Source organism: Pseudophryne corroboree, chromosome 1 (assembly GCF_028390025.1).
Source record: "Pseudophryne corroboree isolate aPseCor3 chromosome 1, aPseCor3.hap2, whole genome shotgun sequence".
Classification (NCBI taxonomy): domain Eukaryota; kingdom Metazoa; phylum Chordata; class Amphibia; order Anura; family Myobatrachidae; genus Pseudophryne; species Pseudophryne corroboree.
In genome coordinates this window covers 1,200,695,957-1,200,840,135 of record NC_086444.1, presented here as the reverse complement: position 1 = coordinate 1,200,840,135, position 144,179 = coordinate 1,200,695,957, and the positions used below count along the sequence as shown (strand labels likewise).

Sequence of the window (144,179 nt, the reverse complement as noted above, 5' to 3'; positions counted from 1 at the left end):
GGTATTGCGTGTAGAATTTTGAGGGGAAAAATTAATTTATTCCAGTTTTGAATAAGGCTGTAACATAACAAAATGAGGAAAAAGTGAAGCGCTGTGAGTACTTTCCGGATGCACTGTAAATAAACGCAGATGGTGTAATGGTTAGCATTACTGCCTCACATCACTGAGGTCTTGGGTTCAACTCCCATCCCATGAGTTATGGGGCAGTTTCCTGAGTTTGGAAATATACAAAGTGAGGAAATTTTTAAAGTAACAGTTAAACCAACAGTTGAACAAACATTGAAAAACATTGGAAACCAGGTAATTTCACCATTTAACTTGCATTTTCCATAAGCACTTACCTAACTATCTATACTTTTAATTAAAAAACACCATGTACCACAAACTGTTTTTCCTAATAGCACTTCATGGTATCCTCTATAAAATGGCATCATCCTTCACTGTTCCTGTTATTCATTGCTCTGTACACATTGCAGCCTCATTAATCCACTCACCTTTTATTAACACTCATGAGCTTTTAACCTATCTATGGCCCTCATTCCGAGTTGTTCGCTCGTTATTTTTTTTTTTCGCAACGGAGCGATTAGTCGCTAATGCGCATGCGCAATGTTCGCAGTGCGTCTGCGCCAAGTAAATTTGCTAATAAGTTTGGTATTTTACTCACTGCTTTATGAAGAAATTTCTTCGTTCTGGTGATCGGAGTGTGATTGACAGGAAGTGGGTGTTTCTGGGCGGAAACTGGCCGTTTTATGGGTGTGTGCGAAAAAACGCTGCAGTTTCTGTGAAAAACGCGGGAGTGGCTGGAGAAATGGGGGAGTGTCTGGGCGAACGCTGGGTGTGTTTGTGACGTCAAACCAGGAACGACACTGACTGAACTGATCGCAGTGGCAGAGTAAGTCTCGAGCTACTCAGAAACTGCAAAGAAATTTCTAATCGCTATTCTATTCGCAATTCTGCTAATCTTTCGTTCGCAATTCTACTATGCTAAGATTCACTCCCAGTAGGTGGCGGCTTAGCGTGTGCAAAGCTGCTAAAAGCAGCTAGCAAGCGAACAACTCGGAATGAGGGCCTATGTACACTAACTGTCACACCCTCAACCTGTCACCATAAGAATCACACACCTCCCCCAGCTATACCTAACTCTCTCTTCTTCTGCTTCTACTAGCTGGTGACGTATCCCCAAATCCAGGTCCCATCCACATATCTAGCTCACATTCAGCTAACTCACAACGGACTGTAAATCCAACAAACCTTATAAACATCACATGTCTCCTATCTCCCTCCAAGTCACTAAAATGTGCTTTATACAATGCACGCTCTGTTTGCAACAAATTAACATCTATTCATGGCCTCTTCATTTAAAAACCCCTCAATATGCTAGCTATAACAGAAACATGGCTCACACAATTAGATGCATGGCTCACACAATTAGATGGCCTCCCTTGCAGCACTGTCACATGGTGGCCTCCATTTCCCCCCCCCCCCCCCCCCGCCCCCCAGGCCTGGTAACAGTAAAGTAGGTGGGGTTGGAATATTACTGTCCAAATATTACACATACACAGTTTTACCACCTGTTCATTCACTTGCATTTACATAATTTGATGTACATACTATTAGGATTTTCACCCCTTTCTCTCTGCGTGTTGCATCTATCTATCGCCCACCTGGGCAACTCACAAAGTTTTTGGAAGATTTCTCTGCTTGACTCCCTCATTTTATATCCTCTAACATCTCCACCATCATAATGGGCAATTTCAATATCTCTATTGACAGCCCACAATCTCCCCATGTCTCCGAACTACTCTCTCTAACCTCCACTCTTGGACTCTCCCAATGGACTGACTCCCCTACTCATCGGGAGGGCCACTGCCTTGATCTAGTATTCACCAGACTATGCTCTGTTTCTGAACTCACTAACACTCCTTTCCCTCTCTCAGATCGCAACCTTATCACCTGCATGCTCTCCTCCATTACATCAAACTTAATGTCCCTGAAGTCTACCAAGCCTCCTCTAACCCGCAGAAATATTAACGCTATTCATTTTTGACAACTTTCTACCTCTCTGCAACCACTGCTCTCATCAATTTCTACAATCACCTCTCCTGAGACTGCTGTGTCACACCTTAACCAAACTCTAGAAACAGCACTTGAGGAAGTGGCTCCGGCTACCCATCACACTCCACGTAGACATAGATGTCAACCGTGGCACTCTAAATACACAAGACACCTACAAAAAGTGTCACGTAAAGTAGAATGCCAGTGCCGTAAATCTCGTAATTTAAGTCACTATCTCACATATAAGACCGTGTACCACTCTTATCGTAATGCTCTGGACACTGCCAAACATATTTCCACTCTCTCATTTCTTCTCAATCCTCTAACCCCAAGCGACTCTTTAATACATTTAAATCACTTCTTGTCACTCCCTCACCGAACACACCAGCCACTGTCAGTGCGCAAGATCTTGCTTCCTATTTCAAGGACAAGAGTGATAATATCCGAGATGAAATGGTATGCTCTTCCACAGCCAGTGACTTGCTCAATTTCCTTCCTGAACCCTCTAACCCCTTCTCTTCATTTGGTCCCATAAATGAAGATGAAGTATCTGCACTCTTCTCATCTGCCTACTCTACTACCTCTGCTCTTGACTCTATAGCCTCACAAATTAGTAAAGCTCTGTCTGCTGTGCTCATCCCAACCTTAACTAAAATCTGTAATCTCTCTCTGTCTACTGGTATCTTTCCTTCTCTATACAAGCATGCAGTGATTACTCCTATTCTAAAATAAAAAAATAATTCTGACCCAAACACTCTCTCAAATTACCTTCCCATCTCTCAGCTCCCATGCCCCTCCAAGATACTTAAGAAACTTGCCTACACTCGCCTCAAACACTTTCTTAACTCACACAGCCTACTGGACCCAATTCAGTCAGGATTTCGTGCCCAATACTCCACAGAGACAGCACTGACTAAGGTAGTGAATGATTTGGTCACTGGTAAATCTAAAGGCCATTACTCTCTACTCATTCTCCTTGATCTCTCTGCTGCTTTTGACACTGTTGACCACTCTCTCCTCATACAAACACTACAATCCCTAGGTCTTCAGGACACGGCTATTTTTTGGTTCTCATCCTACCTATCTATCTTCAGTCTTCGTTTCTCTGATTCCACCTCCTCTTCGCTACCTCTTTCAGTTGGAGTACCGCAAGGCTCAGTCTTAGGTCCTCTGCTTTTCTCTATCTATACCTCATCTCTTGGTAAACTAATCAGCTCTTTCGGATTTCAGTACCATCTGTATTCAGATGATACTCAAATCTACCTATCCTCCCCTGACTTGTCCCTATCTGTACTGGACCGTGTCACTGAATGCCTTTCTGCCATTTCATCTTGGATGACATCTCGCCACCTCAAACTTAATATTTACAATACAGAATTAATTATATTTCCACCGGCCAATAGTAGTTACCAACCTGATATCTCTATCACTGTTGATAACTCAGCAATCATCCCTACCCCACAAGCTCGCTGCCTAGGTGTCACACTTGACTCTGAACTGTCCTTTGTTCCCCACATTCAATCTGTCTCAAGATCATGTTACATGCATCTAAAAAACATATCTAAAATACGACCATATCTTACACAAGCTCGTTCATCGCTGGTGCCCCGTCGCTTGTGCATGCAGGCCAATATGGACGATCTCGTCCATATTTGCCTGCACTGCTATGGAGCCGGGTGACAGGGGGAGTGAAGAAACTTCACCGACACTGCCCCCCCCCGCCGCCGGGTCGCCCGTCGGCCGGATCCGCCGTCGGGCAGCTCGGCGGTGGATCGCTCAATGTGTAGGGCCCATAACAAACTGTTAATAAATAAATAAATAATTTTGGTATTCACTATATTTGCTTTCATATGAAACCTAAAGTGACATGTCTGTGAGAACTGTAAGCTTTTATATAGGAACTAAGGTGGTCATTCCGAGTTGTTCGCTCGTTATTTTTTTCTTGCAACGGAGCGATTAGTCGCTAATGCGCATGCGCAATGTCCGCAGTGCGACTGCGCCAAGTAAATTTGCTATGCAGTTAGGTATTTTACTCACGGCATTACAAGTTTTTTTCTTCGTTCTGGTGATCGGAATGTGATTGACAGGAAGTGGGTGTTTCTGGGCGGAAACTGGCCGTTTTATGGGAGTGTGTGAAAAAACGCTACCGTTTCTGGGAAAAACGCGGGAGTGGCCGGAGAAACGGAGGAGTGTCTGGGCGAACGCTGGGTGTGTTTGTGACGTCAAACCAGGAACGACAAGCACTGAACTGATCGCACTGGAAGAGTAAGTCTCGAGCTACTCAGAAACTGCACAGAGAAGTCTTTTCGCAATATTGCGAATCTTTCGTTCGCAATTTTGATAAGCTAAGATTCACTCCCAGTAGGTGGCGGCTTAGCGTGTGCAATGCTGCTAAAGGCAGCTTGCGAGTGAACAACTCGGAATGAGGGCCTAAGTTGGACTTTCTGAAGTAAAGTCTACAACTAAAACATATGGAATTGCCGGAAGCAAAGGCCTTTTAAAACAAATCTTTTGTAGGAAATTAAATTTGTTTTAAAGATGACCCTGGAGCCTTGGGCAAATTGGGGTCTCCTGTGCTAAGAGCCCCTGCCAGGCATTATGGGACAAAAGAGACTCTATGGCCCAGATTTATCAAGCCTTGGAGAGTGATAAATAACACGGTGATAAAGCACCAGCCAATCAGCTCCTAACTGTCATTTTTCAAACACAGCCTGTAACATGGCAGTTATACCCCTTTCACATCTCCAATGCTGGATCCCACCAGGGAATTGGAAACGGGTCCTTCCCGGGTGGGATCCGACATTGGAACCTCTCTGCTGGCTTCCCGCTCCGGCAATATGCCGGGTCAGTTGCCATAGCGGCGGAGCTGACAGCGGGGGTGGAGGCAGCGCTGGGAGATAAGCTCATCTCCATGCCGCCTCTCTCCATCTAGTAAACGGGTCCCGGGGAGCATCGACCCGGGAACCCGTTTACACTGCGCCTGACCCGGTATTCAACCCGGGAATAACCCTTCTTATTACCCGGGTTGAATTTCCGGGTCAGGCGACCCAGGAATTCTCAAAGGCCTCTTTCACATGGCACACTGACCCGTGTCGACTCGGAAATACCGGGTTATTTTTTTGCGATGTGAAAATAAGATTTTACTCACCGGTAAATCTATTTCTCGTAGTCCGTAGTGGATGCTGGGAACTCCGTAAGGACCATGGGGAATAGCGGCTCCGCAGGAGACTGGGCACAACTAAAGAAAGCTTTAGGACAGGCATGTCTAACCTGCGGCCCTCCAGCTGTTGAGAAACTACACATCCCAGCATGCCATGACACAGCTTTAGCATTCTCTGACAGCAAAACAGTGTCAGGGCATGCTGGGATATGTAGTTTCACAACAGCTGGAGGGCCGCAGGTTGGACATGCCTGCTTTAGGACTACCTGGTGTGCACTGGCTCCTCCCTCTATGACCCTCCTCTAGACCTCAGTTAGGATACTGTGCCCGGAAGAGCTGACACAATAAGGAAGGATTTTGAATCCCGGGTAAGACTCATACCAGCCACACCAATCACACCGTATAACTCGTGATATTATACCCAGTTAACAGATGGCTCATAACAATAACCCTTTAGTTAGGCAATAACTATATACAAGTATTGCAGACAATCCGCACTTGGGATGGGCGCCCAGCATCCACTACGGACTACGAGAAATAGATTTACTGGTGAGTAAAATCTTATTTTCTCTGACGTCCTAGTGGATGCTGGGAACTCCGTAAGGACCATGGGGATTATACCAAAGCTCCCAAACGGGCGGGAGAGTGCGGATGACTCTGCAGCACCGAATGAGCAAACTCGAGGCCCTCCTCAGCCAGGGTATCAAACTTGTAGACTCTTGCAAAAGTGTTTGAACCCGACCAAGTAACAGCTCGGCAAAGTTGTAAAGCCGAGACCCCTCGGGCAGCCGCCCAAGAAGAGCCCACTTTCCTCGTGGAATGGGCTTTTACAGATTTAGGGTGCGGCAGTCCAGCCGCAAAATGTGCAAGTTGAATCATGCTACAGATCCAGCGAGCAATAGTCTGCTTAGAAGCAGGAGCACCCAGCTTGTTGGGTGCATACAGGATAAATAGCGAGTCAGTTTTCCTGACTCCAGCCGTCCTGGAAACCTATATTTTCAGGGCCCTGACTACGTCCAGTAACTTGGAGTCCTCCAAGTCCCTAGTAGCCGCAGGCACCAGAATAGGTTGGTTCACATGAAAAGCTGATACCACCTTAGGAAGGAATTGGGAACGAGTCCTCAATTCCGCCCTATCCATATGAAAATCAGATAAGGGCTTTTTCCTGACAAAGCCGCCAATTCTGATACACGCCTGGCCGACGCCAAGGCCAATAGCATGACTACTTTCCACGTGAGGTATTTTAGCTCTACGGATTTAAGTGGCTCAACCCAATGCGACTTGAGGAAATCCAACACCATGTTGAGATCCCACGGTGCCCCTGGAGGCACAAACGGGGGCTGAATATGCAGCACTCCCTTAACAAAAGTCTGAACTTCAGGCAGTGAAGCCAGTTCTTTTCGGAAGAAAATGTACAGAGCCGAAATCTGGACCTTAATGGAACCCAATTTTAGGCCCATAGTCACTCCTGACTGTAGGAAGTGCAGAAATCGACCCAGTTGAAATTCCTCCGTTGGGGCCTTCCTGGCCTCACACCAAGCAACATATTTTCGCCATATGCGGTGATAATGTTTTGCGATCACATCTTTCCTAGCTTTAATCAGCATAGGAATGACTTCCTCCGGAATGCCTTTTTCCTTTTGGATCCGGTGTTCAACCGCCATGCCGTCAAACGCAGCCGCGGTAAGTCTTGGAACAGACAGGGCCCCTGCTGCAGCAGGTCCTGTCTGAGCGGCAGAGGCCATGGGTCCTCTGAGATCATTTCTTGAAGTTCTGGGTACCAAGCTTTTCTTGGCCAATCCAGAACCACGAGTATAGTTCTTACTCCTCTCCTTCTTATTATTCTCAGTACCTTGGGTATGAGAGGCAGAGGAGGGAACACATACACCGACTGGTACACCCACGGTGTTACCAGAGCGTTCACAGCTATCGCCTGAGGGTCCCTTGACCTGGCGCAATATCTTTTTAGCTTTTTGTTGAGGCAGGACGCCATCATGTCCACCTGTGGCCTTTCCCAATGGTGTACAATCATTTGGAAGACTTCTGGATGAAGTCCCCACTCTCCCGGGTGGAGGTCGTACCTGCTGAGAAAGTCTGCTTCCCAGTTGTCCACTTCGGGAATAAACACTGCTGACAGTGCTAACACATGATTTTCCGCCCATCGGAAAATCCTTGTGGCTTCTGCCATCGCCATCCTGCTTCTTGTGCCGCCCTGTTGGTTTACATGGGCGACCGCCGTGATGTTGTCTGACTGGATCAGCACCGGCTGGTGTTGAAGCAGGGGTCTAGCCTGGCTTAGGGCATTGTAAATGGCCCTTAGTTCCAGAATATTTATGTGTAGGGAAGTCTCCTGACTCGACCATAGTCCTTGGAAGTTTCTTCCCTGTGTGACTGCCCCCCAGCCTCGAAGGCTGGCATCCGTGGTCACCAGGACCCAGTCCTGTATGCCGAATCTACGGCCCTCTAGCAGATGAGCACTCTGCAGTCACCACAACAGCGACACCCTGGCCCTTGGAGACAGGGTTATCAGCCGATGCATCTGAAGATGCGACCCGGACCACTTGTCCAACAGATCCCACTGGAAGATCCTTGCATGGAACCTGCCGAATGGAATTTCTTCGTAAGAAGCTACCATCTTTCCCAGGACTCGCGTGCATTGATGCACCGACACCTGTAATTGTTTTAGGAGGTCTCTGACTAGAGATGACAACTCCTTGGCCTTCTCCTCCGGGAGAAACACTTTTTCCTGTTCTGTGTCCAGAACCATACCCAGGAACAGTAGACGCGTCGTAGGAACCAGCTGCGACTTTGGAATATTCAGAATCCAGCCGTGCTGTTGTAGCACTTCCCGAGATAGTGCTACTCCGACCAACAACTGCTCCCTGGACCTCGCCTTTATAAGGAGATCGTCCAAGTACGGGATAATTATAACTCCCTTTTTTCGAAGAAGTATCATCATTTCGGCCATTACCTTGGTAAAAACCCTCGGTGCCGGGGACAGACCAACGGCAACGTCTGGAATTGGTAATGACAGTCCTGTACCACAATTTTGAGGTACTCCTGGTGAGGAGGGTAAATGGGGACATGCAGGTAAGCATCCTTGATGTCCAGTGATACCATGTGATAAAGCTAAATATTTATCTTATATAACACCCTTTATGAGGTCTAAGAACACTGTACGCTATTCACGTATGGAGTACCGTAAGGGTACGCACGTTGCGTAACAATCGATTAGCCGTAGTCGAGACGCTCAAGCGTCACGTTCGCTCACGGCCAAGAGACCACAGGCAGGCACGCTATTGGCTGCCGACTAACGTAATGATTCGCTATAGCGTAGCGGACGCTCGGGACCACGAGGAGATCACCAGCGGCGCTGACGCTCACAATGTTAAACCTTTATATCTAAACCATAAACAATGTATTATGCAGCCAGGGCCGGTTCAAGGGCGCAGAGCGCCCCGGGCAGGAAAGGGGCGTGGCCTAATACAGGGGGCGTGGTGAGTCACGCCCCCTGTACATTGAAAGCGCCGCTTGAATGCTGAGCGGTGCGCGATGACGTCATCGCGCACCGCACAGCAAAAGGTCCTCTCCACGAAGAGAAACTAGACGCTATGCGTCTAGTTCCCTTCGTGGAGAGGACCTTTGCTGTGCGGTGCGCGATGACGTCATCGCGCACCGCTCAGCAGTTACTCTCCACGAAGGGAAACTAGACGCATAGCGTCTAGTTCCCTTCACAGGAGGCGCCGAGGACGGGGACGGCAGCGGGCAGCGGAGGCGGACGGGGGACACAGCGGGCAGCAGTGGCGGATCTTGCCACGGTGCGGCGCCCTCCGGATGGCGCCAGCGCCCTCCGGAAGGCGGCGCCCCGGGCAAAAGTCCTGCTTGCCCGTGGCAAGAACCGCCACTGTATGCAGCAAAACCTTAGTGTAATGATAGAGTGTAGATGCAACCTTGTGTAGCCTGATTATCTTAAAAGCTGATCGAGCGTCACCGACGCTCTGAAAATACTTAACACTATAAGAATTACACCGATACCGTGCTTAGGGTCTAACGCCTTATATGAATGTTATTACTTGCAAAAAGAATAATACAATACAAGTCACACACTACAATATAACATAGACTAACTAACCAGATAACTACACAGGAAATACAATATAATACAATTACGTTTGTAGGAAAATTAAGAGAGAAAGGGGAGAAGAGAGAGAGAGAGAGAGAGAGAGAGAGAGAAATGGCCCACAATAACAAGAAATACAATATGATTGCGGAGAAAAACTTACGCACAAAGGGGAACGATCGCATGCGCCTCTGGACATCCAGCTCCCGATTATCAGCAATGAGAACCGTTGAAGAGTGAGAGCTGGATGTGATCGGCTTGTCTATTTATGCCCCACACACAATACAATTCAATGGTCCCTACAATCTCATAGTTCATTGGACACAGGAATTCCTCCTCGCATTATAACAAAAGGTCATAGGTTGATTCATACAGGTGGGCTGTGACGATTTCCAACTGCTCAGGTGGGTGGGAAACTAGGTTTCCCGCCGCATGGATAAGTAAGTGCAAATAATAGTAAATGGACATAAACTTCTTATGTCCATAACTATTCGCACGAGCGATTAATTCGCTTCAAACCAACACCGGAATATTGCTAATTAAATACTCTTCCGATGGATACTAAACACCACTGTATTACTCCTGTCTGACCCTTCGTATCAAACAAAGAGGGATTTCTCCGTACATGAACATTCTACATTAACCAAACTTTCAGATTCTATCAAAGGGACCATAATCTACAAAATACATTATATGGTGAAAATATGTAACGAAAGAGTCGCCCGCTAGACGCATACAATCTCTACCGTAAATGCGCATACCGTGCGCCTGCGGGTGCCCGCAACAGCGAGTATGCGCACGCACGGGAGAGCGCACGCATGCGCAGCAGGGACACATATGAGGTGCAAATATGGCAGTGTGCATCGTGATATTTTTCTGACTTTGACAGTCCACCCTTTGGCAGTCAACAATAACTGCCACTTCCTAAAACATTTCAAAACGAGAAAAATATATGTCAGGGGTTAATACATTTCCATGGTTGGGTAAGGGAGGAGAGAGGAGAAGGTGTGAAGAGGGTATGACCTAGTGAGATAGCAGAAGCATGTGTGTATGAATCCGTGTTTGGGGGTCATGTATCATCGTGCCGTACGTGTTTTAAATCAAGCTTCGAGGTATTGCGAAGTATACATTTGAATTCCTTCTTATCCCGTGGTACGGGTCTGTGGATGGGCTGTCAAACTTTACCGAGCTCTTTTCGGATTTTGGTTGCAACAAAATGGGGAGCACATTTTAGTTGATGATACATGAATGGGGGAATATGTGATTGCTGATATCTGTGCCTGTTGTCAAAGTCAGAAAAATATCTCTATGCACACTACCATATTTGCACCTCACACAGGTCCGTGCTGCGCATGCGTGCGCTCTCCCGTACGTGCGCATACTCACAGTCGCGGGCACCCGCAGGCGCACGGTATGCGTATTTACGGTAGAGTTTATGTGATCGTAGCGTGCGACTCAATCGTTACATATTTTCACTATATAATGTATTTTGTAGATCATGGTCCCTTTGATAGATTCTGAAAGTTTAGTTAACATAGCATGTTCCTGAACAGAGAGATCCCTCTTTGTATTGTACGAAGGGTCTAACAGGGGTCATACAGTGGTGTCTGGTACCCATCGGAAGAGTATTTTAATAGCAATATTCCGGTGTTGGTTTGGAGCGGATTAATCGCTCGTGCGAATAGTTATGGACATAAGAAGTTTATGTCCATTTACTATTATTTGTTCTTATTTAGTCATGCGGCGGGAAACTCAGTGTCCCACCCACCTGAACAGTTGGAAGCAGTCACAGCCCACCTGTATGAATCAACCTATGACCTTTTGTTATAATGCGAAGCCGAATTCCTGTGTCCAATGAACAATGAGATTGTAGGGACCATTGAATTGCATTGTGTGTGGGGCATAAATAGGCAGGCCGACCATATCCAGTTCACTCTCTTCAACGGTTCTCATTGCTGATAATCGGGAGCTGGATATCGAGGCGCCTGCGATCGTTTCCCCTTGTGCGTAAGTGTTTCTCCGCAACTATATTGATCTTCTTGTTATTGTGGGCCAATTTCTCTCTCTCTCTTTCTCCTCCTCTTTTTCTCTTATTTTCCCTTAAATAGTAATTGTATTATATTTCCTGTGTAGTTATCTGGTTAGGTAGTCTATGTTATATTGTAGTGTATGATTTGTATTTGTGTTAATTCTTTTGCAAAGTATATCATTCAAAATATATACATATTAGGCGTTGGACCCTAAGCCCAGGTATCTGTGTATTTCTTATAGTGTCTAGTATTCTCAGAGCGTCGGTGACGCTCAAACAGCTTTTAAGTGAATAAGGTTACACTAGGTTGCATCTACACCCTATCTCTACACTAAGGTTTTACAGCATATTACATTGTTTATGGTTTAGATATAAAGGTTTAACATTGTGAGCGTCAGCGCCGCTGGTGATCTCCTCGTGGTCCCGAGCGTCCGCTACGCTATAGCGAATCATTACGTTAGTCAGCAGCCAATAGCGTGCCTGCCTGTGATCTCTTGGCCGTGAGCGAACGTGACGCTTGAGCGTCTCGACTACGGCTAAGCGATTGTTACGCAGCGAGCGTACCCTTACGGTACTTCATACGTAAATAGCGTACAGTGTTCTTAGACCTCATAAAGGGTTTTATATACGATAAATATCTAGCTTTCTCACTGTATTCCCTATCGACTATGTGTGTAATTACCTGAAGGTTGTAGAGATGAAGAAAAGACATAATTACGGTAAATGCAGTGGTATTCTATGTCAGGTTAATGAACATTTGTCGGTTGAAGTCTTGTTCGGTGTCTGTTGAATGCAGTCTTCTTTGTGCTTTTGCCAAAAGGCGTGTGGGCAAAAAGCTTTGTCAATGTCCATAGGCTTACAAAAGTGTTGGGCTAGCGTAATTTTAAAATTTCTAGGGAAACTGGGGGTCTATGGCATTGTTCATCAAAATCTGTGTATAAGGTTGTCAAAACTTCTTCTTTAATCCATCAGTTGTCTGTATACCGGATCATCAAATTCCTCGTCAAAAGTGGGTCTTTTTACCTTGGAAAAACCAGAAAAACAGGTGAAAGAAACGGACCGTAGAAATCGCATTTTCATCACATCATTGTTTCTACATTTGGGTCATAAATCAAATCCATTGGAATTACTATTTCCTCACTCCTTAAACTCATTACCCTGGTACGACGTTTGCACTTCATTAAAGCCGGACCGCATCTAAATATCAAGCCAATCGTTATGATAACACCTAAGATACATAGGAGAAACTTCCCTACATCCATTATGACTCCTTGAGCCCATTCTCCTAAACCAGAGAACCAATTTCGCGGGTTCAACCATGACACCCAACTAGTCAGCTCATTACTTACAGCAGCAAGTGTGAGATTGTGTCTCCTGCGAAATTCCCACTTCAATTGGAGAATATCGTCCATCTTTTGGTCTTTGACCTCGACCGGGTCCTCGGTACTATTCGTTATATATGTGCAGCATTTCACGCCGTACTGCGTTGCCAGTGTGACACAATATCCGCCTGTCACTGCTGTGAGATAATTAAGAACCATTCTATGCTGGACCAGTTCTGTTTTATAAGCTTGAAGTTCTCTTCCAGTATACCTAAACGTGTCATCATACATTTCTGTGATATTGTCTAACAAATTTGCGAGCGCAGATATGTATTTATAATTCAACACTCCTCTGGCGGTGCGAGTGATGTCTAACGCGATTAGAAACTGAATCCCGGTGGATTCATGGATCATGTCAGAGGCCGGATGCTCTGTTCTTTCTATCAGGTGCCGTTTAACTACGTGCTCGTAGTGGGTGTGAGTATAAGGAGCTTGGGCAACACGGTGTATATCTTTCATTTTGGCATGTGATACAGTCATTACTTCAGGCAGTACTTTTCCAATATAACACAATCCTTCAGAGTTTGGGGCAAGCCACTTATACGCCTTCCTCCCGCATATGAAATATGCATCATCGGGGAGAACATATGGGACGGAGTAGGACATAACCATATTACACATCTTCCATGTGAAATCTCCTAACCCTAATGCTCCCATCTGTTTAGTACACGTATCAGTTTGTACGATATGTGCGCAGTATCCTGGTGATACCTCTCCAACTCTCGTAATCCTACTTCCTAGGGTATACCTATACCGGAAAGATTTTTCTCTACTGGCTATGTGGCGTATAAGCTCTGTATCTGTCGGCATTCTATCTGCTCTATATGAAAAGGTCATGGTTTGGTTACTCCATGACACTTCCCAATTTCCCGGCTTTCGGGGATTGGAGATGTTAAAACATATTAGGGATCTATCCACATGATATTGGTGGAGCTTCAAACTAGGAGGACTGGAGATATTAAACCTCCTGTCCACCGGTCTCCCACCCTTTAGCTCAAGTACCTCCCCTATCGTTAAAGGAAATGGTACTAGTCCTGATTTGCTATGACCTTGAGGTACTTGAGAGCATACCCAACAATCTGTTTGATTTAACACACTACCCACTAAGGAGTGATAGTCACTCAAGGGGTGCCGGTCCATGTGGATATTAAAACTGGATTGGCATTTCTTGATGCACCCATCCTCAACTACGTTGTCACAGAGCCTACAGATACAGTTTTCTTCAGCTAACAATCCTTCACAATTCCTTCTATTGTCAATGCTATCGGATCGTTTTCTGATACTCGCCTTTACTTGTTGATTAGGTTGCTCTTGGAAAACTACGCCTCCATCTTTATCATCAGAACCCATTCCAGAACCTTTTTCGACCTCCATGGTACTCTCGCCGGAACAGACTGCTCTGGTCAACATCATGGTCAACAGGAAAATCCGGATCACAGTCTCTTGAGGCAAGTCCATCTTATAGGAGGAAACGGAGAAGAATGAGAAGGGGGAAAAATAATTTGAGGGAGAGGGGATGTGAAGTGGATAAAAACAATAAAAGGGAACAGGGAATCGACAACTGCTTTTGATCTTGTGATTTTCAATGCTCAGGTGCCGCCTCCGTCCTCCTGGAACAGACACTCCAGTGATACAACTTCCTCTACCGTCTGTTCCTTATCACGGGACCTCTCTGGATCAGCAACCTTCTTACAATGGGACGAATGAACCCAAGTCTCTCTCTCGGCAACTTTCAATGCTGTAGTGCTAGTCAATAAGACTTGGTATGGTCCTTCCCATCTGTCAATAAGGCAACCTGAGCGTAGAAAATTCCGTATCATTACATAATCCCCAGGTTCAATGTCATGACAATTACTATCTGGTAAATCAGGAATCACCAACTTCAAATTATCATTTTGATTCCTTAGCTGTTTACTCATGTTAATCAAGTATTTTACAGTCACTTCATTGTTACACTTCAAATCATCCTGAGGGTTAATCATAACATGCGGTTGTCGACCAAACAAGATTTCAAAGGGAGACAGATTAAGAGGGGACCTGGGAGTGGTTCTGATGCTGTACAGTACAATGGGTAAAGCTTCTGGCCATGTCAATCCTGTCTCTGCCATAACTTTGCTCAGTTTATTTTTAATAGTGCTGTTAACTCTTTCCACCTTCGCACTCGCCTGTGGACGGTATGGAGTGTGCAGCTTGCTATCAATTCCCATCAACTTACACATTCCTTGAAAGACATCACCTGTAAAATGGGTACCCCTATCACTTTCGATAATTCTAGGGATACCATATCTACATACAAATTCCTGCACAATTTTCTTAGCAGTAAACATAGCGGTATTTGTGGCCGCAGGAAATGCTTCGACCCAATTTGAAAAAACATCTATACAAACAAGTACATATTTCAAATTTCGACAAGGGGGTAATTGAATGAAGTCAATCTGTATTACCTGGAAAGGGCCGCCTGCAGGTGGGATATGAGATGGTTCTGTAGGTATTGCCTTTCCGATATTCTTTCTCAAGCATGTAAGGCATGACATTGCTCTCTTACTTGCATGAGATGAGAATCCTGGGGCGCACCAATATGCTCTTACCAACTTGCACATTCCTTCCTTGCCCAGATGAGTCAGCCCGTGAGCTGCCTCAGCTAAACATGGGAGATATGCTCTGGGGGCCACCGGTTTACCATGTCCATCCGTCCAGAGTCCTGAGGACTCCTGGCCATATCCCTTTGCCTTCCAGACTGCCTTTTCCTGTGTGGAACACAAATTTTGCATTTCACACAACTTCTGTGTGTTGATGGTATTAAATACCATCAGTTGTGTGGTGTCTGTCTGTCTGGGGGTACCGGCTGCTAACTTAGCAGCTTCGTCTGCTCGGCTGTTACCAAGTGATACTGGATCTTGACTATATGTGTGTGCTTTACACTTGATAACAGCCACTCTGTCGGGTTCCTGTATCGCTGTTAGAAGCCTTTTGATGTGAGCTGCATGCGCTACCGGTGTACCAGCTGCCGTCATGAAATTTCTGAGGCGCCATAGGGCTCCGAAATCATGGACTACCCCGAATGTGTATCTAGAGTCGGTGTAGATATTGGCTGATTTGCCCTTAGCCAATTCACATGCTCTGGTTAGGGCGACCAGTTCAGCAACCTGGGCTGAGTGAGGTGGGCCTAGCGGTTCTGCTTCTATGGTGCCTTGGTCATCTACGACTGCGTATCCAGTACACAAGTCTCCCGAGTCTGACTGTCTGTGACAACTACCGTCCGTGTAGAAAGTTAGATCTACATCTTCCAGTGGGTTGTCACTGATGTCAGGCCTTGCGGTAAAATTTTGGGTCAAATATTCCATACAATCATGTGTGTCCTCCTTTGTGTTAAATTCTCCTTCCCCACCACTCTCATCCTCCACCCTTTGTGCCTGTCCAGACACACCTGGGAGATATGTTGCAGGATTTAATGCACTGCATCTCCTTATGGTGATGTTTACGGGGGCCATTAGTGCCAATTCCCATCTTGTAAACCGCGCTGATGAGACGTGCCTGGTTTGGGCAGAATTTAGCAAGGCTGACACTGCATGCGGTGTATGAATTGTGAGGTTGTGACCTAGCACTACATCTTCGCTTTTTGTTACTAGCAATGCTATCGCAGCAACGCTCCGCAAGCATGTGGGGAGGGATCGCGCTACCGTATCTAGCTGAGCGCTATAGTATGCTACTGGCCTGCTGGCATCACCGTGCTTTTGGGTTAAGACGCCTGCCGCGCAACCAGCACTTTCTGTTCCGTACAGCTCAAAGGGTTTCCCATAGTCTGGCATACCTAATGCTGGTGCCTGCGTTAGGCACTGTTTAAGTCTCTCAAATGCCATCTCGGACTCGACTGTATGCGAAATCCGATCAGGTTTGTTTGAGGAGACCATCTCCTGCAAAGGTAACGCTAGAATGGAAAATCCTGGGATCCAGTTACGGCAATACCCACACATTCCTAAAAATGTTCTGATCTGTTGCTGGGTTTGTGGCAGAGTCATGTCTCTAATTGCTTGAATTCTATCAGCGGTCAGGTGTCTCAGTCCTTGTGTTAGACAGTGTCCCAAATATTTTACCTTAGTTTGGCATAATTGCAACTTGTCTTTGGAAACCTTGTGTCCTGTGTCTGAAAGATGAAACAGGAGCTGTTTCGTATCCTTCAGGGATGCTTCCAATGAATCAGAACACAGTAGTAGATCATCCACGTACTGTATTAATACTGATCCACTCTCTGGTTGGAAAGACTGTAAACAATCATGCAAAGCCTGGGAAAATATACTTGGACTGTCTATGAAACCTTGTGGTAATCGAGTCCATGTGTATTGGACTCCTCTGTATGTGAATGCAAACAAGTATTGGCTGTCAGGGTGCAGAGGTACCGAAAAGAAAGCGGAGCAGAGGTCAATAACAGTGAAAAATTTCGCAGTGGGAGGGATTTGCATAAGGATGATAGCTGGATTTGGCACTACGGGGAACTGACTCTCAACTATTTTGTTAATCCCCCTTAGATCCTGCACTAGCCGGTAACCCCTCCCCCCACTCTTTTTAACAGGGAAGATGGGACTATTGGCAGTGCTGGACGTTCTTACCAGAATGCCCTGTTGTAGCAAGCGCTCTATTACGGGATACACTCCTAACTCCACCTCTGGCTTCAGAGGGTACTGTGGGATTTTTGGAGCTATCCTACCATCTTTTACTTGTACAACTACCGGAGCTACGTTTGCCAATAATCCAGTGTCCTGTCCATCTTTAGTCCAAAGTGACTCTGGTATCTGGGATGTCATTTCTTCTACTTGGGATGGAGTCCTACTTGTCATAATGGTATGTGACATTAATTTTGATGGGGAGTCTAACATGTCTCGCACTTCCTGAGCGTGATTCTCAGGTATGTCCAAGAATACACCTTCAGGAGTACAATAAATGACGCACCCCATTTTACACAATAAGTCTCTTCCCAGGAGATTAGTCGGTGCCGATGCAGCCAGCAAAAAGGAATGCTTGGTATGTAAAGGCCCTATTGTAATCTCGGCTGGTTTGCTAACAGGGTAGTGCTGGACTACTCCCGTTACTCCTATGGCTGGAATTGTCTTACCAGTGGTTCTCATGCCCACTGTCGAATTTATCACTGATTTGGCCGCCCCTGTATCTACAAGAAAGTTTAATGTTTTACCAGCTACATTTATTGCAATCTCGGGTTCACTTCCAAGATTTGCAATCAATTTTACTGGCTGGAGATTACAGGTATGGCCACACCCCTATTGGGTATGGTGACCTCCCTGAATCCCGCTGGCAGCAACTACTTGTGAGGGAGTTAGCTGGGAACTACCAGAGGCGTGCCAGTCTCTGTTCGGGGGGTATCTTTTTGTTTCCCCTGTATGTGGCTCATAACTCCGTCTCTGCGGACCTTGCTCCCAATGTCGTGTGTCGTGTCGTTGTCTAGGGGGTTGGTATGATCTTTGCGAATTTTTCGCTCTACAGTCTCGTGCTATGTGTCCCTGTTTATGACAAAAATAACATGTTACCACATTTGACTTACCCACAGGGTTTGGTGATATAAACACAGGCTGTTTTGTGGTCAGGGCCTGTATACTTACTGACATTAACTTATCACCTTGTGACTCCCTGTGTCTGGTGATATTCCGGTCGTGATCAATAGCAGCCTCTCTCAAAGTAGCCACTGACAGACCTCGCCAACATGGTTGTGTGGTCTGTACCCTGGTCTTTAATGCCTCTTTTAAACCATCCATTAGCACAGATACTGCTACTTCTTGATGGTTTGCATTGGTCCTAATGTCCTCTATGCCAGTGTACTTTGCCATTTCTAATAATGCCCGGTGAAAATAATCAGCAGCTGTTTCTGACTCTTTTTGTTTAATGGAAAAAATTGTAAATTTATTCTTTTTACATTGTCTTTGTTGTACACATCTGTAAGAGGTACATCCTGATCCAGTCCACAGTCAGCTAAAAATTGAGCTGCGTCGACATTGGAGGGTAAACAAGCCCTCAGCAATATCTGCCAATCTTTGTTATTGGGCTCTAAAGTGTTTCCTAGGTCTCTGATGTATTTTTGGCTAGCAACTAAGTCTTTTCTAGGATCAGGGAATTCAGACACTATGGTTCTTAATTCCATTCGGGAAAACGGGCTGTACATGGCAATGTTCCTGATAGGAGTGACTCCTGTAGTGTCCGTTTTCCCATTTGGAACTGCTATTACCCTCACGGGAGCAAGTTTAACAACATCATTCTGTGTAGATTCTACAGTCTGTGGTGAAATGGTTTCAGCATAGTGTATGGTGCCGTACTTACCCGTTGATACGACCTCACCTGTCCCTCCGCTAGGGGGCTTTGTTACTAACCTTATGGGTTGGGCCGTGCCTACTGTCGTTTCTGATATAGTGGCTGCTAGAGAGAGCGCCGATATTGTTGCCGATTCGTCCTCTTGATCACACTCCTGGGGAAAGTTCAAAACAGGGTACAACTTGCACGTGTTAATACTTGCATGGGTTAACTTATTAACATTATCCTTAACATTTATACAGTTGCTAAGTGCCTGTTTGTTACCCCCTGATGCGTCATTCTCCGCAACCAATTTCTCTCCTGATATGTATGGTGGCGGTGGGGCCGTGGCTATCAGTTTCCTGATAGGGCCAGATCCCGCCGCCTGATCCAATCCTCTCTGTATTTCACCCTCCTGTTGCCATAACTGCAAATAATCATAATGTTTGATTCGTCTCTTTGCTGATTTAATGAGACATATCCTTCTCCTTAAATTTTGCAACACTTCTGGGCTAAAGCTACCTATTCTTGGGAATTTCTCCCCGTCATGTACAGTCATTTTCTCCCATTCATCACATAAAATTTCTGTGTGTCTTCCGTATTTTTCACACATTACATACCTTGCCGACCCGACTGGTCGGTTTACAGAATCAACCCGAACCGAGGTTGATCGCCCCCTTCCTGAACAACTGGCCCCCATAATTTGCAGGTGTTGCTTGCTCTACCTCTGACCTTTATGTCAGGGTCTTCAGCGAACCCTTACAAAAAACCAAAGTATTCAAAGATAGGTTGACGGTGAAGTTTACCGAGCACCTCACTCACTCGCCCACGCCGACCAATATGCCCACACACTGATATAGTGCTGGCGTACTCGACCCAGGGCCCCTATTAACCTTAGTTTACTGGAACATGTAGGTATGATCCGAAGAGCATTAACCCTTTCCAGTAAAGGTGGGGTTGTCGGATAGTTCTAGAGTGACCAGCGAACTTCCCTTTTTGAAAAAATAAAAAATTACACAAATCACGTTAGAATGTACAAATAGCGTTTGTGACCGGGTTTGTACACAAATGGTACTGGTCAGGTTACTAACTAATGCACACAATTACGTGCGGTACAATCGTTCAGTACATAAGCAACTAATCTTATGTACGGAGCGACCAGTGGAATCGACATTCGGCAGCTGCGAATTCCTTCAGCCTGAGCTTTATTGTCCTATATGGGTGTTGCACCAACCCTTCTTGGTGTTGTGCCTTGTCTCTATAGCGGACTTCTTTGTACCTAGACCTCCTGGTCTGTTATACGACCTCCTGGTCTGACCTCCTGGTCTGCTATACCTCCTGGTCCGCTACACTCTAATGCTCAAATTTTATGTTTAACCAGGGATGCCTCCCTAGCCACCGTGCATGTCACTTACACGTATGTACCTTCACGAGAACTCGATGATTTTTGTGGTTCAATCCCCAAAATTGTAAAAACAAACACTCACTCACCACATATACACTTTTGTTTCTATTTCTATTTCTGCGCAGAAATTTTCTTTAGACCAGATGTGTTGTAAATTTGGAGAAGGATCTGTTAATTTAAATTTCGAATACTAAAATAAACTTGCGCTATTTATCGCCTGTTGCGCTACTTATCGCCTGTTGCGCTATTTATCGCCTGTTGCGCTATTTATCGCCTTGCCACCTTTTCGCTTGTTAAAAATCAACACAATCGTGTGACTTGAGTTACGTGGGCGTACCCAGACGCTCCGTTGCGTAATTTACGCTGCGTGTGTCGGCCTTTGCGTACGCGAGTCTCAGCCTTTTGTTAGAGACACGTGTACACAAAACCAATGTCCACCGTAACACAATGTACACGTTTATCAATGTAGATGATCCTCGATCATCTACTGAACCCCACACCAATCTCTCCTTGTACCTCTAGGTAGAGCTGCGTGTGTGCTTTACACTTTATCCCTTAATATTACTTTTACACTTTAACTATGAAATAGCGACAAATCTCTCTTAGCACGTTTTTATCAATTTAAAAAATGGCAACCAGGAGAGTGATATATGAAAATACACGAAAAAAGAAATGCAGATATGCGTGTGTGCGTACGCAAGATAGAAAAAAAACAGTTTTAAAAGACACTAGCGTGTTGTTCTTACCTCCGGTTCCGGATTCCCTCAGCACCCTTTACTAAGCGAAGCAGACGCTTATCCCGTCAGCACTGCGAAGAGTATGATCTCCCGCCCTTTGCTGATGGATAATGTCTGCTGAAATTACCTAGCAGAGATATGTGAAGGACAGGACGAGCCGCCAATTGATAAAGCTAAATATTTATCTTATATAACACCCTTTATGAGGTCTAAGAACACTGTACGCTATTCACGTATGGAGTACCGTAAGGGTATGCACGTTGCGTAACAATCGCTTAGCCGTAGTCGAGACGCTCAAGCGTCACGTTCGCTCACGGCCAAGAGACCACAGGCAGGCACGCTATTGGCTGCCGACTAACGTAATGATTCGCTATAGCGTAGCGGACGCTCGGGACCACGAGGAGATCACCAGCGGCGCTGACGCTCACAATGTTAAACCTTTATATCTAAACCATAAACAATGTATTATGCAGCAAAACCTTAGTGTAATGATAGAGTGTAGATGCAACCTTGTGTAGCCTGATTATCTTAAAAGCTGATCGAGCGTCACCGACGCTCTGAAAATACTTAACACTATAAGAATTACACCGATACCGTGCTTAGGGTCTAACGCCTTATATGAATGTTATTACTTGCAAAAAGAATAATACAATACAAGTCACACACTACAATATAACATAGACTAACTAACCAGATAACTACACAGGAAATACAATATAATACAGTTACGTTTGTAGGAAAATTAAGAGAGAAAGGGGAGAAGAGAGAGAGAGAGAAATGGCCCACAATAACAAGAAATACAATATGATTGCGGAGAAAAACTTACGCACAAAGGGGAACGATCGCATGCGCCTCTGGACATCCAGCTCCCGATTATCAGCAATGAGAACCGTTGAAGAGTGAGAGCTGGATGTGATCGGCTTGTCTATTTATGCCCCACACACAATACAATTCAATGGTCCCTACAATCTCATAGTTCATTGGACACAGGAATTCCTCCTCGCATTATAACAAAAGGTCATAGGTTGATTCATACAGGTGGGCTGTGACGATTTCCAACTGCTCAGGTGGGTGGGAAACTAGGTTTCCCGCTGCATGGATAAGTAAGTGCAAATAATAGTAAATGGACATAAACTTCTTATGTCCATAACTATTCGCACGAGCGATTAATTCGCTTCAAACCAACACCGGAATATTGCTAATTAAATACTCTTCCGATGGATACTAAACACCACTGTATTACTCCTGTCTGACCCTTCGTATCAAACAAAGAGGGATTTCTCCGTACATGAACATTCTACATTAACCAAACTTTCAGATTCTATCAAAGGGACCATAATCTACAAAATACATTATATGGTGAAAATATGTAACGAAAGAGTCGCCCGCTAGACGCATACAATCTCTACCGTAAATGCGCATACCGTGCGCCTGCGGGTGCCCGCAACAGCGAGTATGCGCACGCACGGGAGAGCGCACGCATGCGCAGCAGGGACACATATGAGGTGCAAATATGGCAGTGTGCATCGTGATATTTTTCTGACTTTGACACATGTAATCCCCTTCGTCCAGGCTTGCAATAACCTCCCTGAGCGATTCCATTTTGAACTTGAACCTACGTATATAAGTGTTCAAGTATTTCAATTTTAAAATGGGTCTCACTGAACTGTCTGGTTTCGGTACAACAAACATTTTGGAATAGTAACCCCGGCCTTGTTGAAGGAGGGGTACCTTGTTATCACCTGCTGGAAGTACAGCTTGTGAATTGCCGCCAGTACTACCTCCCCTTTCTCCGAGGGCAGCAGGCAAGGCTGATTTGAGGTAACGGCGAGGGGGAGTCGCCTCGAACTCCAGCTTGTATCCCTGTGATACTACTTGCAGAACCCAGGGATCCACCTGTGAGCGAGCCCACTGGTCGCTGAAGTTCCCGAGATGCGCCCCCACCGCACCTGGCTCCACCTGTGGAGCCTCAGCGTCATGCGGTGGACTCAGAGGAAGCGGGGGAAGATTTTTGATCCTGGGAACTGACTGTCTGGTGCAGCTTTTTCCCTCTTCCCTTGTCTCTGTGCAGAAAGGAAGCGCCTATGACCCGCTTGCTTTTCTGAAGCCGAAAGGACTGTACCTGATAATACGGTGCTTTCTTAGGCTGTGAGGAAACCTGAGGTAAAAAATTTTCTTCCCAGCTGTTGCTGTGGATACGAGGTCCCAGAGACCATCCCCAACCAATTCCTCACCCTTATAAGGCAGAATCTCAATGTGCCTTTTAAAGTTAGCATCACCTGTCCACTGCCGGGTCCCTAATACCCTCCTGGCAGAATGGACATTGCATTAATTCTGGATGCCAGCCGGCAAATATCCCTCTGTGCATCCCTCATATATAAGACAACGTCTTTAATATGCTCTATGGTTATAGTATCCCTGTCCTGACAGGGTAACAGACCATGCTGCAGCAGCACTATCCATGCTGAGGCAATTGCAGGTCTCAGTATAGTACCTGAGTGTGTATATACAGACTTCAGGATATCCTCCTGCTTTTTATCAGCAGGCTCCTTCAAGTGGCCTTATCCTAAGACGGCAGTGCCACCTTTTTTGACAAGCGTGTGAGCGTCTTATCCACCCTAGGGGATATCTCCCAACGTGACCTATCCTCTGGCGGGAAAGGGTACGCCATCAGTAACTTTTTAGAAATTACCAGTTTCTTATCGGAGGAACCCACGCTTCTTCACACACTTCATTCACTCATCTGATGGGGGAACAAAACACTGGCTGCTTTTTCTCCCCAAACATAAAACCCCTTTTTTGTAGTACTTGGGTTAATGTCAGAAATGTGTAACACATTTTTCATTGCCGAGATCATGCAACGGATGTTCCTAGTGGATTATGTATATGTCTCAACCTCGTCGACACTGGAGTCAGACTCCGTGTCGACATCTGTGTCTGCCATCTGAGGTAGTGGGCATTTTTTTGAGCCCCTGATGGCCTTTGAGACGCCTGGGCAGGCGCGGGCTGAGAAGCCGGCTGTCCCACAGCTGCTACGTCATCCAGCCTTTTATGTAAGGAGTTGACATTGTCGGTTATACCTTCCACCTATCCATCCACTCTGGTGTCGGCCCCACAGGGGGCGACATCACATTTATCGGCATCTGCTCCGCCTCCACGTAACCTTCCTCATCAAACATGTCGACACAGCCGTACCGACACACCGCACACACACAGGGAATGCTCTGACTGAGGACAGGACCCCACACAGCCCTTTGGGGAGACAGAGAGAGAGTATGCCAGCACACACCAGAGCGCTATATAATGTAGGGATAAACACTATCACTGAGTGAATTTTCCCCAATAGCTGCTTGTATAAACAATATTGCGCCTAAATTTAGTGCCCCCCCTCTCTTTTTAACCCTTTGAGCCTGAAAACTACAGGGGAGAGCCTGGGGAGCTGTCTTCCAGCTGCACTGTGAAGAGAAAATGGCGCCAGTGTGCTGAGGGAGATAGCTCCGCCCCTTTTTCGGCGGACTTCTGCCGCTTTTATATGGATCTCTGGCAGGGGTATTTTACACATATATAGCCTCTATGACTATATATTGTGTAGATTTGCCAGCCAAGGTGTATAATATTGCTGCTCAGGGCGCCCCCCCCCAGCGCCCTGCACCCATCAGTGACCAGAGTGTGAAGTGTGTATGAGGAGCAATGGCGCACAGCTGCATTGCTGTGCGCTACCTTGGTGAAGACCGAAGTCTTCTGCCGCCGATTTCCAGGACCATCTTCTTGCTTCTGGCTCTGTAAGGGGGACGGCGGCGCGGCTCCGGGACCGGACGATCGAGGTCGGGCCCTGTGTTCGATCCCTCTGGAGCTAATGGTGTCCAGTAGCCTAAGAAGCCCAAGCTAGCTGTAAGCAGGTAGGTTCGCTTCTTCTCCCCTTAGTCCCTCGTTGCAGTGAGTCTGTTGCCAGCAGATCTCACTGAAAATAAAAAACCTAAATATATACTTTCTTTTCTAGGAGCTCAGGAGAGCCCCTAGTGTGCATCCAGCTCAGCCGGGCACAAGATTCTTACTGAGGTCTGGAGGAGGGTCATAGAGGGAGGAGCCAGTGCACACTAGGTAGTCCTAAAGCTTTCTTTAGTTGTGCCCAGTCTCCTGCGGAGCCGCTATTCCCCATGGTCCTTACGGAGTTCCCAGCATCCACTAGGACGTCAGAGAAAGGGGTATTAGGAGCTGATTGACTGGTATTTTATCAAAGTGCTATTTATCACTCTCCAAGGCTTGATAAATGGGGCCTGAATTTCTTAAAAACTCCTTTTGTTTCCCATGCTCCAGTTCCCGGGAAATATAGACCCACCTGTGCTGCCTTGTAACATGGAGACTGCGCGGTGGTGGGGTGATGCTGGGAAAGTGCATTGCTGCAAAATACTGACCATGAGTACCTGAAAATCCTGAGGGATCTATGTACTAAGCCTTGGAGAGTGATAAAGTTCCAGCCAATCAGCTCCTAACTGCCATGTTACAGGCTGTGTTTGAAAAATGAATTAGGATCCGATTGGCTGGTACTTATTCTCTCTCCACTTTATCTCTCTCCAAGGCTTAGTACATAGACCCCGTAACCCTTTACAATTTATAAAAATAAAGTACGATCAGCAAATGTCATGAAGCCAGGACGTACTCAGGAGCGGCAGAGGGTGTGATCCGTCCTACTGTCTTCTAGGAAGCTGTGGTGTAACAATAGGTTGTAGCAGCCGTACGATGCACTAGCTGGTCCCATATGCAGTCTGGGTTCAGGGCAGACATGGGGCGGAGGAAGACAAGGGGACATTGATAGGGGGCATACAAGAGATACAGGAAGGACAGACATGGAGGAGAGACAAGATACAAGGGAAGGACAGACATGGAGGAGAGACAAGATACAAGGGAAGGACAGACATGGAGGAGAGACAAGATACAAGGAAGGACAGACATGGAGGAGAGACAAGATACAAGGAAGGACAGACATGGAGGAGAGACAAGATACAAGGAAGGACAGGCATTGAGGAGAGACAAGATACAAGGGAAGGGCAGATATGGAGGGGAGAACAAGATAGAAGGGGAAGACAGACATTAAAAGGAGACAAAATACAAGGAAAGGACAGACATTGAGGGGGGACAAGAGAGAAGGGAAGGACAGATATGAAGGGGAGACAAGATACAAGGGAAGGACAGACATTGAGGGGAGACAAAATATAAGGGAAGGACAGACATAGAGAGGAGACAAGATAGAAGGGAAGGACAGACATGAAGGGGAGACAAGATACAAGGGAAGGACAGGCAGTGAGAGGAGACAAGATAGATGGGAAAGACAGATATGGAGGGGAGACAAGATAGAAGGGAAGGACAGACATTGAAAAGAGACAAGATACAAGGGAAGGACAGACATAGAGAGGAGACAAGAAACAAGGGAAGGACAGACATGGAGGAGAGACAAGATACAAGGGAAGGACAGACATTGAAAAGAGACAAAATACAAGGGAAGGACAGGCAGTGAGAGGAGACAAGATAGATGGGAAAGACAGATATGGAGGGGAGCAAATACAAGGGAAGGACAGACATTGAGGGAAGAGAAGATACAAGGGAAGGACAGACATTGAGGGAAGAGAAGATACAAGAGTAGGACAGATATGGAGGGGAGCTAAGATACAAGGGAAGGACGGACATTGAGGGAAGATAAGATACAAGGGAAGGACAGACATTGAGGGAAGAGAAGATACAAGGGAAGGACAGACATTGAGGGAAGAGAAGATACAAGGGAAGGACAGACATTGAGGGGGGACAAGAACAAGGGAAGGACAGACATTGATGGTTCCCCCCATCGATGGTAGACGTGGGCCTGATGGTGGTTCTTTTTACGTTTATGTAGGGCTGCTCAACAGATCTGCTAGATACTGGCTTTAGACACAATCCCAGCAGGCAGGTCCACGACGACCAACAACTCTCTGACACTTGTCTAATTACATTTCCCATGATCCTCCACTATAGAGTGCTGTGAGCAGGTATTTTGGGAAATACAGTCACAAAACTGTCTGGCTGCTGCTTAGGGTTACCACCTCATCCCTTTAATTCTGGACACATATTAATTACACAGATTCTGTGGCTGGCTGACTTCAAGACTCCATTTCACCTGGTTTTAATCAGCCACAGAACCTGTGTGTGACCGGAGAGACTAACCAGCCACACGTGTAATGGCGGCCGCGGCACTGAAGGGGTTAATCCTCAGCTGCCCGGCACCATTTGGACAAAAGGCGCTTGGCGTCACTGTTAAACGTACTTACGGCACTGGGTGCGGACTGTTTAAAAGTATGTTTAATGATGTGTTTTAACATGTCATATGTAGTGCTCTGTGCACAATTGTAGGATTACATGTTTAACTGTATTTATATTCAAGATATGGTCACCTGTATTTTAAAGGGGAAAATGCACTTACTATATCAGTCTCTCTGGAAATAGGAAGTGGCATGCTAATGGCCCTGTCCTAGCAGAGAGGTGTGAATGACAAAACCTTTTGATGTGTAAGTTCCTTAGAGAAAGATGTTACTCACGGGGGATCTCCTTATCCCATATATAAAGTAGTTCTGGGCTTGGAACCTGTTTCATGTAGGTGATTTTATTGATATACGAATCCTGAATGGCAGATGCAGGAAGGAAGACTGATTGTTGTGTTGCAGCCTTTCCTGTTGTAATCCCAAACACTGGGTTTGCATGGAGATGTAAATGAGACAGAAACATTTGTATTTTGAAGCTATGTGATAAATTTATCAATAGTGAATGTTAATCTGATACCAAACGTTGTCTGCGTGACAGGAAGGAGGATATTGTTTTATTGCACTTATCTCCTTTTGAAATGTAATTTATTTATTTGTATTTTCTAAGATATCTTGATTGGATAGAAAGGGCTCAGGGAGGACATGACCCCCTGTGGTACTGTGTGGAAAATTGACATAAAAAGGAGGCCTGCGTGCCTCCAGAGTGGATTGTACCATCTTCATTCTGCTGGAACATCTTGCTGTGTGCTGTTGCCCCTAGCAATAGGGAAGAGTCTTTTTTAAGAATATTATTGAGCAACTAAACATCATCTGCCTCAAGAAGATTGCTTCATCTTGTGACCTACAGGGTTATGCCAAACATAGCCCTGTCCTCCGGCTGTCCAGGGAAGCACCTAACGTCTCCAAGTTCCGCCTTCCGCCAGCTACCGGTAGCGGCCTAGTCAGGTGACTACTGGGGATTCGTCAACACCACACAGGTGTGGTAACGCAGTGTGTCGGAACATACAGAGCAGAACCGTGGTTCCAAACGCCACCGCAGGGTAGGAGTTTGGTGGTGGCAGCATAAACCCGCCCACAGCGCAGTGGGTGGAGTCAGTAACAGGCGGTTACTGACGGTAAGGGAATCCCCTATGTGGTCAGGTCCCGTGTGACCTAACCTTCCATTCTGTGCACTGGGGACGCGAACGAAAGGCGTCCGGTCACAAAAATTGTTGGCATAGCGGTGGGATCATCCCAGGCGGCTTTTCGGTCACCCGATTGGAGAAGCCGAGTTACTCAGGAGAGAAGTAACTGCAGCGCAGGAGAACGCACAAGATGATGGACTTCAGTGGAACGTCTAAGGGCGATCTGGAGATCGTGTGCTAGGAGAAGGGTGTGGATATCCCTTTCAACGCGTCCAGAAGCGTCATGAAGGCGGCGCTCATGAGCTTGGAGGAGTCCCATCGGGCGGAGGTGGAAAGCACTGACGGCGTCAGCATCGCAGAGGATGGCCCACCAGTGGACCTTCGTACGGAACCGGTGAGACCCACAAGCCCCGGCCCTTCTAGCAGCAGCCATGTTTCCCAGCAATCCCGAGCAGGGCCAGGATTCCAACGTCCCATGGGGGGGCGGCCTGTATACCCTAGCAGATCGGCTAGCGGAATTGGGGGAAAGGGCAACGGAGCAAGAACGCATGCTTGTCATTCGGATGTGGCATGCAGAGCGGGCATCACAAGCCGTGGTACCCCGGGAGCCGTTGTCAGCTGCTGTACACAGATCGGGACGCATTCAGTTTGCCAAGTTTGCAGACAGTGATGGGGACATTGATGGACATTTACAAGTTTTTGAAAGAACTTGTAAACTACACGATTAACCCAAGTCGGAGTGGGTGAGACACCTTGTGCCCACTCTGCATGGAGAGGCATTGGAGGCCTATCGAGGACTGGCCACGGAGGACTGTGGGGATTACGACGAAGTCTCACGGGCCCTCCTCCAGCGAGTCTTCATCACTCCAGAGTCTTACAGGAAGAAGTTCAGAGACTTGCCCAAGAATCCTAGCAGCACCCATGAGCAGTTCGCCACCCAGCTGCGGCAGTACGTGGTGAAGTGGGTGAAGGATTCGGAAGCCACTACATGGGACGCACTGATTGACCTGATCTGCAGGGAGCAGTTCTACCGCAGGTGCGCCCCAGAAGTGAAGGAGTGGGTGCTAGACCGGGAGCCACCCAGCTTAAAGATGGCTGCCCAGTTAGCAGACAAGTATGTGACAATTCGGCCACATGGGCAGAAGCGCCCCGCCAGCAGCCAGCTCCAAAAGACTGTACCATCAGGGGGACACCCCTCTTCAGCGCATCGCCCCCCAAAACAAGCATCTTCCAACCCGGGTGCTCTTGGCCAGCAACCGCACCGCAGCGTCCCTGCAATTGATTAGAGATCATCGGTGCCACGACTGGAGAAGAAGTGCTACGGCTGTGGGAAAATCGGACATCTGAGGATGAACTGTCCTGCATCCCAAGCACCCCAGACTCGTGCCCCAAATCCGAGTGCTGGAGCCCGGCTCGCTTGTTTGACGAGAGGAGATGAGCCTACCGAGACTGTTCCCCCTCCAGTCAGTCCGATGGAGTGTGGCGAGAGACAGGTACACTCTGCAGAGAGAGTCACCTGCATGGCCAAACAGCCCCTACACAATATGTGGAGGCACCTGCAGCCGGTCCATGTGGAACCCCTGCAGGGAGAAGGCCTAAGAGACTCTGGGGCCTCAATCACTGTGGTGAGCCCCCACCTTATAGATCCTGCTGCAGTATTGCAGGGTCGCACTGCCAAGGTCACCCTGGCAGATGGAATGGAGAAAGCGGTTCCCATGGCAAGAGTCTACCTGGACTGGGGAGCTGGACCAGAGTTGCGTGAAGTTGCCATCATGGATGGTCTCCCAACTGATGTGGTCCTAGGAAATGACCTGGGTGGTGGGATCATCACCACGTTTGCTGGCGCCATTCCCCGGAGTCAAGTTCCACAACCACCGTTGACATCAGCTACTCCAGCACAGCCCAGCCCAGAGGAAAAGACAACAGCTGCTAGACAACTGCCAGCACAGCCAACCACAGCATCAACCAGCCCAGAGGAAGAGATTACAGCGGTTAGATTGGCACATCGACCTCGCATGCCTTTTGCCTCTGGTATGCCTACGTCCCCTAGCAACGCAGAGGATGTTGGTTCCAGCTCGTTTGGTCCTGTGGGGGTGCCCAATGATGCTCCTGACCCAAGTGGTTTGCCAACTCCGGCGGTGAGTATGAGAAACCACACTGACTTTTCCATGACTGACCCCTACCAGACTGACCCTAGTAGTCCCCACCTAGATCCCCCTGTAGTGTGTCCCAATTTAGGAGAGATTGAGGGCCGCGGGCAGGAGTTTAGGGAGGCTCAACTCTCTGACCCATCCCTGAAAAGCATGAGGCGCCACTCTGGCAGCGGCCTTGACAGGGTTGGGGCAGGAAGTTTGACCTGGCAGGAAGGGTTAAGATATAGGGTAGACAGGAAAGTGGGAACATGGGAACATGTCCAACTGGTCACCCCAGGGAACTTTCCTGCGCATCCGGTGTCGGTTGCCAGTGAAACCCCTTTGGACAGCCACTCAGAGATAGACCGTACCCTGAAGTGCCTGATACAGTTCTTACCTTGGTCTGGAATGTCGGATGACGCCCAGACCAACTGTAAGGCTGGTGCCATGCGTTGGCAGCTGGGGCACTCCAGCGGTTGTGTTGTCTCTGGGCCTCTGCCCATAGGAGAACCTTTACAGCGAGTTGCTGTGGACATAGCAGGTCCCCTGCCTGTGCGCAGTAGATCGGGGAAGACACACAGCCTCCCTGTAGTGGATGCCACACAGGATCCAGAGGCTGGTGGTCTGGCCGCCATCACTGTGGCACAGGTAGCGGACGAGGAGGAAAGAGTAGGCCTAGGTGACAGGGTAGGTTTCCCGAGTCGTAGGTCAACAGAGGAGGATTGATGGGCAGGTCTGGCAGTTCGGGCAGACAGTTGCCAGATAGGAATGACGGAGGTGCAGTGCCTGGGGCACCATGTGGGAGGAGACAGGGGTAGGCCCAAACCAGAGGGGGTGAAGGCAACCAGAGGCTGTCCCCGACCCACATCACCCAGACAGGTACTGACCTTATAACCTGTAAGGCCCTACGGACACGTTGTCCTTGACTTTAGTCCTGTAGTGAACCCCTTGACAGAGATGGCTAGGAAGGGCATTCCCAAGTCAGTGGACTTTGCACCCGCTTGCGAGTTGGCATTCCAGTCATTGAAGGAGGCTCTGGTACCCGCTCCAGTGCTGATGGCGCACATTCTTCACCAGGACTGTGGTTTACGAACTACTGCGCCACTGCACGAACTGGGAGCAGTACTGAGCCAGGAGGAGCCATATGGGCAGGAGCACCCTGTGGCCTGTTTAAGCAGAATACTGCTATTGTGGGAGGTGGGGCATGCCACCATTGGGACACCTTGGGTGGCACTTGTGTGTAACTGGCCCCCCACCATGGTGACTTACCACCCACCTGTTAGGTGGCTGCAACCTACCTTGGGGATATTGGACAGACTTTTGTGGTGGAGCCTTAAACTTGGACTTCAGGTGGACTATTTGAACATTGTGCACCCACGAAGAGAGGCCCACTGCACTATGGATGAACTGTCTAGGCTGGAGCCTACGCCCCCCAGGTAGCGTCACCTTCAACCCAACAGACTGCGGGACCAGGAGTCAAATCATTGGGACATGGCTCCCTGGTTTCCCGCTTAAATTTGGGGGGGAGGAGTGTGACCGGAGAGACTGACCAGCCACACGTGTAATGGCGGCCGCGGCACTGAAGGGGTTAATCCTCAGCTGCCCGGCACCATTTGGACAAAAGGCGCTTGGCGTCACTGTTAAACGTACTTACGGCGCTGGGTGCGGACTGTTTAAAAGTATGTTTAATGATGTGTTTTAACATGTCATATGTAGTGCTCTGTGCACAATTGTAGGATTACATGTTTAACTGTATTTATATTCAAGATATGGTCACCTGTATTTTAAAGGGGAAAATGCACTTACTATATCAGTCTCTCTGGAAATAAGAAGTGGCATGCTAATGGCCCTGTCCTAGCAGAGAGGTGTGAATGACAAAACCTTTTGATGTGTAAGTTCCTTAGAGAAAGATGTTACTCACGGGGGATCTCCTTATCCCATATATAAAGTAGTTCTGGGCTTGGAACCTGTTTCATGTAGGTGATTTAATTGATATACGAATCCTGAATGGCAGATGCAGGAAGGAAGACTGATTGTTGTGTTGCAGTCTTTCCTGTTGTAATCCCAAACACTGGGTTTGCATGGAGATGTGAATGAGACAGAAACATTTGTATTTTGAAGCTATGTGATAAATTTATCAATAGTGAATGTTAATCTGATACCAAACGTTGTCTGCGTGACAGGAAGGAGGATATTGTTTTATTGCTCTTATCTCCTTTTGAAATGTAATTTATTTATTTGTATTTTCTAAGATATCTTGATTGGATAGAAAGGGCTCAGGGAGGACATGACCCCCTGTGGTACTGTGTGGAAAATTGACATAAAAAGGAGGCCTGCGTGCCTCCAGAGTGGATTGTACCATCTTCATTCTGCTGGAACATCTTGCTGTGTGCTGTTGCCCCTAGCAATAGGGAAGAGTCTTTTTTAAGAATATTATTGAGCAACTAAACATCATCTGCCTCAAGAAGATTGCTTCATCTTGTGACCTACAGGGTTATGCCAAATATAGCCCCGTCCTCCGGCTGTCCAGGGAAGCACCTAACGTCTCCAAGTTCCGCCTTCCGCCAGCTACCGGTAGCGGCCTAGTCAGGTGACTAGTGGGGATTCGTCAACACCACACAGGTGTGGTAATGCAGTGTGTCGGAACATACAGAGCAGAACCGTGGTTTCAAACGCCACGGCAGGGTAGGAGTTTGGTGGTGGCAGCATAAACCCGCCCACAGCGCAGTGGGTGGAGTCAGTAACAGGCGGTTACTGACGGTAAGGGAATCCCCTATGTGGTCAGGTCCCGTGTGACCTAACCTTCCATTCTGTGCACTGGGGACGCGAATGAAAGGCGTCCGGTCACAAAAATTGTTGGCATAGCGGTGGGATCATCCCAGGCGGCTTTTCGGTCACCCGATTGGAGAAGCCGAGTTACTCAGGAGAGAAGTAACTGCAGCGCAGGAGAATGCACAAGATGATGGACTTCAGTGGAACGTCTAAGGGCGGTCTGGAGATCGTGTGCTAGGAGAAGGGTGTGGATATCCCTTTCAACGCGTCCAGAAGCGTCATGAAGGCGGCACCCATGAGCTTGGAGGAGTCCCATCGGGCGGAGGTGGAAAGCACTGACGGCGTCAGCATCGCAGAGGATGGTTATCCCTGCGGTTACCCTGCTTTCATTTAAATACATTTTTTTAATGGCACACAATCTGCACCGCTCAACACACCTGAGTATTCCGGGGGCCCGCTGGTACCTGTGCCTCACCCACGCCCTGCCGGAGCACAGTAAGGCCCAGATATGTCAAGCCTTAGAGCGTGATAAATTGCATGGCGATAAAGTACCAATCAGCTCCTGTCATTTTTCAAACACAGCCTGTGACATGGCAGTTAGGAGCTGATTGGCTGGTACTTTATCTCTCTCCGAGGCTTCATAAATTTGAGAATTGGTGCACCATGCACAGTGACACTGCAGACATTACTTACCCAGTACCAGCAGGCCCTCCAACATAACCCGCCCCACTAGGTACAAAATGCTCTGTTTCTGGACTTCCCTCTTAATTTATGATTTCCATCACCTGTGTTGAACTAGTTGAATGGTAGGAAAGCTGTTTCTTCACAGGTGATGGCAATAATAAATTAAGAGGGAAGTCCAGAAACAGAGCATTTTGTACATAGTGGGGCGGGTCATGTTGGAGGGTATGAGTACCAGGGGGTATACACCTGCACCATCATATACACCTCTGTTCCTGCACATAATTGCATACAGGACCTGTGCAGCACATAGAAGTACAGGAGGATATATACACAGTGGGCACATGCCATGCACTATAACGTGGCTGGTTAGTGACCCCCCATGTCCCTGTCCCCCCCACAGCCAGTTGCAGCCACCCCCCTCCCCGTCAGTGCAGCTGGCTCTCTCTCTCTTTCCCCGGGCCCAGCCCCTGCCCCCTCCTCCTGTATACAGACACCAGGGGAGGGCTGCTCTCTCTATTATGCTGCTGCTGCTGCTGCTACGTGCAAAAAGAAAACACACACTGCTGCAAATGGTCATCAGTCTGTGGGGGCTGTCCTGGCAGGAAAGATCGGGAGCCTGGTGCATGTGTGCCCGCTGCTAACAGGGATTTACTCTGCAGAAATCGGGATCAGTGTCTGGAGACGGGTGAGTCAGTCTGTGCTGCACACTGCTCTATTCCAGCATGTAGTGTCCCTGCAGGAGCGGGGCTGCAGCCGCTGCAGCTTATTGTGGCCAGCCAGAGCCATGTGGAGAGCATGCATCCTCTGCTGCTACAGGGGAAGGTGTGCGGGGGTCTGTGTGCAGCACTTCAGGCAGGCCCACCAGCACTGTGCCGCTGTGGTGTACTGTGTGATCTGCTGTATACTGCTGCAGCTGTGTCACTGGGTAGCCTGATTCTGTCAGCTTTGTCCTACTGTACTGTGTGTGTGTGTGTGTGTGTGTGTGTATGTGTATGTATATGTATATATATATACCATCTGGTGCTGTCCAGTGCTCTCTCATTTTCTATTTCTGTATGTTCTCTCTTTATGGACATTGGCCGTTGCAGCACTGCATCATTTCCCACTGCCAGTCTCTGTGCTGCTGCATTACCCCTCATCGCTGGACATGCCCCAGGCCTCTTATTGCTCTGTGATTACACCCACCCCCTCCATGTATTGCTCTGTAATTACACCCCCCTCATGCATTTCTCTGTAATATTATATCACCCCCCCCCCCATGTATTGCTCTGTAATATTATATCACCCTCCCCTATGTATTGCTTTGTAATATTGTATCACCCCCCACCTCCATGTATTGCTCTGTAATAATATTATATTGCCCCCCTCCGTGTTGTTTATTAAGTTCTTATATAGTGCAGCAAATACCATTGCGCTTTACAATTGGGTATTGCTCTGTAATATCCCCCCCCTTCCATGTATTGCTCTGTAATATCCCCCCCTTCCATGTATTGCTCTGTAATATCCCCCCACTTCCATGCATTGCTCTGTAATATCCCCCACCTTCCATGCATTGCTCAGAGATAATCCCTCACCTTCCATGCATTGCTCTGTAATATCCCTCACCTTCCATGCATTGCTCTGTAATATCCCCCACCTTCCATGCATTGCTCTGTGATAATCCCTCACCTTCCATGCATTGCTCTGTAATATCCCTCACCTTCCATGCATTGCTCTGTAATATCCCCCACCTTCCATGCATTGCTCTGTAATATCCCCCACCTTCCATGCATTGCTCTGTAATATCCCCCACCTTCCATGCATTGCTCTGTAATATCCCCCACCTTCCATGCATTGCTCTGTAATATCCCCCACCTTCCATGCATTGCTCTGTAATATCCCTCACCTTCCATGCATTGCTCTGTAATATCCCTCACCTTCCATGCATTGCTCTGTAATATCCCCCACCTTCCATGCATTGCTCTGTAATATCCCCCACCTTCCATGCATTGCTCTGTAATATCCCCCACCTTCCATGCATTGCTCTGTAATAACCCCCACCTTCCATGCATTGCTCTGTAATAACCCCCACCTTCCATGCATTGCTCTGTAATATCCCCCCCTTCCATGCATTGCTCTGTAATATCCCCCACCTTCCATGCATTGCTCTGTAATATCCCCCACCTTCCATGTATTGCTCTGTAATATCCCCCACCTTCCATGCATTGCTCTGAGATAATCCCTGACCTTCCATGTATTGCTCTGTAATATCCCCCACCTTCCATGCATTGCTCTGAGATAATCCCTGACCTTCCATGCATTGCTCTGTAATATCCCCCACCTTCCATGCATTGCTCTGTAATATCCCCCACCTTCCATGCATTGCTCTGTAATATCCCCCACCTTCCATGCATTGCTCTGTAATAACCCCCACCTTCCATGCATTGCTCTGTAATATCCCCCCCCTTCCATGCATTGCACTGTAATATCCCCCCCTTCCATGCATTGCTCTGAGATAATCCCTGACCTTCCATGCATTGCTCTGTAATATCCCCCACCTTCCATGCATTGCTCTGTAATATCCCTCACCTTCCATGCATTGCTCTGTAATATCCCTCACCTTCCATGCATTGCTCTGTAATATCCCCCACCTTCCATGCATTGCTCTGTAATATCCCCCACCTTCCATGCATTGCTCTGTAATATCCCTCACCTTCCATGCATTGCTCTGTAATATCCCTCACCTTCCATGCATTGCTCTGTAATATCCCTCACCTTCCATGCATTGCTCTGTAATATCCCCCACCTTCCATGCATTGCTCTGTAATATCCCCACCTTCCATGCATTGCTCTGTAATATCCCCCCCTTCCATGCATTGCTCTGTAATATCCCCCCCCTTCCATGCATTGCTCTGTAATATCCCCCCCCTTCCATGCATTGCTCTGTAATATCCCCCCCCCTTCCATGTATTGCTCTGTAATATCCCCCACCTTCCATGCATTGCTCTGTAATATCCCCCACCTTCCATGCATTGCTCTGTAATATCCCCCACCTTCCATGCATTGCTCTGTAATATCCCCCCCTCCATGTATTGCTCTGCAATATCCCCCACCTTCCATGTATTGCTCTGCAATATCCCCCACCTTCCATGCATTGCTCTGTAATATCCCCCACCTTCCATGCATTGCTCTGTAATATCCCCCACCTTCCATGCATTGCTCTGTAATATCCCCCACCTTCCATGCATCGCTTTGTAATATCCCCCCTTCCATGCATCGCTCTGTAATATCCACCCTTCCATGCATTTGTAATTGCCGCCCCCCCATGCATTGCTTGTTTAATATCCCCACTCAGATGCATTGCTCTTTAACAAGACCCCCCCCCTTGCATTGCTCTGTTATTCCCCCCCCCCCCCACATGCAGTGCTCTGGCATAATAACCCCCTTTACATGCACTTCTATGGTATAACATCCTCCCCCCATGCATTGCTGTGGTCTATCTCCTGGCTCAGTCCCTGTGCTGTGCGGTGTGTGTGTGTGTGTGTGTGTGTGTGTGTGTGTGTGTGTGTGTGTGTGTCTGTTCATGTGAAGGTGAATGCAGGCTTACACTGCACAATTCATACAGCATCAGGGGCGGGTGGGGGGTGTGCTCTCTGCAGATGACCCGGATTGGCAGACTGTGCTTAGAATGAGGAGAATAGCTGCACTGTGTGTGTCAGGTGGACATGTCACTGCGCTCTGGTGCAGACAGCGTGGGGGTAGTATGGGTTCCCCCTGTATAGCAGTGGTTTGTGCTGCCTGTAGCACTGTCCTGACCCATGGTACAGGCAGAGGTGGTGTCTCAGGGCAGTGCAGAGCGAATGCTCAATCTGCATAGTACGTTTTCGCAATTTCTCTTTGTGCAATTGAAAAGCGCCCATCCTCTCAGCACATCGGTTTAGGGAAGTTGGCACAGGGAATGAGCAGAGCTCTGGCAGTGACTGACTACTATGCTTATTTCTAACTTTAAGATATACTGAATTGTGGAATAAAATGTCATTGTATTGATTAAGAATTTGGAAAAATGTTACGTGGATTTCTGGAGAAATTACTGAGCAAAACATCAGCATTTGTAATTCTGGAATGTCGGACTCTAGACCTGAGTAATATGTTGCTCTCCAGCGGCTGGGGAACTACAAGTTGTACGGTGTGCTGGCACTCAGTGTATGCTCCTCTGGGGATTTGCATTCATTTTGTTTTGAATTTTAATTACTGCTGTATTTCTGTGACCCCCAGTGTCGGTGTGCCGCTGTCCTGTGACCCCCAGTGTCGGTGTGCCGCTGTCCTGTGACCCCCAGTGTCGGTGTGCCGCTGTCCTGTGACCCCCAGTGTCGGTGTGCCGCTGTCCTGTGACCCCCAGTGTCGGTGTGCCGCTGTCCTGTGACCCCCAGTGTCGGTGTGCCGCTGTTCTGTGACCCCTAGTGTCGGTGTGCCACTATTCTGTGCCCCCCCCCCCCAGTGTCTGTGGAACCCACCAGTGTCGGTTTGCCATTGTTCTGTGACCCCCCCCCCCCCCCAGTGTCGGTGTGCCATTGTTCTGTGACGCCGCCCCCCTTCCCCCCCAGTGTCTGTGCGCCATTGTTCTGTGACTCCGCCCCCCCTCCCCCCCCAGTGTCTGTGCGCCATAGTTCTGTGACCCCCTCCCCCAGTGCCTGTGCGCCATAGTTCTGTGACCCCCCCCCCCCCCCCCAGTGTCTGCGTGCCATAGTTCTGTGACCCCCCCCGTTGTCGGTGTGCAGTTGTTCTGTGACCCCCCCCCCCCCCCCCGCCCGTTGTCGGTTTGCTGTTGTTCTGTGACCCCCCTCCCCTGTTGTCGGTGTGCCGCTTTTCTGTGACCCCCAGTGTCGGTGTGCCGCTGTTCTGTGACCCCCGGTGTCGGCAGGCTCAGACTGCAGCACAAAGGGCCCGCCGGGGAATGCAGTAATAGGGACCCATTAGGGGTGTGGCAAGTGGCCACAGAGCTTTGCCTAACCATTAGAGAGTGCATGGTCTGGGTCCCTTGATAAATATACAGTATATATAGAGAATACTGCTAGTGCATGCATGATAATAACAGCAGCAGTGCACTGTAGAGAATACACTACAGGCCTGTGCAGTATACGGCAACTAATGTACAATGTATAATTCAAGTGCACAGTCTGGAACTTGATCCCTAGAGGAGGAGATGGGCCTCCAGGCAGTGGGGCCCGCCGGGGGTTTCCCCTGTGGGCCAGTCCAACACTTGGTGTCGATGTGCCGTTCAGTGACTCCAAATATCGGGATCTGTAAGACATAAAATAGGCTTTTCCACAGCTAATGAGGGATTGTCTGTAAGAAAGTCCCTGGCAATCTCCCGTATATCTATAAATAATTTATAGGGAGACTTATAATACATTTTTTGTGTTTTCTTTCTGTCAGAGGAATACTGTATATGGAAGTAGATATGGCCTGTCAGTTTACGCTCGGTAACATTGTGCGCATCTTGCCAGCATCACCCGGAAATTACATTTTCTCACTACAGATTTTCTGATGCAATAGGGTTTCTGTTATCAGATGAAGTCATCCGGTTCCCTCTCTGGCCAGATGCTGTGTATGTGCCCTGCACCCTCCTCATACATCCTGCTCCCTGTAACGCTGCATTGCCGACATGCACTGCATTACCCTCCTTATACAGCCTGCTCCCTGTAACACTGCATTACCCTCCTTATACAGCCTGCTCCCTGTAACACTGCATTGCCGACATGCACTGCATTACCCTCCTTACACAGCCTGCTCCCTGTAACACTGCATTGCCGACATGCACTGCATTACCCGATTATCCGGTTCCCACTCTAGCCAGATGCTGTCTGTGTGTCCTGCACCCTCCTTACACAGCCTGCTCCCTGTAACGCTGCACTGCCGACATGCACTGCATTGCCCGATTATCCGGGTTCCCTCTCTGGCCAGATGCTGTCTGTGTGTCCTGCACCCTCCTTACACAGCCTGCTCCCTGTAACACTGCATTGCCGACATGCACTGCATTACCCTCCTTACACAGCCTGCTCCCTGTAACACTGCATTGCCGACATGCACTGCATTACCCTCCTTACACAGCCTGCTCCCTGTAACACTGCATTGCCGACATGCACTGCATTACCCGATTATCCGGTCCCCACTCTGGCCAGATGCTGTCTGTGTGTCCTGCACCCTCCTTATACATCCTGCTCCCTATAACGCTGCACTGCTGACATGCACTGCATTGCCCGATTATCCGGGTTCCCTCTCTGGCCAGATGCTGTCTGTGTGTCCTGCACCCTCCTCATACATCCTGCTCCCTGTAACGCTGCACTGCCGACATGCACTGCATTGCCCGATTATCCGCGTTCCCTCTCTGGCCAGATGCTGTCTGTGTGTCCTGCACCCTCCTTACACAGCCTGCTCCCTGTAACGCTGCACTGCCGACATGCACTGCATTGCCCGATTATCCGGGTTCCCTCTCTGGCCAGATGCTGTCTGTGAGTCCTGCACCCTCCTTACACAGCCTGCTCCCTGTAACACTGCATTGCCGACATGCACTGCATTACCCTCCTTACACAGCCTGCTCGCTGTAACACTGCATTGCCGACATGCACTGCATTACCCTCCTTACACAGCCTGCTCCCTGTAACACTGCATTGCCGACATGCACTGCATTACCCTCCTTACACAGCCTGCTCCCTGTAACACTGCATTGCCGACATGCACTGCATTACCCGATTATCCGGTTCCTTCTCTGGCCAGATGCTGTCTGTGTGTCCTGCACCCTCCTTATACATCCTGCTCCCTGTAACGCTGCACTGCCAACATGCACTGCATTACCCGATTATCCGGTTCCCTCTCTGGCCAGATGCAGTCTGTGTGTCCTGCACCCTCCTTACACAGCCTGCTCCCTGTAACGCTGCCCTGCCGACATTTACTGCATTACCCTCCTTACACAGCCTGCTCCCTGTAACGCTGCCCTGCCGACATGCACTGCATTGCCCGATTATCCGGTTCCCTCTCTGCCAGATGCTGTCTGTGTGTCCTGCACCCTCCTCATACATCCTGCTCCCTGTAACGCTGCACTGCCTTGACCGATTATCCGCGTTCCCTCTCTGGCCAGATGCTGTCTGTGTGTCCTGCACCCTCCTTACACAGCTTGCTCCCTGTAACACTGCATTGCCGACATGCACTGCATTACCCTCCTTACACAGCCTGCTCCCTGTAACACTGCATTGCCGACATGCACTGCATTACCCGATTATCCGGTTCCCTCTCTGGCCAGATGCTGTCTGTGTGTCCTGCACCCTCCTTACACAGCCTGCTCCCTGTAACGCTGCACTGCCGACATGCACTGCATTACCCGATTATCCGGTTCCCTCTCTGGCCAGATGCAGTCTGTGTGTCCTGCACCCTCCTTACACAGCCTGCTCCCTGTAACGCTGCCCTGCCGACATGCACTGCATTACCCTCCTTACACAGCCTGCTCCCTGTAACGCTGCCCTGCCGACATGCACTGCATTGCCCGATTATCCGGTTCCCTCTCTGCCAGATGCTGTCTGTGTGTCCTGCACCCTTCTTACACAGCCTGCTCCCTGTAACGCTGCCCTGCCGACATGCACTGCATTACCCTCCTTACACAGCCTGCTCCCTGTAACGCTGCCCTGCCAACATGTACTGCATTACCCGATTATCCGGATCCCTCTCTGGCCAGATGCTGTCTGTGTGTCCTGCACCCTCCTTACACAGCCTGCTCCCTGTAACGCTGCCCTGCCGACATGCACTGCATTGCCCGATTATCCGGTTCCCTCTCTGCCAGATGCTGTCTGTGTGTCCTGCACCCTTCTTACACAGCCTGCTCCCTGTAACGCTGCCCTGCCGACATGCACTGCATTACCCTCCTTACACAGCCTGCTCCCTGTAACGCTGCCCTGCCGACATGCACTGCATTGCCCGATTATCCGGTTCCCTCTCTGGCCAGATGCAGTCTGTGTGTCCTGCACCCTCCTTACACAGCCTGCTCCCTGTAACGCTGCCCTGCCGACATTTACTGCATTACCCTCCTTACACAGCCTGCTCCCTGTAACGCTGCCCTGCCGACATGCACTGCATTGCCCGATTATCCGGTTCCCTCTCTGCCAGATGCTGTCTGTGTGTCCTGCACCCTCCTCATACATCCTGCTCCCTGTAACGCTGCACTGCCTTGACCGATTATCCGCGTTCCCTCTCTGGCCAGATGCTGTCTGTGTGTCCTGCACCCTCCTTACACAGCCTGCTCCCTGTAACGCTGCACTGCCGACATGCACTGCATTACCCGATTATCCGGTTCCCTCTCTGGCCAGATGCTGTCTGTGTGTCCTGCACCCTCCTTACACAGCCTGCTCCCTGTAACGCTGCCCTGCCGACATGCACTGCATTACCCTCCTTACACAGCCTGCTCCCTGTAACGCTGCCCTGCCAACATGTACTGCATTACCCGATTATCCGGATCCCTCTCTGGCCAGATGCTGTCTGTGTGTCCTGCACCCTCCTTACACAGCCTGCTCCCTGTAACGCTGCCCTGCCGACATGCACTACATTGCCCGATTATCCAGTTCCCTCTCTGCCAGATGCTGTCTGTGTGTCCTGCACCCTCCTTACACAGCCTGCTCCCTGTAACGCTGCCCTGCCGACATGCACTGCATTGCCCGATTATCCAGTTCCCTCTCTGCCAGATGCTGTCTGTGTGTCCTGCACCCTCCTTACACAGCCTGCTCCCTGTAACGCTGCCCTGCCGACATGCACTGCATTGCCCGATTATCCAATTCCCTCTCTGCCAGATGCTGTCTGTGTGTCCTGCACCCTCCTTACACAGCCTGCTCCCTGTAACGCTGCCCTGCCGACATGCACTGCATTGCCCGATTATCCGGTTCCCTCTCTGCCAGATGCTATCTGTGTGTCCTGCACCCTCCTTACACAGCCTGCTCCCTGTAACACTGCACTGCCGACATGCACTGCATTACCCTCCTTACACAGCCTGCTCCCTGTAACACTGCATTGCTGACATGCACTGCATTGCCCGATTATCCGGTTCCCTCTCTGGCCAGATGCAGTCTGTGTGTCCTGCACCCTCCTTATACATCCTGCTACCTGTAACGCTGCACTGCCAACATGCACTGCATTACCCGATTATCCGGTTCCCTCTCTGGCCAGATGTAGTCTGTGTGTCCTGCTATGAGCCCTGGTAGGCAGCGATGCTGAGTCTTGTGGGGACAGGGGCATCCCTTGTTGTTAAAGTATTCAGTCATTAAATTCATAAGTAATTTACTTCAAGGTGCCTCGTTAGCTCACTGAGGGTGCCTCGTGCCCCGGAGAAGTCACTCCAAGGGTTAGGTGCCATTGTAGCCAGTGGCGAGGAGATGATGGTACAAGTGAGGGCAGGAAATGTACATGGAAGAGGGCCCTGCTCGTGAGAGCTTACAATCTAAGGAGGAGTGACAGACAGACAGGGGTGACACGCAAGGGAGAGACAGTGAGCAAGTTAAAGTTGCCAGAGGGCATGTTCAAGCCAATTAAGCAAATCCTTTGGGAAGGAATAAGACACTTTAAATTACAGGGCCACGTGGAACAGGGGCTATATCCTCCTACAATAGGGACAGGACAGGAGGAGCTCCTCTAGCGTAACCCGTCCCGTTTCCTGTGGGATCTTTCCCAGCTGATCTCACTCTCTCTGCGCAGAAGGAACCACTTAAAGCATTTTCCTTCCAAATACAAGCAGAGGTTTCCTCTGTCCGGGCCGCAGATCTTCTCTGAGAGTTGTGCGCGCGGAAAGTATTTGTGGCACGACGGCATGTGTTGGCTCCTCCCCGCTTCACCCCTGCGCCAAATTCTTTGTTCTGTATTTCAGGGCGATGTGACTGCAAAAGAGCCAGAATCTCGGTTCACTATGGTATGGAAAACCGTGAACATCTGTTACTGAGGGGTCCTTTTGCCCGGGATCCGGTCTGAAGATCGACACTGTCTATGTCAACCACTATAGGTCGACAGGGTTGGAAGGTTGACAGGGTTTCTAGGTCGACAGGTCAAAAGGTCGACATGAGAAACTGCTAATAATAAATAATGAGGTTTTCTCTGACGTCCTAGTGGATGCTGGGAACTCCGTAAGGACCATGGGGAATAGCGGCTCCGCAGGAGACTGGGCACATCTAAAGAAAGCTTTAGGACTATCTGGTGTGCACTGGCTCCTCCCCCCATGACCCTCCTCCAGTTAGATTTTTGTGCCCGACCGAGCAGGGTGCAATCTAGGAGCTCTCCTGAGCTTCTTAGAAAAAGTTAGTTTTAGGTTTTTTATTTTCAGTGAGACCTGCTGGCAACAGGCTCACTGCATCGAGGGACTAAGGGGAGAAGAAGCGAACCTGCCTGCTTGCAGCCAGCTTGGGCTTCTTAGGCTACTGGACACCATTAGCTCCAGAGGGACCGAACACAGGCCCAGCCTCGGAGTCCGGTCCCAGAGCCGCGCCGCCGGCCCCCTTACAGAGCCAGAAGCAAGAAGAGGTCCGGAAAATCGGCGGCAGAAGACATCAGTCTTCACCAAGGTAGCGCACAGCACTGCAGCTGTGCGCCATTGCTCCTCATGCACACCACACACTCCGGTCACTGAGGGTGCAGGGCGCTGGGGAGGGGGCGCCCTGAGCAGCAATATAAACACCTTGGCTGGCAAAAATAACCCCCAGGGCTATATGGATGTATATTAACCCCTGCCAGATTCCATAAAAATGCGGGAGAAAAGTCCGCGAAAAAGGGGCGGAGCCTATCTCCTCAGCACACTGGCGCCATTTTTCCCTCACAGCTCCGTTGGAGGGAAGCTCCCTGGCTCTCCCCTGCAGTTAATACACTACAGAAAGGGTTAAAAAGAGAGGGGGGGGCACAATTTAGGCGCAGTATACAACATATAGGCAGCTATAAGGGAAAACACTTTTTTATAGGTGCTATCCCTGTGATATATAGCGCCCTGGTGTGTGCTGGCATACTCTCCCTCTGTCTCCCCAAAGGGCTTTGTGGGGTCCTGTCCTCTATCAGAGCATTCCCTGTGTGTGTGCTGTGTCGGTACGGCTGTGTCGACAGGTATGTGGAGGATAATGAGGTGGAGGCGGAGCGAATGCCTGTAAATATGTTGTCACCCCCTGCGGGGTCGACACCGGTGTGGTTGAACTTATGGAAGGATTACGTGAAAGTGTCAACTCCTTACATAAAAGGCCGACGACACGGAACAGCTGGCTACTCAGCTTGTGCCTGTTCCAGCGTCTCAAATGTCATGGGGGGCTCTAAAATCGCCCGCTACCTCAGATAACAGACACAGATGTCGACACGGACACTGACTCCAGTGTCGACATCGATGAGACTGGTGTACCCTCCAAATAGGTCCACCCTTTACAGGATTGAGACAATGAAAAATGTATTACACATTTATGATTATACCCCAGGTACCACATAAAAGGGTATTGTGTTTGGTGAGAGAAAACTATTAGTAGTTTTTCCTGCATCTGAGAAATTAAATGAGGTGTGTGAGGAAGAGTGGTCTTCCCCCGGTAAGAAATTGATAATTTCTACAACGGTTATTGGCAGCGTACCCTTTCCCGCCAGAGGATAGGTCACGCGGGGAAACACCCCATAGGGTAGATACAGCGCTTACACGCTTATCAGAAAAGGTGGCACTACCGTCTTCGGGTACGGCCGCCCTGAAGGAACCTGCTGATAGAAAGCAGGAGGTTACCCTATAAGATATGGTCACACACTAGGGCATTATATTGCGACCAGCCGTTGCTTCGGCATGGATGGGCAGTGCTCCCGCTGCGTGGTCAGATTCCCTGTCGGAAAATAACTATGGATAGGGACAATATTTTGCTGAAAATAGAGCATATAAAAGACGTGGTCTTATACATGCGTGATGCACAGAGGGATATTTGCCGGCTGGCATCAAAAATAAGCGCTAGGTCCATTGCCGCCAGACGGGAGTTATGGACTTGGCAATGGTCAGGCGATGCCGACTCGAATCGGCACATGGAAGTTGCCCTATAAGGGGGTAAAACTGTTTGGGGATAGTTTTTCAGACCTCGTTTCCACAGCTACTGCTGGGAAATTAATTTTTTTGCCACAGGCTACCCCACAACAAAAGAAAGCACCGTATCATCAAGTACAGTCCTTTCGGCCCCAGAAAAACAAGTGGGCTAGAGGCTCATCCTTTCTGCCGAGAAGCAAAGGTAGAGGAAAAAAGCTGCAACACACAGCTAGTTCCCAAGAGCAGAAGTCCTCCCTGCGTCCGGTAGGGCCACAGCATGGTGCTGGGGCTGCTCAGGCGGACCCAGGTACGGTGGGGGCCCGTCTCAGATATTTCAGCGGACAGTGGGCTCTCTCACATAGATCCCTGGGTCCTTCAAGTAGTATCTCAGGGGTACAGGCTGGAGTTCGAGACGTTCTTCCCCCCGCCGTTTCCTAAAATCTGCCTTACCGGCACCTCCCTCTGCCAGGGAGACGGTGTTGGTGGATATTCAACACTATAATCACACCAAGTGATTGTCAAGGTGCCCCTCCTTCAGCAAGGAAGGGGTTACTATTCCACAGTGGTTGTGGTACCGCAACGGTTCGGTGAGACCCATCTTGAAATTAAAATACTTGAACTTTTATATCAGAAGATTCAAGTTCAAGATGGAATCGCTCAGGGCACTTATTACGAGCCTGGACGAGGGGGATTACAGGGTCTCCCTGGACATCAAGGATGCGTACCTGCATGTCCCCATTCCCCCCCCCCTCACCAGGAGTACCTCAGATATGTGGTACAGGACTGTCACTATCCGTTCCAGACGCTGCCGTTGGAGTTGTCCACGGCACCGAAGGTCTTTACCTAGGTAATGGCCGAAGTGATGATACTCCTTCACAAGAAGGAAGTTTTTATTATCCCGTACTTGGACGATCTCCTGATAAAGGCGAGGTCCAAAGAACAGTTGGTAGTGGGGGTAGCACTCTCTCGGGAAGTGCTACAACAGCACGACTGGATTCTCAATATTCCAAAGTCACAGCTGGTCCCGACGACACGTCTTCTGTTCCTGGGAATGTTTCTGAACGCAGACCAGAAAAGAGTGTTTCTTCCAGTGGAAAAAGCCGAGGAGTTGTCATCTCTAGTCAGAGACATCCTAAAACCAGGACAGGTGTCGGTACATCAATGCACACGAGTCCTGGGAAAAATGGTAGCTTCGTACGAAGCATAATTCCATTCGGAAGACTCCACGCAAGGACGTTCCAGTGGGACCTGTGGGACTAATGGTCCGGGTCCCATGTACAGATACAACAGCGGATAACCCTGTCAGCAAGAAACAGGGTGTCGCTGCTGTGGTGGCTGCAGAGGGCTCATCTACTAGTGGGCCGCAGATTCGGAATACAGGACTGGGTCCTGGTGACCACGGTTGCCAGCCTTCGGGGCTGGGGTGCAGTCACACAGGGAAGAAATTTCCAAGGAGATTTCACTTCACATAAATATTCTGCAGGTAAGGGCCATTTACAATGCCCTAAGACAAGCAAGGCCCCTGCTTCAGAACCAGCCGGTACTGATCCAATCAGACGACATCACGGCGGTCGCCCATGTACACAGACAGGGCGGCACAAGAAGCAGGATGGCGATGGCAGAAGCCACAAGGATTCTCCAATGGGCGACCTACACCCAGGAGAATGGGGACTTCATCCAGAAGTTTTCCAAATGCGGGTAAACCGTTGGGAATGACCACGGGTGGACATGATGGCGTCCCGCCTCAACAAGAAGTTGAAAATATATTGCGCCAGGTCAAGGGACCCTGAGGCGATCGCTGGGGACGCTCTAGTGACACCGTGGGTGTACCAGTCGGTTTATGTGTCTCCTCCTCTACCTCTCATACCCAAGGTACTGAGAATAATAAGAAGGCGAGGAGTGAAAACCATACTCGGGGTTCCGGATTGGCCATGAAGAGCTTGGTACCCGGAACTTCAAGAGATGCTGGCAGAGGACCCTTGGCCTCTGCCGCTCAGACAAGACCTGCTGCAGCAGGGACCCTGTCTGTTCCAAGACTTACCGCGGCTGCGTTTGACGGCATGGCGGTAGAACACCGGATCCTAAAGGAAAAGGGTATTCCGAAGGAAGTCATCCCTACCCTGATCATAGCCAGGAAGGATGTCACCGCAAGACATTATCGCCGCGTTTGGCGAAAATTTGTTGCTTGGTGGGAGGCCATGAAGGCCCCGACGGAGGAATTTCAACTATGTCGATTCCTGCACTTCCGGCAAGCAGGGGTGACGTTTGGGCCTCAAATTGGGGTCCATCAAGGTCCAGATTTCGGCTCTGTCGATTTTCTTCCAGAAAAAACTGGCTTCACTGCCTGAAGTTCAGACTTTGGTTAAAGGAGTACTACATATTCAGCCTCCTTTTGTGCCTCCTGTGGCACTTTTTGGATCTCAACGTGGTGTTGGATTTCCTAATGTCGCATTGGTTGAGCCACTTAAAACCATGGAGCTAAAGTATCTCGCGTGGAAAGTGGTCATGCTGTTGGCCTTGGCCAGGCGTGTGTCAGAATTGGCGGCTTTGTCATGTAAAAGGCCTTATCTGATTTTCTGTATGGATAGGGCAGAGTTGAGGACTCGTCCTCAGTTTCTCCCGAAGGTGGTCTCAGGTTTTCACTTGAACCAACCTATTGTGGTGCCTGCGGCTACTGGGGACTTGGAGGATTCCAAGTTGTTGGACGTAGTCAGAGCCCTGTAAATTTTATTTTTCCAGGACGGCTGGAGTCAGGAAAACTGACTCGCTGTTTATCCTGATGGCACCCAACAAGCTGGGTACTCCTGCTTCTAGGCAGTCTATTGCGCGCTGGTTTTGTAGCACTATTCAGCTGGCGCATTCTGCGGTAGGATTACCGCAGCCTAAATCAATAAAAGCCCATTCCACAAGGACGGTGGGCTCATCTTGGGAGGCTGCCCGAGGGGTCTCGGCTTTACAACTTTGCCGAGCAGCTACTTGGTCAGGGGCAAACACGTTTGCAAAATTCTACGAATTGATACCCTGGCTGAGGAGGACCTGGAGTTCTCTCATTCGGTGCTGCAGAGTCATCCGCACTCTCCCGCCCGTTTGGGAGCTTTGGTATAATCCCCATGGTCCTTACGGAGTTCCCAGCATCCACTAGGACGTCAGAGAAAATAAGAATTTACTTACCGATAATTCTATTTCTCGTAGTCCGTAGTGGATGCTGGGCGCCCATCCCAAGTGCGGATTGCTGCAATACTTGTACATAGTTATTGTTAACTAATCGGGTTCTTGTTGTGAGCCATCTATTCAGAGGCTCCTCTGTTATCATGCTGTTAACTGGGTTTCATATCACAAGTTGTACGGTGTGATTGGTGTGGCTGGTATGAGTCTTACCCGGGATTCAAAATCCTTCCTTATTGTGTACGCTCGTCCGGGCACAGTATCCTGGCTGAGGCTTGGAGGAGGGTCATGGGGGGAGGAGCCAGTGCACACCAGATAGTCCTAAAGCTTTCTTTAGATGTGCCCAGTCTCCTGCGGAGCCGCTATTCCCCATGGTCCTTACGGAGTTCCCAGCATCCACTACGGACTACGAGAAATAGAATTATCGGTAAGTAAATTCTTATTTTTTTTTTTACTTTTTCATACTTAACGATCCACGTGGGCTACGATTGGAACGGTAATCTGTGCCGAGCGAAGCGTGGCACCTTGCCTGAAGCATGGCGAGCGAAGCGGTGCACTAATTGGGGTTCCCGGTCACTCTACGAAGAAAACGACACAAACCCCCCCAAAAAAAACTCATGTCGACCTAGCACATGTCGACCTAGAAACCCTGTTGACCTATAGTGGTCAACCTAAACATTGTCAACCTAGACACTGTCGATCTAATGATCCACACCCATTTGCCCTATAAAAGACTTGTATATGGGCACAAAATGTGCATTGAACTGCAGCAACCAATCAGGGCTTACCTTTTATCTGTTTAGTGCAGGCTGCAGAATAAAAGCAAGCGTCTGACTGGGTGCCATTTCGCACCTAGATGCCTTGTTGGTAAACAGTCCTCGCAGTGCGTATTGTGAAATCACTGACGCCTCACGGTGTCATTACTAATCCCAGTATCTCTGCTCCCCTCATGTTTTCACCACTGCCCTGTAACTATTGTGCTTCATGCAGCAATCCCTTATGTACTAACGTTGCTGACAGGTGTAAATCTGCACTGAAACCATCCTGTAACCCACGTCCGCCCCCCCAGGTTGTAGCTGTCATGTTTCTATGTATTATTTAGGGAGTGAAAGGGTCCATACAATGGCTCACTGATAGTCCCGTCACATGAGGGTGGGCTATTTATGTCCCCTGTCAGCTGGAATCCCATAGAAGTGAGAATATGATCCGCAAGGCAGGTGCTCCGGCATCTGTTTCCTCTGCAAATAAGGTGCCAATCAGCGGGATGAAGCTGGAGGTCACGTTTATCGCATTAATCACTGGTGAGATGTCCCAACAGCTGCGGGGATCCCTCTCGGCTGTGATGACATTCGCAGGACACGTGCGCCAGGCAAGCCGAATGCGTCACCAGGCGGTCAGGGCTATCCCAAATCCTGCGTGTACCAAACTTGTGTCCACGCAAATGTCACCACCTTACAAAGGCCCGGATTTATCAACCCTAAATTGCACGGTGATAAAGTACCAGGCAATCAGCTCCTAACTGCCATGTTACAAGCTGTGTTTGAAAAATGACAGTTAGAAGCTGATTGGTTGGTGATTTATCACTCTCCGAGGCTTGATAAATCTGGGCCAAAGTACTTAGGGGCTCATCTGTCAGCGAGTGATAAAACTCGTGAATGATAAACCTTATTGCGTAGGATAACTGGTGCCCTAACCAATCAGCTACTAACTGTCAGTGTTCAGCTCCTGTCATGTATTTGACAAATGACAGTTGTGAGCTGATTGACTGGATCACTATTTAACATGCATAGCGAGTTTTATCATTCACAGCGAGTTTGATAAATGGCCCCTATGTTGTGTCCTTGCCCCCCTGTGTGGCCCTTGGCTGAGTATTATAGTGCGCTGGTCAGTGACACGTACATCGGTCTGTTATCTGGTGCCTATCTTGTTTGTCTGTCGTTGTTACAATGTGTATACACTCCTGTCTTTAAGCATTTCCTCAAGCAATATATTAGCTATTTACAAAGCGAACACAAGTCATTGTTTATTGTTGGATAAAATTGCTGTTATGTTGTTGCAGACTTTGTTGTATTTGCGTGTGTATAATCTCGACTGGGAGCGTTTCCAGAGTATTTATGTCTGTGTGCAGACACCTGTTACTAATCTATGAGCCGAGGATGACTGTCCTTCCATAAGGTCTAATCTGCTTCCTTCTATTATATTCTCACTTTCTCTGCTGAGAGTTGTAGTCTCCCCAGAGACTCCGTGCTCTTCAATATATAGTGTGACAGAAACATTAGTAAAATGAACGGGAGATATGTTTGTCCCAGGTCTATGTATTTTAAAACCCAAGGAAATATCTATTTTGCTAAACAGACTTGACAAGAGTTTGGGCTTTTAGTAAAAGCCGGATATGGGTCCTGGGGGTGTGGATGTGAGATGAAAGGGCGGGCTCCATCTACAAGTCCCTTTTACCGGTGTTTCTATCACAATAGTTATGCATAATAAGAGGAATTGTAGTGTGCAGTTCATCAATGCTGAAAAATAGGGACAAGTTTGGTGTGTGGGGTGGGGAGGACTTCAAAGCCTAGGATAGTTCCTGGAAAGTAGGGACAAGTGACAACTACATGGTGCATAGATGAAGCTGGAAATTAAAATGAAAAATCTGCAGAGGTTAAATTAGTGTACAGTGGCTCATCTGCCTTCAGAGGTTGGAGCGCCCACATATTATAGGCATGAACATAGACACAGAAATTATCCGCAGGCATTGTCCATTGTGCATGGCCTGTGACCCGGGGGATGATCACTGTATGTGGGAATAATACAGCACTGAGTCATTTTTCCACAGTATTCTCTCCTGCCAGCTAAATCCCTTGTATTGGTCTTCCTGAGCTGCTGCCGCCTCTGTAAATTGTTCCAGAAAATAGCTGGGTGACCACGCCCCTTTCTTATTCCACTTTCATTATCTCCTTTAGAGGCCCGCTAAACCTTAAATACACGTGACGTTACTTCAGTATAAAGTGACTAATAGTAAATTGCACAAATATAAATATTAAACAATTCCAATGCTCCAGTAGAGTTTCAGATTATTCCCATTTTATTTGTATTTGCTATGCTGTTGAGCAAAAGCTATTGGTCTCTGTTATCAGCCATGTCCTGGCCACAAGTAGTTTTTACTAACCAGATGTTTGCAGTGATAAAATGGCAGCCCAGTTCTCATGAATGGCTCTTTCGCGGAATATATTTTACCCTTTCGCCTTTCCCATAACTTCAGTCATTTCCCAAAGAAACCGTAATGCCCCAGCAAAATTCCATATTAGGCCTTCCTCAGTCCTCCACTTAATTTCTACCTCATATTTTTTTTACTTTACTTAGGGGCTATCAGCGATCAGGTCTGAACTGCGCAGTGCGCTGGCGCATGCCAGACAGCCGACGACTGTCTTTGCCCTGCGATTGCCTCTGGGTGCTCGCTGGGTGGGAGGGACAGGCCGGCGGCACTTGGCCTCCGTTTAGGGGGCACGGGCTGAGGCCGCTGCGACCCGGGCAGCGACGAGTAGCTCCCTGCCAGCGCGCAGGAGCTGTGCTGGCTGGGAGTTACTCTTCAAGTACAAAAGCATCGCGGCTGTGTGATGCTTTTGTACTTGTGCGGCTGGGCAGGGCCTGACATGCGGGGCGGACTAGCCCTGTGCTGGGCATGTCAGGGAAGCTGATCGTAGATGTGCTAAATTTAGCACATCTACGATCAGGTCTGAAGTACTCCACAGCAGGTCATGTTTTCTGGATTCCTCTGTGTGCGGGCATGTGCGATAATGGTTGCTGTACAGAAGATCTATTTATAATGCTGATAACTGATATTTATTGTGAACGATCCGTGATAGTGCCAGCACGATCATTAATGTGTCATCTATGTTTACTTCCACAAAAAAAGGTAGAATTTTCTGCCCAGTGCTATTTGAATAATGTAGTGCCCTGCAACTGCCACTGACAAGGTAGTCCAGGAACAGAGCATTGTGTCCTCCCCCCTCCGTGACTTGGTTTCGCCGGCACCATGCATTCTTTATAGTCCCGGCTGGGTGGGCTGTTTTAAGTCTCCTCTTTGAGGGGGGATTCCCAATAATCATCTCACCCCTTTTAACCCCTTTGTGGGTGGAATTTTTAAAAATCCCTTCTTAGTGGGTGCTTACATCACAAAAGCAAGCTACTGTCCATATTTCAAGTTCCTAGTCCTTATGGTTCAGGGGATTTTGTGATGAGTCCAACCGCTGCGGGCACATAGCTACATAGTAAAGATGCGCAGTTGTGGCATGATAAATAGCAAGACGTGTAACCTGCAATCTTCCCTGGCCAAGTGCATTCAAGTTTTCGTTTTAGGTACAGGCCTATAGGGCATGCTGGGACTTATGGTCCTACAGCTGTAGGTTCTCTAATAGCATGCTGTAAGTCTACCTCAGCAGGTATGGTCACATGTCCCCGCAGCCATATACTAATAGACTTGTCGGACAGGATTCTTACACGGATGGAGAGATTATCATAGTGTAAATATTCTGCTGTCACCTCCAGCTATGTACACAGCACTGTGTATACTGTAGGCGTGCCCGTTCTCCCGGAACGCCTACGTACAATAACAGTACTGAGGAATTTCTGTTTACCTTACACACACACAGCTTTGGCCACTGACAAATAGGTTGGGGCTTAAGATGTGGCTTGTGTCCTCTAATAGCTAGTGCAGGGTGCATGATGGTGGAAGCTGTATGATGGCACCAGGTGTAACAATAAATGGATTTTTATTTAGTTTTTTGTTTAAAAGAAAAAGTGTGTTTTTGCCGGATAATTGCCGTTATAATAACTGTTCTCCCTATTGGGTATTGTGTTTGGTCCTTGCCTCCTGACGCTGGCTGTGTAAATTCTAGCATGTTGCAGCAATTTATTGCAGTTATTGGTGCACCTCCGACAGCTGCTGGGCCCCACGTTTAGTAGATTAGATGATTTCCAGGGATAAATCTAATCTCTTACAATCAGATCAGTAAATCGCAGCTCATAACATTGAGTTGCTGGGTTCCAATTACTTTGCTGAAAGATGCTGACGGATCGCATGGAGCAAGTGCTGCTACCACACACACACACCGCTATTGGGAGAATGCAGCCTTCCGCTACCAGCTCACTAGGACCCAGGGACCTCACTGAGGCATGAGGCACTGCGATGTCACTGTAGAACGGCCACGTTGTAAAAGGGCTTAGATGTAGGGAGAATGGTCCCGTGCGCTCGGTCCTTGCAGTAAAGCTGCATTTGCCTCTTATGTAAGCGCAGAGGATTCTGCTCTCTGTAATCTTATCTCATTAATAATGCTGTTATCAGGACCACGTAAGTGGTAATTCCTGCGACATTAACCGGACAAAGAGAGGATAATGAACACGCTACATATACAGACTGACATGCCTGATTGCGCTTAATTCCGCACTAAAATCTGAGGGACGTTCAAAAATATAGATTATTTTTTTTTATTTTTTTTTTACAAAATAATGGCTTCACAGTGTGTAAATGGCGTCTTCGTCCCCTGCTCCCCGGGAATGAATTATAAAGTGACGTTTATTTTTTAATTATTTTGAAAAATACTTTTTTTTTTTTTACCTCAACCAACCGAGTGGGAATATCCTGCAGAGGTATTCCACCGGCTGACTGGATTCCGGCATCGGTCTCCTTAACGACCGGATCCCGACACCCGTTATTTTAACTGCATCCCGTACATTGTCACGTTTATGCTGCAGGCATGTCCTGTGAAGGATGACGGTCTGTTCTGCATAAGAGTGCCATTGTTTGTGTCATTGTCCCAGGATCCCCGTCTCTCCTGTCAGTGCATTTATGTTAATGTCTCTTTGCCGCCATAAAATGTTTGGTGACTGTAGGTGCATGTAATACCCGTTTCAGACCGCCACCTATGAACACTGGTTATTGGCACATGAGCGCGCATAACCGCATGTTCAGGTGCGGCCTGAAAGGTGCAAGGGTCGAGTGACCCGGTATTTGAACCCTGGTTGTGAGCAGTGTTGAACACGGCTAACTGCGCGGTGTGAACGAGAGCCGGGACGATCTCTGTGTACGGGCGGCGCTTGGAGATCATGTGATCTGCCGGTTTGCAGTCAGTGGCAGCGGGGGTTGCACACTGGGAGCTCCCGTGTCAGGCTCCCGTGTGCGACTCGCCTCAGGTGGTCTCATAGGAGTATAACTGTGCTGGATGACACCATGAGACAGAAAGCAGGGATGGGATAACCAGAGGATTCTCCTCACATTTATTTCAATGATGCGGCCCTTGTCCCAGTCTCTCAGGCCCTTACGCTTGCCCATTTTTCCTGCTTCCAACATACAACTTCAAGAGCGCAGTGTTCACTTGCTGCCTAATCTATCCCAGCCCCTGCCAGGTGCCATTATAAAAAGATAATCAACGTTATTCTACTCACCTGTCATTGGTTTAATGCTATGGCTGATCAATATTTATATACTACATAAAAACCTCTACCTGAATCTTACTTGCCTACCTGACCCTCTCCATGAGGGAGAAAATGCTCTGTTCCTGGACTTTCCTGGTAATGTATGATTGCCATCACCTGTGGTGAGCTAGATAATTGATAAAAAAGGTGTTTCACCACAGGTGATGGCAATCATACATTACCAGGAAAGTCCAGGAACAGAGCATTTTCTCCCTCATGGAGAGGGTCAGGTAGGCAAGTATGACCTGAATAGATACTGTAAGTTACCCTAGTGTGAGTGGGGAGATTACCGTGTCCGTCAGCTTTGCATTGGGAATGCCCCCAGATAGATACGGGAATATGGCACGGGGAGATGAAAGGGTTTTTTACGGGGACTTGGCCCCTGAGTATTGGGAACCATCTGGTCTGTGCAGATTATGGCATCAGCTGTCCCCAGGGTCCAGAATGAGTCTTTTTGGCGTAGGAAGATACAGGGTTGCTAACATAAGGAAAGCCTATAAACATGCACTTACCATTAGTGACCGTACTAATCTGATTATTATTAATGTAGGCAGATAAGCAGAATGTGACACAAAAAGCCACCAAACAGTCCCTTTAGTTAATTTCAGGACCCAGCTATAGTACAAATAGTTAAATGGACCCATCTGCATTAACTGATAATTTGGGCTCATCTGAGGCTACAGTATGGAGATATATCTATCTATCTATAATTATAGAAACAAACGCCTCATAGTGTGGTAACTTCTAGCCATTTTTTGATGACACACACAACACTCGTATATGTATTCTGTGTACCAGATAGTGGGTTTAATCAAGTATATCAAAAATTTGCACACTCGAAGTTTTCCCGACCATCCGTATCCCGCCCACACTGTACGCCAGCCTCTGATTGGCCCACTGCTGCCCATTATATATATATATATATATATATATATATATATATATATTTTAGACTTTAGAGAAAAACGTAAATGTGATACAAGAGCCCTGTCCTGTCCACAGAAGGGTCCCGTAAGCAATGTAGTGCCGGTTATTGGTCTAATACAACTATGTATAGTACTTTTAGAACTATAATTAAGGGTCAGCATTATCCAGGCCTCTCAGTGAAACCTAGGCCGTAATCAGGAGCCTGAGCTTCATCATGAATAATCCATATTTGCTTGTATCCTTTTTGTGTCATTTGGACAGGATTTCTTACTCCTCATTAGTTCCGTAATATTGGAAATATCATTAGTTTGATTTAGCCAAGGGACTCAGTACGCACCCCCCATATTCCACAGGTAAACCTACCGTAGGGTCCCGTTTGTAGATGCCTGAAAGAATGGACTGTGTGCGAAAGAACTCTACATATACGTATTTTGTTACAAACCCTCTCTTCCGTTTCAATCCATTCATTCCGGGGACGGTTTGCATTAATTCAGAGGGATGTCGTGTACATAGTGCAGTCTAGGTCTATATTCTCCTGATTGGGCGTGGATCATTTTTATCGCCATGTCTGAGATTTATACAATATGAAAATTAATAAATGACGGACTTGTAGAGCTTAAAAATGTATAACAAGCTCAAAACTTGGTTCGAGTTTGCCGGTTCCAAAGCTACAAACCTGGTGTAATGGACCCTGATTCAAATGTACTGGTTCTTTTTCAAGGTTTGCACCAAAATTAATGGTTAAATATAATTTTAGTATAGTTTACGTTACAATGAAATATATTGTCAGACGGGATCTGACCTTTTTGTTGTGTGGTCTCTTTTTGCTTATGTGAATAGTTGCGTTGCTGTTATTGAGCTCCAGCCAGTAACGTGAGATACAAGGGTCATTTTAGTCTAATTACATGACCATCACTTGGCTATACAGCAGTCGGTGAAACGCGTTGATATGTTTCTAACTGGTTCCACCACAGGCGGATCACACAAATGTATGTGACTAAACTACAAAGACTACGGTGTCTGCACTGATGTCTTTCACATGTTAATATGTTTCACGTCTTCTATTATTTTAATGAATGCATGTAAATAATGTTCCACCCTTATTGTTTTTTATAATGCTGCATTATTATACGCAACTTTGTAGAATTTATTTCTTAGACTGTCCTTCATAGAGGTTATAGTTCTATCATTTTCCCTTAAGAATTGTCTAATGTAAATATTATGGGATGTGTATGAAAAACATCCTTGTTATAAGGTTTCACAGTTCAGTAAAGATGCCATTATTTGTCTTCTGTTCTCCATAATTAATTTATCTCCGCCCAGTGCCCTATTGGGAATCGTACCATGTGTGGTAGTCATTTCCCAACACAAGAACTTCAAGGTGTATTCAAACATTCGGGTGGCTTAAAATATCATTGGGGGCCGGCTAAGGTTCAGAAATGCCCCTAATTTTGGATGTATGACGAGTTCTCAGTCTTACTGAGGGGCGATAATCCTCCTAAAATACAGTAGTTTACAGGTATGGCCTACTTGGAAAGCATGTACTTGACGTTAAGTGGATGTGGTCAAAAACTCTAAATGCTGTATGTGGAAGGGTATATGTATGCCTCAAATCGCGTTCCCAATCTGTCTATACCCATGTTCTTACCAGCTGCTCCCATATTTCTATGAAGCCATCCTAGACCACAGTCTGTTTTCGAAAACTGACAATAATGCCAAATTATGGATTATCGGGCGTAATGGACAGACATAGAAGTACGATTCACAGACCGAGTGGTTCTTGTGTGGAATAGTCTCCCTACTAGACTTAATGCATGGCCGAAAGTCCCAAACAAACCAAACCGGGGTCAGTGCCCCTCCCCCTTGTCCGAGAAGTTTGTGGGGGAGGGGCATGTATTGCTGTTTTCAAATAGGCTGAGCAGAAAGTAAAAATAGGATTTTAGTACCTACCGGTAAATCCTTTTCTCCTAGTCCGTAGAGGATGCTGGGGACTCCAAAAGGACCATGGGGTATAGACGGGATCCGCAGGCGCTTGGGCACACTGAAAAGACTTAAAGTGGGTGTGAACTGGCTCCTCCCTCTATGCCCCTCCTCCAGACCTCAGTTATAGGAACTGTGCCCAGGAGAGACGGACATTTCGAGGAAATCTTTTTGTTTAAACTAAGGGCTACAAACATACCAGCCCACACCACAATCATACCGTACAACCGGAGTAACAGTAAACCAGATAACAGTATGAATTAACAGCAACAAGCTGAAACCAATAAATACACAACCCGTGTATAAACTAATTTAACCAGCAAAAATACACTGCAAGTAACAGTCCCCACTGGGATAGGGGCGCCCAGCATCCTGTACGGACTAGGAGAAAAGGATTTACCGGTAGGTACTAAAATCCTATTTTCTCTTACGTCCTAGAGGATGCTGGGGACTCCAAAAGGACCATGGGGTTTATACCGAAGCTTCAGACCGGGCGGGAGAGTGCGGACGACTCTGCAGCACTGACTGAGCAAACGCAAGGTCCTCATCAGCCAGGGTATCAGACTTATAGAACTTAGCAAAAGTGTTTGAACCCGACCAGGCAGCTGCTCGGCAAAGCTGTAAAGCCGAGGCGCCTCGGGCAGCTGCCCAAGATGAGCCCACTTTTCTGGTAGAATGGGCTTTTACTGACTTCGGCACTGGTAGTCCAGCCGAAGAATCAGCTTGCTGAATCGTACTACAAATCCAGCGTGCAATAGTCTGTTTCGAAGCAGGATGACCAATCTTGTTGGAAGCATACAGGACAAACAGCGCCTCAGTTTTCCTGGCAACAGCCGTTCTGGCGACGTAGATTTTCAAAGCTCTCACAACATCAAGAGACTTTGGAACTGCCACAGCATCCGTAGCCACCGGCACCACAATAGGTTAGTTAATGTGAAACGAAGAAACCACCTTCGGCAGAAATTGTTGATGAGTCCTCAATTCCGCCCTATCCGAATGAAAAATCAAGTACGGGCTCTTATGAGATAAGGCCGCCAACTCTGACACTCGCCTGGCAGACGCCAGCGCCAACAGCATGACTACCTTCCAAGTGAGAAACTTTAACTCAACCTTACGCAAAGGTTCAAACCAGGAAGACAAGAGAAACTCTAAGACCACCTCAAGATCCCATGGTGCCACAGGAGGCACAAACGGAGGATTGATATGCATTACTCCTTTCACAAAAGTCTGAACCTCTGGGAGGACAGCTAATTCTTTTTGAAAGAAAATAGACAAAGCCGAAATCTGCACTTTGATGGAGCCTAATTTCAGGCCTGCATCTACACCTGCCTGCAAAAAGCGGAGAAATCGGCCCAAGTGAAATTCTTCCGCAGGAGCCATTTTAGTCTCACACCAGAAAACATACTTTCTCCAAATACGGTGATAATGTTTCGCCGTAACCTCCTTCCTAGCCTTAATGAGAGTGGGAATGACGTCCCCGGGAATACCCTTACGAGCTAAGATCTGGCGCTCAACTTCCATGCCGTCAAACGCAGCCGCAGTAAGTCTGGAAACACGCATGGACCCTGCAACAACAGGTCCTCTCTTAGAGGAAGCGGCCAAGGATCTTCCACCAGTAATTCCTGAAGATCCGGGTACCAGGCCCTTCTTGGCCAATCTGGAACGATGAGAATCGCCTGAACGCTTGCTCGTCGAATGATCCCCAGTACCTTTGGAATGAGAGGAAGTGGAGGGAACACATACACCGACTGGAACACCCACGGAGACACCAGGGCGTCCACTGCACTGGCTTGGGGGTCCCTTGACCTGGAACAATACCTCGGGAGCTTCTTGTTGAGACGAGACGCCATCATGTCTATCAGCGGAATTCCCCAACGCTTTGTCACCTCTGCAAATACCTCTTGGTGAAGAGCCCACTCTCCCGGATGGAGATCGTGTCTGCTGAGGAAATCTGCTTCCCAGTTGTCCACTCCCGGTAGGAAGACTGCTGACAGGGCACTCACGTGATGTTCCGCCCAGCGAAGGATCCTTGTGGCCTCCGCCATTGCTGCTCTGCTCCTTGTTCCGCCTTGACGGTTTATATGTGCCACCGCTGTGATGTTGTCTGACTGTACCAGGACAGGTCGACCCTGAAGAAGGCTTCTTGCTTGTAGCAGGCCATTGTAAATGGCCCTTAACTCGAGAACATTTCCCCTGGATGTTTCTTCCTTGGGTGACTGCGCCCCAGCCCCGGAGACTTGCATCTGTTGTCAGAAGTACCCAGTCCTGGATACCGAACCGGCGTCCTCCTAGGAGGTGAGAACTTTGTAGCCACCACAGGAGAGAAATTCTGGCTCTGGGAGATAGACTTATCTTCCGGTGCATGTGCAGGTGAGACCCGGACCATTTGCTCAGCAAGTCCCACTGAAACACCCGGGCATGAAACCTGCCAAAGGGAATGGCTTCGTACGCTGCAACCATTTTCCCCAGAACCCGAGAACAGTGATGGATTGACACACTCGTCGGCCTCAGAAGTTCCCTGACCATCGTCTGCAGTGCCAGAGCTTTTTCTTCTGGAAGAAACACTCTCCGTACCTCCGTGTCCAGAATCATGCCCAGAAAAGGCAGCAGAGTGGTCGGAATCAACTGAGATTTTGGCAATCTGAGCACCCAACCGTGCTGTCGCAGAACCGACAGTGACAAATTTACACTTCTCAGCAACCGTTCCTTGGACCTCGCCTTTATCAGGAGATCGTCCAAGTACGGGATAATTGTAACCCCTTGCTTGCGAAGGAGAACCATCATTTCTGCCACGACCTTGGTGAAAATCCTCGGGGCCGTGGAAAGCCCAAACGGCAACGTCTGAAATTGGTAATGAGAATCCTGTATCGCAAACCTGAGGAAGGCCTGATGCGAAGGATATATTGGGACGTGTAAGTAGGCGTCCTTTATATCGACTGACGCCATAAAACCCCCCCCCCCCTTCCAGGCTGAAAATCACAGCTCGAAGAGATTCCATTTTGAACTTGAAAACGTTCAAGTATGGATTGAGGGATTTTAGATTCAGAATCGGTCTGACCGAACCATCCGGTTTCGGCACAACAAAGAGGCTCGAGTGGAACCCCTCCCCCCGTTGGGACGGGGGAACAGGAACAATGACCCTCTGTTGACACAATTTTTGTATCGCTGCCAGCACCACCTCCCTGTCCGGAAGAGACACTGGTAAGGCCGAAATGAAAAACCGGTGAGGGGGCATCTCCCGAAACTCCAGCTTGTATCCCTGAGACACGATCTCTAGGACCCAAGGATCCAGGTCTGATTGAATCCAGACCTGACTGAAGATTCGCAGACGGCCCCCCACCGGTCCGGACTCCCCCAGGGAAGCCCCAGCGTCATGCGGTGGACTTGGTAGAGGCAGGGGAGGAATTTTGGTCCTGGGCGCCCTACACGGCAGGCGACTTCCTTCCCCTTCCTCTACCCTTTGAAGCGAGGAAGGACGAACCTTTTCCACGCCTGTATTTATTTGGACGAAAGGACTGCATCTGCTGATGTGGTGCCTTTTTCTGTTGTGTGGGAACATAGGGAAGAAAAGAGGACTTGCCCGCAGTCGCAGTAGAGACCAGGTCAGCCAAGCCGTCCCCAAACAAGACATTACCTTTGAAGGGTAAAGCTTCCATAGCTCTCTTGGAGTCGGCATCAGCATTCCATTGATGGATCCACAACGCCCTCCTGGCCGATATCGACATGGCATTGGCTCTTGATCCCAAGAGATAAACATCCCTCGCCGCATCCTTCAGGTAATCTGCAGCGTCCTTGATATAACCAAGAGTCAAAATAACATTATCTTTATCAAGGGTATCCATATCATTAGCTAAATTCTCAACCCATTTAGCAATAGCACTACTCACCCATACCGTCGCCACAGCAGGTCTGAGCAATGCACCAGAATTAGCGAAAATGGACTTCAGAGACGTCTCCAGCTTGCGATCCGCCGGATCCTTGAGAGCTGCCGTGTCAGGAGACGGAACCGCCAGTTTCTTAGACAAATGAGATAGAGCTTTGTAAACATTTGGAGACGACTCCCATTTTTCCCTGTCATCAGAGGGGAAAGGATACGCCATGTAAATCCTCTTGGGAATCTGCCACCTCTTGTCCGGCGACTCCCAAGCCTTTTCACAAAGAGTATTCATTTCATGAGAGGGGGGAAACTTCACCTCCAGGTTTTTTTTCCTTTTGAACAAGCAAATCCTTGTTTCCTGTACCACAGGTTCATCAGAAATGCGTAAAACATCTTTTATAACCACAATCATGTATTGAATACTCTTAACTAATCTTGGATGTTTAGCAGCCTCCGTGAAATCGACCTCTGAATCAGAGTCAGTGTCGGTATCGGTATCTACCACTTGAGTAAATGGCCGCTTTTGCGACCCCGATGGGGTCTGCACCTGAGACAAAGCCTCTTCCATGGACTTTTTCCACACCTGTGTCTGTGACTCAGACTTATCCAACCTCTTTGACAAAGAAGCTACATTCGTATTAATTGTACTTAGCAATGTGAGTAAATCAGGTGTCGGCTGCGCCGACAGGGCCAAATCTAGACCCGCATCTGCTCCCCCAATAACCTCCTCCGGTGAATAACATTCAGCCTCAGACATGCCGACCCGTATTATCGACACACGGACACACACACAGAATGTCTCAGCTAGGGGACAGGCCCACAATGAAGCCCAGATAGAGAACACAGAGGGAGTATGCCAGCTCACACCCCAGCGGCCAAATATCCCATCAAGGTATATATGTGACCAGCGCTACTTAAAGAATAATAAAATGCACCACAGGTCTGGAGGAGGGGCATAGAGGGAGGAGCCAGTTCACACCCAGTTTAAGTTTTTTCAGTGTGCCCAAGCTCCTGCGGATCCCGTCTATACCCCATGGTCCTTTTGGAGTCCCCAGCATCCTCTAGGACGTAAGAGAAATGTGTGAATCATCATTAATTTAGCAATTAAAACACAGGGATCATTATTCAGGTTTGTTAGCAAACCAAAAAAGTAAGCAATTGGGCAAAACCATGCTGCACTGCAGGCGGGGCAGATGTAACATGTGCAGAGAGAGGTAGATTTTGGTGGGGTGTGTTCAAACTGAAATCTAAATTGCAGTGTAAAAATTAAGCGGACAGTATTTCTCTTACGTCCTAGAGGATGCTGGGGTCCACATTAGTACCATGGGGGTATAGACTGGTCCACTAGGAGCCACTGGCACTTTAAGAGTTTAATAGTGTGGGCTGGCTCCTCCCTCTATGCTCCTCATACCAGACTCGGTTTAGAAAATATGCCCGGAGGAGCCGGTCACAGCTAGGGGAGCTCCATAGGAGTTTTTCTAGTTTTTATTTTTTTTAATTAGCGTTTATGCACAGGGAGGCTGCTGGCAACAGCCTCCCTGCTTCGAGGGACTTAGGGGGGGAGAAATGTCCAACCCTGAGCGGTAAATGCTTTATTTGAAAAATCCTGGGAAACCCTGGAGAAAAAAATCCAGATCCCCAAGAGGGTTCTGGTTGCTTTTCCCTTCCCTGAGGAGGATAGAAAAAGATGGTAAAACCCACCCATAGTTGACGCATCTGTCTCCAGACTGTCAAAAAAGGTGGTTTTACCTGTCCCTGGATCTACTGCGTTAAAAGAACCGGCTGATCGTAAGATTGACACTACGCTCAAATCCATATACACTGCTTCAGGGGTGGCATTAAGGCCTACTATTGCCTGTGCATGGATCTCAAAAGCTATAGTAAAGTGGTCAGTCACGTTACTAGAAGACTTAGATACAATGGATAGAAGTGACATTGAACTGTTTTTACGTAACATACAGGATTCTGCGGGGTTTATGGTGGAATCCATGAAGGACCTGGGTACGCTGACTGCAAGGATATCTTCCAAGTCTGTCTCAGCTCGCAGGGGACTCTGGCTACGCCAATGGTCGTCGGACGCGGAATTAAGGAGAAGTGTGGAGAACCTACCATACACAGGTCAGGCTCTGGGGATGCGTGGATTTCCACGGCTACCGCGGGTAAGTCACCGTTTCTTCCCTCAGCTACGCCTTCTACGAAGAAACCCTTTTCTTCATCCATATCGCAGTCCTTTCGGACCGCTAAAACAATGAAGTCCAAGCCCCCTACTACTTTCTTTAGAGGTGGGCATGCAAAAGCCAAAAAGCCTGCTTCTGGTTCCTCCAAATCCTCAGCATGACTGTGGACCGCACAGCCTGGAGGTTGGTCTGGTGGGTGCGAGGCTCAGACGTTTCAGCCACGTCTGGGTGTTGTCCGTCCTGGACCCCTGGGTACAGGATATTGTATCCCAGGGGTACAGACTGGAGTTTCAAGAACTCCCGCCTCACCGATTCTTCAAATCAGGCTTGCCAGCGTTACTGACAGACAGGGCTGTCCTACAGGAAGCCACTCAAAAATTGGAAAGGTCGGCGGTCATTGTTACAGTTCCACCTCATATGCAAAACAAGCTTTACTATTCTAACCTTTTCGTGGTACCGAAACCGGATGGTTTGGTCAGACTGATTTTGAACTTGAACTCGTTAAACCCTCATCAAGTTCAAAATGGAGTCTCTGAGAGCAGTGATCTCAGGTATGGAGGAGGGGGAGTTTCTGGTATCCCTGGATATCAAGGATGCGTACCTCCACATTCCGATTTGGCCGCCACACCAGGCTTATCTCAGGTTTGCACTGTTAGACAGTCACTATCAGTTTCAGGCACTGCCATTCGGTCTCTCCACGGCACCGAGGGTGTTCACCAAGATGATGGCAGAGATGATGGTTCTCCTCCGCAGACAGGGAGTGAACATAATTACATATCTTGATGATCTGCTGATAAAGGTGTCGACCAGGGTGACCTTGTTACAGTCCATTGCTCTCACGACTCGTCTGCTCGGGGAACATGGTTGGATCCTGAACCTTCCAAAGTCACATTTGGAGCCGACAAGGAGATTGTCTTTCCTGGGGATGATCCCCCACACGGAAGTGCAGAAGGTGTTTCTACTGGAGGAAAAAGCGTTGGTGATTCAAACAATGGTCCGGGATGTCCTGAAGCTAGCCCGGGTGTCGGTTCATCAGTCCTTTCGCCTTCTGGGGAAGATGGTTGCCTCCTATGAGGCTCTACAGCAGAGGTTCTCAAACTCGGTCCTCGGGAGCCCACACAGGGCATGTTTTGCAGGTAACCCAGCAGGTGCACAGGTGTATTAATTACTCACTGACACATTTTAAAAGGTCCACAGGTGGATCTAATTATTTCACTTGCGATTCTGTGAGGAGACCTGCAAAACATGCACTGTGTGGGCCCCCGAGGACCGAGTTTGAGAACCTCTGCTCTACAGTATGGAAGATTCCATGCTCGATCCTTCCAACTGGATCTCCTAGACAAGTAGTCGGGGTCTCACCTACACATGCACCTGAGGATACGTCTGTCGCCGGAAGCATGGATTTCACTCCTCTGGTGGCTGCAAATGTCTCACCTTCTGGAGGGCCGCAGGTTCAAGATTCAGGACTGGATCCTTCTAACCACGGACGCAAGTCTCCGGGGTTGGGGCGCAGTCACTCAAGGGGAAACCTTCCAAGGAATCCAGTCTTCCAATAAACATTCTGGAACTAAGAGCCGTATGCAACGGTTTTCTCCAAGTGGCACATCTTCTGCGAGATCGTGCCGTTCAAGTACAGTCGGACAATGTAACGACGGTGGCCTACATAAACCGACAGGGCGGAACGAAGAGCAGAGCTGCAGTGTCAGAGGTAAAAGGATCCTCCTCTGGGCAGAAAGGCACGCACTGGCGCTGTCAGCAATCTTTATTCCGGGAGTAGACAACTGGGAAGCGGACTTACTTAGCAGACACGATCTCCATCCAGGAAAGTGGGGCCTCCATTCGGAGGTGTTCACAGAGGTGACAAATCTTTACGGTAAACCTCAAATAGACATGATGGCCTCACGTCTCAACAAGACGCTTTGGAGGTATTGTTCCAGGTCGAGAGACCCACAATCAGTGGGGGTGGGCGCCCTGGTGACTCCGTGGGTGTTCCAGTCAGTGTACATGTTTCCTCCACTTCCACTCATTCCAAGGGTTCTAAAAATCCTAAAGAGAACAAGAGTTCAGGCAATCCTCATTGCTCCGGACTGACCAATAAGGGCTTGGAACACGGATCTACTGCTGTAAGATCCGAGGCCTCTTCCTCTTCGGGAGGACCTTCTGTAACCGTTCGCATATCAAGACTTACCACAGCTACGTTTGACGGTATTGAGGTTGAACGCCAGATACTAGCTCGGAAGGGCATTCCGAACAAGGTTATTCCTACCCTGATACAGGCTACGCATTTGGAAAAAGTATGTGTCTTGGTGTGAATCCAAGAAGTTTCCTAAGGTGGAGTTTCAACTGGGATGGTTTCTCCTCTTCCTGCAAGCAGGTGTGGATATGGACCTGCGTTTGGGATCCGTGAAAGGTCCAGATTTCGGCCTTATCCATTTTCTTCCAGAAACAACTGGCTTCCCTCCCTGAGGTTCAGACTTTTTTTTTAAAGGGGTTCTGCACATCCAGCCTCCCTTTGTGCCGCCTACGGCACCCTGGGATCTTAACGTGGTGTTGCAGATCCTCCAATCAGATTGGTTCGAGCCTCTACAGGAGGTTGAGGTCAAGTGTCTCACGTGGAAGGCTGTCACTTTGTTGGCCTTGGCTTCTGCTAGACGTGTGTCAGAGTTGGGGGCTTTGTCTTGTAAAAGTCCCTACTTGATCTTCCATGAAGATAAAGCTGAGCTCTGGACACGTCAGCAATTCCTTCCAAAGGTTGTATTGGCTTTTCATATCAACCAACCGATTGTGGTGCCAGTTGCTACTGACTCATGAATTCCATCAAAGTCCTTGGATGTTGTAAGGGCTCTGAAGATTTGTGTGAAGAGGACTGCTTGTCGCAGAAAATCGGACTCTGTTTGTCCTGTATGATCCCAAGAACCTTGGGTGTCCTGCTTCTAAGCAGACAATCTCTCGCTGGATCAGGTTCACTATCCAGCAGGCGTATTCTTGGATTGCTGTGTCCGAAATCTGTTAAGGCCCACTCTACTTGTAAGGTGGATCCTTCCTGGGCGGCTGCCCGGGGTGTCTCGGCTTTACAGCTTTGCCGAGCGGCTACTTGGTCTGGGTCGAACACGTTTGCTAAGTTCTACAGGATCGATACTTTGGCCTTTGAGGACCTAAGGTTTGGTCAATCAGTTCTGCAGGAGCCTCCGCGCTCTCCCTCCCGTTCTGGGAGCTTTGGTACATCTCCATGGTACTAATGTGGACCCCAGCATCCTCTAGGACGTAAGAGAAAATAGGATTTTAATTAATTACCGGTAAATCCTTTTCTCGTAGTCCGTAGAGGATGCTGGGCGCCTGCCCAGCGCTTCGTTATTCTGCAGTGGTTACTTAGTTCAGTACTGCTTTGTTCTTAGTTATGTACTGCGTTATTACTTGTTTCAGTAATGTTATTCAGCTGTTGCTGAGTTTTAAGCTAGTTAGCTTGGTTTGCCTAGTTGTGTGAGCTGGTGTGAATCTCGCCACTATCTGTGTATTTCCTTCTCTCGAAGTATGTCGGTCTCCTCAGGCACAGTTTCTAGAGTCTGGTAGGAGGGGCATAGAGGGAGGAGCCAGCCCACACTATTAAACTCTTAAAGTGCCAGTGGTTCCTAGTGGACCCGTCTATACCCCCATGGTACTAATGTAGACCCCAGCATCCTCTACGGACTACGAGAAAAGGATTTACCGGTAGGTAATTAAAATCCTATTTTTACCCTGCACAGAAACAATATAACCCACCCAAATCTAATTTATCTCTGCACATGTTACATCTGCCCCATTTGCAGTGCACATGGTTTTGCCCAATTGCTAGTTTTTTTTGGTTTGCTAACAAACCTGCATGACCCCCAGAGGCAATAATTGGGAGTTAAGGTCAGCTATTTATTGATAATAAACCAAGAACTGTATGGTGGGTTTGCATCACCACCTAGTAGAGGCCTTTAGAATGCAATATTTAGGAAATGCATTTTAGTGACAGTTTAGTATAATGCCATTTCATTCCTATTCCTCCTTCTAAAATAAGCCTAGACGTTATTCTGTCTCCACATTCATCACTGCCAGTTCCAAGAATAGATTGCAATTTAGGAAGGAGTTTGCTTCAGTCTATTTGCAGCAAGAGGAAGAAATATACAGTTTTACCAGTGTGGTCCTGGCTGTGTGCTGGTTGCAGATTTACAATGTTATAACTCAGATGAACGTGTAAGTTATAGGGACTGTTCTATTTACAATTTAAATTATTATTTTATTGAACTAGCCTAATCTATATTGCACTATGGGGTGAATTCAAATGGCAACTTCTCCGCCTGGCCGAATTCGCACGACACCCGCCGCACTTTATTTTGCAGGGATCTCACTCAAAAGTGGGTAGCGAGCACTTCTGAGCGAATCGGGGACAAATCTGCCGGGCTAAGGGTGCGAGACGGGCAGCCATTGCTGGCGTTTAGTGGCTGGTTTGGGGAGCGGAGTGTTTTTCAGTAGCGTGGTAAAGAGCAGTCACTAGTTTATATTTAAAGTGTGTGGGTGTGTATATATATATATATATATATATATATATATATATATATATATATATATATATATATATATATATATATATATATATTATATATTACACACACTGACTGACTCATCTCTAATTTTCTTATTTCCCGATATGTTAGGGGATGAAATGGGTGCTGACATATTGACGCCATACCGATGCGTGGCTTGCGCTGCGTGAACGATAATGTTCAAATGGATAATTGGATCAAAATTTGGATTGCACCTCCGGTATGTGGACTTTCATGAACTATAAAAATAGTCCTGTCCCTTTTTACCGTTTCTGCTACGGGTGCTCCTCAGGTCATATTTACTTACATTAAGACATCTCAAATCTACCAAATATTAACATGAACAACCGTGAAAATCAGAAACTTCCATGCAGAGAACGCAGGTAGAACAGCTAGTTTCTCTCTCTCTCTCTCTCTCTCTCTCTCTCTCTCTCTCTCTCTCTCTCTCTCTCTCTCTCTCTCTCTCTCTCTCTCTCTCTCTCTCTCTCTCTCTCTCTCACATCAAGCACTGTAGACTTGGGGAAAGAAACAACTGTGATTAGTGTCGCACTTCGCCAACCATAAAATGATAGATAAGTACAACTATAGTACAGTCTGTACTTGATTATGAGCTGGGTGGAAGGAATTCTCATAGGAAAAGGGATGTCACCGGAGTGAATTGAATGCAAATGTGTTAATGTTCCTACTTCAATAGCTTCCCCTAAGCGCAGTTCTGTTAATAGCTTATAAACAGTCGGAGAATTAAATGCAGTGTTAACTTGTAATGAAAGAAAGACACATTTGTTCATTTTGCCAGCAACCTTACCCTGGATTTCCACTGCTACTTTAATAATAAGTGTTACAAACATGCATTCTCTCCATTTTCCATCAGCTACTTAGAGTAGTGACAAAAAGCTGAAATGACAAATCATAGCATGTGAGTATTTCTTGGTTTTACATTGCTACTACCCATAGCCAATTTTCTAAATCCGCAATCTATTGTGGACAATTCTGCTACCACCTCGATTCACGCAGGTTTTGCAGGTCAGGTTTTACAGGCAGTCTTTAAAACAGCAGCACAACATTCCAAGTTCTGGTAATCACAGATAGTACAGATTCCAAATGTCTCCTAACATAACCCCAGACCCCCAACCTATCGCCTGGCCACTTGCTGGCATCAGGAGCCATGACCTACTGAACAAACACATTTTTAAAGGTAGCAGACAAGTTGTAGTGATTAGCCCAGCTATGGTTTACAACAGACTCCGCTAAAACCCGCACCGGATTCCATCAGGCTTATTGCTGCTGCTCTAATCCTGCAAAAGCCTGCCATTCCACATTAACTTCATGCGGAATCTCACGCTGTGCCTGCCACACGATGTATATGATTTCTGCTGTAAAACTATTAGAAAATGATGAAAACAATACGATACTTCCATAGGAGTAATATAAGCGAAGCTGCTGTTTGAACTACCTGGCTGCGAAGGTCAAACAGGATGCTGCCATTGTTGCCTGGGAAAGCAGATAGTTGGAGATGGGGAGTTAGAAGTTTATTTTACTTTAGTGCGCGTTTAAACAATCCAGGAATAACTCTGGCAAAGTCTCTGTTTATACAAGGCCAGCGGAAGAGCCAACATTTCTCCGAGTGGAATAAAACCGCGCTCACCATTATGGCTGTGAGAGTCTGAGGGAGCCAAGTCCACGTGGTGTCTTCGTCTATCTCTGCTTTCATGCAGGAGAGCAGCTGTTTCATGGAATCTCAAACACCCTCCTGCAGCTTTTACTATAAGCATAACTTTGTCTTTCTGGCTTAACTTACGTGTAAAACTTTGTTTCACCCTCATAAACTATGTTTAAAGTATAAGAGTCAGAATTTACCTTATATCACAAGGGATATCGCACGTTTGCGTCCAGCGCTGAACAGGTTAATCCTGAAGTCATTTTATCTCACCTGCTCATGTTGCAATCCCTGGTCACGGGGTTATGTGAGATGGTCGACCCACTCACTCTCTGTCTGGACCCATTCCAGGCCTAAATTTAGTTCCCGGGCAGCGATAGGTGTGATGCGTGTATCACGACTTCTGCACGCGTATAGATTAGACTTTAATTGGCAGTAAGGCAATTTGTTCAGGGCACATATTGCAGCTTGTGAAATATTTATACCTCAAAATTTCCGCATGGAAACCTGAGAAAATTGAAGAATTGATGATATTTTGAGGAAAGGATAACACTTGTTTTCAATTATTTCATTACCTTGTGCTATTTATACTCAAAATTGCTAATCAGTTGCTCACTACATGCTGCCATATTTCTAAGAACAAAAAAAAAAAAATTAAACTGTTCAGAGAACTCTACTCCTTGTGTTTGATGGTGAACTTTTTCCTGTTTGCCTGACTCTTAGGGGTCTATGTACTAAGCTCTGAAGAGAGATAAAGTGGAGATAAAGTACCAGCCAATCAGCTCATAATTGTCATTTTTCAAACCCAGCCTGTAACATGGCCGTTAGGAGCTGATTGGTACTTTATCTCATCCACTTTATCTCTCACAAGGCTTAGTAAATATACCCCGTAGAGATATATAAAAGGGGAGTCCCAGCAGCTTATAATGTTTTATCATCTCTTATTTATATGGTGCCTTAAGGGTTCCGCAGCGCCATGCGCAGGAGGAGGAGCATAGCAGCATTATAGAGGAGTTGTATATGAGAACACAACTTCACAGATAGAAATAGTTAAAATCCTCAGATTATTTGGATAGCTAGCGACACAGAGGGAGAGAGGGATCTGCTAGCAAGAGCTTACACTCTAGAGCAGGGGTGTGGAACCTGCAGCCCTCCAGCTGTTGTTGAACTACATATTCCAGCATGCCCTGCAGCAGTTTTAGCATGGCCAAATAGCAAAACTGTAGCAGGGCATGCTGGTATGTATAGTTCCACAACAGCTGGAGGGTTAAAGCTTCCCCTCCCCTGACCTAGAGCATGGGTCTTTAACCTGTGGCCCTTCAGCTGCTGTGGAACTACAATCCCAGCATGCCCTGCCTCGGTTTTAACACGCTTTGATAGCAAATCTGTTGCAGGTCATGCTGGGATGTGTAGTTCCACAGCAGCTGGAGGGCCGCAGGTTGAAGACCCATGCTCTAGAGGGACTGTGGGTGGACACAAATGAGAAGTGGAGAATGAAGTTGGGTATTGTAGGGGCCAGAGAGTTTGGAGGAGGGATTGGAGGCTTTGTGAGGGGAGGTTTGAAGGCCGCGAGGCTGGGAGAGTGTCTGATGGAGTGTGGAAGGGCATTCCAGGGGACTGGTGCAGCACGGGAGAAATCCTGGAATCTGACGGTTGTGGGAAGTGTTGATCATGGCCGGATTGATGGTGGAGAGTGGTTTCAGTGAGCACGAGGAGGTTGAATTTAATTCTGAGAGGGATAGGGAACAATGGAGACCCGACATTGCTCCTTGGTACGTAAAGTAGGAAAATGTGTGAAAATCCGATTAAACTGCTATTCCCAGTTGTTATAATCAGCCTTAGCCTCGTGTTCTGAGGACAGCAGACTGTAATATTGGTGATTACGGCAGATAATACATCCAGAAGACAAGTGGCAGGATTTAACGTGTAATTACCATTTCAGTGCTTGTGTAGGTGAAGTCTGTCCTTGGTGTGGGATGGGGCGAGCAATGTTTGGCATGCAGATCCACTCAAGGGGCCGATTGTTACAAATTCATAGAAGTTGTATGTTACGTGCGTCAAGTCATTCCTTCACGGTCCCGTTGCTTAATAAGCCCATTCAGAGGCCCTGTGGAAATAATGCAGCTCTGATAAATTGATAAAGGGGAAAAATGTATCCAAGGCAGTAACGGGCTGCGAGTGTTATTACAGGACAGTGACCTCCTGGGCATTCCATCGTAAGAATGGCCTTCACAGTTTCTCTGGTAGTCCTTCTAAGACCATTGCCTGCGTAGATCCATTTTCATTGGTTGCACCAACCTGCAAGCTATCCGTTTAGGGAATGGTGAGTTCAATGAGGTATGAGGAGCTTTGTGGCTCATACCTCGCTGATGGCAAAGTCCCCTAATGTAGTCAATGGCAGTGGACTAAACACCGCCTATTATGGAGAGCTGTACTTTTCTGTGTTTGGAATATTTGCATACCCTAGTGAGATATCTTGGGGATGGGACCTAAACACAAAATTCTTTTATATTTCATATACACCTAGCCGGAAGGTCATTTTATATTCAATATTTTTCATAATTTTGCGCATTAAGCAAAATTTCTGCAAAATGAACCATCAGAAAGCAAAGGTGTCACTATCTCAGTCTCAATAATAATAATTAATAATCATAAAAGACTCTGAGGTATAAATTGTCGGAAATGGTGAACTAATATTTAATTATTAATTATTGATTCAGGACAAACACATTGCAAGCCAACGCAACGCAGAAAATGCACCGAGCGCAGCGCACCCTTGGGTGCCTTTTATAAAGGCGTAAAATTGGGTGTACATCTCGCCCTTCCATCATTAAACAAAAAAATCATGCAGGAAGATCAGCTGCTACCCCAGTTTGGGTGAGACCGTCTTCGTATGTATAGAGCACGGAGATCGCTAACTGCACCTGAGGCCGCTGGGCTGCCATTCTTTCCTGCCATAAAAACATACTTCAACGTAAAAAAAATAAAAAAAATAATTACCAAATGAATGCCCTTATTTATCAATCAGTGATAAATTTCACTGTGAGTGATGATTAACGTCAGCCAGTCATCTCCTAACTGCCATGTTACAGACTGTGGGGCAGATATATTAAGCCTGGAGAAGTGATAAAGCCGTGATAAGTGCAAGGTGATAACGCACCAGCCAATCAGCTCCAATATGCAAATTGACAGTTAAGAACTGACTGGTTTATCACCTTGCACTTATCACAGGTTTATCACTTCCTTATGCCTTCTCCAGGTTTAATACATCTGCCCCTGTGTTTGAAAAATAACAGGAGCGGATTGGCTTGTGCAGTTTATCACTTACAGTGAAATGTATCACTCATTGATAAATAAGGGCATAAAAGCATGTGATGGTGGGGAATTCTTAATATGATAGGGGCTGTGAATTATACATATAATTACGCTTCGCCCTGTGGTAAGAATTACACCCCATATCTGGGTTAAGGACCTGATCATTTATCAGTAGTAAATCTCCATTGCATTTAATCTCCGGGAACCTGGGAGTCGTCCAGGATTCTTTTGGCAGCGGAGTACTTCAGCTATAAATGGAGAATGGAACTAGATGACCTACTTTTAGACCATTTTTTATTCTCCCTTATTTAACTGCAAGAGTGTCTGAAAGTGGAACAGCCAAGGACGTTCCCTGGCGACGGGAGTGACCACGCTTAACGCTGCAGGAGCATCTGACTCTCCCGAACTGTTGTTCTACGTAAAGTTTCTTATGAACGGAGCAGCCGTCATTGCCACCCACCAGCGCCGTGTCTTGGTTGCACCCTCCTGCAACTTTCACCAATTTTTTTTTTTTCTTTAATGCTGAGCAGCCAGCTCCTTATCCTCAAACTTAATTATTTACTGTTGGACTGTGACAGAACACAGAACGCTTCTATGGATTGTATTCACAGAGCTGCGTCCTAACCAAGGCCACCGCCCCTGATACTCTATAATAAGAGTTTATAGCAGGAATAAGTAAAGTGGTGTCCGGTACAAGCTGCAGGGGGTCTGCAAGCGACCTGAATTAAAGTCGCCCGAAGGTGGAAAAGCTCTAATTATAAAGCAAAAAACAAATCACTAAACAGATCGGTATGTAAAGGGTTAAGAAAACCTGTAATAAATCGCTGTATACGGCTTAAGTGAGATTGAGCCAGGTAGTAAATGAAATTGAGTTTTAATGATGGCGTTTTATGGATGAGCTGATCCCTGTGTGATGTTGGAGGATAGGCTTAGTAATGTCAATACCATAAAACAACCAGAAAAGTGGTTATTTTGCTGTGACAGATAGACTGGCAGGGTTGCTGAGGAACTGGCCTGGATGCATACAAGACTGGAATCATTTTGGGTTAATGAAGAACACTAGTTGCATTTAGGTTAACGGACAGGTCTGTATCTTTTATGCATGGATGGTCCAGAGCACGCAACCACAGCTGGGATGCAAATATGAATAGGGTACCACTGACCTTGTTTTGAAGTGTAGATGTTTTAACAGAGGAGCTTCCGTGATGGGGGACTGGACTGGGTTGTAGAATCGGGAACTGCTCTTTTGTGTATACCCCATGGCTATTATCCCTACTTTCAGTTGTCGTTAGCCTTAAAAGTAGGGTGTCCACACCGTGTGTGTCATTTATAGTGATTTCATCTGTAGTTCCTTTGTTGTGTGGTCTTAAACTTTAATGGTGATTTCTGCATGCAGATTAATTTTTTTTTTTATGTTTCTTTGATTATATTTTTATCTGACTTGTGGATGGTCATCTGGAAGTTTTAATAAACCAGCATCTCCTTCATTATGGATTCCGTATCTACATTGTAGTAGATTTGTGTTGTAATAAAAAAAATTATATCTTCTCCCTGGTAATGTAAAATCAAGGCTGAAAAGCACAGACTGAAGATGAAAACAGTCTATTTTGTATATGTTGCAGGAGGGCATATAAAAGACAATCAGGTGAGATAACCTAAAATCCGAAAACCACTTTAAGTTCAAACGTGTGTAAAGGAATCCTAGAAATCTTGGTCTCCCCCGCCCCTTTCTTATTCGGAGATAAAGTAACCAGATCGTAACGGACTGCACTGGAATAGTTAGAGTATTTCAGGAGATTTGTGTTCTGATTTTGTGGGAAGCAGTGACCGATTAAGATACAGACTGAGGGGGGAATTCAATTATGGGTAATTGTCATGGCCGGGGCTATTCAATTATTCTTGATAAGCTGGAGCGAGCCGTGCTTTATCGGGGATTATGTTTCTCCTGCCACAGGCAGGAGAAACAAATCCCCGAATACACAAAGGTTTCACTGAACCTGTGCGTTTTAAGTAGCAAAGGTATTTTTTGGGGGGCAGCTAAATTGGATTGGCTGCCCAAAAATACAGAATAAACATCTGAAACATTGCAAAATACATCAGTTTATTCTCCTTTAATTGAATTACCCCCTGAGATTTATATAGTGGGAGGAGCAGGGTCCCCAGCATCAGAGTATATCAGGAGGGGAGTGATGTGTCAGTGAGGACAGGGCTGCATGTGACAGGGGCAGTGACATGATGTGAGGAGGGGAATAGTGGCAGCAGGAAGCCACAGACTGAGAGTTATATAGTGGGAGGAGCAGGGTCCCCAGCAGCACAGAGTGTATCAGGAGATGAGGGATGTGTAGGTGTGAGGTAGTACCCTGCATATAACCACGTGTGTAGCTGTGTGGTAGTATCCAGCATATAACCACGTGTGTAGCTGTGTGGTAGTATCCAGCACATAACCACATCTGATCGGACAGGCAGTGATTCAGTTAATGCACCTCTCCTCAGTGTGGTACTGACAGTCTGCAGCTGGGTGACCTTGCAACCTCTCCCGCAACAGAACATCTGCTGCATTACTCATGTGTCAGCAGTCAGGCACCACAGGCCGAAGGCAGCTCTGTGGGATAGGAAATGTAAGCTTACATGAAAAGACCGATACATGCTCCCCTACATAGCTAGAACAACATGTCCACTGCTATATTAGATAAAAGTGTCTGTGTGCCAAACACGCTGTGCTAGATGCAAGAGGCAATTTTCCATTGTACTCTGCCCAACCAACCAGGGACCATTGCCATAGAACTTACTGTTGTTGACGATGATGAGATCACTCTAGCTGGCTCTGGGAACAGCTCAAACAAGGTTGTGCTGTCTCTCCCACCTCGTCCCCCCGTGCATCCTTGTACTGCGGCTGCTATACGTTCTGTAGTGCGCTTTATCTTTTTGTCCTGTACCTTGCCTATTACTTCTTACATATTACTCCTAATGTCTTGGTATTACGTTGTGTATGCGTCACAGTTCCATGTTTTGCCTCTGCTCGTTGAACCTCCACATTTTATTTACAGTGCTCCAATCACGACTGACCCCGGCATCTCGAAAACAGAGAATGCCGAAACATTTGGGATCCCAAAACCGAGAATCCTCGTGTGACGGGTATGGCTAAATCTAACCCTAAGCCTAAACCACCCGGGTCCTAGCCCTAATACCCACCCAGATACTTACCTTCGGCATCCCGGTGGCCGGTGTACCTGCTCCAGTGTCCTGAGCGGTGTCAGGAATCCAGCGGCTGTCACATGACCGCTGGGATGCCAAAAGCATCCCATACGTAGTATATATTACTATATTATAACATCTAGTGTAGTGGTTCTCAAACTCCGTCCTCCTTAGCGCAGTTTGAATGAATCCGTATACAGGTTAAATATCCCATATCCAAATATTCTGAAATACAGAATTTTTTGAGTGAGAGTGAGATAGTGAAACCTTTGTTTTCTGATGGCTCAATGTACACAAATGTTGTTTAATACACAAGTTATTAAAAATATTGTATTAAATGACCTTCAGGCTGTGTGTATAAGGCAGGCATGTCCAAACTGCGGCCCTCCAGCTGTTGTGAAACTACATATCCCAGCATGCCCTGACACAGTTTTGCTGTCTGAGAATGCTAAAGCTGTGTCAGGGCATGCTGGGATGTGTAGTTTCTCAACAGCTAGATGGCCGCAGTTTGGACATGCCTGGTATGAGGTGTATATGAAACATAAATGCATTCTGTGCTTAGACTTAGGTCCCATCGCTATGATATCGCATTATGGTATGCAATTATTCCAAAATACTTCTGGTCCCAAGCATTTTGCATAAGGGATACTCAACCTGTAAAGTGTATAGCCTAATGTATCCTGATTGCCCTTCCTGAAATCCAGGTGTCATGGCTACTAATCCCTGACCACTAAGCCGGTTAAATCTCTGGGGTTCCCGAGTGCTGCGCCGTTTGGGTTGGCGCTGGCTCTGAATAGCTCCTGCAGTGTGTGCCTCATGCCTTAGTGGCGTTACTATAGACTTGTAACCTGATGGGCTGCATTTCACGGCTATTGTGCGAAGGCTGCCTATATAATAGTCAGAAGTGGCTGCCCCTTACACGTGATGCACAGTGAGGGCCCCCGCCAACGACTACGATGGAGGGATGGACTAGGCTGGGTAGGCCGTGGCTGGGTAAGGTAGGGGGGAAGGGAGACAAGTGACCTCGAGAATGATGGGTCACAAGTGCTAGCAAAGCGTAGTATGTAATAATGCATTATTTCTGGCGAGTGCCTCTGTGACCGAAGTGCACCTCTGCGGCTGCTATCTGTGTCATTATTGTGGCGTGTAAGACATTAGCGCTCCTGTAACCAGGCACATTAAGTCATAAAACAAGCAGACACGGCTGCTTGCATTTCATAAAACACCGTTTACCAGCATCACTGCACATTTAATTAAAGGGGTTTTTCTTTGTAATGTATTTTAATAGTCACCCGTCTCCCTCCCTCTATGGCATAACGCCATGGAACGTCCTGGCACTCCCATGCAGCCGTAACCTCTATGGCGTTAAGCTTCGGTACTGCTCCATAGCGGGTAAGCCTAGGTTCGGCTTTGTCTGATTTCCCACCGATACAGCGAGGATGGCGCTCTGCCTAAAGTGGTCGGCACAGATCCTGTCTATATATGTAACTTCCCAGAGGGGTACTGTAGGGAAGGGATAACGTAAACCTCCTATATTCACTGTACCCCCTTCTTTGGGTGAACCACTGCTCCCTGTAGAAATGCACCAATGACTGTGTATCACCGCCGCCATGGTATCTGCTAAGGAATGCACCAATGGCGGCGTAACACCACCGCAGCAGATGCGCAGAAATGCAACAATGACTGTGTACCACCAACGCGGTAGCACCATTTATTATACGCAGCGAGTTTTATCACTCATTGATAAATTAGTCCCAAAGTACCAGTCAGTCAGCTCCTACCCGCCATGTTACAGGTTGTGTTTAATAAATGACAGGAGCTGATTGGTTGGTACTTTAAGCTGCTCGTGCAGCATCCAAAATATGCTACTGTGAAAATGCATGATGGTCTGGGGCCTGGAGAACCATTGCTTTTACTGACAAAAACAAATGCTAATAGAAGCATGGTTTGTTTTATTTAATGCTTGTAGGTTACCCTCCCTAGTCCTTGGCAGTTTTCATGTATCAATAAACAGGGTCCCTCTGCAGGGCATTGGCGTTACAGTACAGACCTATATGACCTGTGCCACACGGTCTGTCTAGTTCATGTTATGTATTCCGCAGGTCAGGTGTCTGACAGGATTTGCAGTAAGCGCTCATTGTAATCAAATGAGATGGCTCCGGGTCAGTGTAACCGAGCTGCTTATAATCCCATGCCTTCCCCTCGCTCATGACTGGAATGCTCCATGGAGAACACGTGTTGGAGAGATGTATCAAGCCTTGGAGAGAGATGGAGAAAAGTTGCCCATAGCAACTTCTATATTTTGCCTAGCACGATCTGTAAAATTACAGGTACAAGCTGATTGCTACAGGCAACCTCTCCACGTTCTCCCTCTGTGCGTAAACGGTCAGACATCACACAGTCGTACAATTGCTGTGGGTACATGGGCTGTTACCTCTCAGGGACGCCCACTGAAAGTGCGCCTCTGCGACTAAACGCGTTCTGCATCCGCGGCGGTAACGACCGGGACAGTGTGACTCACACGCATGTGCAGGCATCAAACACTGAACGCTTATGTCCGCCATCGTCACTGCGTCCATCTTGGAATTAGACTCTAAGGGATCGATTCAGTGAGGAGGTGAGGAATGTCATAGAAACAGCTGCTGAGCTCGCCCCCTCGCGGCCTGATCTCACTCCGGACTTGTGGATTTTTGTGCACAGCAGTGGTCTTCACTTTGCCGGCAGTCGGGCTCCCGGCGACCAGCATACCGGCGCTGGAATCCCGACGGCCGGCATGCCGACAGTTCTCCCTTTTGGGGCACCATGACCTCCCTGGAGGGAGAATAGATAGCAAGGGGCTCATTTGCGCTCGCCCAGCTGTCGGTATGCCGGTGGTCGGGATTCCGGCGCTGGCATGCTGGTCGCCGGGAGCCCGACCGCTGGCATACCATACTACACCCCCATATGGGGCTGCTAACAGAAATCCACATTACTGCATGAGGAAGGCAGCCATTTTGATATTCTCACAACAACTTGGGCTGCTTAACATATGGTTCTCCAGCTGTTGTGGAACTATGCATGCCAACCAGGACCCAGATCCCCCCCCCCCCTTCTGAGTATACTTGATCATGGAAGTGGGTCCCTCCTCCTCCGCAGCGCCATTTTCCTAGTGACCACTTCGGGAAGATGGCGTCGGACAGTGTAAGCAAAGAATCCCACACTGTGGCAGAATCTTTGCTCTCTAGTACACATGCGCCATCTTCCTGAATATCACTGGGAAGATGGGGACGGCACAGGAGGAGGGACCTGCATCCACGATCAAGCAAAGTAACATGCCTCCCCCAGTGCCCACCTCCCCTTCCTGATCTGAACAGCACCCCCTGTAGGGGACATGGACATGAGCTTGTTTAGGCCACGCCCTCATGGCAGTATCGGGCCTGGCGTTGCTCTCTATGTCCCTGGATTGGGGATGCCACATTGCTGTGCACATTATCCTGAGCAGTAAATATGTCCTAAAACCCCAGTAGTTGCCATCACATCACCTCACCCCGCTATATTTCATATTCATCTTTTTTAACGTTTCTAATTCATATTTGACCTTATTTTTGTCTGTTTTACCTCATGAAACTATGGTAACGGGAAGGCTCATTTGCAAAATATAAGATATACAGGCCATTAATGCATCTATGGAAAATGCTGCAACAGCCCATAAATGAAAAACCCTGCAACATCCCACAAAATCAAGATGGATATATAAAATCTTAACGTATCCATAAACCTATACACATGGCCCATAAATGCTGATTCGTGATATAATGACCACCGTTGTTCACCGCACTATACCATAAGTGGCTTAGGGTGGCTGCCTGCTGTGTTTTTTCATTAAATGTACACATTGGACAAGTCTCTACCGTGTGTAGAAACATGTCCTGGAAAGTGTACAGAAGTCCACAGGTGACCGGTTTTCTTTTTGTAGGGTGATTAATAATAACTCGATAGAGTGCCCAGATTTGCATAATAAGATGATATAGGAAGCCGTTGCTTTTGGCGTTCTGTGTTGTGACTTTGCAATGCAAAACTCATGTATTTTTTTTTTCCAGGCGTTTGACATGTAATAGCCAGGGCGGTTTGTGAATGTCTGAGCCGTGGTTTGGTACCAGGTGCGATTAGTATGGCTTTGTTACTCTGCTGCGATGCACAGGAGTGAGGAAGGATAGCTGGAGCTCCCGCTTTTTATGCCGGCACTCTGGGAGCCCAACATCAAACACAGTGGTGTCTGTCAAGTCTCTTCTCTAAATGCATGAAAGGATAATGCTGCCCTTGTTATACGCTGTGGCCCAGAATGTGCAAATGTAACCCACACAGACTTGTCATCTATTAACTCTTCTCTCATTCCGTTGCACATTATATATGGTGCTCCAGCCAACCAGCTCCTGTCATGTGTTTGAAAAATGACAGTTGGAAGCTGATTGTCTGGAACACCTTTTATCATACGCAACGGGTTTTAACACTTGTCGCCTATGATACAACTCGTTGATAAATCAACCCTGCAGCATGCAAAATGGCAGAAGCTGGTTGGTTGGTACTTAGGGGGAGATATTTCAAACTTTGGAGAGAGAAATTCTAATAAACCGCATACAGTAGCATAGGATTTTCTGCGTCGTAGCCTTTGGTGATCTATTTCTGGATAGGCCAGAACACACGAACTTATTGTGCCTTAGCTGCGGACTTCTTGTTTATACATAATGTACTGCGGAGCTTGCAGATGTATGTTATTATGCATTTATAGTGCCCTGACCATTACCGCAACACTTGCTTGCCTCCTGTCATTTGGAGGGGTCCAGGGGGTGAGAATACACCTATGAGTGTCGTTTAGGATTAGGCTATACTTCCCTGTGTTGGTGACAGTATGCTATACTCCTCTTTGGATGCAAATACTCCTTGAGAGAAGAATATTGCAACCCAGGAAAAAATCTACATAGTGCAAGCCCCAAATTAAGGGCAATGGTTAGAGGCATTGAGTAAGGGCAGGGTAGAGATGGCAGCAGGGAGACTAGTGCCCTCTAGTGTCTGCTTAGGTCCCAGCCGGTACTGTCGCCACCTATTTATCTCACAGTATAATCCCTCAGTGTCACACCCCTATTTCACCACATGTAGTCCTAGGAAAGGGAATTTTTTTTTGTAAAGAAAATAATGTGTATTGGAAGCACCAGGTTTCTTTAGAAGAAATCTTGTTGCTGGTCTTTTGCATCATTCTGAAACATAAAGTATTTATAGAGTATTAGGGCTTTTCCCAATTCACAGTACAGCAAGGACTGGGTCACATCAATGTCCTGTGATCTAAGATGAGTCATGGCTTAGAGTTGGGATAAGCAATCTGCAGGGCTCCTGCCACACAAGGGGGGGGGGGGGGGGGGACTGCAAGTCCCAGCAGACACTGTCAGCCGCTGGACGAATGTGCTGGGACTTGTAGTTCCACATCCCTGGAGAACTTTGGATTGCATGACTTTGGGTTAGCAGATGACTATTGCCCAGCCATGTGCTTTTCCGTTCCCATCAGAGTGGCAGGGGTGGGGGCGGGGGGGGGGTCCACATTTATACCAGCTGCTGCTGCTGCGGGCGGATGTTTTGGTTTGGAAGGGTTTTCTTTTTTTATATTTTGTCACGTTGCGCACAGAGAGTATGTAATGAGTTCCGATATGCAGGAAGCCAGAGACGACACCAGCTGCCTTTCCACAAGGAAGGAAGCTGCACTCTGTGAATGAAAATGAAGGAGGCAGTTAACCATTTCGGTGCTGGTCGCCGTGAGCTTTAGGCCACCCGGGGCCTATGTGGAGCGCAGGATTTATCATCCATCAGGCGTAGTAAATCCCAGGGTGGCACTTTTCTACCTCAGAAATATTCTCTCCTCTTATTGCATGTATATTAAAGACCATTCCAAAACTTTCTTCTCTTCCTTTTCCGTTTCTTCACCGAGCGGCTCAAATTTAGGGGCTTATTTATCAACAAGTGATAAAACTTGCGGCGAATGACCAACTGCTTGCGTATGCATTATAAATGGTGCTCCAGCCAATCGTCTTCCAGCTGTCATTATTCAAACACATGACAGGAGCTGAACACGTGACAGTTGGGAGCGGATTGGCCGGAGCACCATTTATCATACGCAATGAGTTTGATCACTCGTTGATAAATGAACTCCTAAGTTTGAAGCGTTTGACAAATCAGCTTTGAAGAGTTATAAGTTCTGGAACTTTCTACCGCCCGGCAAATATCCGCTAAATCCGATCAAGGAGATTATATTTGTGCTTACACGGATACTTTGCATGGAAAACCTTTTAAACCTACTATACAACTAGCATATTGGAAATTGAATATCATGTTCAAAGTAAATGGGTGTGGATCACTGGATCAACAGTTTTATGGTCGACAGGTACAAATGGCCGTCAGATGAAACGTTGACACTACAAGTGGTACAGGATAGGTGTGGGTGGGCTTTAAATAGTGAAGAAAAGCCCCTTGTTCACTAATTTAAGCACACCCTCTCTCCGTGAAAGCGGAGTGCGCTACTGTGCAGACTCCATGTTGCTACTCCTTATGAGGAGACTACATTCCCTATCCCAAGATGGCTACTAAGATCTCTACTGATCATGTGCAGGGGTCATCTTGTCTTAACTATGAAGAGTGATGTGGTGGGAGACATAAGTCTTCTTCTTAGCTCCGGAAGGAAGGTGCACTTGATCAGGACCGTCAAGTGAACTGGTCACTAAATTTCTCTAACGTCCTAGTGGATGCTGGGGACTCCGTCAGGACCATGGGGGGATTAGCGGCTCCGCAGGAGACAGGGCACAAAAATAAAGCTTTAGGATCAGGTGGTGTGCACTGGCTCCTTCCCCCATGACCCTCCTCCAAGCCTCAGTTAGGTTTTTGTGCCCGTCCGAGCAGGGTGCAATCTAGGTGGCTCTCCTAAAGAGCTGCTTAGAAAAAGTTTTTAGGTTTTTTATTTTCAGTGAGTCCTGCTGGCAACAGGCTCACTGCAACGAGGGACTTAGGGGAGAAGAAGTGAACTCACCTGCGTGCAGGATGGATTGGCTTCTTTGGCTACTGGACACCATTAGCTCCAGAGGGATCGAACACAGGCCCAGCCATGGAGTCCGGTCCCGGAGCCGCGCCGCCGACCCCCTTGCAGATGCCGAAAAGCGAAGAGGTCCAGAAACCGGCGGCAGAAGACTTTTCAGTCTTCATGAGGTAGCGCACAGCACTGCAGCTGTGTGCCATTGTTGTCACACACTTCACACCAGCGGTCACGGAGGGTGCAGGGCGCTGCAGGGGGCGCCCTGGGCAGCAATGAGAATACCTTGTTCTGGCTAAAAAATACATCACATATAGCCCTTGGGGCTATATGGATGTATTTAACCCCTGCCAGGTCTCACAAACTCCGGAGAAGAGCCTGCCGAAATAGGGGGCGGGGCCTATCTCCTCAGCACACAGCGCCATTTTCCTGCTCAGCTCCGCTGCGAGGAAGGCTCCCAGGACTCTCCCCTGCACTGCACTACAGAAACAGGGTAAAAAAGAGAGGGGGGGGCACTTTTTTTTGGCGTTTTTGATATATATTAAGCTGCTATAAGGGAGACAACACTTCTATAGGGTTGTTCCTATATATATTTATAGCGCTTGGGTGTGTGCTGGCAAACTCTCCCTCTGTCTCCCCAAAGGGCTAGTGGGGTCCTGTCTTCGATAAGAGCATTCCCTGTGTGTCTGCTGTGTGTCGGTACGTGTGTGTCGACATGTATGAGGACGATGTTGGTGTGGAGGCGGAGCAATTGCCGGTAATGGTGATGTCACCCCCTAGGGAGTCGACACCGGAATGGATGGCTTTATTTATGGAATTACGTGATAATGTCAGCACATTACAAAAATCAGTTGACGACATGAGACGGCCGGAAAACCAGTTAGTACCTGTACAGGCGTCTCAGACACCGTCAGGGGCTGTAAAACGCCCTTTACCTCAGTCGGTCGACACAGACCCAGACACGGACACCGAATCTAGTGTCGACGGTGAAGAAACAAACGTATTTTCCAGTAGGGCCACACGTTATATGATCACGGCAATGAAGGAGGCTTTACATATCTCTGATACTGCATGTACCACAAAAAGGGGTATTATGTGGGGTCTGAAAAAACTACCTGTAGTTTTTCCTGAATCAGACGAATTGAATGAAGTGTGTGAAATCCTTTCCCGCCACAGGTTAGGGCGCGCTGGGAAACACCCCCTAGGGTGGATAAGGCGCTCACACGCTTATCAAAACAAGTGGCGTTACCGTCTCCTGAAACGGCCGCCCTCAAGGATCCAGCAGATAGGAGGCTGGAAACTACCCTGAAAAGTATATACACTCATACTGGTGTTATACTGCGACCAGCCATCGCCTCTGCATGGATGTGCAGTGCTGGGGTGGTTTGGTCGGATTCCCTGACTGAAAATATTGATACCCTGGATAGGGACAGTATTTTACTGACTATAGAGCATTTAAAGGATGCATTTCTATATATGCGAGATGCACAGAGGGATATTTGCACTCTGGCATCGAGAGTAAATGCGATGTCCATATCTGCCAGAAGAAGTTTATGGACGCGACAATGGTCAGGTGATGCGGATTCCAAACGGCATATGGAAGTATTGCCGTATAAGGGGGAGGAATTATTTGGGGTCGGTCTATCGGATTTGGTGGCCACGGCAACAGCCGGGAAATCCACCTTTTTACCTCAGGTCTCCTCCCAACAGAAAAAGACACCGTCTTTTCAGCCGCAGTCCTTTCGTTCCTATAGGAACAAGCGGGCGAAAGGACAGTCATATTTGCCCCGAGGCAAAGGAAAGGGTAAGAGAGTGCACCAAGCAGCTTCTTCCCAGGAGCAGAAGCCCCCCCCCGGCTTCTGCAAAGCCCTCAGCATGACGTTGGGGCTTTACAAGCGGACTCAGGGGCGGTGGGGGGTCGACTCAAGAATTTCAGCGCACAGTGGGCTCACTCACAGGTGGACCCCTGGATCCTGCAGATAATATCTCAGGGTTACAGGTTGGAATTCGAGAAGTCTCCCCCTCGCCGGTTCCTAAAGTCTGCTCTGCCAACGTCTCCCTCAGACAGGGCGACGGTATTGGAAGCCATTCACAAGCTGTATTCTCAGCAGGTGATAGTCAAGGTACCCCTCCTACAACAGGGAAAGGGGTATTATTCCACACTATTTGTGGTACCGAAGCCGGACGGCTCGGTAAGACCTATTCTAAATCTGAAATCTTTGAACCTGTACATACAAAAATTCAAGTTCAAGATGGAGTCACTCAGAGCAGTGATAGCGAATCTGGAAGAAGGGGACTTTATGGTGTCCCTGGACATCAAGGATGCTTACCTGCATGTCCCAATTTGCCCTTCACATCAAGGGTACCTCAGGTTCGTGGTGCAAAACTGTCATTATCAGTTTCAGACGCTGCCGTTTGGATTGTCCACGGCACCTCGGGTCTTTACCAAGGTAATGGCCGAAATGATGTTTCTTCTACGAAGAAAAGGCGTATTAATTATCCCTTACTTGGACGATCTCCTGATAAGGGCAAGGTCCAGGGAACAGCTGGGGGACGTAGTAGCACTAACCCAAATAGTGCTGCAACAGCACGGGTGGATTCTGAATTTTCCAAAATCTCAATTGACCCCGACGACACGTCTGCTGTTCCTGGGAATGATTCTGGACACGGTTCAGAAAAAGGTGTTTCTTCCGGAGGAGAAAGCCAAGGAGTTATCCGAACTTGTCAGGAAACTCCTAAAACCAGGGAAAGTGTCTGTGCATCAATGCACAAGAGTCCTGGGAAAGATGGTGGCTTCTTACGAAGCGATTCCATTCGGCAGATTCCACGCACGAACTTTTCAGTGGGATCTGCTGAACAAATGGTCCGGATCGCATCTGCAGATACATCAGCGGATAACCTTATCGCCACGGACAAGGGTGTCTCTTCTGTGGTGGTTGCAGAGTGCTCATCTGTTAGAGGGCCGCAGATTCGGCATACAGGACTGGGTCCTGGTGACCACGGATGCCAGTCTGAGAGGCTGGGGAGCGGTCACACAGGGAAGAAACTTCCAGGGAGTATGGTCAAACCTGGAGATATCTCTTCACATAAATATACTGGAGCTAAGAGCGATTTACAATGCTCTAAGCCTGGCAAAACCCCTGCTTCAGGGTCAGCCGGTGTTGATCCAGTCGGACAACATCACGGCAGTCGCCCACGTAAACAGACAGGGCGGCACAAGAAGCAGGAGAGCAATGGCAGAAGCTGCAAGGATTCTTCGCTGGGCGGAAGATCATGTGATAGCACTGTCAGCAGTGTTCATTCCGGGAGTGGACAACTGGGAAGCAGACTTCCTCAGCAGACACGATCTACACCCGGGAGAGTGGGGACTTCATCCAGAAGTCTTCCACATGATTGTGAACCGTTGGGAAAAACCAAAGGTGGACATGATGGCGTCTCGCCTCAACAAAAAACTGGACAGGTATTGCGCCAGGTCAAGAGACCCTCAGGCAATAGCTGTGGACGCTCTGGTAACGCCGTGGGTGTTCCAGTCAGTGTATGTGTTTCCTCCTCTGCCTCTCATACCAAAAGTACTGAGAATTATACGGCAAAGGGGAGTAAGAACGATACTCGTGGCTCCGGATTGGCCAAGAAGAACTTGGTACCCGGAACTTCAGGAGATGCTCACGGAAGATCCGTGGCCTCTACCTCTAAGACGGGACCTGCTTCAGCAGGGACCGTGTCTATTCCAAGACTTACTGCGGCTGCGTTTGACGGCATGGCGGTTGAACGCCGAATTCTAAGGGAAAAAGGCATTCCGGAAGAGGTCATTCCTACACTGGTAAAAGCCAGGAAGGAGGTGACTGCACAACATTATCACCGCATTTGGAGAAAATATGTTGCGTGGTGTGAGGCCAGGAAGGCCCCCACGGAGGAATTTCAATTGGGTCGATTCCTACATTTCCTGCAAACAGGATTGTCTATGAGCCTCAAGTTGGGGTCCATTAAGGTTCAAATTTCGGCCCTGTCGATTTTCTTCCAGAAAGAATTGGCTTCAGTTCCTGAAGTCCAGACTTTTGTAAAAGGAGTACTACATATACAGCCCCCGGTTGTGCCCCCAGTGGCTCCGTGGGACCTTAATGTAGTTTTGGATTTTCTCAAATCCCATTGGTTTGAGCCACTCAAATCGGCGGATTTGAAATATCTTACATGGAAAGTAACCATGCTACTGGCCCTGGCTTCAGCCAGGAGAGTGTCAGAATTGGCGGCTTTATCGTATAAAAGCCCATAACTGATTTTCCATTCGGACAGGGCAGAACTGCGGACGCGTCCTCATTTTCTGCCTAAGGTGGTGTCAGCGTTTCACCTGAACCAGCCTATTGTGGTGCCTGCGGCTACTAGCGATTTGGAGGATTCCAAGTTGCTGGACGTTGTCAGGGCATTGAAAATATATATTTTAAAGCAGACGATTGTTCGTTGGATTTGTAGCACAATTCAACTTGCACATTCTGTGGCAGGCCTGCCACAGCCTAAATCTGTCAAGGCCCATTTCACAAGGAAGGTGGGCTCATCCTGGGCGGCTGCCCGAGGGGTCTCGGCATTACAACTCTGCCGAGCAGCTACGTGGTCGGGGGAGAACACGTTTGTAAAATTCTACAAATTTGATACCCTGGCTAAAGAGGACCTGGAGTTCTCTCATTCGGTGCTGCAGAGTCATCCGCACTCTCCCGCCCGTTTGGGAGCTTTGGTATAATCCCCATGGTCCTGACGGAGTCCCCAGCATCCACTAGGACGTTAGAGAAAATAAGATTTTACTTACCGATAAATCTATTTCTCGTAGTCCGTAGTGGATGCTGGGCGCCCATCCCAAGTGCGGATTGTCTGCAATACTTGTACATAGTTATTGTTACAAAAAAATCGGGTTGTTATTGTTGTGAGCCGTCTGTTCAGAGGCTCCTACGTTGTCATACTGTTAACTGGGTTCAGATCACAAGTTGTACGGTGTGATTGGTGTGGCTGGTATGAGTCTTACCCGGGATTCAAAATCCTTCCTTATTGTGTACGCTCGTCCGGGCACAGTATCCTAACTGAGGCTTGGAGGAGGGTCATGGGGGGAGGAGCCAGTGCACACCACCTGATCCTAAAGCTTTATTTTTGTGCCCTGTCTCCTGCGGAGCCGCTAATCCCCCCATGGTCCTGACGGAGTCCCCAGCATCCACTACGGACTACGAGAAATAGATTTATCGGTAAGTAAAATCTTATTTTTTGTTGCCTTGAAAAAGGGAGCTTCCTTTTTAGCTAATCCTTCTGAACATAGTTGTTGTGTTGGTCCCTACTGTCCCACTCGCATTAATACCAACAGTACTTGGCCTAACCTGGCTGCCACCCCAGAAAAGGTGCAATGACCTTTAGATCTCCACAGATATTTCCACTTATACTGTGTGTCTGATACAGAACCTTTTCAAAAATAATCTTCATGTGATCGCACACTTCTTCCATGTCTGTCATTTTTTTTTGTGTCCCTTGATTATTATAAGTGATGAAAATAAACATGGCACCACAAGGAAACTAAATATCCCATATATCAAGCCTTGGAAAGTGATAAATAGCACGGTGATACAGTACCAGCCAATCAGCTTCTAACTGCTATGTTACAGGCTGTGTTTTAAAAATGACAGCTGGGAGCTGATTGGCTGGTACTATGAAATATATCACTCTCCAAGGTTGATAAATCTGGGCTTAAGCCAGAGAGGAAAAATCGAATCGCTTATTTGGATTCAGCAGCTTACTGGGAACACCCATCGGTACCTTTGTGACAAAATTGTTCTTGACAATTTGGAGCAAAGGGCACTTATTAGGTCCAATAAAAATGTCCTTTAAAGAACAGTTCCCAGTAGAAGGCGTATGGAGAATCACAGCTATATAGATGCTCTTGGAAGTTCAGATGATATGAGATCTTGAGGAAGATGCTCTTTTTTTTCTTCCCCCTTTTATACACGCACATTTTGGCAGGGGCGTAAAGCAATGATATCCCCTCTCCGATTGCCTCTGACGGAGGTTTGTATGCACATTCACATGTAATACATAGCATGCTTTTCAGAATCGGATTTGAACTTAATTAACAGCAATCTGTCAATTTCGCTCATCCTTTGAATACACCTCCGGTGGTGCACATATGGAGTCAAGCGTAGTAACCAGCAGTCTATCAACATCTTTGTAATATTTGTATTTAAACATCAATTTGATCTAGTACATAAGTCTCTTACTTACTGGAGACCTCTCTAGTAAACGCCAAAATACTGGAATACGAAAAAGGCAAAAGCAACACCGGCCCAGGGCAAATAGTTACTGTATTGTGTATGCGGGACGCTCTGGGATCAGTACGTAATCCCGCTGGACGGGATCCCGGTGGTCGAAATACCGACACCGGAATCCCGACCACACAATCCCGACAGGGGTGGCGAGCGGAACGCAGCCCCTTGCGGGCTCGCCACGCTGCGGGCACGGTGCCTCGCTACGCTCGGCACACTATTATATTCGCCCTCTATGGGTGTCGTGGACACCCACGGAGGGAGAATATGTCGGGATTGTGGCGGTCGGGATTCCGGCGTCGGTATTTCGACCGCCGGGATCCCGTCCAGCGGGATGTTGACCGCATCCCGACGCTCTAAGTGCATACGCAATACGTTAAAAAAATGATTGTACAATTTTATGAATGCACACATCGCTATGGGACATAGGGGTACATTTACTAAGCAGTGATAAGAGCGGAGAAGTGAGCCAGTGGAGAAGTTGCCCATGGCAGCCAATCAGCACTGAAGTAACATCTATAATTTGCATACTATAAAATGATACAGAGCTGCTGATTGGTTGATGGGGAAATTTCTCCACTGGCTCACTTCTCCGTTTTTATCACTGCTTAGTAAATCTACCCCTAAGGGAGGAGATGTATCAATCCTTGGAAAAAGATAAAGTACCAACCAATCCGCTACTAAGTAGTCTATTCATGAAGCAGTGAAAGTTGTGGAGAAGTGAGCCAGTGGAGAAGTTGCCCATGGCAACCAATCAGCATTGAAGTAACATTTACAATTTGCATTCTATAAAATTATACAGAGCAGCTGATTGGTTACCATGGGTAACTTCTCCACTGGCTCACTTGCTTGACTCCCTGGCCACATACACATTTAATACATATCTAAAGAATTTAAAATACATGTGTACATTATACAATACGCATAAAGTAAGATTACATTACACACGTCTTCAGCTTTGATGTTTCATGTTTTTAATAAAATCCCATGCAAACGTGAACTCATCCGGCATCCAAATGGCATGGTAATATGGCTGTACAGATGGTGGCAGGTGTAGCGGTAATGCACTGGTTTCAGCAAGGCTCACTGATCATTTACAGCAGCTTAAAGGGTTTTAAATGAATGATCTGAAATCTGCACATGAAGGAAAGCGGCTCAAAGAAGAGACCGGAATACAGGGATATTTATCTAAGTGTGGACGTGGAAGGCAGTCAGTGTGGGCAGTCTCTGATCATAGACATGGCAGGCAGTCCGTGTAGGCAGTCTCTGATCATAGACGTGGCAGGCAGTCAGTGTGGGCAGTCTCTGATCATAGACGTGGCAGGCAGTCAATGTAGACAGTCTCTGATCATAGACGTGGCTAGCAGTCAGTGTGGGCAGTCTCTGATCATAGACACGGCAGCCAGTCAGTGTGGGCAGTCTCTGATCATAGACACGGCAGGCAGTCAGTGTGGGCAGTCTCTGATCATAGACCTGGCAGACAGTCAGTGTGGGCAGTCTGTGATCATACACGTGGCAGGCAGTCGGTGTGGGCAGTCTCTCATTATAGACATGGCAGGCAGTCAGTGTGGGCAGTCTCTGATAATAGACATGGCAGGCAGTCAGTGTGGGCAGTCTCTGATCATAGACTTGGCAGGCAGTCGGTGTGGGCAGTCGCTGTGGGCAGTCGCTGATCACCGAGTATAGACATGGAGTCAGATCAGGCAGTCTCTTAGGGGTAGATTTACTAAAGGTTTTGAAAATGAAAAGTGGTGATATTGCCCATAGCAACCAATCAGATTATGTCTATCATTTCTGTATTGCAGCCTAGAAAATGATAGACAGAATCTGATTGGTTGCTATGGGCCACATCACCTCTTTTCCTTTTTAAAACCTCTATTAAGTTCACCCCTAAGTGTAGATATGACAGTCAGGCCAGGCAGTCTCTGAGCGTAGACTGTCCGTCGGGCCAGGCAGTCTCTGAGCGTAACTGTCCGTCGGGCCAGGCAGTCTCTGAGCGTAGACTGTCCGTCGGGCCAGGCAGTCTCTGAGCGTAACTGTCCGTCGGGCCAGGCAGTCTCGGAGCGTAACTGTCCGTCGGGCCAGGCAGTCTCTGAGCGTAGACTGTCCGTCGGGCCAGGCAGTCTCTGAGCGTAGACTGCCCGTCGGGCCAGGCAGTCTCTGAGCGTAGACTGCCCGTCGGGCCAGGCAGTCTCTGAGCGTAGACTGCCCGTCGGGCCAGGCAGTCTCTGAGCGTAGACTGCCCGTCGGGCCAGGCAGTCTCTGAGGCAGTCTCTGAGCGTAGACTGGCCGTCGGGCCAGGCAGTCTCTGAGGCAGTCTCTGAGCGTAGACTGACCGTCGGGCCAGGCAGTCTCTGAGGCAGTCTCTGAGCGTAGACAGTCCATCGGGCCAGGCAGTCTCTGAGGCAGTCTCTGAGCGTAGACAGTCCGTCGGGCCAGGCAGTCTCTGAGGCAGTCTCTGAGCGTAGACAGTCCGTCGGGCCAGGCAGTCTCTGAGGCAGTCTCTGAGCGTAGACAGTCCGTCGGGCCAGGCAGTCTCTGAGGCAGTCTCTGAGCGTAGACAGTCCGTCGGGCCAGGCAGTCTCTGAGGCAGTCTCTGAGCGTAGACAGTCCGTCGGACCAGGCAGTCTCTGAGGCAGTCTCTGAGCGTAGACAGTCCGTCAGAACAGGCAGTCTCTGAGCGTAGACAGTCCGTCAGAACAGGCAGTCTCTGAGCGTAGACAGTCCGTCAGAACAGGCAGTCTCTGAGCGTAGACAGTCCGCCAGGCCAGGCAGTCTCTGAGTGTAGACAGTCCGCCAGGCCAGGCAGTCTCTGGTTACAGACATGCAGTGTCGGGACACAATGTTCCGGGTAAATACTAGCTATGCATCTCACAATGGGAAGCAATTTGAGCTACAGTCTATAATTCTGTATAATTTGGTTGAGTAAATGAGTCTCATACATTCCAGCCATTTACCTTATTCCTACAGACAAATCCTTTCTGCAGTTACTATGGTGACATCATGGGAACTAATTTACTCTCCAACATGGCAGATATTCCGAAGCGAGAGTCGCACTGTGAGAGTGACAGGAAGTGGGAGTTCTGGCTTATTCAAGGCTATGTACTAATGATGTGTACTCCTGCTAATTTGTCAACCCCTCTGCTCACATACAACTGAACTTGGTGTTCTTTATATATGGCCTGTGCCCTCAGAATAGATTGGTTAGTTTAGCAGTACATTGCTTTCCATTGCATTGTTTCACTAACTCTCTATCAGAAACAACAAGCTGCTGCCAGTGAAGTCTTAGACACTGTCTAAAACAGCACCGATATGGGGCATAAATCTGAAACTGTAAAGCATGGCATGCCAGTTAGCCCTGCATCACTGACAACGCATCTACTAATCTGCAGTACTGAGCGGCTCTGTTACCTAGGAGACCAGCAAGCCAGTCACACCAGCTTTCACTTTCCACTAACCAAGAGTGCTGCAGAACAGAATATCGCTGCCTTCTAAGGATTGTTCATAGATAATCTGTTTCATATGCACCGGTTGCTTACTGGCGTGACGGCCCTTTCTCAGCATGACAGCCACCCCTGGGATATAGGAGCTTGGTTCCATTTTCCATTCTGTGGTCAAGTGTAAATTTTGTGCACATTTATCTGGGTTGCGGCCAGATTTGTTGACCTCTGACCCTTTTACACGTAAACTGAACTGGGGATTAAAGAGTTTTTTTTCCATTCAGAATGAAGCGTTTGTGCCTTTTTTGTGTAATTAAAACCTCAGCTGTGGTTCTGGCTGGATTGCACCTAGCAATGGCTGGTGGGTTAGGTAGCACGTCTTCCAAATTGGTACTTTATCTCTTTCTCCAGGGCTTGATAAATCTCCCCAACAGCGACATGCACGCCCATGGTCATGTGACCTCATGTGCTCGCTCCCAACAGTTTGTGTAATGTTGAGCAAAGTTCACTTTGAACCAATGGCGGGAACCATTGATGATGTGCAGTTGCAACATCGATGGACATGGTGGTAGGACAATAAGGGAAGTGGTTGGGGCTTGGTGGCCTACCTGGGAGCAGGGCAGAACTCCATTCTCCCTGTGATAATGGAAGAAACAAAACATTGCTGCTTCAAAGGCATCAATGGCAAACCACCAATGGTCAATGGCCATCTCAACTTTGAGGCCTCTTCTGGTCCCCCCGCTTTCCCAGAAGGGAATGATGGAGAAAACCAAATATCATTCTCCCTTCAGGATATTTCGACTTTCCCCTGCACCTCCGACATGGCTGTCGCCAGAATGGGAAAGTATAGTCTATTGAAGCTAAGCATACTTTGGTCCTCATGCCTCAGTGATGTCATTAGTAATTGTAACATACTTGTTTAGTCACAAAATGGCTGCCTTTGGCTCATTAAAGTGGTCTGGAGAAAACAAAATTCTGAAACTATAGCATTTCAATTAAAATAGCATTAATTAAGCAACAATACCCATTATTGAACCTTTATACATGTTGAGAAATGTCTGGGCTACTGTAAGTACACATGGGCGCTTGGCCAATATTCCGCCTCACGGTGATAATTCTCTTCAATAAATTATGACTGAGGAATGTTTGTGTGGTAACGCAATAGTTATTTGTGTCACACCTTTCTATTTATAAAGATGTGACTGTTCCAATAAGGAAGCGAGTGCGTTTCCTGCCTTTATCTCAGTAATAAACTACCAAGGCCCCTGTGGTGTCATTTTATCATCGCTGTCCCATGTGTGTAATCCGGTGTGTGATCACAGTAGTGATGAGGGAGCATGTGACCGCCAGGTCATACAGCAGTGATCTGTGTCGCCGCTGGATGGGCTCCCGAAGCAGAGGGAGCATCGATCAATCGATGGGTACCTCGGTGCCAGCTTTCACAGCTAGGCCTAATCTCCATGGTGATACAGAGCTGTATATAGAGGCATAAGACCAACCAATAGGTCATATAATATCGCAATATATTAAAGGCGTATTCTATGTAGGGGCGTAATTTTCTATATTTGTAAAGGGATAATTTACCTGTCAGCAGTCCCAGTTTCCCCATGACCGTACCAACACCCGCCTATTTATACCGGTCCCTGTATCCTGCTTTTCACAAGAAAAAACTTATGCTCGGATTTATTAAGTGATAAATTGTACGGTGATAAAGTACCAACCAATCAGCTCCTAACTGTCATTTTTCAAACACAGTCTGTGACATGGAAGAAGCTGATTGGTTGGTATTTATCACTGTGCAAGTTATCACTGTCCACGGCTTGATAAATCTGGGTCAAACTCAGAATACTTATTTCCCATAAGTTAAAACTCTTGCTACAAATAGCAGGAAAAGTAGAAGTAGGTTCCTATAAAACCTTATTTAGAAGGAATTATGAGGTGGGAGTAATCTTTCGGTAAGTTTCTGTGTGTTTTACATGTAAAATGACCTTCAGGCTGTGTGTATAAGGTGTATATGTACCATAAATGCATTCTGTGCTTAGATTTAGGTCCCATCACCATGATATCTCATTATGGTATGCAATTATTCCAAACTACGGAAAAATCCCATATCCAAAATACCTCTGGTCCCAAGCATTTTGGATAAGGGAGACTCAACCTGTATTATTACCGCCTCAGCATTACATCTTACCGGGAACCACCGACACAAGCTGCTCTGTGTTGTCTCGGCAATTGTGCGATGCAGTTTATAGAGTATATTTTTGGGCAGAGATATTCAACGCGCGTCCCTCCAGTTGCTGTTGAACCACACATCCTAGCATGCCCTGTCACAGTTTTGCTTTTAGAGCATGCTAAAACCGTGGCAAGACATGCTGAGTTATGTAGTGCCACAGCAGCTGGGTGGGACACCTGTTTTAAGGCCCATATAGACGAGCCGATGCAGGAGAGATGTGTGCTGAGCGAACCGCTCAGCACACATCTCTCCCGCCACTCAGCACAGCGCGATCTGTGCGGGGGGAGACGGGGGGGGCGCTCATTTCACCCAGCGGGTGAAGTGAGTGACCCGCTAGATTGGCCTGCATGCAGGCCAATCTAGCAGCAGTGATAGCGATGTGCGGGGCCGTGCATCGCTATCGCTGAGGGGGCTACACACGGAGCGATCATGCCGATATTCTAAGCAATCTAGTCAGATTGCTTAGAATATCGCTCCGTGAGTACCCCCCTTTAGAGTCCTTTATCAAATGGATAAGGAAGGATGCTTATGAGAACTTATGTCTGATGAGATAGATCTCATTACTACACAACTTTAAATTAATTTCTCTGACGTCCTAGTGGATGCTGGGACTCCGTAAGGACCATGGGGAATAGCGGCTCCGCAGGAGACAGGGCACAAGAATAAAAGCTTTAGGATCAGGTGGTGTGCACTGGCTCCTCCCCCCATGACCCTCCTCCAAGCCTCAGTTAGATTTTTGTGCCCGAACGAGAAGGGTGCAGGCTATCTGGCTCTCCTGAGCTGCTTAGAATAAAAGTATATTTTAGGTTTTTTATTTTCAGTGAGTCCTGCTGGCAACAGGCTCACTGCATCGTGGGACTAAGGGGAGAAGAAACGGACTCACCTGCGTGCAGAGTGGATTGGGTTTCTTAGGCTACTGGACATTCGCTCCAGAGGGACGATCACAGGTTCAGCCTGGATGGGTCCCGGAGCCGCGCCGCCGGCCCCCTTACAGAGCCAGAAGAGCGAAGAGGTCCGGTGAAATCGGCGGCAGAAGACGATCCTGTCTTCAGACTAAGGTAGCGCACAGCACCGCAGCTGTGCGCCATTGCTCTCAGCACACTTCACACTCCGGTCACTGAGGGTGCAGGGCTCTGGGGGGGAGCGCCCTGAGACGCAATATAACAGATAATACCTTAGGTTGGCAAAAGAATACATCACATATAGCTCTTGGGCTATATGGATGTATTTTAACCCCTGCCATTTTTACAGAAAAGAGCGGGAGATAAGGACGTCGTGAAGGGGCGGAGCCTATCTCCTCAGCACTAGTGATGAGCGAGGTTCGGTTTTACTCGGTTCTCAAAACGGCATCTTATTGGCTATCCAAAACACGTGACATCCGTGAGCCAATAAGATGCCGTTTTGAGAACCGAGTAAAACCGAGTAAAACCGAGTAAAACCGAACCCGCTCATCACTACTCGGCACACAAGCGCCATTTTCCCTCACAGCTCCGCTGGAAGGACGGCTCCCTGACTCTCCCCTGCAGACTTGCTACAGAATCAGGGTAAAAAAGAGAAGGGGGGGCACTATTGGCAGCTAAAAATTATATAAACAGCAGCTATAAGGGAATAACACTTATATAAGGTTATCCCTGTATATATATATATAGCGCTTGGTGTGTGCTGGCAGACTCTCCCTCTGTCTCTCCAAAGGGCTTGTGGGGTCCTGTCCTCTATCAGAGCATTCCCGTTGTGTGTGCTGTGTGTCGGTACGTGTGTGTCGACATGTATGAGGAGGAAAATGATGTGGAGGCGGAGCAATTGCCTGGGTTAGTGATGTCACCCCCTAGAGTGTCGACACCTGACTGGATGATCGTATTTAAAGAATTAAGTGATAATGTCAGCACTTTGCAAAGAACGGTTGATGACATGAGACAGCCGGCAAATCAATTAGTGCCTGTCCAGGCGTCTCAGACACCGTCAGGGGCCCTAAAACGCCCGTTACCTCAGTGGGTCGACACAGACCCAGACACAGATACTGAGTCTAGTGTCGACGGTGAGGAGACAAACGTAATGTCCAGTAGGGCCACACGTTACATGATCACGGCAATGAAGGAGGCATTGAACATTTCTGACACTACAAGTACCACAAAGAAGGGTATTATGTGGGGTGTGAAAAAACTACCAATAGTTTTCCCTGAGTCAGATGAGTTAAATGAGGTGTGTGATAAAGCGTGGGTTTCCCCTGACAAAAAACTGCTAATTTCTAAAAAATTATTGGCACTATATCCTTTCCCGTCAGAGGTTAGGACGCGTTGGGAAACAGGGTATATAAGGCGCTCACACGTTTATCTAAACAAGTAGCGTTACCGTCTCCTGATACGGCCACCCTCAAGGAACCAGCAGATAGAAGGCTGGAAAATATTCTTAAAAGTATATACACACATACTGGTGTTATACTGCGACCAGCAATCGCTTCAGCCTGGATGTGCAGTGCTGGAGTCGCGTGGTCGGATTCCCTGACTGAAAATATTGATACCCTGGATAGGGAATGTCCATTTCTGCCAGAAGAGCGTTATGGACGCGACAGTGGTCAGGCGATGCGGATTCCAAACGACATATGGAAGTATTGCCGTATAAAGGGGAGGAGTTATTTGGGGCTGGTCTATCGGACCTGGTGGCCACGGCAACGGCTGGAAAATCCACCTTTTTACCCCAGGTCACTTCACATCAGCAGAAAAAGACACCGTCTTTTCAAACTCAGTCCTTTCGTTCCCATAAGTACAAGCGAGCTAAAGGCCATTCCTTCCTGTTCCGGGGCAGAGGAAGGGGAAAAAGACTGCACCATGCAGCCGCTTCCCAGGAGCAGAAGCCCTCCCCTGCTTCTGCCAAGTCTTCAGCATGACGCTGGGGCTTTACAAGCAGACTCAGACATGGTGGGGGCCCGTCTCAAGAATTTCAACGCGCAGTGGGCTCACTCGCAAGTGGACCCCTGGATTCTACAAGTAGTATCGCAGGGGTACAAACTGGAATTCGAGGCGTTTCCCCCTCGCCGGTTCCTGAAGTCTGCTCTACCAAAGTCTCCCTCCGACAGGGAGGCAGTTTTGGAAGCCATTCACAAGCTGTATTCCCAGCAGGTGATAATCAAGGTACCCCTCCTACAACAGGAAAAGGGGTATTATTCCACGCTGTTTGTGGTACCGAAGCCGGACGGCTCGGTGAGACCAATTTTAAATCTGAAATCCTTGAACACTTACATAAAGAGGTTCAAATTCAAGATGGAATCACTCAGAGCGGTGATAGCAAACCTGGAAGAAGGGGACTATATGGTGTCTCTGGACATCAAGGATGCTTATCTCCACGTCCCAATCTACCCGTCTCACCAAGGGTACCTCAGGTTTGTAGTACAAAACTGTCATTATCTGTTTCAGACGCTGCCGTTTGGGTTGTCCACGGCACCTCGGGTCTTTACCAAGGTAATGGCCGAAATGATGATTCTTCTTCGAAGAAAAGGCATCTTAAAGTCGGAGTAGCACTATCTCAGGTAGTGTTACGTCAGCACGGGTGGATCCTAAATATTCCAAAATCCCAGCTGATTCCTACGACACGTCTACTGTTCCTAGGAATGATTCTGGACACAGTCCAGAAAAAGGTGTTTCTCCCGGAGGAGAAGGCCAGGGAGTTATCCGAGCTAGTCAGGAACCTCCTAAAACCAGGCCAGGTGTCAGTGCATCAGTGCACGAGGGTCCTGGGAAAAATGGTGGCTTCTTACGAAGCGATTCCATTCGGAAGATTCCATGCAAGAACTTTTCAGTGGGATCTACTGGACAAATGGTCCGGATCGCATCTTCAGATGCATCAGCGGATAACCCTGTCGCCAAGGACAAGGGTGTCTCTTCTGTGGTGGCTGCAGAGTGCTCATCTACTAGAGGGCCGCAGATTTGGCATTCAGGATTGGATCCTGGTGACCACGGATGCAAGCCTGAGAGGCTGGGGAGCAGTCACACAGGGAAGAAATTTCCAGGGCTTGTGGTCAAGCATGGAAGCATCTCTTCATATAAACATTCTGGAACTAAGGGCCATTTACAATGCCCTAAGTCAAGCGAAACCCCTGCTTCAGGGTCAGGCGGTATTGATCCAATCGGACAACATCACGTCAGTCGCCCACGTAAACAGACAGGGCGGCACGAGAAGCAGGAGGGCAATGGCAGAAGCTGCAAGGATTCTTCGCTGGGCGGAAAATCATGTGATAGCACTGTCAGCAGTCTTCATTCCGGGAGTGGACAACTGGGAAGCAGACTTCCTCAGCAGACACGACCTCCACCCGGGAGAGTGGGGACTTCACCCAGAAGTCTTCCACCTGATAGTAAACCGTTGGGAAGAACCAAAGGTGGACATGATGGCGTCCCATCTAAACAAAAAACTAGACAGATATTGCGCCAGGTCAAGGGACCCTCAGGCAATAGCGGTGGACGCCCTGGTAACGCCGTGGGTGTACCAGTCAGTGTATGTGTTCCCTCCTCTGCCTCTCATACCAAAGGTACTGAGAATCATAAGAAGGAGAGGAGTAAGAACTATACTCGTGGCTCCTGATTGGCCAAATGGACTTGGTACCCGGAACTTCAAGAGATGCTCACGGACGAACCGTGGCCTCTCCCTCTGAGAAAGGACCTGCTCCAGCAGGGGCCTTGTCTGTTCCAAGACTTACCGCGGCTGCGTTTGACGGCATGGCGGTTGAACGCCGGATCCTGAGGGAAAAAGGCATTCCAGATGAAGTCATCCCTACCCTGGTCAAGGCCAGGAAGGACGTAACCGCAAAACATTATCACCGCATTTGGCGAAAATATGTTGCGTGGTGTGAGGCCAAGAAGGCCCCTACAGAGGAATTTCAACTGGGTCGTTTCCTCCATTTCCTGCAAACAGGACTATCTATGGGCCTAAAATTAGGGTCCATTAAGGTTCAAATTTCGGCCCTGTCGATTTTCTTCCAGAAAGAACTGGCTTCAATGCCTGAAGTTCAGACATTTGTAAAAGGGGTACTGCATATACAGCCTCCTTTTGTGCCTCCAGTGGCACCTTGGGATCTCAATGTTGTGTTGAGTTTTCTAAAGTCACATTGGTTTGAACCACTCACCACTGTGGACTTCAAATATCTCACATGGAAGGTGACGATGCTGTTAGCCCTGGCTTCAGCCAGGCGGGTGTCAGAATTGGCGGCTTTATCATATAAAAGTCCTTACTTAATTTTTCATTCTGACAGGGCAGAATTGAGGACTCGTCCTCAATTTCTACCTAAGGTGGTTTCTGCATTTCACATGAACCAACCTATTGTGGTACCTGCGGCTACTAGGGACTTGGAGGACTCCAAGTTGCTTGACGTTGTCAGGGCCCTGAAAATATGTTTCCAGGACGGCTGGAGTCAGAAAATCTGACTCGCTGTTTATCCTGTATGCACCCAACAAGCTGGGTGCTCCTGCTTCTAAGCAGACGATTGCTCGTTGGATTTGTAGTACAATTCAGCTTGCACATTCTGTGGCAGGCCTGCCACAGCCAAAATCGGTAAAAGCCCATTCCACAAGGAAAGTGGGCTCATCTTGGGCGGCTGCCCGAGGGGTCTCGGCTTTACAACTTTGCCGAGCAGCTACTTGGTCAGGGGCAAACACGTTTGCAAAATTCTACAAATTTGATACCCTGGCTGAGGAGGACCTGGAGTTCTCTCATTCGGTGCTGCAGAGTCATCCGCACTCTCCCGCCCGTTTGGGAGCTTTGGTATAATCCCCATGGTCCTTACGGAGTCCCAGCATCCACTAGGACGTCAGAGAAAATAAGATTTTACTTACCGATAAATCTATTTCTCGTAGTCCGTAGTGGATGCTGGGCGCCCATCCCAAGTGCGGATTGTCTGCAATACTTGTATATAGTTATTGTTACAAAAATTCGGGTTATTATTGTTGTGAGCCATCTTTTCAGAGGCTCCTTTTCGTTTTATCATACTGTTAACTGGGTTCAGATCACAAGTTGTACGGTGTGATTGGTGTGGCTGGTATGAGTCTTACCCGGGATTCAATATCCTTCCTTATTATGTACGCTCGTCCGGGCACAGTGTCCTAACTGAGGCTTGGAGGAGGGTCATGGGGGGAGGAGCCAGTGCACACCACCTGATCCTAAAGCTTTTATTCTTGTGCCCTGTCTCCTGCGGAGCCGCTATTCCCCATGGTCCTTACGGAGTCCCAGCATCCACTACGGACTACGAGAAATAGATTTATCGGTAAGTAAAATCTTATTTTTTTTTTGCTAGATTGGTGGCGAATAATATTAAAAAAAAAAAAAAAAATTGTTCTTACTGCTGTTGTCGGGGACAGTTTCACATATACAGTAGGGCCCTCATTCCGAGTCGTTCGCTCAGTATTTTTCATCGCATCGCAGTGAAATTCCGCTTAGTGCGCATGCGCAATATTCGCACTGCGACTGCGCCAAGTATCTTTGCTATGAAGAAATTATTTTTACTCACGGCTTTTTCATCGCTCCGGCGATCGTAATGTGATTGACAGGAAATGGGTGTTACTGGGCGGAAACACGGCGTTTTATGGGCGTGTGGCTGAAAACGCTACCGTTTCCGGAAAAAACGCAGGAGTGGCCGGAGAAACGGGGGAGTGGTTGGGCGAACGCTGGGTGTGTTTGTGACGTCAAACCAGGAACGAAAAGCACTGAACTGATTGCACAGGCAGAGTAAGTCTGAAGCTACTCTAAAACTGCTAAGTAGTTTGTGATCGCAATATTGCGAATACATCGGTCGCAATTTTAAGATGCTAAGATACACTCCCAGTAGGCGGCGGCTTAGCGTGTGTAACTCTGCTAAATTCGCCTTGCGACCGATCAACTCGGAATGAGGGCCTATGTCCCTAAATGATATGACCCAGAGAATTAGGGGAATTTGCAAACATTTTATGTTACATGCAGAAATATAAGAATTGTGCTGTGCAGTTCATCAATATTAAAATATAGGGACATCCCATGGACAAATCTCTGTAAATCGTGGTTATTAGGGACCGATGGCACCCACGCACAATACACGCATAGTAACCTGAGTTTTCAAAGGAAAATTAATCAACCTTAAGGTTTGTCATCAAAAATTTTCTCTTTGATTGAGGCCATTAAATACCTCTGTAGATATGTCGCTGCAATGGTTGGCTTGCTGCCTCTCAGCTGTGAGGTCTCTGGTGTTGCTTCCAGCTAACGTCCGGTATGTGTGGAGTTTGTATGTTCTCTCAAATGTTTTTGTGTGGGATTGCTGTGTGTGCTCCGATTCCCCCCCACCCCACACACACTCCAAACACATACTGGTAGTTAAAGTGGTTTCTGACAGCAAATTACCACTAGTGCGTATATGTATGTGTACATGTGTTACAGTCTGATAATAAATTGTAAGCTTCGCTGTTACAGGGTCTGACGTGAATGACAAAATATTCTCTGTAAAGCGCTGCAGTATATGTGTGCACTATATAAGTATCTGTTCATTAATAAATCACTGCTAGTTTATTAAAATGTTGCTGATAAACCATTTTTAGTATTCCGTTATCTGTTTGCCTCTCCGTCCATGTGACAGAACACACGGCACTACCTCATGTTCATCAGAACCCGCTGACATCACATGATACATCCCACTTAAGGCAAAGTTACTTGTTGTTATTCCCGATCGCCTCATCCGTGGTCATAAGTTAGACCGCAAAATCTGGTGATTAGATAAAGGTTCTCGTTCCAACATTTGTCTTACAGGAAGAAACTTGTACTATACCTGCCTGTAATTACTGAATAATGTGTATGTGTGTGTGTGTGTGTGTGTATGTATGTGTATGTGTATGTATGTATGTATGTATGTATATATATATATATATATATATATATATATATATATATATATATATATATATATATAATGTGTATATATATATATATACACCAAAAATGCCACGGGCAGCCTTGGCTGCTAGACACACGGGCGTTCCAATGATGTGATGAGAGTACCAGCATTGAGCGTATGTTATTGCACTTTCACTTTTACCTCAGTAAACGTGTCGGCTGCTTTCCCAGTGAATATTATTCAGCAAACAATTGTTCTGCCTGTGCTGCGCATATACGACAAGGTCTCAGGATTATTTTAGAGGTGTGGGAACAAGATGACGCCTGTCCGGCAATAAGCCCAAAGTCTTTATCCCTGGGTGGGGTCTGTTGCCAATTATCGCTTCATGTTTAGTGAATACGTGCCAGTGCATGATATAAGTATAAGCGTTTTCTGTGACCCAGTAGGAGCCTGTCCTGTACATACATAGGGAAGGAGAAGGAGAAGAAAGTAATCTTATGGAGACAATCGTGGGTTCAATTGAAATTAAAGCACTTTTTATTGATGTACACTAAAATATAGTTCACTTACAACGATGCAAAATACTGTATATAAGGGGGGGAAGGTAGTGACTGGTGAATGGAGTGACGTTAATGAGAAAAATGTGTCCACGAATTTCACCAGCGTCAGTTTACACCGGCACGCAGTGTAAAGTGTGCAATGCGGAAACTTAGTTCACCCATGCGCGCAGAGCGCAGTGGTGGATTCCTGTAATTGTAACCCGGTGAAGCAATCTCACTGTGTGGTTCCCAGCACGATGACGTGGGTACCGGGTAACTGCCCAGAGCTATTCAATTGACCGCATCACGCCCAACGCTTAAGTCAGCGAGACGCCGTTTTACGCGACTAATGCCTTGTGCTTAGGTCGCGATGCCAGTGCATGCGGTAACACCGCGACTAGCCCTGAGGTACTACTTAAGTCTAATATTTTGTCGCACCTTTAGGAGGATGTTGGCAGAAATCACTAGTTGCGGGTTTACCCCGCACCCAAATGAATAGCTCCAGGCATTTCACCCGGGAGCCTTATCACCGCTCTGAGAATTGAATGGCGCCCTATTGAGACCTGAAAATAAATTGGAGAGAGATCAAGTACCAACTAATCCATTTTTAACTTCTTTTACAGAATGTGTTTGAAAAATGACAGGAGCTGATTGGTTGGTGCTTTATCTCCCCCTAGGAACTAACCAATCAGCCATCAGCGTTCAGCTGATCATTTATCTGCTGTTCCAGTGATTACCGCTGTCCCCATAGGAACTCGCTGGATAACTCAATACTGGGATGGTGTTACCCGTGGGACTTAAGGGATAGATTAAGAATGGGGCATGTGGGCCTACAGCCCCAGGCCTCCACATAAAAATAGGCCCATCATCGTCTTATATTTAGACCCCCTCAGTGATATTCTCATAGCTTGGTATTAAACCTTGCTTTACCACATGGACTCGGCAAACATTAGGTAGGGGTTAAGTGTAATGTAGGTCTTGGCGCTGGCAGACTTTGTATAGCAGTACGTGCCATGACTGTGTATTGCAGAAACCCCCCCTTTTCTTTCTTTCCTCCTGTGTTTTGTAGTGAGCATGTGACAGGTGCCACCCACTGGGGCGGAGACTCCTATAAGGCTGGCTGCACGCCCGGGTCTCATGTAAACAGATCTGGCACTGACAGTAGCTGCGTGTTGTGTTATTACAGAATGCAGTTTTTCCCTCCCATCCACATCCATCTGAAGAAGCACAATGGGAGCTCCGGCGGGTACGTTTTATTCCTTCCCTGGGAATAAGAGCGGCGTTCTCTGCCTGATTGCAGAAATCCTGGAATGCTGGCACGCACTCAAGTATATTTATTTACACAGGGGGGACTTCCAAAGCGAAAGTGTTTCTAGTTTGTGACATCTGTTGTATCAGTTGCAGCCTTTCAGCGTTAGGTTTGTATCTTGGGGGGCGATAGTTCCTTTTGTAGTCACGGCGCATCTCGGTAGGGTTATATTCGCCGCTTTGTGTAGAAAGCTATTTTGTAAACGTAAATTGTACGGTGGTTCTTGGGGAGAAGATATTACTATGTGCAGTAGTGATGCCAAATGGGTCCTAAAATTGCAATTTATTTTACGTGTCTGAACATGTCTTGCGCTGAATGCAGTGTACACATTGCAGGACTGCATTATTATCTATACACCTGCACTGACGGTGCTGTACCGGATTTCTGCTGCATTCAGCGTACACACTACAGGACTGTATTATCACCTACAGTATACACCTGCACTGACGGTGCTGTACCAGATTTCTGCTGCATTCAGCGTACACACTGCAGGACTGTATTATCACCTACAGTATACACCTGCACTGACTGTGCTGTACCAGATTTCTGCTGCATTCAGCGTACACACTGCAGGACTGTATTATCACCTACAGTATACACCTGCACTGACAGTGCTGTACCGGATTTCTGCTGCATTCAGCGTACACACTGCAGGACTGTATTATCACCTACAGTATACACCTGCACTGACTGTGCTGTACCAGATTTCTGCTGCATTCAGCGTACACACTGCAGGACTGTATTATCACCTACAGTATACACCTGCACTGACGGTGCTGTACCAGATTTCTGCTGCATTCAGCGTACACACTGCAGGACTGTATTATCACCTACAGTATACACCTGCACTGACGGTGCTGTATCGGAGTTCTGCTACATTCAGCGTACACATTTCAGGACTGTATTATTACCTACAGTATACACCTGCACTGACGGTGCTGTACCGGATTTCTGCTGCATTCAGCGTACACACTGCAGGACTGTATTATCGCCTACAGTATACACCTGCACTGACTGTGCTGTACCAGATTTCTGCTGAATGCAGCGTACACATTGCAGGACTGCATTATTATCTATACACCTGCACTGACGGTGCTGTACCGGATTTCTGCTGCATTCAGCGTACACACTGCAGGACTGTATTATCACCTACAGTATACACCTGCACTGACGGTGCTGTACCGGATTTCTGCTGCATTCAGCGTACACACTGCAGGACTGTATTATCACCTACAGTATACACCTGCACTGACGGTGCTGTACCGGATTTCTGCTGCATTCAGCGTACACACTGCAGGACTGTATTATCACCTACAGTATACACCTGCACTGACGGTGCTGTACCGGATTTCTGCAGTATAAACCAGCCAGTGAAGCCGATCCTTTATATACTATAGACCGGTGGGCTTATATCCCCTTCCAGTAATACAGTATACGCATTCTGTAGCTATCAGGATCTGTTGCAGGGCTGGATTACAATAATTAGACTGGAGAATCAAACTGGCCTAATAAGAGACCTTGAGGTGTTATTTCATTGTGTGTTTTTCTCTGGCTTCAAGTGACTTGCATTTTATTCAGTGTCTGGTTATTGCGTGCATGCCCATTCATAGTACAAGTGTCTCTAGTGCAGCCTATGGCCTTCTGTTGATTGTAGAACTAGAAGTCTCAGCATGCCCCCACTTTGCCAGATTCCACTTGCTGCAGCTTTACATTAGGCTCTGGCTAGTTGAGCGTGCTGGGACTTGTAGTTCAACAGTAGCAGGAGGATGTCTGCATGACCAGGTCGTAGACTATACCTGCATTGGGTACCTAGCCGGGGGAGGTGCTCGTAACTTGCCGTATTTCTGCTGTAAAGTCCATGTTTCATCCAAGTGTCTATTGCTGGGGAGGTGTGTGGGTTTTGCTGTTGGATGAGCACATCTACATGGTGCTCTGTGTAAGGGAAGTAGTATCTGAGAAGCAGCCAGGCAGTAACGACGCTGCCTCGCGGCTCGCCCAGCGATTGCAGCTACTTCATCCCCAGTGGAATTTTCCAGCCACCTGGAAGGGTGTAACGTAAGGAATTAGAATGAGAGGGATGACACAAAGCATCGGGATAGGAGTGTGGGGAGGACGCGTGCCTCAGGGTTCTGTTGTTACTGGAGACAAAATACACCAAACCCCACTCACATGGGAGGACAGAGGGGGCTGCGTGTGCTGTGTGTATAGTGACATACCGGATCCAGCATCCGGGTCTGAGCCCCCTTACATGGGAGGACAGAGGGGGCTGCGTGTGCTGTGTGTATACTGACATACCGGAACCAGCATCCGGGTCTGAGCCCCCTCACATGGGAGGACAGAGGGGCTGCGTGTGCTGTGTGTATACTGTCATACCGGAACCAGCATCCGGGTCTGAGCCCCCTCACATGGGAGGACAGAGGGGGCTGCGTGTGCTGTGTGTATAGTGACATACCGGATCCAGCATCCGGGTCTGAGCCCCCTTACATGGGAGGACAGAGGGGCTGCGTGTGCTGTGTGTATACTGTCATACCGGAACCAGCATCCGGGTCTGAGCCCCCTCACATGGGAGGACAGAGGGGGCTGCGTGTGCTGTGTGTATACTGACATACCGGATCCAGCATCCGGGTCTGAGCCCCCTCACATGGGAGGACAGAGGGGCTGCGTGTTTTGTGTGTGTATACTGACATACCGGAACCAGCATCCGGGCCTGAGCCCCCTCACATGGGAGGACAGAGGGGCTGTGTGTATACTGACATACCGGATCCAGCATCCGGGTCTGAGCCCCCTCACATGGGAGGACAGAGGGGGCTGCGTGTGCTGTGTGTATACTGACATACCGGATCCAGCATCCGGGTCTGAGCCCCCTCACATGGGAGGACAGAGGGGGCTGCGTGTGCTGTGTGTATACTAACATACCGGAACCGGCATCCGGGTCTGAGCCCCCTCACATGGGAGGACAGAGGGGCTGCGTGTGCTGTGTGTATACTGACATACCGGAACCAGCATCCGGGTCTGAGCCCCCTCACATGGGAGGACAGAGGGGCTGCGTGTTTTGTGTGTGTTTACTGACATACCGGATCCAGCATCCGGGTCTGAGCCCCCTCACATGGGAGGACAGAGGGGGCTGCGTGTGCTGTGTGTATACTGACATACTGGATCCAGCATCCGGGTCTTAGCCCCCTCACATGGGAGGACAGAGGGGGCTGCGTGTTTTGTGTGTGTGTGTTTGGGTGTGTACTGAGAGACCATGTGACCTCCTGGGCGACAGCCATGGTCATGCTTGTCATGGTGATGGGCCTATCTTTATGTGGAAGCCTTGGCCTGTAGCCCCATCTGCCCCACTGTAAATCTGACCCTGATTACTGCCATAGTCTGTTCTTTCTCTTTAATTAAAATAATAAATTACTGTTTTTTTACGTCAGTATAAGATCATTGGTCTGATGGCTGCGATGCATTGTTATACTAATATGTGATTTGTGTCTCTGTCCTGCAGCCCATCCATGAGCCCAGACTTCCAGCATTACAGCTTCAGAATGCCTAACATTGGGTTCCAGAACCTTCCCCTCAACATCTACATCGTGGTGTTTGGCACGGCGATATTCGTGTTCATCTTGAGCCTTCTCTTCTGCTGCTACCTGATCCGGTACGTTCTGTTTGCTTCATAGGCACTGCAGTTTTGCCAGGCTGCCATTGGAGGCGCTAGGTTGGGAAACGTGACTCCTGCCCTCTGTAACATATGGTCGTTGGGCGTTTTTTTATTTTTTTTATTGTAAATATACAGTATATATATTTTTTAATGGCCACAAGATGAGAGAGCCTAGATTAAGGGACTGTACCGCACTGTGGACCACCGTGATTGTACTCTTATAAGCACTGAGTTACCCCAGCCAGTGGAAAGGCCCTAATACTACAAGAGAGGCCGGCTCTTGCTCCCCTAGATAGGAAGACATCTTGGGGTAAATTTACTAAGATGGGAGTTCTATTTAAGATGGGATGTTGCCCATAGCAACCAATCAGATTCTGCTTATCATTTATCTAGCACCTTCTAGAAGATAATACCTGGAATCTGGTTGCTAAGGGCAACATCTCATCTTAAATAGAACTCCCATCTTAGTAAATTTACCCCCTCGTTGGCAGTAATGATGCAGACCACCACTCCTTTCGAAATCCCTGGATTAATGCCTGCGGACCCATTACTCTGAGAAACAAGGCCTTGCCCTGATTTATCTGCTTGGTAATATTCCTGGGGTCCCAATGGCGCAACCTCACAATTTTCCAGTATTCCATAAAGACACACAAAACATATAACGTTATGTAAATGTCACCTTTTACAGTTCTATAATCAACCAAATATTGACCTGGCATGCAAAGGGTACAGAGAGAGGATTGGTGCAGGTGTGTGATAATGTTATATATTAGGGTGCCTGCGCGGAGTGCAGCAACCCAGCAAAATCCTCCTGGCTTAGTGATGGTCTCCAGGTTTATCTGCCCTACATGGGCCTGCATTGGGGGAGTAGAGAGCACGGCAAGATCTGTGTACAGGAGGAAGGGTCAGCTTGGTGTGTAGCCTGCAGGTGAGGGCGCACTTGTGGCCATGTCAGTGCCCAGCCCACCACGTATGTTTGTGATTATAGTGGCTTGTTATATATTAATAATTCACTCTGCTATGCCCATTCACCCCCCAGGCAGGGTCCTACGCACACATTTATCAATCTCCTCTTCATACACAGATTATTTTCTTTATTACTGCACAACTCCTCATTAATGCATACTCTGCATTTGGGAGAACGATGTGTTCCTACAGCAATTATCTTGTGTGTGTATATGGTTAGAGCGAGATACTAATTTGTCTTATACATGGCTGTCTGGAACCTGGCAGTGGCACAAACTCTATACTCTCTAAAGGTCATTCAGTAACTCGAGCTTTATAAATCAAATTATAACGTAGCGCTTGGAGCACGTCTCATCTGTGGTTATTACATGCAATTTATAATCTTCTGTTCTTTAGTTATCTTTATAAAGCTTTTATTTGGGATCCAGTTTTTTTTTTTGTAATGAATAGCAAAATAAGATGGAGGCATTGTGTAAGTGCTTTGTCCCGTAAGAAGCTACTAGCTGCGGTACATAGTGTGACCTGATTGCTTAAGAGAAGCGTAAACTCCAAAATGAAAATGTTCAGGTGGAAAAACAATACACTGTTCAGCGTTACCCGGGCATTCCACTGCAGCTCTGTTATATAGTAAAGTAGAAACTCCAACCCCCCCTCCCAACTCTTACTTCATCCAATCTATATAGTGCATTTGTCTGCAGCAAGACTGCAAAGTGGTCAGTCATGCTCTGCCTGCTCAGTTAGAGCCGCACCTCCCTCCATACAGGTCTCCTCAGAGGATAAAACACCAACCAATCAGCTCCTACATTATTATTCAAGCACAGCCTGTAACATGACAGGTAGAAGTTCATTGGTTAGTACTTTATCTCTCTCCACTTCAAGGTTTGATAACATTTTCCCCTATGGGAGAGAAAGACGGACAAGTTTAGTATAAACTCTCCAGTTCCGTTTATATGTCTTTTGGTTTGTTAATGTATAAACTTTTTGGGGTGTGTTACTTACACAAGATTGCACGCTCATATGTGTGTGACCCCAGGCCCAGTTTGGTTGGCCCTCCAATCCGTGGCTCGTCATTACTATGCGACGGGTGTGCAATAAGTTTCGGTATGCACAAAAAGTATTTTATTTACAAACAAAGTGAACATTACATTCTTTCAAAGTCAGGTGGTGTCTCCTCTGCCTGCAGTGCGCATCCGGAAACTTAGCGCACACCCCTCGTACAGGGGTATAGTTGGAAATGCAAACACTCCAAGTAAGATTATTATTTTTAGACTGCCAAATATGCAAAGCAAGCCCTGTAATTACTGTGGGGATAACAAGTGTTTGCTAGTACTTCAGTGCCCGCCTATCCTGGCAGCTGCCTGTGTGTCACCTAGGCTGGCAACGTCTAGGCACAGTGGGTGATTTCCCAGGGGCAGAGTTTACCTTCCTGTGGGGAAATTATAAGTTTCCCAGCATCTGCTGTCTCATAGCTGCCCAGTCACTTTTGTTTTGGTTTCCTTTTCATGTGAGGATCATGTGATGTGACCGTTTCACCGTAACACAAACATGGGACAGAACTGAAAGTAAACTGCAGCTGCGCAGATCGTATCAGGCAAATATTTGCTGCCAGGTCTCAGTCCGCCCTCTGTGGGAGACTGTTGGCAGGAAAGAATAAAGATGTTTTCCCATTAAAGGGAATAATAAATCTAAATGTACAAACATCTGAATTCCTCTTTGTAGGCTGTCTGCTTGCAACCTCATTAGCAAGCTCCATGAAACTGCATGTTGACTGTCCGTTAACTAGGAGACTGCAAGCACTGCCGTCTCATAAGAACTCACAAATAAAATACTGTATGTTGACTGTATGTTTAATATCAAGCAGCTGCACAGCAGTGTTTCTCTTATGTCCTAGAGGATGCTGGGGTCCACATTAGTACCACGGGGTATAGACGGGTCCACCAGGAGCCACGGGCACTTTAAGAGTTTAATAGTGTGGGCTGGCTCCTCCCTCTATGCCCCTCCTACCAGACTCAGTTTAGAAAATGTGCCCGGAGGAGCTGGTCACAGCTAGGGGAGCTCCTAGAGCTTTTCTGGTTTTTTTTTTTTTTTTAAGAGATGTTAGGCACAGGGAGGCTGCTGGCAACAGCCTCCCTGCTTTGTGGGACTTAGGGGGGGGGGAGTAGTGTCCAACCCTTGAGGTTAATGGCCACTATCTCTGCTGACAGGACACTGAGCTCCTGAGGCATGCCGCCACCCCCAACAGAGCCAGAAGATCGCGGTGGTGAGTAGGACATCAGTGACCCGACAAGCGGGTAGCCGGTGAGAATGGCGGAATCGGGGTAGGAGCGCAGCGCTGATGCTGCGCTCTGGAGAGCTCAGATGCAGACAGTGTGGCGCTTTAAGGGGCGCCCTGGGCCAGCGCTATACCCTACAAACTGGTCACTAGCTTTCAGGGACTCTGTCTACTGCCAGCGTTTATTACCTCAGGCCAGTATAAAGATTTAAAAGTGTGGGAAGACGCGCCATTACAAGGGGGCGGAGCTTCTCCTCAGAGCGGATCCAGCACTCTTCAGCGCCATTTTATCGCTGCAGATCAAACACAGACATGCTGACAGGGAGCGCTGACCCTCCACATCACTCCAGCTATCCTGTATGGTACCAGGGGGTGTAGAAGGGGGGAGAGTGTTTTATTTACAACATTAACTGAGTAATCTATTAAGGTTTCTCAGTCAGCGCCAGGCTCTCATTATTATAACTGCCTACTGGGCGCTGTGTGTGCTGGCTCCTGAACTCTGTGTCTCTCTGAAGGTACTTGGGAGAAACTGTGTCTGACATTTTCGTGTGTGTGTGTGTGTTATATAGCTCACATTACAATGTCCAGGGACTCTGTCTTGTGCTGCAGAGTATGTATCTTCTCCAGTGGAGGCTATTCCATGTACTCAGGAATGCAATATACTGTCTAGGCCTTCTGAATCTGAACCCCAGTGGGTGGCTTCTATTAAGGGTATGATATCCCATATTTCATCTAGGATAGCTCATAATGAGACTGAAACACAGGTTTTAAAACAATCTGTAGAGGTTTTGTCTTATTCTACTCCCGTTACCTCATCTTAATCCCCTGGTATATGCCCCCAAAAGCGTGCTCTTGCCCAAATAATGCAAGTCGACACGGTTACCGAATCTGATACAGGAGATGGGGATGGGGATATACTGATGGGGGAAGCCTCCCTTGCTAAGGGGGTGCAGCTCATGATTGAGGCTATACGGGACGTTTTACGCATTACGGACAAAGTTCGAGGAGGCTTATTTTACTGACAATAAGAAAGTCTCCTTTACCTTCCCTGCGTCTAAAGCATTAAACACATTATTTGAGAAATCCTGAAGAGGATAGGAAAAAGTGGGAAAAAACCCTTTAGTAGATGCTTCTGCATCTAGATTGTCTAAAAGGGTGGTTTTACCTGCCCCCGGGTCTACCGCTTTGAAAGAGCCGGCAGACCGCAAGATTGAGACTACGCTCAAATCCATATACACTGCGTCGGGAGTGGCACTAAGGCCCACTATCGCTTGTGCATGGATTTCTAAAGCCATAGTAAAGTGGTCAGGCACGTTACTAGAGGATTTAGATACTATTGACAAAAGTGACATTGAAATGTTTTTACGTCACGTACAGGATTCTGCAGGTTTCATGGTGGAGGCCATGAAGGACCTTGGTAATCTGAATGCACGGACATCTTCCTTAGCTGTCTCGGCACGCAGGGGACTCTGGCTACACCAATGGTCTGCGGATGCGGAATCCAGGAATAGTGTGGAGAACCTACCCTTCACAGGTCAGGCTCTATTTGGGGAGGCTTTGGATGCGTGAATCTCCACGGCAACCGCGGGTAAGTCAACCTTCCTTCCCTCAGCCACTCTGACGGCAAAGAAGTCCTTTTCTACGTCTACGATGCAATCCTTTTGGACTGCAAAGGTTAAGAAGTCCAAAGCCTCTTCCACCTTCTTCAGAAGTGGTCGGGGAAAATCCAGAAAACCTGCACCGACAGGTTCCCAGGAACAGAAGCCGGCTTCTGTTTCCTCAAAATCGTCAGCATGACGATGGACCTCCCAGCCTGGAGATCGGACAGGTGGGAGCTTGTCTGCGAAATTTCAGTCAGGTCTGGGTGTCCTCAGGCCTGGACCCCTGGGTGGGTGCAAGATATTGTATCCCAGGGGTACAGACTGGAGTTTCAAGAACTCCCACCTCACAGATTCTTCAAATCGGGCTTACCAGCTTTGCTGACAGAAAGGGCTATCCTGCAGGAAGCCATTAAAAAATTGGAAAAGGCAAATGTCATTATTACAGTTCCACCTCATCTGGAAAACAAGGGTTTTTACTCCAACCTACAGTATTCGTGGGACCGAAACCGGACAGTTTAGTCAGACCAATATTGAACCTCAAATCGTTAAATCCTTATTTGAGGTAATTCAAGTTCAAGATGGAATCTCTGAGGGCGGTGATCTTCGGTCTGGAGGAGGGGGAATTCCTGGTCTCACTGGATATCAAGGATGCATACCTTCACATTCCAATTTGGCCGCCACACCAGGCGTATCTCAGATTTGCTCTGTTAGACTGTCACTATCAGTTCCAGGCGCTGCCATTCGGCCTATCCACGGCACCGATGGTGTTCCCCAAGGTAATGGCAGAGATGATGCTACTCCTCCGCAAGCAGGGAGTGAACATAATTCCATATCTGGACGATCTGCTGATAAAAGCGTCGTCCAGGGAGAAATTGTTACAGTCCATTGTTCTCACAACTCGACTACTCAGGGATCATGGGTGGATCCTGAATCTTCCAAAGTCACATTTGGAGCCAACAAGGAGATTGTCTTTCCTAGGGATGATCCTCGATACGGAAGTGCAGAGGGTATTTCTACCGGTGGAGAAAGTGTTGGTGATACAGAAAATGGTCCGTGAGTTCTTGAAGCCTGCCCGGGTATCGGTTCAGCAGTGCATTCGCCTTCTGGGGAAGATGGTGGCCTCCTACGAGGCTCTATAGTACGGAAGATTTCATGCACGGTCCTTCCAACTGGATCTCCTGGACAAGTGGTCGGGATCTCACCTACACATGCACCAGAGAATTCGTCTGTCGCTGAAAGCCAGGATTTCACTCCTGGTGGCTGCATGTGCCTCACCTTCTGGACGGCCGCAGGTTCGGGATTCAGAGCTGGATCCTTCTAACCACAGATGCAAGTCTCAGACACTGGGGCGCGGTCACCCAAGGGGAAAACTTCCAAGGAAAGTGGTCAAGTCTGGAATCCATTCTTCCAATAAACATTCTGAAACTAAGGGCCGTGTACAATGACCTTCTACAAGCGGCACATCTTCTGCAAGATCAGGCCATTCAGTTGCAGTCGGACAATGTAACGACGGTTGCCTACATAAACCGACAATGCGGAACGAAGAGCAGAGCTGCAATGGCAGAGGTATCAAAGATCCTCCTATGTGCAGAAAAACACGCGATGGCGCTGTCAGCAATCTTCATTCCGAGAGTGGACAACTGGGAAGCGGACTTCCTCAGCAAGCACGATCTCCATCCAGGAGAGTGGGGACTCCACCCCGAGGTGTTCGCAGAGTTGACAAGTCTTTGGGCGTCCCTCAAATAGACATGATGGCCTCTTGCCTCAACAAGAAGCTTCGCAGGTACTGTTCCAGGTCAAGAGAGACCCACAAGCAGTGGCGGTGGACGCACTGGTAACTCCGTGGATCTTCCAGACGGTGTATGTGTTTCCTCCACTTACACTCATCCCAAATATTCTAAAACTTATAAAAAGAACAAGAGTTCAGGTGATTCTCATTGCTCCAGAGTGGCCAAGACGAGCTTGGCACGCGGATCATCTGAAGTTACTGCTGGAAGATCCGAGGCCTCTTCCTCTTCGAGAGGACCTTCTGCAACGGGGGCCGTTCTCTTATCAAGACTTACCGCGGCTTCGTTTGACGGCATGGAGGTTGAACGCCTGATCTTAGCTCGGAAAGGCATTCCGAACAAGGTTATTCCTACCCTGATCCAGGCTAGGAAAGGAGTAACGTATAAACATTACCATCGCATTTGGAAAAAGTATGTGTCTTAGTGTGAATCCAAGAAGTTTCCTAGGGTGGAGTTTCAACTTGGGCTTTTTCTCCTCTTCCTGCAAGCAGGTGTGGATGTGGGTCTGAGTTTGGGCTCCATAAAGGTCTAGATTTCGGCCTTGTCCATTTTCTTTCAGAAACAATTTGCTTCCCTCCCTGAGGTTCAGACTTTCTTGAAAGGGGTCCTGCACATCCAGCCTCCCTTTGTGCCTCCTACCGCACCTTGGGATCTTAACGTGGTTTTGCTGTTCCTGCAATCGGATTGGTTCAAGGGGGTAATTCCAAGTTGATCGTAGCAGGACATTTTTTAGCAGTTGGGCAAAACCATGTGCACTGCAGGGGAGGCAGATATAACATGTGCAGAGAGAGTTAGATTTGGGTGGGTTATTTTGTTTCTGTGCAGAGTAAATACTGGCTGGTTTATTTTTACACTGCAATTTAGATTGCAGATTGAACTCACCACACCCAAATCTAACTCTCTCTGCACATGTTATATCTGCCTCTCCTGCAGTGCACATGGTTTTGCCCAACTGCTAAAACATTTCCTGCTGCGATCAACTCAGAATTACCCCCCGAGCCTCTACAAGAGGTTGAGGTCAAGTTTCTCACTTGGAAGGCGGTCACACTGTTGGCATTGGCATCAGCTAGGTGTGTGTCTGTACTGGGGGCTTTGTCTAACAAGAGCCCATACTTAATTTTCCATGAAGAGAGAGATGAGCTCCGGACGTGTCAGCAGTTTCTTCCTAAGTTTGTGTCGGCTTTTCATATCAATCAACCTATTGTGGTGCCAGTGGCTACTGACTCCTCAATTACCTCAAAGTAATTGAAAGTAGGTAATTGAATTCAAAGTAGGATGTTGTGAGGGCTTTGAAGATTTCTGTGAAGAGAACTTCTCGTCACAGAAAATCGGACACTCTGTCTGTCCTATATGCTTTCAATAAGATTGGGTGTCCTGCTTCTAAGCAGACGATTTCTCGCTGGATCAGGTTCACTATCCAGCACGCTTATACTTTAGCAGGATTGCCGTGTCCTAAATCTGTTAAGGTCCACTCTACTCGTAAGGTGGGTTCTTCCTGGGCGGCTGCCCGGGGTGTTTCGGCTTTACAGCTTTGCCGAGCGGCTACTTGGTCAGGGTCGAACACGTTTGCTAAAATCTACGCGTTCGATACTTTGGCCTCTGAGGACCTACAGTTTGGTCATTCAGTTTTGCAGGAGCCTCCGTGCTCTCCCTCCCGTACTGGGAGCTTTGGTACATCCCCATGTTACTAATGTGGACCCCAGCATCCTCTAGGACATAAGAGAAAATAGGATTTTAATTATCTAACTGTAAATCCTTTTCTCGTAGTCCGTAGAGTATGCTGGGCGCCCGCCCAGCGCTTTGTTCTCCTGCTGTTCAGTACGGCCTTGTTACTTGGTTAAGTGCTGCATTGTTACTTGTTTAAGTACTGTTGTTCAGCTGTTGCTGACTTGTTCAAGCTGGTTAGTTTGGTTTGCCTTGTTATGTGTGAGCTGATGTGAATCTCACCACTATCTGTGTATTTCCTTCTCTCAAAGTATGTCCGTCTCCTCGGGCACAGTTTCTAGACTGAGTCTGGTAGGAGGGGCATAGAGGGAGGAGCCGGCCCACACTGTTAAACTCTTAAAGTGCCCATGGCTCCAGGTGGACCCGTCTATACCCCATGGTACTAATGTGGACCCCAGCATCCTCTACGGACTACGAGAAAAGGATTTACCGGTAGGTAATTAAAATCCTATTTTTGCACAATGTCAGACAAGCTATGACACAGTATTGGAACCCTTAGAATATACATAAGTTCTATAATGTTTGCAATAGTGATGGTCTATAATGCTCATTGTACTGTATTTGGTTTGGTCATCAGTTTTGCATAGTCGCTTTACTGTTTTGTAATTAGACCTTATATACTATATAGATGTTTATATTGTAGTATATAATAAACCAGTGAATGGAAAACCTACAGAGAGGAATGTTAGATCTTATTACATGCCCCTAGCAATGACTGTCCACATGTGGGTAACCCTAGTAGGGTGTAGTATGGTATGCCGGGGCCGGGCTCCCGGCGACCAGCATAACGGCGCCGGGAGCCCGACCGCCGGCATACCGACAGCGTGGCGAGCGCAAAGGAGCCCCTCGCGGGCTCACTGCACACGCCACGCTGCGGGCACGGTATTCTCCCTCCAGGCGGGTCGTGGACCCCCACAGGGGAGAATATCTGTCGGTATGCCGGGTGTCGTGATTCCGGCGCCGGTATACTGTGCGCCGGGATCTCGACATTCGGCATACTGAAGACCTCCCCCCTAGTATACTGTAATATAACCGTACACTAAGCTCTCTTACCCCCCACGCCTCGCCATTTATTCTAATTGGAGATGCCTGGTAAATGAGTTTATAAATGAAATGAATGTGTAAGAATCCCCAGTACTCAAGGTTTCAGCCTGTGCCTGTTGTACAGATTTCTCTTTGAACTCCAAGGGGTAAATTTACTAAGATGGGAGTTCTATTTAATATGGGATGTTGCCCATAGCAACCAATCAGACTCCAGGTATTATCTTCTAAAAGGTGTTAGATAAATGAGAAGTAGAATCTGATTGGTTGCTATGGGCAACATCCCATCTTAAATAGAACTCCCATCTTAGTAAATTTACCCCCAAGACCTTAAAGCTGTCTACAGTTGTGGTAATCTGGGGCATGTGCTTCCCTGTCAGGCTGCAGTTGCCTTTGTACCTCTACCTTTATACATCCACGTGTCATGGTGGCTCTTACTGACGGACACATTGCACCCAAAGCACACAACTCAACACAACGGTGTCTAATTTCCTCTACACTGACAACACTAATCGCTGGTCTGCTGCTTTGGGTTAGGAGAAATCCGAATTATTATATTGGATGACTCCCAACATACAAAAAATATACCTAGTTCTTCACTTTATAAAAAAAAAAGAAAGTTTCAATAATTTTATTGAAAAGGTTTTAAAATATGTCATAAAGTTGATTTCAAATTTGGTTGCTGTGGGTTACACCGACTTTCCTGCACCGTTACCTGTTAGGCGGTTTGATTGTTCCAAACCTGGAGCTGTATTTAAAAAAAATGGGACAAAAGTAATTATTTACTAACAGTGATGGTATAGTTGTACATTATGTATCTGCAGACGTAACCAGTGTAACTCCGTGAGTTACAGCATCAATATGTTCTGCTGTACTTGTAATATAAATATTCATTATGTGAAACGCGTAAGTATGGAAAACGCTCTTCTTTATAGTGTAAAATGGGCTGGAGCTATCCGTGGCATGTTTCTATATGCCGGACATATCTCGAATGTATCTGCAGACGTAACCGGTGTAACTCCGTGAGTTACAGCATCATTATGTTTTGCTGTATGTGTAATAGAAATATTAATTATGTGAAACGCGCAAGAATGAGAGTCTTTATAGTGTACAATGGGCAGGAGCTATCAGTGGCGTGTTTCTGTGCCGCTGGTGTGCGTAGACTGTTGTTATTTAGTGCTTATGTTATGTTTGTTTCTGATTAAATTATTCCTGATCGTCTCTTTATCTGATCTCCCTACAGGTTGAGGCATCAGGCCAGAAAAGAGCTATATGCATACAAACAGGTGAGAGACCTGGGTGGTCGGGACAAATAGAAAGCATCTTCCCGTCTCCCGTGATTGCAGCAGGTCCCCTGCAGAGATCCCTGTGGCTCCATTGCGGTGGGAGCTATTTATGGAGACTGGTCCATATGTAGGGGTGACTGGCCAATCTGACTCGCGCAAAATCCCCTGTCGCAGGGTTACACTGAACTGCTGATTCTAAAGGAAAACCGTAAAGGGCAGAGTTCTCATTTAGGTTGTTTTTAACGCTTTCATTTCCCAATCGCCTAAATGGGAGGAAGCATTAATAGTGGTTATATATGGACTGCACATATCAAGGCTTTGGGGGAGGTTTATCAAAGATTGAACAGAGATAAAGTATCAAGCACAAGTGTCATTTTTTTTTCAAACCAAGCCTTTAACAGGACAGTTAAAAGGTGATTGGTTGCGACTTTATCTCTCTCCACTTTTTGATAAATCTCCCCCAAATGTGCTGTCCCTGTATTTGAGATCCTTGATTTTGCATTGTGTAGGCCGTGTCACAGTAACTGGTGCCTATGACTGTATCATTCAGTCATCTTGTTTTGTTTCTTTTTCAGGTTATATTGAAGGAGAAAGTGAAAGAGCTGAATCTCTATGAGGTCAGTGTTTGAGGCTGTTCATGTTACATCTTTTCCTGTTTTCTAGATCTCTATTGTTTTCCCAATGTACTGTACTTTCCCGCTGCGCAGGGGCTCCCCGCAGCTTTTGGATACTAGAGAATTGAAAGTAAAATGAAGAAAAGGGTGGAAAAAAAGAATGGCTGCTTGTTAGACCTTGCTGGGGAAAAAAAAGACCGAAGCCTGAGGGCAAAAGGGATGTTTTTGTTTTGTGTGTTAGCTATAGTTTTCGCCTTCATAAAACTTTTGCAAAGACCTAAGATAACATTAACTAAGGAACTAAGGGCCCAATTCTGAGTTGATCGCAGCAGCAAATTTGTTAGCAGTTGGGCAAAACCATGTGCAGTGCAGGTGGGGCAGATGTAACATGTGCAGAGAGAGTTAGATATGGGTGGGTTGTGTTCAAACTGAAATCTAAATTGCAGTGTAAAAATAAAGCAGCCAGTATTTACCTTGCACAGAAACGAAATAACCCACCCAAATCTAACTCTCTCTGCAAATGTTATATCTGCCCCCCCCCCCTGCAGTGCACATGGTTTTGCCCACTTGCTAACAAACTTGCTGCTGCGATCAACTCAGAATTACCCCCTAAGAGTACCGCTTTACTGGTTCACGGCTTCTAATGCTATGGACTGTTCATTACATACTGTGAATAGGCCTGAATCAGATGTGGTTGGAGGGTGCACTAGTACGTTAATGCAGCAGGGGGCGTCGGATCATTTGGGAAAACCTGGCTGAGTGACCCCTAAGGCACGCAAGCCGGCCTCCGCTCCTGCCAAGAGGCTAGGAAATCCCCGTCAGGAGACTGGAAACTGGCCTTGTTACTTCCACAAAACGGAGGCCGCTGCCAATCACAAACGGCTGCAGACTGTCAATCTCTTGACGTCTACAGCCGGTCCACATCCGACGACGCAGGACTCGTACGACACTTACACCGCACAGGTCCGACACTTGCACAAAGTATCGGACATCAGTGCTTTGCGGTGGCTGCCCCTGCGGTGCCGGGCCCAATGTCCGAAATTCCTAATATGTTGCTAGTTAGCTGGTTCTGTTTTTAATCTGCTCCCTTCCACCAGACATCAGAGCCTGATATAGACACGGTAAGTCCTGAGGCAAGAGACTTGTTGGATACCCCCCCCCCCCCTCCCCTGGATTTTACAAGGCCTTTCAGTGCCCATTGGGACCTAGGCAAAAAAATTGCATAGCTGTCCTGTTTGTAGGAAACCCTGTAAACCAGGAATGTTTGACATCTGCAGTACGTGCTGGAGAGAGTGGGGGTCCTATTTCTCATTGGCGGCAGTGGGTACATTGATAAGTGTCCTTCCTTACTGTGGCAATAAGGAGTGATGATCAATCAGGGCTATATATCAATCTGCCTCTGCCGGGACATTGTCTCTGGTAGTCAGTCCCACGCTATCGCTTTACTGCGGGGATAACAGGTGGTCTTCGCTGATACCGAAAAACCCCCTCTGGTGTACCACTTCTGTAAAGCAGTCTATACAACACAGCGGCTAACCCCATCTGAAGGTTGTTTGTTTTCTGGATCTTGTTAAATTGGAGAAGACCTAAAAAAAAACAAATTGGGACGGCGGTACTCTGTGTTACTTAGCGGCACGCAGATGTTCAGCTGTTGGTAAATTGCAGAGATACTTAGAGCGTGTGACGGCACGGTTTCGGAGGTGACTAATGTTATAAATAAGCCACTAGGGGATTTGTCCACCTGCCCACTGTTGACACAGACCTGCATTATTATACATTATAAGGATATTATAATGCTATTCCTTGTCGCTGCTCCTATTGGTGCATTGGGCCTGCTGACACGCGTTTCTCATTGCAGATTTGCGCAGTCTGTCTAGAGGAATTTAAGGCTAAGGACGAGCTTGGTATCTGCCCGTGCAAGCATGCCTTTCATAGAAAGTAAGTACTCTGCTTTCCATTCAGTTCTGTGTATGAAATGATTTCATTGTCTTCTGATTCTGTTCAGTTATGCTGGAATGAGAATTTCCTCGTCAATATTCTGGCAAAGTCCGTTTCCAATACCTTAGTAAAATCAAAGCGTGCTATTTATCTTAACGGGTCAAACGCACTGGGTGTTATCTACTAATATACGGGAGCGGTATAGAACCCTCATTAATTATATAGACACTCAATAAGTCAACCCCAAACATGGGAAAAGTAGAACGTACAAAAGGTTGACATGGACATGGTCGACACACATTTTTTGGGGTGTCGTTTTCTCTGTTTCATAATATATGACCACAATTAGTGCAAACGTATACCCTCGCCACGCTTTGTCCCAGGTTACTATTTACAGGTCGCTATTCTTAATCGTAGTCCACGTGGATGGTAAATCAAACAAAAGTTGACAAATATGTGAAAACCCCAACAAAATTGTCATGTCAACCTTTTAACGCCGACGACTTTTTGACCCTTGACCTAATGCTTGTCATTCCTATGATGGCGAGCTGTCTATCTAGATACTGTTTATCATCCGGATACCCTAATATACAGCAATTGTTTGGTGACCCAAAACCACCAATGAGAGAAGTGCTTTAGTTTTCTAACTTGCACTACATCAAAGTAAACATTTGATTGGTTGTTGTATTTATTACACCATAGCAACCAATCAGATTCTTTGGCCAAGATTTAAATGTTGCTCTGTCTGCAGCCAGTAATGGGCCCAAACAGAGCAATTCAATTGTCGCTCCATTTGCGTGCGAATGGATGCCGGCGTCTGCGAGTATGGCAAGTTGAAATGTGCGTAAATTGACCCGTTTGGGCGCTCAAATGGCACTTTTCACAATTGCGCCCACTTTGGTAGGATTTAGCCGCTTTACGCACCTAAATCCGACCTCTATGAGCGTGATAAAGTGACACAATTGAACATTGCCACCGCAATCTCCCGTCACTTTAGACGGGAAATAGGGCATAACGGGAGCGATAATCAATTGAATTCCCCCCTCATTTTGTAAACTGCAGTAGAGAAATGATAGGTGGAATATGATTGGTTGCCCACCCACTGCAGTCCCGATGCAGAACATATGGAATGTTTAATACGAATGTGTGCGTCTTACTGCAGGTGCCTCAATAATTTCGAATGTGTGCGTCTTACTGCAGGTGCCTCATTAATACGAATGTGTGCATCTTACTGCAGGTACCTCATTAATACGAATGTGTGCGTCTTACTGCAGGTGCCTCATTATTAGGAACGTGTGCGTCTTACTGCAGGTGCCTCATTAATACAAATGTCTGCGTCTTACTGCAGGTGCCTCATTTATACGAATATGTGTGTCTTACTGCAGGTGCCTCATTAATGCGAATGTGTGTGTCTTACTGCAGGTGCCTCATTAAGTGGCTGGAAGTGCGGAAGGTCTGCCCGCTTTGCAACATGCCCGTCCTACAACTGGCGCAGCTTCACAGTAACCAGGAGCATGGACCTCCGCAGGGGCCACTGCCTGGAGCAGAGAACATTGTATAGTCTACAGCCAGTGCATCACGGGTCGCTCCTACAAGACGCCACAGACCTCGCGTCTCTGCCACGCTTCTTATGGGCAGGAAACCTCCTCGGCGGGTTGGTGGACCCGCGCGACCATCTTGGACATGGACAAGTGGACTCTTAATGCAACCAAAGCACTTTTGATGCCTGCCTGTAACAGGAGGGACGTAAACCAAGGGAATATGAGGACGGTGGCGGCGTTTGGCCTCGGCCGAGCACTTTAGGAGATTTCACTAAAAACTATTGAAACTTTTTTTTTTTTCCTTTTACATAAATCTTTACTGGAATTCTCACTGTGCCGGGGCGAGAAATCGCGTGTCCCGGGCTTTATAAAGGGAGAAGATCGTATGGAAACCAGTTTTGCCGCACTATGCAAACTGCTTTGCGTAACAGCACACATCTCTACATAGAAGGGAAAACCTGTGCGCCCGTGTCTGTGAATCCCCCGCCCCCTTACATGCAACTGGAAGTATTAATGAACTACCAAGCTTGGCCATGTTGGCTCTTTAAAATGGCTGCCCGTAGCAACCAGTCAGGTGCAGGCTGTGGTAGATAAGAGGGATAATCTGGTTGCTACGGGCAACATCACAATTAGTTGTCTAGAAGTTTCCACAAATGTTCTGAATGAATTATATTGGGAAAAGAAGAAAATGTACTTAAGGTTTTGTTTTATACTGTAGAACCATTACAGAGTTCTATAGGTTACATCCATCCGGCGTTGGGGTGACAGCCGTATAAAGGGGTTCCCTATGTCCGAGAGATTGCACCATCAAATTGTGTTACCGTGGTCAGACCGTAGTGTTACACTAAATGTGGTTGTGCAAGTGTCAGCCGGCATCTCCCCTCTAGTATAAAAAAAAAAATTAGAAAGCACTTAGAGGGTTAACCTAGGGCTTTCTGTTACCGTTGAACTACAAGTCCAAGCATGCCCTTCCAGCAACTCTTGGGACTTCTTGATCCACAGAAACGGGAAACCCTCAGGTTGGCTACGCCAGTCATAGAGGTTTATATTTATATAATTTTAGAATGTATCGGTTTTGCGGAATGGGGCAAATTTTTGTATTTTTATTTTTTAACTTTGAACATAGATGGTCCACATTTTCTCCTGAATACAGATCGGTACTAAAGAGAGCCTGGTCAGAACTCCCCCCCGAAATGACGTTTGGTTGTATCTGGGCCCCTTATAATGACCCTGAACTGCAAACAGGGTTAACGCGGTTCTTGGGGTTCTGTCGCAGTTTCGCCATTCAGCGCATAACACGAGGGCACCAATTTCCAGTTGTTTTTTTTTTTTTCATTTGTGTTTTGAAGAAGCTTCTTTTATTGTGTTTGTGCCTCTGTATACGGGCTCCACCTACCTGAAGCGTGTGACACTTTCCTGTGACGGAAATTCAGTGGCAGGATGCAGGAATTGGTTATGTTTCAGCTTTTGGCAATGGAAAGCTAGACCCATAGCACCAGTCCTTGTAGAACAAGCCTATTGTGACTTTAAGTCCGGATACCACTGGGTTTTATCTGACAAGTGCCGTGTTGCCAAACTCTTTTGTCTACTTGATGCTCAGCTCCGTGTAAGATACCAATATACAGGAGGTGGCAGTGTTAAATGGCACAGAGTACCAGTATTTAAGCACAATTGTCTAGCTCAGGCTGGCATTGAATGCTGGGTATTGTAGTTCATCCCAGCAGGAAAAGATGCCCTTTTTTCTTCTACAGATCGCCAAATACAATTAGAATCCCTTCAAGTTCCTCGTGATGATCTTTCCATCAAGGATAGATTGTAGGTCAAGGCTCAGAGATGTGTTGACGTTCTGGTCCCTTTAAGTGATAACGGTTGAATGTATTCCGTAAGGAACGCGGATGGATCGTTTGTTAGATGTATTATATATGATGGTTTTTACAGTGATCTATTATAACATTTATTTAAAGACATGCTATGCTTTTTTCTAATCGTCCATCCGCTCTCAAAAATGTATTTCTTTTTTTAAGGTCCGTCACTACTTTGTACTTGACTGTATGTTTGTGGTGTTGGACAAGCCTAAATCACAGTGATTTACTACATACTGTAGAGCTTAGTTCACTTAAGGTTAAACTAGAACTTATTCGGAAGCTTCTAGAAAGTACAGTTAATGAGTTTCCATGCTTAGATGTAGCCTGCATTCTGTTATTCCCAACTCCATCAATACAGACGTGTTAGGAGGTTGGTGCTTCTGTAGCTGCAAAACTCTAGAGCAGGCATTCCCAACCACGGTCCTCAAGGCACACCAACAGTGCAGGTTTTAGTGATATCCAGGCTTCAGCACAGATGGTTAAATCAAAATGACTGAGCTACTAATTAAGTCACCTGTGCTGAAGCCTGGATATCACTAAATCCTGCACTGTTAGTGTGCCTTGAGGACCGTGGTTGGGAATGCCTGCTCTAGAGCATGGCTGTATTGAAGTTACAGGCTTGCGGTCTACTAGTTAACATATACTTTTAAAGGAGTCACGACCGGCGTACTCGGCCTGTGATGTTTTAGCTTTTTGGGTAAGTGCATTTTCTAAGTTTTTACATTTTGGCGCCTAGTGGTGCTTTCAAGTGTTAAGTGTTGCCCTGTTTGTGGGTTTTAAGATAAATAGTTTTTATTTTTTGAAGATAAAATCCTGAGGCAGTTTGTAGCACTTCTAATATGATATATTATAGAATTAAAATATAGTCATTTTGTGTCTGGTCAGAGTGTAGATTGGACTGGCCTGTGCCATTTCCCCCCGTTGTGTATAAATACGTTTTCTATACGGTTTTCTTACAAATCGATTCTTTGGCCATATTATAGTGTATTGAAGTCGTTGCCGTTAATTTAATGACCCATCTTCCAACTCTTGGAAACTTAAGATGACATTTGTAATTAAAGATTGATAAAATATATACTTTCAGTAACCTTCCAACGTCCATTGCCTTTTAATATGTTGATATTAGTATTACACGTCTTGTTGTTTGGCTACAGATGGATGTCTTGTCGGGCTGGTAATAAGTTGTTTAGTATACTGTACCCTTGTTCGTTGTGCACTTCCATGAAAAAGGTACCATGGTGGCAGCCATTTTGTAGTGGTGACCTGTTGTAGTCCAACCTTGATTTTTCACAAGGTAGCAGCAAACGATTACCTAACCCATTCGCATGCGACATGGAGTCTTTGTGAAGGATTTCTGTGGTCTCACTAGTCCCTAGCCAGCGGCTTCTTTTAAATAGTGTATGAGCCCACAAAATGGCAGCCCCCACATGCATTGTTAGCAACCTCCTAAAGCAGTCTCTTTCCCTGAAATAAATTGGCTGCTTTTTCAGTATTTTCTTGTACAGCCTTTGTTGTTGGCCAGATGTTTACAATTTAGTCACATATGCCAAGAACGCTTGCTGAAAAATGTGTAGATTCACTACTGGAATATGATTACTGTATATTAGGTAGGGACTGTTACAGTACCTGGGACTAGTCTGAGAACTCGCTGCAAGTCCTTTGCCAAGAATATTTGTTTTTCCGTACTGGGTGCAAAACTTTTAGCAGCTATTTATTTATTTATATATATATATATATATATATATATAATGGGGCACTTAGGCGCTTTCCACCCCGCATCTGGTTAAAAATAATTATAACACTTTCCAGCTGAGTTGTTACAGTATTTTTTTTTTTTTTTTAATATTATAAAAAGTTTTTCAAAGACTCAAAACTACGCGCTGCGGCACAGGTCACATCATCCGCAAAGAGGCGAATTGACAGAAATAGCTACACGGAATATGAAATAATAGTGCAACGGTAACCAACAGTGGACGGATGATATGTACAAGCGTTCCGTGTATATGGTGTGAAAAGGAGAAGGAAAAAAAGAAGACGACGAGATACTTTGTGATGTAACAAGAGTCAGGGAAGGTGAAAGAGTTTTACAGGAGTATTTTTTTTTATTTTTGAATGTGCCATTGGACAACATGCAAAAATGTTAAATGTGGTTTTTCTTGCAGCCGATATCCTGTCCAGAAGCTCTTGGGGAGATGTTGCGAATCTTGGAGAGAGGCCAAGTACAAGCCAATTGGCTTCTAACTGATTATACAGGCTAAGAAAATGACATAATGGATTAGTTGTTCTCTCTTCACTTCAACTCTCCAAGATTTGATACACCCCCCCCTCCCCCCTTAGTGTGCATATGGAATCACATGGTATATAGTGAACCGGCGACTACAGTCATAAACTTCCCAACAGGAAGCTCTGAAAATAGCACTTCCTTTTGTTTTTTTTTGTTTTTTTTTACACATTTGTATTTCTTCCTTCCCTGGGGAATCTCTGGGAGCAATAATGTGCCTGTATGTCTTAAGGTTGAAGCTTTTTCTTTTTGTATTCTTACTATTATTAAAGTTTCCCAATTAATACACGTTTAATCACCTAATGATTGCATTCATATAAATGCAAGTCCTTTAAGTAAGTGTACAAACCAGAAGACCATTTTAAAGGTGAATAAGTGATATTCCAGTGTGGGTTTTCCAAGTGATATATTAACTCCTCTAAATAAACTGGTAGATGTTCCAAAATGTCTAAAAGCAAAAGCTTGAGGTGTAGTCCGTGGAACCCAATCGGATTCCAGCTATAATTCCGTAGATTGTACAAGATGAATGATAGCTAAAAGCTGATTGGGCAATGACTCCAACTTTTTTGAAGTTTTAATCCATCTGCCCCAAAGTGTCTTTTTAGGTTTTGTCTTGTTTACGTCCCTTAGTCCAATGTTCCAGTGTCCTGTGCTTTTATTTCAATGTATCTTGGATTGTTTGTGAGACCTCAGGTATCCTGGTTTCATAGACTCATTTTGTACACTAAAAATTAGAAGAAGAAAAAATCTGCAGCAGAATATTTTTTAAACTTAAAAATAAAAACTCACTGTTTTTTGTAAGCTATATTTTTGTATATTTAATTGCTATTAAAAACTCTGTTTTTGCTAACCACAACATTGATATAAAACTGTTTTGCATGTGACTTTGACTTGAACTGTAAATAAATTATGACTTTTGAAAACTGGTGTGGTAAAAGTTTCTTGTTCTTGGAGGCTCGTTGGAATATTGAAGTGACGGCTTTTGTAATCCACCATTTCTCGGGGGTTCTCCCCTCGAAATTTAAAACACCACTACTTTTATATGCAAAATATGCTGGACTTTCCACATAATATTAGTGTGCTTTCAGTTTTGAGGTTAAACCTGCCAAGAAGTCGCTTTGGTAGAATAACCCTCGGTCTGCAAAAATATCTGTACAAGGATGTGCATGTGAATTGGTCCACCATCGGGCAGCCCAGGAAATCCTTGCCTGGCTCTCAAAACTGACTGGTTTTCTCAGCCAATACTTACTGGACAATGTTTTTGGCCCTCCAATGCTTTCTGAGGAGATGTCTAATAGCCGCTATTATCACCCATGTATATGGAACAACAGGGGTTACAAATGCAATGTTTTTGAATTCTTCGCAATGGAAAAGATGGAGAGATGGTTTGAAATGTATTGCCCACTTTTTGGTCAACACGTTGACAATACAGTCAATTAACTAGATGTTTGGTTCACCAAAAATCCAAATCCACCTGAATTTTGTGGATCTAAACCAAAACCCGGTCCTAATCTCCCAAGGAGATCCGATCCGAACAGAGTCCTGATTCGGATCTTACTGTGGTTCTGAATTTGGATCTCAAATGGGAATTTTGGGTTTTGGATTGCAAAACTTACATGATTTTAGTTGTTTTCACAAATTTTTATTTTAACCGAACCAAAAACCGAATCCGAACCAAAAACTTGAAAATCAAAACATGGAGATCCATGCACATCTGTAAAATTCACAAAATGGCCTCCTCAATAGTTGCAGTATATAGATGACCATTTTGGAAATCTTTTCTCCAGCGCGCTACATGGAGGAGGCAGCCATTTTGAGCTTTTTAACCAGTATTCTTGACAATACAAGTTGTACATTTCTAGAGAGCAGTCATGTCTCTGTAGTCGGAGTTGCTTTCTCAAAATGGCTGCCACTACAGTGTGTGTATATAATGTGTGGAAAATATTTCAAGCACTTGAGGGTTAATGCCTGAAAACACCTTCTGAAATGATGTCTAGGGTGTGTCTGGCTTTGGATAATGGTGAGGTCACCCCAACTATAAGGTATTATGGATTGTACAATGGGCTCATTTAGGTGGAGTTCATTTTGCTCTTTGCCGCTATAAATTCTTAATAACCAAAAGCTTTATTTATAATTATATCCTCCTAATCCTTTCATGTCGACGCCGTTTAAACTACAGTATGACTGAATTGTTCTTGATGAGTGACAGGCGATTAGAATGTCTAGCAAGAGGTGGGGTTTTCCAGATTTTCTGTAAGAGAACCTGCAGAAACATAAGTACAGACATAGTGATTTACATTGAATACTCTCCAGAAAGTGTTGTCAATTGCAAACCATCCCTTTAAAAAAAATGTTTGCACTTGTTGTCTGATGCTATGAATAGGGTGTTCTTATCCATTTATACATAATTGAAATTATACAGTTACCCAGGTACCTAAACCGCCTTTAATGGCCTTGACTACTCTACACAGTCCGGTTGTTGAATCTTCTTCCAAATACGGGATTGTGCAAAAGCTTATTTGTGAGCTGAAAGAACTTCTAAGTCGGATCTCAATGGCAGTGATCTAAAAAAACAAAAAAAAACACTGTAACAGATTAATAACCACTGGAGGGCCACAAAACAGGATCCCGGGAAAATCCCTGACGAACACTGGAAGTGTCTGCATATGGAATAAGAACGATTCAAAAGTAGTTGCAGATGTTTCTCTAACCAAATGAGCAGATTAGAGTGGGTTGACTATGTTCCAGCATATACTGTAGTACCAGTAGCAGTAAATACATTTGGAGAAGTCCTAGCCCTGGAGATTGGTGACCTCCCAGAACAATAGCCAGACCGCTTCAAAAGAAGCAGGATTTAAATATTTATTTTTAACCAGCAGGTTTGTTAAAAGCTTTGCTGCTCTCCCTATACAATCAGAATGGTTCCTTTCATTAATGCGTTATTAATTGTTAGTCGTGCATAATAAGGAAATTACAAGTACTCCGAAGACTCGATCTGCACCAGATATCTAAAGCTCAACCCAATGTTTATTTTTTATTTTATTTGCCATCCGCACATCCAAACGGTTATGCCTTCTCTATCCCATTCATAGTACATGCAGTTACCTTAATACAATGTTTCACTTTCATATCTTCCTTCTTGGAAAAATTTTGATTCATATTTTTCCACTTGCTCTTATTCTAACCAGCCCACCTCCCATGACTTATAATTCACTTATCTTCAGTCTTCACTCCACCCCGGTGTGTATGTACCCCATATGCACAATTCCAGAGGATGTCCATGATACTCTATTCCCTCCAACCATCTGTCCATGGTCCTTCAACCTCTCTTACAAATCACGCCTTTACAGAATGTCAATTTACCATAGCATGTCTTTTATTTGTTATTCCATTAATTTCCTCCTTGTTTTTAATCAGTCTTCATTGATTCAGGATACAGAAAACAAAAATAGAAAATCACATTGGGTCGGTGAGCGGGAGGGGAGGGTTGAGAAGGATACACAGGGCATCAGTACAAACTCAATATGGTTAAACATGTTAAAAACTGACTGCAAACAGGCAGGGAACAGAAACACAATATGCAAGAAAAGAAAAGGTCCTATTGGGTGTCACAGAAGACAATTCCCACCATTCAGTCTAGCCCTCAGGCCACTAACCAATGCAACCACCTATGTGAGATATAAAGGACAATGGGTCCAAGGGGTATTAGAGAAGCTCAGAGTGGTGCAGGTCAAACCACTTCATCAAAGGTCACTTGTTTCCATTTCAAAGTGTCTGGACTTTGCCTCAACTGTTTCAATACCGAAGAGCAATGATGAACACTACATTCTGGCTGACACCACCTTAGTCGCAATCAGTATACGACCGGTAAGATCTAGGCTTTACTAATTTCAGGATATACATTTTCATGCTTTATTAAATAGAGGAAAGGGAGCTCTCTAGGGACAACACAAAATAAATTAAGTTATATGGGCATCTACATCGTTTTTATAGTCTCAAGGCAACCCTCAAAACATCTACTGCACCTCCAAAGCTAGCATTTGGATTCAAAGAGAATTCTGACTTCTGGTTTGACGGTCATATTTTAAAGTCTCGTCGGAGATCCAACAGTAAATACAGAGGCACAGTAATTGGTTGGGCCTCAGTTTTGGAAGTTTTGAATAAATGATTCTTCAGAACAAAATCTCAAAGCCTTATGTAAGGCAGTAAATGAGTCTCGAGGCATAACATGACAATATCAGAAATTTAATAGGGCCTTGCATGGAAGTGGTGACCTTAATCCATTCAGCGAGAGGTTCAGAGGCCAACACAAAACTCAGCAGCGAGAGGGGGCACCCTTGACAGATACCATGCTAGATAAGGAATGTGAATTTTCTAGCTAGGGGATTAAAGTGCCATGACTGAATTCAAAACCTACCCCTCATCGCAAACTTGAACACAGCCTCCATCATACAGCCCTAGTGGAGGCAATGAAAGGCCTTCTCCACATTTAGTAAAAGTAATAACAGTGGAATATCTTTTGGAACATAAATGTGACAGGATTTAAGACTATCTGGTTATTTTTTTATCTAGATTATTTGCCCTCAACATATTGATGATACAAATGCTTTCTTGCATATGCAACATTTTCATAGCCTTCTGTTTGTCTGTAAAATGCCTCATGCGCCAATCACGTCGTACTCTGTGTTACATTTCTCAACCAACTTATCTAACATTTACCCCATCAGCTGTTGGATTCTTCTCAGACCTTTTAAGGCCATACAATTTCAATCCAGCCAAAAATGTTACCATACATTACCCTCTATTTTCTTCTCCATCAGCCTCAACCATGTAATTAAAATTTAAGTACACCTAAATTTGTGGGAAGCCTAGACTCCCTTTTGCTCTTACAGTACTTCCAGCTAAACCTCTTTTTCATCCTTTCCTTCTTGCATCCCCATCGAAACAAAGAAAACCAACACTCTGTTCTTCTCAGGTATTGAGATGGAGGAATTAAATTTGGCACATATGGGGTGGGATGCATGATGGAATGAGATGCATACCGCCACTCTTCACAAGCTTAGCATATGCGGTAAGCGGCCATACCTCTGAAAACGGCATTTTCTGAGGTTTCGAAACATTTTTAGCACATCCGACCCATAGTAATAAATGTAACACCACCGCTTGGATAAGACCAGAATTTTTCAGACAAAATTCAGTTACATAAATTGCCAAACCCTAACTTACTTTGCGTCCCAGCTTTATCCCATTTTCTTCTCCTTATATTCCATATATCTATAACCATAACATTTCATTTTCCGCTTTATTCAATTAAAAGCCGATGCTGTATAGGTAGCTTTACAGGTGTCACTTGAATTGTGGGCTCTGCTCACATGTAACTCCAGGGATTTAATTACCCTTCACTCCGAGCTACGGACTGCCAGTTTTACATAGGCCGATGTGTTTCTCAAATGGATTAACACAGACAACCAACCAATCCACACAGCATGATTGCCATGAACCTGGGTAAAAGTTACTTGGACCTTCAGGCAGGTACAGTATTTATCTACCATCCTAATGGGAAAGGCAGAGAAGGTGCAGACAGAGGGAAGTCTTCACCTTTCAAGTGGCATCCGTATAAGTCCTGATGAATCCAAGCCCCGCCTGCAGAGACGACAGGGTCCACTGGTGACCATGGGCTCATTGATGACCGTTTCCCAATGCTGCCCCATGAGGTCAATGGCATGCCTGAATCTGAAGAGATTCAGGCCCTGCCAATCACAGAGCTGCATTTTTAAAAATGGCTTGCTATGATGCAAATCTAAGATGGCTGTAGCAAAGCAATCGCAGTTTCCGCATCATGGCTTATATTAGTCAGTGCAAGGCAGCGAGCCCAGTTAAACTGAAGGATGCGAAGCTTAAGTAAAACAAAGCCAGTTTGTACAAGGGCATCCAAATTGCCTTTTCTCCTTCCAGTAGTCAGAGGAACTGTCTGACATGTTAATTTGTACATTGTCATTAAAATAATCTTCCACCATTCTAATGATAGTAACTGTATCATACGGAATCACGCTAAAGGTGTTAATAATTTTGGGCAATTCTTTTAGGCCTGAGCAGATGTCATAATGTTGTTTCACTCTGGTGCACTGAGTGGATCCATCCTCATCACCAGTGGGAAAAGGTTAGTTTTTTCCTGACAGCAGTTGAAGCACTAGTACTGGGTTGCTGCTCCTGCTTTTCTATCGAATTATCCATACTGACTCACATCGCTTCTAGTAATGGTGGCACACTGGCACCTAATTAGCCCTTTTTTATTACAACACAATACCTGAACAGCACAGGGATTTTTTTTTAGTCTTTGTTTACACACTGTTGAGACTCGGCGCATCTAGTAATGGTGGCACACACTGGCACCTAGAGAATTTTATTCTTTGACAGTTTATTTTAATTTATTTAACTTTTTATTGCCTGCACTGAGCAATACAATGCTGAACCCCACTGTCCTTCACAGTCAGACACAGCCACAGCATACAGCAGTAATGCCACATTAGTGCTTGCACCCCACAGCCCTTCACTGACACTGACTTAGTGGTGCAGCTCACAGCCCCACATCTTAACCCTCTGGGGTTCTGTGTGAAATGGCCTTGGGTTTCAGAAAATTTAACTCAACAGATCTTTACTGGCAATAGGCTTCTTTTAAAAAAAAAAATAACGAGATTTATGGTAAGAATTTACTGTTGTTAAATCTCTTTCTGTGAGGAACATTGGGCTCCACAGTGATTGAAATTGGGGTGTAGAGTAGGATCTTGATCCGAGGCACCAACAGGCTCAAAGCCTGTAACCCCGCCTCCGTGCACAGGAGCTCAGTTTTTGTTAACCAGTCCAATGCAGTAGCAGGCAAAAGAGACGACAACTGTTAGTAGCCACATTCTCACAACAGGAGAAAGTGTCAGCGGCTAATGCCATACCAACCCAAGGAAGCTAAGTGCGTCAGGGTGGAGCCCAGTGTACCTCGCAGAAAGAGATTTAACAACGGTAAGTTCTTACCATAAATCTCGTTTTCTGCTGCAGGGTACACTGGGCTCCACAAGGATTGATATTGGGGATGTCCTAAAGCAGTTCCTTATAGAAGGGGACGCACCGTAGCGGGCACAAGAACCCGGCATCCAAAGGCAACATCCTGGGAGGCGGAAGTATCGAATGCATAGAACCTTATGAATGTGTTCACTGAGGACCACGTAGCCGCCTTGCACAATTGTTCAAGGGCCGCACCACGGCGGGCTGCCCAAGAAGGTCCAACAGACCGAGTAGAATGGGCCTTAATGGTAGCAGGAGCTGGAAGCCCAGCCTGTACATAAGCATGTGCAATCACCATTCTAATCCATCTGGCCAGGGTCTGCTTGTGAGCAGGCCAGCCACGTTTGTGAAAACCAAACAAACAGAGAGAATCTGACTTCCTGATGGAAGCAGTTCTCTTCACATCGATACGGAGAGCCCGTACCACATCCAAAGACCGCTCTTTGGAAGACAAATCAGGAGAGGCAAAGGCCGGAACTACAATCTCCTGATTAAGGTGGAAAGAAGACACCACCATAGGTAAATACCTGGGATGTGTTCTAAGAATCGCCCGATCATGGTGAAAAATCAGTTAGGTGACCTACAAGACCGGGCACCCAAATCCGACACCCGTCTAGCCGAGGCAATAGCCAGCAGAAACAATACCTTAAGAGAAAGCCACTTAAGGTCTGCAGACTCAAGCGGCTCAAATGGAGACCCTTGCAACGCCTCCAAAACCACGACAAGTCCCAAGGAGCCACAGGCGGGACTTGAATCCGCAACCCCCGCAACACACCCTGAGTGAACGTATGTACATCAGGTAACGTCGCAATTTTCCTCTGGAACCACACCGACAAGGCAGAAATATGAACCTTGATGGAGGCCAGACGAAGGCCCAAGTCCAGGCCCTGTTGCAGAAAGGCCAAAAGTTTGGACGTACTAAACTTGTAAGCGTCATGATTGTTAGATGCGCACCAAGCAAAGTAAAAATTCCAGACCCTATGGTAAATCCAAGCAGAAGTCGGTTTCCGGGCCTTCAACATGGTTTGAATGACTGCCTCAGAAAATCCTTTGGCCCTTAAGACGGAAGCTTCAAGAGCCACGCTGTCAAAGCCAATCGGGCTAAATCCTGATATACACAGGGGCCGTGAATGAGGAGAGGAGATCTGTACAAGGGGGCGCTCTATCGAGAGACCCTGAAGGTCTGTGAACAAATGCCGTCTGGGCCATACTGGAGCGATCAGAAATAGGATTCCTCCTTCTTGCTTGAACTTCCTTATTACTCTGGGCAGGAGTGACACCGTATGGCAGCTGAAAGTTCCATGGAATTGCCAGTGCGTTCACGAACACTGCTTGAGGATCCCTTGCCCTTGCTCCGAAGACCGGAACCTTGTGATTGTGTCGAGATGCCATCAGGTCCACATATGGAAGGCCCCACTTGTCCACGAGGAGTTGAAACATTTCTGGATGGAGGCTCCACTCTCCGGCGTGTACACCTGACGACTGAGAGAGTCTGCTTCCCAGTTTAGGACCCCCGGAATGAACACTGCCGATATGGCTAGCAGATGGCGTTCCGCCCACTGAAGAATCCGTGATACTTCCCTCATTGCCATGCGGCTTCGAGTGCTGCCTTGATGATTGATGTACGCCACCGTGGTGGCGTTGTTCGACTGTACTTGAACAGGTCCGTTCTGTATTAAGTGCTGGGCCAAGTTCAATGAGTTGAACACCGCCTGCAATTCCAGAATGTTTATCGGGAGGAGAGACTCCTCCTTGGTCCACCGACCCTGAAGGGAGTGTTGCTCCAACATCACACCCCAACCCCTCAGACTGGCATCCGTCATCAAAAGGACCCAGTGTCAGATTGTGTTTGGGCTGTGTCCCCGGAGGGGGCGCTAGTGGGTCAGTGGAGGTAGATGGGAGAAAACGAGGAGGCTGGATAACGTTCCTGCGCATGAGCGCAATGGTATTTTATTTGGCAGATGATATAACACAGAATGGTAGCAGAAACAATAATAACAGATGAATAAAGTCAATCACTCAGTATGATAACTGAAAGTCTATGGCAATGGATGACAGATGACTTGAGGAAATAATAACCGGTAATATAATAAACAGAAGAACGGGTGCTTGTGAAATGGTTCTGGTTTGGAAACCAGTGCAGGTTTTAAAACAGGAAACTTTAGGCAGCAAGATGTAGAATGGCAAACCTGAGCAGAGGCAGGAGTCTGACTTCACAGTGCAGGTGATGAGGCACTGGCAGCAGCAAGCTGTATCACAGGTGGAGGAATGAAACACACCTGGAGTCAGTCTTCAACTGCAGGCTGAAGCACACAAGGTGGTGATAAGTGTGAAGCCTTATATGCAGGTTGCAGGTATTGCTGGGCCTTGAAGTTCCACGGAGCTGTGCAGAGTAACCAGGAGTACAAGTTCTAAGCAGAGAACCAGGAACACAGGAGGAACAGGAACAGATCCTTTCACATGGGTCGCTGGAGAGACACAAAGTCCAGGATGCCTGCAGACTGATCCTGCAGTCTCTTATGTACCCCATGGTGCACAGGGATTGGGTGAGTGAAGGAAGGTGGGTGCGGCCAAGCACCGGATTGGCCGCAGTATACTGGCTGTTTGCAGACTGTCATGGCGGCGCCCACGCCGCGGCCTAGCGGGGACGCGGCGCGCTACACGCCCGCTGTCTCAGGAGTGTTCCCAGGCCCTTGATGATGTCCCATGGCAGGGGCATAGGTGACAGGTGACCGCAGGGAGCCAGGTCGGAGTCCGCAGCGGCGGACGGATGTCAGCCTGGTAAGTCGATTCCTGACAGTACCCCCTCCTTTAGGGGTGGACACCGAACACCCACGTGGCTTGGAGGGATGAGTGCTGTGGAAGACACGGACCAACCTAGGAGCATGGACATCGGACGAATTCACCCAACTTCTCTCCTCTGGGCCATAACCGGACCAATCGACCAGGTACTGGGGACGTCCATACCGGCAACGGAAGTCCAGAATTTTGTTGATCTCGAATTCCACGCCCCGCTGAGTTCGAACCTTGGGACCTACTGGAAGAGTATTCTGAAAGCGGTTTAGGACTAGAGGTCTGAGGAGAGAAATATGAAAAGCGTTAGGTATACGAAGGGAAGATGGTAACTTTAATTTATAGGCCACTGGGTTGATGACTCTTTCGACAGGGTAAGGACCAATGAAGCGTGGTGCAAACTTCATGGATGGGACCCTGTGACGGAGGTTACGGGTTGATAGCCAAACCTTGTCCCCAGGTTTCAAATGGGGAACCGCACGTCTCTTGCGGTCGGCAAAGACCTTGTACCGACTGGAGGCCTTTTTAAGGGAAACGTGAATTTTTCTCCAAATAGATGAAAACTGAGTCAGAGCAGTAGTGGCAGCAGGAACATCCATATGAGGGAGTTCTTGGAAATCAGGTACACGGGGATGTTGCCCATATACTGCAAAGAATGGTGTCGTTTCAGTGGCAGTATGGTATCGAAAGTTGTGGGCAAACTCGGCCCATGGGAGCAGATCGAACCAGTCATCCTGGGAAGATGAAACATATAATCTTAAAAAAGTCTCAAGTTCTTGATTGACCCTCTCTGTCTGCCCATTCGTCTGAGGATGGTATGAAGATGAAAACTTCAGTTTGACCTGCATGGCAGAACAGAGGGCCCTCCAAAACCTCGCTACAAACTGTACCCCCCGGTCAGATATTATTTCAGAGGGTAAACCATGTAAGCGGAAAATCTCCCGTAGGAAGATTTGGGCAAGTTTTGGGGCAGAAGGAAGACCCTGGAGAGGAACAAAATGAGCCATCTTGGTGAATCTGTCCACTACAACCCAAATGGTATTATGTCCTTGAGAAGGAGGAAGGTCGGTGATAAAATCCATGGACAGGTGTGACCAGGGACGACTAGGGATAGACAGTGGTTGTAACTGACCTGCTGGAGACTGACGAGGAGTCTTGTGCTGCACACATTTAGGACAGGATGCCACGAAATCCTGGATGTCCATTTTCATCTTTGGCCACCAATATGTAGCAGAAAGGAACTTGAAGGTCTTCAGGACCCCAGGATGACCAGTGAACTTGGATTGATGGGCCCAAGATAGCAACTTGGGACGGAGATCTGGGGAAACAAAAGTCTTACCAGGAGGAGGAGCTGGGGAGACTTGAGATGCAGCGAAAACCACGGGACTCAGGATGGAATGTGGCACTGAGTCAGATGTTCCTTCTTCAGATTCCATGGATCGGGATAACGCGTCGGCTTTCACATTCTGCGAACCTGGGCGGAAATGAAGCTTGAAATTAAAACGTGAGAAAAACATAGCCCATCTGGACTGGCGAGGGTTAAGGCACTGAGCTGCCTTTAAATATAGCAGGTTTTTATGATCCGTGTAGATATTAAACGGATGTTTGGCCCCTTCTAGGAGATATCTCCATTCCTCGAGAGCCAGCTTGATCGCCAGTAGTTCTTGATCTCCCACGGAGTAGTTAGCTTCTGCAGGAAGAAACTTTCGAGAATAAAATCCACAAGGGTGGATTTTCCCATCGGATCCCTTCTGGGAGAGAACAGCTCCAACCCCAACTGTAGAGGCATCTACCTCCAACTCGAATGGTCTGTTGACATCTGGCTGAGACAGCACTGGAGCAGACATAAAGGCTAGCTTGATCTTCTGGAAGGCTGCCAAGGCTTCTTCTGACCAGTTGGAATGGTCTGCCCCTTTCCGAGTCAGGTTGGTAATAGGAGCGATGATAGTGGAGAATCCTCGAATAAATTTTCTATAGTAGTTGGCGAAACCCAGGAATCGCTGGATAGACTTGAGAGAGTTTGGAATGGACCAATTGGCAATAGCTTCCAATTTTGTCGGGTCCATCTGAAGATCCGATCCGGAAATTATATAACCCAGGAAGGGTATAGAGGGAACTTCAAAGGTGCATTTAGATAGTTTCCCGTAGAGCCGGTTCTCACGAAGACGTCGGAGAACTTCACAAACTTGTAGACGATGAGATGGAAGGTCTTGGGAGAAGATAAGGATATCATCTAAGTAAACAACGAGGTACTTATACAGGACATCACGAAAGATTTCGTTCACAAAGTGTTGGAACACTGCTGGAGCATTACTCAACCCAAATGGCATTACCAGGTATTCATAATGGCCATCTCGAGTGTTGAAAGCTGTCTTCCACTCGTCACCACTCCGGATTCTGATGAGATTATAGGCACCGCGGAGATCTAACTTGGTGAAGATGCGGGCTCCTTTAACTCTGTCAAATAATTCGGTAATGAGTGGTAATGGATAACTATTCTTGATAGTAATGTCATTGAGACCCCGATAGTCAATGCATGGACGCAGTCCTCCATCCTTCTTTTTAACAAAGAAGAAACCTGCACCAGCGGGAGATGATGACGGACGGATGAATCCCTTCTGAAGATTCTCTCTGATGTAATTACTCATCGCCTCAGTTTCAGGAACAGACAACGGGTAGGTGCGCCCCCTAGGTGGCTTCTTGCCAGGAAGGAGATCGATGGGACAATCCCATTCCCTATGGGGCGGCAGGATATCAGCGGCCTTTTCACAGAAGACGTCTGAGAAGTCTTGATAAGCTGCTGGGAGACTTAACTGTGTCTTTACTTCGGTAGACTTAATGGGACACACTTGGGCTAAGCAGGATTGATGACAATGTGAACCCCATGAGGTAAGCTGCAACGTTGACCAGTCAAACTGTGGATTATGTAGCTGGAGCCAGGGCATGCCCAAGACAATCTCCTGGGTGGCTTGAGGGATGACCAGGAACTTGATCAGTTCAGAATGGAGAAATCCAACTCCCAGAACCACTGGAACAGTTTGATGAGAAATGTTCCCCTTGGAGATTCGACTACCATCCACAGCAGTAATGTAAACTGGACAAGAAAGTTCACAGGTAGATAGGCAAAATTTATTTACCGCAGCTTGGGTGATAAAGTTTCCTGCAGCACCGCAGTCCACTAATGCTGACGCAGACTGGAGCCCAACTGGAGTCTCTAGCATCACTGGAAGGATGAGGTCTTGTTGAGAAGGAGCTTGACTGAAAGATCCTAACTTGACTCCTCCCTTACAAGTCAGGATCTGGCGTTTCCCGAACGCACCGTGCAGGAGTTAATCTGATGGCCCGCAGCAGCACAGTATAGGCAGAGTCTCTCACGTATTCTTCTTGCCCGCTCTTCAGGAGTTAGGCGGGACCTATTTATCTGCATAGGCTCGTCAGAAGAGGGAGACTGGAACTGTACAGAAGGTATGAACCTTAATCTGCGTGGCTCACTCCGAGCGCGTTCATTATTGCGTTCGCGGATGCGAGAGTCCAACTTAATGCACAGGGAGATCAAATCAGACAGTTGAACAGGAATGTCACGGGTCGCCAGTTCATCCTTGATCCGATCCGAGAGTCCGTGCCAGAAAGCTGCTACCAGAGCTTGGTTGTTCCACTGAACCTCTGCAGCCAACGTCTGGAACTGGATGACATATTGTCCCATGCTTCGGGTACCTTGACGAAGTTGGATCAGGTCTGCCGAAGCTGATGTCGCACGACCAGGCTCGTCAAAGATCCGTCTGAAGGTTGACACGAAGTCTGTGTAGTTGTTAATCAGAGGGTCAGCATGTTCCCACAGAGGAGACACCCAACTCAGAGCAGATCCAGAGAGTAAGGAGATGATGTAGGCAACCTTGGATCTTGGCGTGGGGAAATTATGTGGCAATAACTCAAACTGTATTTCACATTGATTGAGAAACCCGCGACATAATTTAGGACTGCCATCATACTTGCTCGGCACGGGCAAATGCAGACGTGACACTGGAGCTGATGCAGCCGGCATAGAAGAACTCACAGCACTGGCAGGTGCTGGAGTAACAGGAACAGTAGGAGAGAGTACACTAGGCAGGGATTGCTGTAGTGTATCTAATCGGGAGGACATCCCTTGCAGGAATTGAAGCATCTGCTGCTGCGCAACCTCTTGACCATCCAGACGAGAGACCAGATTTTGCAAGGCCTCTGACCCCACACTCCGTCCACCATCCGAGTCCATCGATCCTGGACTTACTGTCAGATTGTGTTTGGGCTGTGTCCCCGGAGGGGGCGCTAGTGGGTCAGTGGAGGTAGATGGGAGAAAACGAGGAGGCTGGATAACGTTCCTGCGCATGAGCGCAATGGTATTTTATTTGGCAGATGATATAACACAGAATGGTAGCAGAAACAATAATAACAGATGAATAAAGTCAATCACTCAGTATGATAACTGAAAGTCTATGGCAATGGATGACAGATGACTTGAGGAAATAATAACCGGTAATATAATAAACAGAAGAACGGGTGCTTGTGAAATGGTTCTGGTTTGGAAACCAGTGCAGGTTTTAAAACAGGAAACTTTAGGCAGCAAGATGTAGAATGGCAAACCTGAGCAGAGGCAGGAGTCTGACTTCACAGTGCAGGTGATGAGGCACTGGCAGCAGCAAGCTGTATCACAGGTGGAGGAATGAAACACACCTGGAGTCAGTCTTCAACTGCAGGCTGAAGCACACAAGGTGGTGATAAGTGTGAAGCCTTATATGCAGGTTGCAGGTATTGCTGGGCCTTGAAGTTCCACGGAGCTGTGCAGAGTAACCAGGAGTACAAGTTCTAAGCAGAGAACCAGGAACACAGGAGGAACAGGAACAGATCCTTTCACATGGGTCGCTGGAGAGACACAAAGTCCAGGATGCCTGCAGACTGATCCTGCAGTCTCTTATGTACCCCATGGTGCACAGGGATTGGGTGAGTGAAGGAAGGTGGGTGCGGCCAAGCACCGGATTGGCCGCAGTATACTGGCTGTTTGCAGACTGTCATGGCGGCGCCCACGCCGCGGCCTAGCGGGGACGCGGCGCGCTACACGCCCGCTGTCTCAGGAGTGTTCCCAGGCCCTTGATGATGTCCCATGGCAGGGGCATAGGTGACAGGTGACCGCAGGGAGCCAGGTCGGAGTCCGCAGCGGCGGACGGATGTCAGCCTGGTAAGTCGATTCCTGACACCCAGTTGGAGATCCAGAAGGGATAACCCCTGCTCAATCGTTGGTCCTGAAGCCACCAGCTCAGTGACAGACGGACTTCCTGAGACAATGAGATCATTTGGGACCTGATCCGATGACGCAAGACGTCCCACTTGGCAAGAATCAGCTTCTGGAGAGGGCGTACTCCACCATGTCGAAAGCCGACACCATGAGACCTAGCACTTGCATTGCTGAATGTATCGACACTTGCGGACGAGATAGGAAGCATCGAATCCTGTCCTGAAGCTTCAGGACTTTCTCCTGAGACGAGAACAACCG

At 47.2% G+C, this 144,179-nt stretch overlaps 1 protein-coding gene across 3 annotated transcripts; it reads left to right on the top strand.

Moving 5' to 3' along the window:
• The first annotated feature begins 34,654 nt into the window (after positions 1-34,654).
• On the top strand, positions 34,655-129,726 carry RNF24 (ring finger protein 24). Of its 3 annotated transcripts, none has more exons than XM_063925321.1 (6): positions 34,655-34,869; positions 109,734-109,883; positions 120,522-120,564; positions 121,140-121,181; positions 123,037-123,116; positions 124,539-129,726. In XM_063925321.1, the coding sequence occupies exons 2-6, from the start codon at positions 109,741-109,743 to the stop codon at positions 124,675-124,677; spliced, it is 447 nt and encodes a 148-aa protein (XP_063781391.1). In that variant the 5' UTR covers positions 34,655-34,869; positions 109,734-109,740; the 3' UTR covers positions 124,678-129,726. The 3 variants fall into 3 exon arrangements, with proteins under 3 accessions (XP_063781391.1, XP_063781392.1, XP_063781390.1); XM_063925322.1 differs by lacking the exon at positions 34,655-34,869 and adding an exon at positions 75,113-75,135; XM_063925320.1 differs by lacking the exon at positions 34,655-34,869 and adding an exon at positions 106,074-106,177.
• Positions 129,727-144,179: the final 14,453 nt, after the last annotated feature.

Coding starts and splice junctions, on each gene's coding strand:
- RNF24 (XM_063925320.1), top strand. CDS start 106,119: ATGCAGTTTTTCCCTCCCATCCACATCCATCTGAAGAAGCACAATGGG. Junction 109,884..120,521: donor TTCTGCTGCTACCTGATCCG/GTACGTTCTGTT, acceptor ATCTCCCTACAG/GTTGAGGCATCAGGCCAGAA. Junction 121,182..123,036: donor AAGAGCTGAATCTCTATGAG/GTCAGTGTTTGA, acceptor TTCTCATTGCAG/ATTTGCGCAGTCTGTCTAGA.